This window comes from Thunnus albacares, chromosome 3 (genome assembly GCF_914725855.1).
Source record: "Thunnus albacares chromosome 3, fThuAlb1.1, whole genome shotgun sequence".
NCBI lineage: Eukaryota > Metazoa > Chordata > Actinopteri > Scombriformes > Scombridae > Thunnus > Thunnus albacares.
Genome location: NC_058108.1, coordinates 32,533,291 through 32,677,469, shown reverse-complemented (window position 1 = coordinate 32,677,469; position 144,179 = coordinate 32,533,291). Strand labels below are relative to the sequence as shown.

The 144,179-nt window shown below is 37.9% G+C and overlaps 8 protein-coding genes and 1 long non-coding RNA gene across 9 annotated transcripts in view; 5 read left to right on the top strand and 4 right to left on the bottom strand.

Annotated features, from left to right (window-relative positions):
* LOC122976457 overlaps positions 1 to 90 on the bottom strand; it is a 3,140-nt gene extending 3,050 nt beyond the window's left edge. Inside the window, exon 1 of the mRNA XM_044344956.1 lies at positions 1 to 90. This exon is cut by the window's left edge and continues 161 nt beyond it. Coding sequence (XP_044200891.1) covers positions 1 to 90 — 90 coding nt within the window.
* Positions 91 to 2,208: 2,118 nt separating this feature from the next.
* LOC122977939 lies at positions 2,209 to 3,674 on the top strand. The gene is made up of 3 exons (XR_006402157.1): positions 2,209 to 2,235; positions 2,384 to 2,611; positions 3,535 to 3,674. It is a non-coding gene; the product is annotated as an uncharacterized LOC122977939 (long non-coding RNA).
* A 68,193-nt stretch (positions 3,675 to 71,867) lies between these two features.
* LOC122978723 (acidic leucine-rich nuclear phosphoprotein 32 family member B-like) lies at positions 71,868 to 73,210 on the top strand. The gene is made up of 2 exons (XM_044345651.1): positions 71,868 to 72,159; positions 72,378 to 73,210. The coding sequence occupies exon 2, from the start codon at positions 72,383 to 72,385 to the stop codon at positions 72,812 to 72,814; it is 432 nt and encodes a 143-aa protein (XP_044201586.1). The 5' UTR covers positions 71,868 to 72,159; positions 72,378 to 72,382; the 3' UTR covers positions 72,815 to 73,210.
* Positions 73,211 to 75,839: 2,629 nt separating this feature from the next.
* On the bottom strand, positions 75,840 to 108,288 carry LOC122972806 (complement C3-like). The gene is made up of 44 exons (XM_044340147.1): positions 108,160 to 108,288; positions 108,037 to 108,066; positions 107,915 to 107,950; positions 107,291 to 107,332; positions 106,049 to 106,241; positions 104,261 to 104,426; positions 103,876 to 103,946; positions 103,547 to 103,638; positions 102,455 to 102,537; positions 102,185 to 102,272; positions 101,016 to 101,118; positions 99,641 to 99,755; positions 98,872 to 98,987; positions 98,552 to 98,695; positions 97,635 to 97,850; positions 97,314 to 97,514; positions 96,388 to 96,543; positions 95,711 to 95,840; positions 94,334 to 94,402; positions 93,539 to 93,844; positions 91,835 to 92,084; positions 90,282 to 90,367; positions 89,625 to 89,764; positions 89,306 to 89,512; positions 88,649 to 88,709; positions 87,845 to 87,928; positions 87,562 to 87,765; positions 87,031 to 87,106; positions 85,906 to 86,065; positions 85,107 to 85,214; positions 84,804 to 84,954; positions 83,313 to 83,476; positions 81,910 to 82,065; positions 81,630 to 81,689; positions 81,421 to 81,511; positions 80,813 to 80,864; positions 80,608 to 80,695; positions 80,138 to 80,227; positions 79,681 to 79,786; positions 79,218 to 79,307; positions 79,031 to 79,114; positions 78,192 to 78,272; positions 77,632 to 77,779; positions 75,840 to 76,340 (listed from the first exon to the last, which is right to left on the bottom strand). Exons 1-44 carry the CDS (start codon positions 108,246 to 108,248, stop codon positions 76,196 to 76,198), a joined length of 5,328 nt encoding a protein of 1,775 aa, XP_044196082.1. The 5' UTR covers positions 108,249 to 108,288; the 3' UTR covers positions 75,840 to 76,195.
* A 2,532-nt stretch (positions 108,289 to 110,820) lies between these two features.
* yju2b (YJU2 splicing factor homolog B) lies at positions 110,821 to 115,730 on the bottom strand. The gene is made up of 10 exons (XM_044340130.1): positions 115,655 to 115,730; positions 114,917 to 114,955; positions 114,753 to 114,806; positions 114,574 to 114,656; positions 113,719 to 113,774; positions 113,561 to 113,621; positions 113,277 to 113,419; positions 112,883 to 113,055; positions 112,569 to 112,707; positions 110,821 to 111,641 (listed from the first exon to the last, which is right to left on the bottom strand). Exons 2-10 carry the CDS (start codon positions 114,917 to 114,919, stop codon positions 111,136 to 111,138), a joined length of 1,218 nt encoding a protein of 405 aa, XP_044196065.1. The 5' UTR covers positions 114,920 to 114,955; positions 115,655 to 115,730; the 3' UTR covers positions 110,821 to 111,135.
* Positions 115,731 to 115,765: 35 nt separating this feature from the next.
* gtf3aa (general transcription factor IIIAa) lies at positions 115,766 to 117,447 on the top strand. The gene has a single exon (XM_044340140.1). It carries the CDS (start codon positions 115,865 to 115,867, stop codon positions 116,939 to 116,941), a length of 1,077 nt encoding a protein of 358 aa, XP_044196075.1. The 5' UTR covers positions 115,766 to 115,864; the 3' UTR covers positions 116,942 to 117,447.
* Positions 117,448 to 127,296: 9,849 nt separating this feature from the next.
* LOC122976450 (persephin) lies at positions 127,297 to 128,110 on the top strand. Its single transcript, XM_044344942.1, has 2 exons — positions 127,297 to 127,375; positions 127,647 to 128,110. The coding sequence occupies exons 1-2, from the start codon at positions 127,297 to 127,299 to the stop codon at positions 128,108 to 128,110; spliced, it is 543 nt and encodes a 180-aa protein (XP_044200877.1).
* Positions 128,111 to 129,053: 943 nt separating this feature from the next.
* On the bottom strand, positions 129,054 to 133,489 carry wdr83 (WD repeat domain containing 83). Its single transcript, XM_044340107.1, has 10 exons — positions 133,326 to 133,489; positions 132,899 to 133,011; positions 132,530 to 132,650; positions 131,946 to 132,051; positions 131,788 to 131,836; positions 131,466 to 131,592; positions 131,210 to 131,277; positions 130,767 to 130,875; positions 130,079 to 130,193; positions 129,054 to 129,804 (listed from the first exon to the last, which is right to left on the bottom strand). The coding sequence occupies exons 2-10, from the start codon at positions 132,999 to 133,001 to the stop codon at positions 129,649 to 129,651; spliced, it is 954 nt and encodes a 317-aa protein (XP_044196042.1). The 5' UTR covers positions 133,002 to 133,011; positions 133,326 to 133,489; the 3' UTR covers positions 129,054 to 129,648.
* Positions 133,490 to 133,560: 71 nt separating this feature from the next.
* On the top strand, positions 133,561 to 138,689 carry wdr83os (WD repeat domain 83 opposite strand). The gene is made up of 4 exons (XM_044340118.1): positions 133,561 to 133,741; positions 135,655 to 135,760; positions 136,721 to 136,818; positions 138,277 to 138,689. The coding sequence occupies exons 1-4, from the start codon at positions 133,692 to 133,694 to the stop codon at positions 138,341 to 138,343; spliced, it is 321 nt and encodes a 106-aa protein (XP_044196053.1). The 5' UTR covers positions 133,561 to 133,691; the 3' UTR covers positions 138,344 to 138,689.
* Positions 138,690 to 144,179: the final 5,490 nt, after the last annotated feature.

Here is a 144,179-nt window from a genome sequence, read left to right as displayed (position 1 = left end):
AGACGGTCTTGCCTTGTTGTCGGTGCGGTGGAAGGGAATGTTATTTTGGCTGAGGAAATGCTTTAAGCGAGCGACGGTCCACTCGAACATGTTTGGGGCCGAGGAGCGGTCGGTACGCCGGTGGCTGCTCCTCTTGGGCGGGCTCCGAGATCTCGAGCGAGGCTGGAGTGAGCGTCGGGAATAAGTAGCTTCCTTCGGACGCTGAGTACGGGACCTTCCCCTGGAGCCGCTGGGGATCGAGGGCTCGACGATACCGTCGTCGACGGAGGATGAGGGCCGAGAGGCCGGGATGAGGGAAACCAAGGAGCGCAGGCGAGGCTGCCGGAAAGATCGGACGCCGGGACTTCGAACAAGTCCTCGTCCGAAGCGTTGAGGAGCAGTTCGAGGTCCATGATGTGAGTAAGAAGTTATAAGTTTATGCTGGTGTGTCACGGGGTGCTTGCAAGCTGAGATAAAGGGGAGAGGAGCGGATATGGTGTGTCTAAATACCCTGTGGTGCGGAAATGGGTTGCGTACAAGGCGTGGTCTTTGGTTCCCGAACTTTGTTTATAAGTCTATAAACTTCATGAATTGTTTGTAATAAAGCAGCTCTTATGGGTGAATCCTGAGCTCCATCAGAGCTGTCAGGACATTTTTATTTGTATTAGTTGAAAGTCCGAGATAAGCCTGAAACCCCCATATCCACTTGAAATCAACACATCATTACTTCTTAAGTTTCATCTACTGGCATCTTGCTCATTTTGCATGTTAATAATGTAAAGAGGAAGGAAGTTGAGTTTATTTTTAACAGCTTGACTTCTGTCTTCTGCCTGCAGACCACAGAGAGACGTGATCTTATGAAGACAACGTCCTTCTACATTGAAGTCTTGTCTTTTTTCTTCTTGGGATTATTATTTACCTGCAGACATGTTTTATTATCTCTGAAGTCAGAGAGATGAGAGGAGCAGCTATGAGTTTAACAGCAGCAGCGAGTGGATTTGTTGTCTTCCTTCTCTCTGTGTCAGGTACTGTATGTCTACATTTACATTGTAGGGACACTGTAACTTATTCAGAGCAGCATGAAATGAGTTTCAGAGAGGAAGAAATCATTCATTCTCAGATCACCATGTTTATATTTGACCCATAAAGTGATACATAGTCTATCCTTAAAACTCTGCAGCCATGAGGCATAGGATTGGTTTTATAATGGTTGGGACATTTTTGTTGGTTGACCAATATGCACATTTATGTTCAATTGTTCACATTTGTGTACACACAAGTGTTTTGTTTTGTTTTTGTTTTTAATTAAAAATGCATTTACTTATATAACTTGCCCAAAACAGGACTTGAATCATGTGGATTGTTTTTAGATTTAAAATGACACTTCACTTATTTATAAATAGATTCAAGACTTAAATCAATATTTGACACTTACATATGATAGAGAGTCACTTTACTTCATGCTACTCTGTTTTAACCAAACTGTCTGCTGTGTCTTGTCTCTCTTTTACTGTATAGATTTACCTTCAAAACACTACTGAGAGAGACACAGCAATGATCAAACATTAATCTGTCTTTAAATCATCTCAAAAACATTCACTTGTTTATATTTTCTAACCAGCTCATGAACTTACAGACTTTATGACACCAGAGTTCACCTGAGAATCTGCTGCTTCATCATCTTGTCTCTAGCTTGCAAATCCAAATCTACACCAACTGTATGAGACATTCACTTTTGTTTCTTTAAAACTGATGTTAAGCAAACTAAATGTTTGTATACTTGTTTCCTAGTTTCCTTTCCAGGTTTACAAACTGAAACACAATAATAAGTGAAAATAAGTCTTTCCCCTGATGTTGTTTTGAATCTGACTGTGGTTTCTGATGTGCTCTGTGTTACAGTGGTACAGGGTCAGAAAGGCTGGGGAGTGACTTACACCTCTAGTCAGATATGTGCCTTAAAAGGATCAACAGTGAACATACACTGCACCTACAGATACCCATCCAGAATAAATTACCGTGATAATGAAGTTGAGAGAACAATCTGGTTTACAAAAGAGAGTAATGATGTGTATGTGGATCTGAAAACAGACTCAGAGTATTCAGGTCGTGTTCAGTATCACTGTAATAAGAACGACTGCACTCTGAGAATCACAGACCTGAGAGAGAGCGACTCAGCTGAGTACAAGTTCAGGTTCATAACAAACCAACCAGGAGGGAGATTTACTGGTTCACCTGGAGTCACTTTGACTGTCACAGGTAACATTTTCATATGAAGATTTAATAATTTAATTCCAAACGGTGAACACAAGTGTATGTGTGTGTGTGTGCTTGTATGTGTGAATGTTGATAGTTAAGTTTCAAATCAAGTCTGCTTTTCTTTTTTTTTCTTTATTCACATATGCAGATCTCCAGATGCAGGTGAGCAGATTAACTATCAACCAGAATTATCCCCGGGCAGAGCTGAAGTGTCACAGCAGCTGTCATCTATCTGATGGTTCTTCCTACATCTGGTACAAGAATGGACGGCACATTTGGGGACAAACATCTAATTCTTATTCAGGCAGCTTTTATTCTACAGTCAGCTATTCCTGTGCTGTGAAAGGACATGAGAAGTTCCCCTCTCCTTCACTGTGTGAGTTTACTTCACAGTCTTTTACACCATCTGGTGGAGTGTTTTAGCTAATGTACCATAACTGAATGTGTCTTAAATATGGGTGATATCACTTCCCTCTCTGTACTGGTCCCATTAAGCCCTTGAGATGCTGCTGTAGGTATCCCGACATCAATACAACCTTTAAAGCACCACTGACATGCATATTGTATAATGTCTGACAGCTATAGGCTACATAGATAAAAACACATACAGGAACAGTCATGCACACATAATGCTTAATGTTGGAGACATCAAGCCTCAAGCTTTTTCAGCATTAGCGTGTTCTGTTGCACCTGTCACCACATCAAACAGTGTTGTCACAGTGTACTTACACACCCTGGAGTGCACTTCTGCATCAGAGGTTAAACCACTGGAGGGCAGTAAAACAAGGCTTCAGCTGGTGTTAAGTTGCTCTTTGATGGGGAAAAAAATGCACTGTGAAATGTATGTAGTTTAGTTCTATAGTTTATTCAAGTGCATTCTTAACTGAAAGGAGTAATGCTAAATACTACATTTCCCAGAAAGTTATGAGATCACTTGAAACCCAACAGTATACATGGCTCCACATCTCATGATTGGCTCCACATCTCATGATTATACATTTCCTTTATCAAATTGTATCCAAATTAAATCCACGCCTGAATTTAAATGAGAAACTTCAACATTGCATTATTAATTGCATTTTGTGGTACTCAAGTGTAAAACACTCTTTATGTTTGTCCTTATGTTGGTGCCATAAGCTTCATAAATTAGTCTCATGTCCTTCTCTGAGGAGGAAAGAAGGAGGCCCATGCAGTATCACAGCAGGTTTACATACTAAAGTACCTTCATGACAGATTAAAGTCTGTTCTCTGATGTTGTTATGAGTCTGGTTGTGGATTCTGTTGTGTTCTGTGTTACAGTGGGTCACTGGGGAGTGACGTACTCTTCTACTCAGCTCTGTGCCTTCAAAGGATCAACAGTGTTCATAAGCTGCACCTACAGATACCCATCCAGAATAAATAACCTTGATATTACAGTTGGCAAAACTTTATGGTTCACTAAAATGAATGGTGATAAATATTTGGATCTGAGAACAGACTCAGAGTATTCAGGTCGTGTTCATTATCACTGTGATAAGAACGACTGCACTCTGACAATCAGGGACCTGAGAGAGAGCGACTCAGCTGAGTACAAGTTCAGGTTCATAACAAACGACCCAGGAGGGAAATATACTGGTTCACCTGGAGTCACTTTAACTGTCACAGGTAACATTTTCATTTGAAATGGAACAAAACATTAGTTCAGGCAGAGCACAGAGCTTTACCAGCTGCTTGGCTACCAGCTGACTAATAATGGTCATCATATTGATAGAAGTGGACAGTGTTTCCATTATAACCGGACACTTCTTACTATTACTTTGCTTACATGCTAATGCTGACACCATCTGCTGCCCCAGTCTCCTCATTATGCGCTATGCTTTTTATATTGTTTATGTCGCTCAAATCTAATATCCATCTATGTGAAAGAGCAGGTTCTTTTCCACCAAATCTAACTTTATAACCATTTGCTATAAATGGTTGATTCCTTGACGTTGTGATCAGTTAGTTTCAGATGTTTCAGATCATTTAGGAAATGTTACTGTGAACACGTGAATATTTGCTTGTATGTGCTGTATGTTGACAGTTAATTCTGAAATCACATTTCTGTTTGTTGTTCACAAATCCAGATTTACAAGTGCATGTTAGAAAATCTTCCCCCAACCAGCATCCCACCTGGACAGAGCTGACATGTCACAGCAATTGTCAGCTGCCTGTTGATCCTTCCTACATCTGGTACAAGAATGGCCAGCAAATGGAGGGAAACAAAGTTCATTTTCATCTGCACTCTATTAATCCTGAGGACGAGTATTCTTGTGCTCTATCAGGATATGAGTCTTCCCCCTCTCCTTCAGTGTGTGAGTTTTCTCTACAATGTTCCACTAACACATCAAGTGACAACTTTGACTCAAATACTCTACAACAAGTCAGACCCAGTTTAACTGCTTACACTTTTTCATTTATACTTTGTACTTTTATCAACTTATCTATTTTACTTGGACCAAAATGTGATGTTAATTGTTTTTTTGTTTTTTTGTTTTTTGTTTGGTGTTTTTTAAATAACCCGCTGGCTTGTGCTACGGTGTGTAAATGTAGTCAAGTGCAGAGACACCATACTAAGCAACATAATGTCGTTAGAATGTTTGTAGAGACAGCAGGATTTATAGAACAAAACAAAAAAGATGTGTAACAGTGAGGCAAGTAGAGCTATATGAAACTACAGGGTCAATAAAACAGCAAGCAGAATCTGAACATACACAATCCAAAAGAGGAAAAACAAGTGTAGAAAAGGACAACTGATTAACAATTAGTGATAAGCAATCTCCAATCTGCAGTCTAAAACTGCTTGCATGAAAGACAGTGAGCACCTGAGACAGGTCAGTGGCAATAATCAAACATTAAAAAGGAAGTTGAAAACTTATTCTCTTATAATTTCTTTTATTTATTCCTGCCTCCATTATTGTCTTTAGAGTATAAATTATCAGAAAATGGAACAGACTTTGTTTTATGACAATATTCACATTGTAAAGTTAATATGTGTTCATATCATATCATCTTACAGATCCTCCAAAGCTTCCCTCTGTGTCAGTGAGTCCCTCTGATGATATCATTGAGGGCAATTCAGTGAATCTGACCTGTAGCATTGATGCTAACCCAGCTGCTAATTATACCTGGTACAAGAAGAATGTAAATCCAAACCTTCAAACTCTCAGTAAAGATCCACAGCTTGTCTTCAGCTCCATCCAGTCCTCTGAATCTGGAGAGTATTACTGTACAGCTGAGAACCAGCTCGGGAAGAGGACATCTAAACACATCTTTATTGATGTGAAATGTGAGTGAAACAGCTTATTTAAAAAGTAAAATACTGCTTACACTGGTAAACATCTTTGCACTTTTTTAACCAAAAAGCATTTTGCAGATCATGCATGTTTTCTTCAGGTTCCATCTGCTGTAAAAGTATAATTTAACAGTTCTGTTTCCTTCAGTTCAAACGTTCAGACATTTCACTCATTTTAAGGACAATCCACATTAATCAATGTTTCTGTGTTAGCCAGCTGGCTAATTTTCAACTTCAGTCCCATGGGGAGATTTTCTGAAACCAGTGAAGTGATGGTTGAAAATAACAGACAGAAGGCAAGAAGATACCACAAAGACAATTGCAACAAAATAAGCACTCACAAGACAGTTCACAAACCGTGCAGAGCAACAGGAGACAGCAAAACATTAATACAATATCTACTATTCATCCATTCACCAGACCACCTTCAAGTTTCCAGATGCTGCCACATGCATGATGCTGTTTTTAAAATCATGTGCCACTTCAGTAATCATCACCTAAAAATAATCTGTGTTAATATGTATTTTATAGATGCTCCAAAGGCCTCTTCTGTGTCAGTGAGCCCCTCTGGTGAGATAGTGGAGGGCAGTTCAGTGACTCTGAACTGTAGCAGTGATGCTAACCCAGCAGCTAATTATACCTGGTACAAGGAGAACCAAACACTGCTTCAAAAACCAGGGCGAAGTTATAATTTAACCTCCATCACCTCCAAAGACAGCGGGAGCTACTACTGCAAGTCTGAGAATCAATATGGACAGAACTCTACGTCTTTATTCATTGATGTCCAGTGTAAGTACAAAACAAATCAAATCTCTGACATACAAAGTGGGGTTTAACAGTATGTTATCCACAATTTGAGTTTAGGCTGGTAGAAACATCATACTCTAAAGTAGAAAGACTGAAAGGCAGATTCTAGCATGGCCGATTCTTCTTTGGTCCCCCCTTGCTGGTTTTTATACAAAATGAGCCTGAAAAGAAATGCTAATTTGTTTGGTCTCTATACATATTGCCCCCCAGATGCTCCAAAGCTTCCCTCTGTGTTAGTGAGTTTCTCTGGTGAGATAGTGGAGGGCAGTTCAGTGAATCTGACCTGTAGCAGTGATGCTAACCCAGCAGCTAATTATACCTGGTACAAGGAGAATGAAGACTCACCAAAAGCATCAGGACAGATCTTCACCATCACTGATGTCAGACCTGAACACAGTGGAAATTATTATTGTGAAGCCCAGAACAAAAGAGGACATCATAACTCCACCTTATATCTGACTGTTGTAGCAGGTACATTTTTTCAGTTCATTCACACATGTACACATCATCGGTCATAATCCACCATATGATGAAATGCAGTTGGGGGGATTTTGTGGTGGCAATTTAATGAAGCCCTTTTCAAGTTAAACCATCCACCTTAAATTCTTCAGTTTCAGGTGAGAAGAAGCAGGTGGTGATTCTATGTGTATATTAGAGGGAGTGAATGGTAGTCTGCACCAAAGATTTCTGCAATGACTGGTTTTAGTTTATACCGGCGCAGTGATGCTATGTGCAAAACTGCTTCAGTTACTTATTGGGTAAATAACAAACTGTAAGAGCTCTGCTTGAGCTGGATGTAGCGCCACCACAAATATAGAGCCATTTGTATTCAATAGTGGCTGAGAGAAACATGAACTCATGGAGAATCTTGATATTGAACTACTGCATATTTTCATTTAGAGGAAATGTGCCATACTACCAATTGTAGCACATCTGCCTGGCAGAAGGCCATGAGATAGACCCTGGATGTACTGAAAGGGTTCAATCTCCCAGATGGCTGAAGTTAGCTTGGGGATCCCACAGAACAATGTAATTTGTCTCCTAGGAGGGCCATCATTAATATTATTATTTTTATTAATGATAATGGCCTTTTTTATATCATTATTATTATTTTTGTTATATCAGTGTTGTATTTTATCACCATTACCCAGGAGCATGGAAATCAATTGTCATTGGAACAACCACTGCTGTTCTTCTGGTTATAATACTACTCTTTGTCTTCCTATTAATAAAGTAAGTAGATTTGTTTTACTAAAACATTGCTTATTGAGTACAGTTTGATAACTGAATTATGAAATAATTTGTTTTCTTAATTAATTCCCCTAACCAGTAAAAAGAGGCCTTGTAAGCAATTATCAGAGCCCGGAGAGAGATCTGAGAACAGAGAACAGGTGAGTAAAGAGAATTAAACAATTCAGTGAAAAATCCAGTGAAACCCTGCTTTGGTTCAGCCGTTCAGTTCACACTGCTTAATCACTCAGTATCATAAATACAACATGAAAACTCAGTCAAGTTGTGAAGCAGTTCAATGTCCTCATCGCCATTAGTCACTCTTCAATCCTCTTCATCACTTGGTCATGATTATATTCCTGCTACATCCAGAACTTTGTATTTTGAACAGGGTATTTGTTCAATACCTTATGTTTCTTTACTTGCCCTTTTGTCTCTTGTTGGTGAAACAGGAACATCTGTTTGATCTGTATCATTACTTGAGGTGCTGTTGCTTAGGCCTTTCCGGTTGTGGTTGCTTGTCAATTTGTCTTTGCAGCGTCAACCCACTGAGAGGCAGCCAGAGGAGCAGGATGACATTCACTATGCCAGTGTCACGTTCTCCAACAATCAGGCAGATCCTGTTTACTCCAACATCAGACCAGCTCGACTCCAAAGACGTGAAGAGGAAGAAGAGGGTGTTGAGTATGCTGCTGTCAAATTTAACAGTGCCCCAAGGTGAGCAGCTCTTTACACAGGAACCTTTTTTTTATTTTAACATTTTATTGCTGTTGAATTTGCTTGTTTTGTTTACATTCTTGCTATCACTATTAGTTTATGCCATCTCCAGGATCATTTAATTTTTTTAATTCCTTCTCAGAACCAGAGGTCAGGAAACAGAGGAAGACCCAGCTGCATTGTACAGCACAGTCAACAAAGCCCGATGAACACAACAGGAATCTCTAGTCTACCTTTTTTAAATTTTAAAGCAGGTAATCATTTGATTTTTAGCTATGCTACTGGCATAGCTCTGGAGATGGCAATGTCAGTCGGTTGGTTGGTTTGTTGGTCCTATTGGAACAGCAACTTATGGTCCCCACAGGATGAATCCTACTAACTTTGGTGATCCCCTGACATCAACTCTAGTGCCACCAGCAAGTTGACATATTTGGTTTTTAGTCACATGTCTTGACAACTGTTGGATGGATTGCCATATCATTTGTTATAAATATCAATGGATTCCCAGCATGTGGATGAATACTGATGACTAATGAGAAATTTGTGTATAATACACTTTAAGATAAGTCATGGTTGTTGTAATGGAAACAATGCAAATCATAATGGAAGTTAGTATCAAATTCAGTCCCTACTCCTGTACACTTATAATTGAACAAATTAACTGAGACTTGCATATTGACTTCATCCTGATTCTGTTTCTAAATGGGTCCAACAGCAGCGTCTACAGCTGTAAGATTCTTGTGTCAACTAAAGAACTGATTCTCTAAACTGAAAAAATTGAAATGGAAAGCAAATTTGACTGTGACCTTTTGTCAATATGAGTGAACAGTTGTCATTTCAACTTAATACCGTAATTTTATTGAGCTTTCTATCTCCAGTAGAGTTAACCTATCTCACTTGGTTTCTAATGTCTTTGCATGAATGTAAAGCGAATTATCTGAAAAAAAAGAAGAAGACAGGAAAAATGACTTTTTTCTCTTAAGAAGAAGTCTTTTCTTGTGTTTATGGAGTGTTGTGATGATACAGTACAGGTTTGGAGCCACCAGGCCACAAAACTAGTCTCTCATTCTCTCCTTTATATAGATTACAGAACAAAGTTTATATATATTTTGTAAATCAGCAACAAATTTATTCTCTCTGGTATTTACTGGCATTCAGCTCATCATGCATATCAATAATGTGAAGAGGAAGTCTGGTGTATTTTAAGATTCTGATCTCTGTCTTCTGGTCTCCTGACCACAAATGAAAGTTACAGTTCAAGACAACTTCCTTCTAAGTCTTCTAAGTAGATCTGCTTGATGTAACTGATCTTCTGTACATTATTTACCTGCTGATGTGTTGTTTTTTTTGTTTTTGTCTTGTTTTTGTTGTTGCTTGTTTTTTTTTTCTTTGTTTCTGAAGCCAGAAAGAAAAATGATAGGAACAGAGTTTAACAGATTTGTTGTCTTCCTTCTGTCTGTTCCTATGAGAAACACAAACTGGGATTAAGAATAATACCGAATAATGATAACTCAAGACCTCAGTGCCTGTATTTGTCAAACAGAAATAAAAACAAAAGAATTACACTTAAAAATGCTCTAAAGAGTCAACCAATGTTTTTTTTTTTTGAGTGTGGGCAATAAGACATTTCTCAAGTGACTTACTCCTGCTTACAACAAAGTGTAAAATGTCTTTGCATGAATATAAAGCGAATTATCTGAAAAAAAAGAAGAAGACAGGAAAAATGACTTTTTTCTCTTAAGAAGAAGTCTTTTCTTGTGTTTATGGAGTGTTGTGATGATACAGTACAGGTTTGGAGCCACCAGGCCACAAAACTAGTCTCTCATTCTCTCCTTTATATAGATTACAGTACAAAGTTTATATATAGTTTGTAAATCAGCAACAAAGTTATTCTCTTAGGTATTTACTGGCATTAAGTTCATCATGCATATCAATAATGTGAAGAGGAAGTCTGGTGTATTTTAAGATTCTGATCTCTGTCTTCCGGTCTCCTGACCACAAATGAAAGTTACAGTTCAAGACAACTTCCTTCTAAGTCTTCTAAGTAGATCTGCTTGATGTAACTGATCTTCTGTACATTATTTACCTGCTGATGTGTTTTGTTTTGTTTTTTTGTTTGTTTTGTTTTTTGCTTGTTTTTTTTGCTTTGTTTCTGAAGCCAGAAAGAGAAATGATAGGAACAGAGTTTAACAGATTTGTTGTCTTCCTTCTGTCTGTTCCTATGAGAAACACAAACTGGGATTAAGAATAATACCGAATAATGATAACTCAAGACCTCAGTGCCTGTATTTGTCAAACAGAAATAAAAACAAAAGAATTACACTTAAAAATGCTCTAAAGAGTCAACCAATGTTTTTTTTTTTTTTGAGTGTGGGCAATAAGACATTTCTCAAGTGACTTACTCCTGCTTACAACAAAGTGTAAAAGTCTCTTAAGAGCAACTTTCAAGTAATCCCAGGATTGATTACATGAAAGAATTATTTATTATTATTGGTTATTTGAGATATTTATTATTATTTATTTATATTACAGTAACCTGGAGGTTTCTTTAAAACCTGTATGATTGGTTGAATATATCTGTGTTCCCAGATGTGAATTAACTTGGAGAGTGCAATGTTATTATTACTGAAAGTAACAATGGCCCAAACCACAAAAAACAAAAATAAGATGTTTCTTGAATCTGGAATTCCCCTTATGTAAAATAATTGAAAATCCAATCATTTTTTTGTAATTCTCGCCTCCAAGCAATCATGTGAGCCTGGAGAGAGTCCAGACAACAGTGAAAATGTGGGGAAGAAAAGTTCAACAGTACCAATGCAAAAGAAAACCCCATTCAGTTTCCACCGTTTAGTTCAGACTGCTGAGTCAGTGACTATCTTCTAGATCAACCTAAAAATCTATCTGACAGAAACACACTTCATGCTGCCCTTATGCCAACCTTCTTCACAAAAAATAACGAAGAATAATTGTTTAACTGTAAACCTCAAGAACATAATGAACAGGACCTGTGTATCAAGGTTGACACAAATGGTGTCTTTCTCCAGTTTTTATCACACCCTGATATCAACAATATGTTTCACAGCTCATGTTAGACATGTTATTCATTGTGAAAATTTGAATATTTTGTTCTGCATCATTGCTGCTAGTGGTATTTACTTTTTCCTCATTCTTATATTGTATAATCGGAGTAGAGAATAATCTTATGGAACATGATATTATAACTGCTTTCACTTTTTGTTCTCTTTTCCACCATGAAAACACAAATAACATTTGAATAAAATGTCCTTATTGCACAGATTGGGTTATAATGACCAATAAATCTTTGTGTACACAGTTATTTTCCATCTTTCCAACACAATATCACTTCTCAGACACGTCTACAGCCTGCAGGTGTTGACAGACAGTTCTGTAGCATCTGTAGCATCATCAAGGTTCTTGCATTTAGCTTGCAGGCTGGGATTGCTGGAGCACTCTGCAGACAAAGGCCAGCGCTCCACCCAGGTGTCCTTCCCTAATATGTAGATGAATCTGTCAGACAGGGAGCAAAAAGAGAGAGGAGTTTATTTACATTTAAGTTGCATTTTACAAGATCAGAGTGTATCAAGATAAGTTTATTTAAAGAGTTACACTTGTGTGATTCATTTGTTCGCTTGTCCCCATTAACCTCATGATTGATTATAAGCCAGAGAGTTTGTACTTAGGAGGTCAGTTATGTTTTCACAAACCCCAGTTTTTGATGTAGCCACAATAGAGGAAGGAGTGTAGCACATCACATGTAGGTGCGAGGCTATCAGAAATCAGCATCAATGAAAAGTGCCTGTCTGCACACGGACCTTAAACCCCAAATTTATTTAAATTGACAATGTTGCAATCCCTGTTGGCTGTCCAATGACCTGATGAAGTCTGACTAGGATCAGAACATTAATTTGTGGTTTGGTGGTTTGTCATTGTTGTAGCAGCAAAAAAAACATGGCTGTCCATACAGTCACCAATAAAAGTATATATTTTTTATAAGATGGTAGGCTTTAACAGAGCCGGTACTGCTCCGAGGTGAGCAGCTCTTCACACAGGAACATAGTAGCAAGAGTTTTATTTCAGTTTTTCCTTTATTACATTTGACTGTCATATCTTCATTATGGCTGTTTGTATAATTTAATACAATATCTTCAAAATCACCTGATTCATTTTTTTAAAATTTCCATCTCAGAACCAGAGGAAACTGGGGAAGATCCAGCTGCACTGTACAACACAGTCAACAGAACCTCATGAACACATCAGCAAACTCATGTTGTGTTTTTTGGGAGGTTTTTTTTCAGTTTGAAAACAATGACAAGAACTCCTGCACACTGTCTCGCTTACTGCTGGAATATTTATTAAATCACTTTGTTTCAGCCCAGCCTTCATCAGGCATATATGCCTTTACTTCAGCAGTAAAATAATAAGCTAAACTGTCAATTTAAATTGGTCTAAAATATATAACTGTCTCTATGATGCATTCTCAGAGAGGTTCACACTGAAATCTTATTTTAAATTTCAATGATTACCTGTGTAGCCCCGGTGTAAACCTAAGTTTTTAGTTCCTAAAAATGTGGATGAAAATAGTTTAGTAAGTCAATTAAACTGAAAGTAATATAGTTTAATAAAGAAAGAAGAAAGTGGTTACCACGAGATTAAGATAATTTAGTCATAAAAAATGTAGGATGTAAATAATTGAATAAGTTCACAACAATGTTGAAGTGGGGGTAAGCAAAATAAAAAAAATAAATAAATAAAAAAACACAGATTGTCCCTTTAGTTTCAGCTATTTTGTTTGATCGGTGACTGTAGGTATCAATCGATACTGTCTCTGTGCTGTCCAGTATTATGTCAGGTGTGTCCAACAATCATCAGGACTTACTATTCAAAATAATTACAATACACTCAAGAGTAATAAAACAAGGTACTGAGGTCACATTCATTTGGGTTCTTGTCACATAGGCATTCCGGGTAACAAACGGGTGGACAAACTAGCCAAACAAACAAAGGAAACATAGACATCCATATTAAACTTTAAAACATCAATAAAGACTGGCAACAGCAGTGGGGTCAGGAAATAAGGGGGAGATCAAATTTACATTTGATTCAAAATAGAGTGTGTGGTGTGAGAAATGGAGGAAACAGAAAATAGGAGGTAATAAAAGCTAAATTAAGAATAGGACACAACAATCTATACAGCACACTTAATATAGAGAAGCATCCAATTGGTCTTTGTGAACATTGTTAATTACCAGAAACTGTGGAACAGTGATCATCAGCTGCAATAAATATATATCAGAGAGAAAGGACATGATGGAGGAAACGAAAAGATTCGGGCTAACAGGAGCAGGATTAAAGAACATACTGGAGTGTGGTGTTAGTGGACAAGGTAAAAGATGCTTGATCAGATACCTCAGGAGAACAGGACTGATGAAAAAGTGACAATCTGGAAACTGTAGGAGTGAACTAACCAAAAGATGGCAGTAATGCAACACTATGTGATGCCAGTTGCCGTTAAACCTCAGAGAAGAAGAAGTAGGTATCAGTCAGTGCCACCTGTGGTAACTGGCTGTAGGTAAAGAAGAGAATGGAGGGCAGGGTTAGACGAAAAAACAACAGTCTGCTATAATGAAATAGTGGAAAAGTGATGAGAAATAGGGATTCTGCCAAACAAATCTGAGAGGATTTAAGTTTTGTGTTATTGAATTTTGTGACATATATTGATATAAACCAATTAAGTGTTAAGTATTTTCTCAGGTAATTAATTGATTTGCTAATTTTGGTAAAGGTAATTATGTTAATATTATTTTGAAAGATACTATTTTTTATTTTAAAGGGGTAATCTGCGTTATTTATGTTTTTGTATAATTTCACCTAAAAGGGTAAATATTATTAATACATTCAAAAAGCGGTCCTTCTAAATTGTTGTCAGTTATTTAAAATACAGCATGGTTCTTTGTTTATTAGTAGGGTATTATAAGTTTCACCTAAGGCAGGTAAACCTTTGTGGTGGCTACCTTTTAAATGAACTGAGCTAAAGATGCAAGTAATGAAAGTGATCCTGGAGACTTCAAAAATCTTCAGTGGTAAAACCTGCTAACTTAAGTTTGTAGTATTTGTGCGACTGGAGTCACTGGAGTCATTTAGTGGAGCTGTGGATACTTGCCAGTGTAATATTTATTAACGTTGGGTTTTTGGACATATCTCAGGAGTAGTGTATCAGTTAGTTAACAAGTGGTAAGATTGTAATGTGTAAGCTATTTAAAACACATTGGAGTATTAGAGAGCTTTTACTGATATACTTGTAATTTCCTATTGCTGCCACTAGATGGTAGTAGAGAGTTATATTTCATTGATAACAGACCATTTCCACTGTTCTTTCTGTATTTACAGTATGTCTTCCAGGTTGATTATTACAACGAGTTTTATTGTCAGTCAAGTATCTGTTGTCAATATTCTAACATTCATCTTGTGAATTATTTCTACTGCCTTACAGTAACATTACAATTGTCTGTTTTTCTGCTTTCTTTATACATATTATTACAGCTTGTTTTTGTTCTATATCACACTTTCAATACCATGTAATTACATTTGTCTTTGTTCTTTGTTGTTTTGTCTTGAATAAAAATGTTCTCAGTTCTAATTGGAGAGATGAGTCACTCATTATGACAGTGATTGCAGTAAATCCGAATCTTTACAAATAGATTTCTGTATCACTGAATTTGTTTTTTTTGTTTGTTTTTTTTGTCATACTGCACTTTTTACTTTCTTAATACTTACAATAAACACTGTACTCATCATGTGACTTCTTACATATCATACTGATGCAATACATCTCTTTGAACTCATGGTGGTTTATTCAGTGTATTAACATGCACTACAAGTGTGAGGAGATGCCTCAGACTAAATGTCACACATTCGTCACGTGTCATGTTTTTTCTTTAGACACTGAACTGCGCCCACACATAAAAAGAGTAAAATAATAAAAATATCTCATTATTTCTCTTTTCTCTTTAAATTACTAACAGGCCAGAACACTGGTCTCTTATTCTCTCTAACATAGATTACATCAAGTCTTTGGACAACAGTAAAACATGGTTTTAAAATATATGTTTACTGTCTTATTTCTCCTCATGCATATTTATAATACTAAGAAAGAGGAAGTAAATCAAGTCATTTAACATCCTGATAACTGACTTCTGCTCACAGATCACAGAGGACGAGCATCTTAACAGACAACGTCCTTCTCTGTTGTAAGTAGAATAGTTTACTGATATGATTATTACATGTTTTGTACATTATTTGATGTATTTTATTGTCTGTGAAGCCTCACAGAGAGATGAGAGGAGCAGCTATGCGTTTAACAGCAGCAGCGAGTGGATTTGTTGTCTTCCTTGTCTCTGTGTCAGGTACTGTATATCTACATTGACATTGTAGGACATTTAGCACACTTATTCAGAGCAGCATGAAGTGATTTTAAGAAAGTAAATATAAAATATCCCAGATCAGCACTTTTCTAGGTTTGATGTATGTGTGATGCAGTATGATGAATAACTTTAAAACTCTACAGCACCAAACATTCACTTCTGTTTATTTCTGTGTAAAATATAGCTGTTGAATGAAGGCAAAATAATAATATCAATATCCACTGCTGAACACTTTAAAAATATTATATTAAGATGTTCAGCTGTGTCTGTGTCATGGGTGGTGGGGGTGGGGCCTGGCTAGTAAGGTTTGTCCAACCTCCCTGCATGGAGTGTAATTATATTTTGTACATGCATATGAATATATACGTAGTTCTATGATGGTACAGCAATGCACAGAGTTTTATCTTGTCATGATGTTTAAAATCTGTTTGGTAATTTCTGCACTCTGTACTGTAGAGCTGGACAACTGTTTTAGCTGTTACAGTTATAACAGTTGCTCCTCCCTATGAAAACTTACTGTCATACATTTAATTTTAGCTGCTTTCAAAAGTTTCCCTCACTTCATGTTCTGCATTTCTTTGTGGTTTTCACACCTACCTCAGCAGCAACTTTACCAAAAACTAACAGAGAGGAAATTAACAAGCACAGACTCTCTAATTATTAATTTTCTTCTTCTTATCCTGTTCAGTAAAACTGCATTAATGTTCACAGCTTCAATACATTCTTGTTCCTTCACTGAACCTTCAGACTGTATGATGTTCTGTCTCAGTGCACAGAGAGATTAACTGTAAACAGCATCTAAAACTGTTTCTTTATACTGTAAATTCAAAGTTAAACTTAGAAAACACTTAAGGCCAAATCCACAAAGAATGGATTGCGCCCGTTAATAGAGCTCTGAATTGCGAAGCATTTGCACCCGCAATCTGCCCTGTTTTAAGATCTTATTCGGAGCAAAAATGTTCATAAATTTCTGCAGCTGAGTGCAGTTTTCCCTTGTTTTGCATCTGATTGAGTGTTTTCAGGCTTTTCTCCACATTTCAGCACACAGATTGGTCCATAATAAAAACTGCAGAGAGCACAAAAGACTCAAATTGCGTGTCTTTAAATAGCAGAGATGCACACACACACTACACTATCACAAAATCACAAACCAACTTTCATGTATTTTGCTTCTTTTACTTCTCTAGTGTTTCGCATCTATGACATCATCTACAGAAATTTCCATCAAAATAGGCTGCAGCTATTAATGTGACTCAGGCAGGTCTGAAACGTGTTAGATTAATGTCTAAACCTTGCAATAATGTTGTTCAGGTGTTACTGAATGTATCCGGGATTTCGCAGAAACATCAGTAGGCTACTGATGTTCGGTCTGTTGCCCACAGCTGGCTGTGTGTCACAGCTGGCAGCAGCATCATACAGCAGTGGTCAGGACTTGACAGTAATTAATGTTCTGCGTTCTGCTACACATCTGCACAGATCAGTTGTTACACACAGTTTCCAGGTTTATACGGAGGAATTGTTTGTAATAAAGCAGCCCTTATGGGTGAATCCTGAGCTCCATCAGAGCTGTCAGGACATTTTTATTTGTATTAGTTGAAAGTCCGAGATAAGCCTGAAACCCCCATATCCACTTGAAATCAACACATCATTACTTCTTAAGTTTCATCTACTGGCATATTGCTCATTTTGCATGTTAATAATGTAAAGAGGAAGGAAGTTTATTTTTAACAGCTTGACTTCTGTCTTCTGCCTGCAGACCACAGAGAGACGTGATCTTATGAAGACAACGTCCTTCTACATTGAAGTCTTGTCTTTTTTCTTCTTGGGATTATTATTTACCTGCAGACATGTTATATTATCTCTGAAGTCAGAGAGATGAGAGGAGCAGCTATGAGTGTTACAGCAGCAGCGAGTGGATTTGTTGTCTTCCTTCTCTCTGTGTCAGGTACTGTATGTCTACATTTACATTGTAGGACATTTAGCTCACTTATTCAGAGCAGCATGAAGTCATTTAAAGAGAGTAAATTTTAAAACATCCGAAATCAGCACTTTTCTAGGTTTGATGTATGTGTGATGCAGTATGATGAATAACTTTTAAACTCAACAAAAATGCCAAACATTCACTTCTGTTTATTTCTGTGTAAAATATAGCTGTTGAATGAAGGCAAAATGGTGAAAAAAAATAATTAAAAATTAAACAATAACATCAATATTTACTGCTGAACACTTTAATAATATTATATTAACATGTTCAGCTGTGTCTGTGTCATGGGTGGTGGGGGTGGGGGTGTCTAGCTAATAAGTTTTGTCCATCCTCCCTCCATGGATTGTAAGAATCATATATTTTTATACATGCATATTCATATATACATAGTTCTATGATGGTACAGCAATGCACTGAGAATTTCATCTCATCATGATGTTTAAAATCTGTTTGGTAATTTCTGCACTCTGTACTGTAGAGCTGGACAACTGTTTTAGCTGTTACAGTTATAACAGTTGCTCCTCCCTGTGAAAACTTACTGTCACACATTTTATTTTAGCTGCTTTCAAAAGTTTCCCGCACTTCATGTTCTGCATTTCTTAGTAGTTTTCACACTTAATTGAGCAGCAACTTTACCAAAGAACTAACAGAGAGGAAACTAACCAAGACAAGCACAGACTCTCTAATGCTTCATTTACTTCTTCTTTTCCTGTTCAGTAAAACTGCATTAATGTTCACAGCTTCAATACATTCTTGTTCCTTCACTGCACCTTTAGACTGTACGATGTTCTGTCTCAGTGCACAGAGAGATTAACTGTAAACAGCATCTAAAACTGTTTCTTTATACTGTAAATTCAAAGTTAAACTTAGAAAACACTTAGGGCCAAAACCACAAAGAATGGATTGCGCCCGTTAATAGAGCTCTGAATTGCGAAGCATTTGCACCCGCAATCTGCCTCGTTTTAAGATCTTATTCGGAGCCAAAATGTTCATACATTTCTGCAGCTGAGTGCAGTTTTCCCTTGTTTTGCATCTGATTGAGTGTTTTCAGGCTTTTCTCCACATTCCAGCACACAGATTGGTCCATAATAAAAACTGCAGAGAGCACAAAAGACTCAAATTGCGTGTCTTTAAATAACAGAGATGCGCACACAGACTACACGATCACACAATCACAAACCAACTTTCATGCATTTTGCTTCTTTTACTTCTCTACTGTTTCGCATCTATGACATCATCTACAGAAATTTCCATCAAAATAGGCTGCAGCTATTAATGTGACTCAGGCAGGTCTGAAATGTGTTAGATTAATGTCTAAACCTTGCAATAATGTTGTTCAGGTGTTACTGAATGTATCCGGGATTTCGCAGAAACATCAGAAGGCTACTGATGTTCGGTCTGTTGCCCACAGCTGGCTGTGTGTCACAGCTGGCAGCAGCATCACACAGCAGTTGTCAGGACCTGACAGTAATAAATGTTCTGCGTTCTGCTACACATCTGCACAGATCAGTTGTTACACACAGTTTCCAGGTTTATACGGAGGAATTGTTTGCAATAAAGCAGCCCTTATGGGTGAATCCTGAGCTCCATCAGAGCTGTCAGGACATTTTTATTTGTATTAGTTGAAAGTCCAAGATAAGCCTGAAACCCCCATATCCACTTGAAATCAACACATCATTACTTCTTAAGTTTCATCCACATTTGTGTACACACAAATGTTTTGTTTTGTTTTTGTTTTTAATTAAAAATGCATTTACTTATATAACTTGCCCAAAACAGGACTTGAATCATGTGGATTGTTTTTAGATTTAAAATGACACTTCACTTATTTTTAAATAGATTCAAGACTTAAATCAATATTTGACACTTACATATGATAGAGAGTCACTTTACTTCATGCAACTCTGTTTTAAACAAACTGTCTGCTGTGTCTTGTCTCTCTTTTACTGTATAGATTTACCTTCAAAACACTACTGAGAGAGAAACAGCAATGATCAAACATTAATCTGTCTTTAAACCATCTCAAAAACTTTCACTTGTTTATATTTTCTAACCAGCTCATGAACTTACAGACTTTAGGACACTAGAGTTTACCTGAGAACCTGCTGCTTCATCGTCTTGTGTCTAGCTTGCAAATCCAAATCTACACCAACTGTATGAGACATTCACTTTTGTTTCTTTAAAACTGATGTAAGCAAACTAAATATTTGTATACTTGTTTCCTAGTTTCCTTTCCAGGTTTACAAACTGAAACACAATGATAAGTGAAAATAAGTCTTTCCCCTGATGTTGTTTTGAATCTGATTGTGGTTTCTGATGTGCTCTGTGTTACAGTGGTACAGGGTCAGAATGGCTGGGGAGTGACTTACACTTCTACTGAGATCTGTGCCTTAAAAGGATCAACAGTGACCATACACTGCACCTACAGATACCCATCCAGAATAAAGGGCACTTCTACTGTAGTTAAGGAAACATTCTGGTTTACAAAAGAGAGTAATGGTGTGTATGTGGATCTGACAACAGACTCAGGGTATTCAGGTCGTGTTCAGTATCACTATGATAAGAACTACTGCACGCTGACAATCACAGACCTGAGAGAGAGCGACTCAGCTCAGTACAGGTTCAGGTTCATAACAAACGACCAAGGAGGGAGATTTACTGGTTCACCTGGAGTCACTTTGACTGTCACAGGTAACATTTTCATCTGAAGATTTAATAATTTAATTCCAAACGGTGAACACAAGTGTATGTGTGTGTGTGTGTGTGCTTGTATGTGTGAATGTTGACAGTTAAGTTTCAAATCAAGTCTGCTTTTCTTTTTTTTTTTCTTTATTCACATATGCAGATCTCCAGGTGCAGGTGAGCAGTTTAACTATCAACCAGAATTATCCCCTGGCAGAGCTGAAGTGTCACAGCAGCTGTCATCTACCTGATGGTTCTTCCTACATCTGGATCAAGAATGGACAGGACATTTGGGAACAAACATCTAATTCTTATTCAGGCAGCTTTCATTCTACAGACAGATATTCCTGTGCTGTGAAAGGACATGAGAAGTTCCCCTCTCCTTCACTGTGTGAGTTTACTTCACAGTCTTTTACACCATCTGGTGGAGTGTTTTAGCTAATGTATCATAACTGAATGTGTCTTAAATATGGGTGATATCACTTCCCTCTCTGTACTGGTCCCATTAAGCCCTTGAGATACTGCTGTAGGTATCCCGACATCAATACAACCTTCAAAGCACCACTGACATGCATATTGTATAATGTCTGACAGCTATAGGCTACATGGATAAGAACACATACAGGAACAGTCATGCACACATAATGCTTAATGTTGGAGACATCAAGCCTCAAGCTTTTTCAGCATTTGCGTGTTCTGTTGCACCTGTCACCACATCAAACAGTGTTGTCACAGTGTACTGACACACCCTGGAGTGCACTTCTGCATCAGAGGTTAAACCACTGGAGGGCAGTAAAACAAGGCTTCAGCTGGTGTTAAGTTGCTCTTTGATGGGGAAAAAAATGTACTGTGAAATGTATGTAGTTTAGTTCTATAGTTTATTCAAGTGCATTCTTAACTGAAAGGAGTAATGCTAAATACTACATGTCCCAGAAAGTTATGAGAACACTTGAAACCCAACAGTATACATGGCTCCACATCTCATGATTATACATTTCCTTTATCAAATTGTTTCCAAATTAGGCATCAGTATGTATGGATCCATGCCTGAATTTAAATGAGAAACTTCAACATTGCATTATTAATTGCATTTTGTGGTACTCAAGTGTAAAAAACTCTTTATGTTTGTCCTTGTGTTGGTGCCATAAGCTTCATAAATTAGTCTCATGTCCTTCTCTGAGGAGGAAAGAAGGAGGCCCATGCAGTATCTCAGCAGGATTACATACTGAAGGACCTTCATGACAGAATACAGTCTGTTCTCTGATGTTGTTATGAGTCTGGTTGTGGATTCTGTTGTGTTCTGTGTTACAGTGGGTCCCTGGGGAGTGACGTACTCTTCTACTCAGATCTGTGCCTTCAAAGGATCAACAGTGAAGATAAGCTGCACCTACAGATACCCATCCAGAATAAATAACCTTGATATTACAGTTGACAAAACTTTATGGTTCACTAAAATGAATGGTGATCACTATTTGGATCTGAGAACAGACTCAGAGTATTCAGGTCGTGTTCAGTATCACTGTGATAAGAACGACTGCACTCTGACAATCAGGGACCTGAGAGAGAGCGACTCAGCTGAGTACAAGTTCAGGTTCATAACAAACGACCAAGGAGGGAAATATACTGGTTCACCTGGAGTCACTTTAACTGTCACAGGTAACATTTTCATTTGAAATGGAACAAAACATTAGTTCAGGCAGAGCACAGAGCTTTACCAGCTGCTTGGCTACCAGCTGACTAATAATGATCATCATATTGATAGAAGTGGACAGTACTTCTATTATAATCCGACACTTATTACTATTACCCTGTTTACATGCTAATGCTGACACCATCTGCTGCCCCAGTCTCCTCATTATGCGCTATGCTTTTTATATTGTTTATGTCGCTCAAATCTAATATTCATCTATGTGAGAGAGCAGGTTCTTTTCCACCAAATCTAACTTTATAACCATTTGCTATAAATGGTCGATTTCTTGACGTTGTGATCAGTTAGTTTCAGATGTTTCAGATCATTGAAGAAATGTTACTGTGAACATGTGAATATTTGCTTGTATGTGCTGTATGTTGACAGTTCTGAAATCACATTTCTGTTTGTTGTTCACAGATCCAGACTTCCAAGTGCATGTTAGAAAATCTTCCTCCAACCAGCATCCCACCTGGACAGAGCTGACATGTCACAGCAATTGTCAGCTGCTTGTTGATCCTTCCTACATCTGGTACAAGAATGGCCAGCTAATGGAGGGAAACAAAGTTAATTTGCATCTGCACTCAATTAATCCTGAGGACGAGTATTCTTGTGCTCTATCAGGATATGAGTCTTTCCCCTCTCCTTCAGTGTGTGAGTTTTCTCTACAATGTTCCACTAACACATCAAGTGCAAACTTTGACACAAATAGTCTACAACAAGCCAGACCCAGTTTTGCCTCTTTTAGCTCTTTTCATTTATACTTTGTACTTTCATCAACATAACTATTTTACTCAGACCAAAATGTGATATCAATTGTTGTTTCTTTTTTTTGTTTGTTTTCTTTTTAAAATAACCTGCTGGCTTGTGCTACGGTGTGTAAGTGTATTCAAGTACAGGGACACCATACTAAGCAACGTAATGTCTTCAGAATGTTTGTAGAGACAGCAAGATTATAGAAGAAAACAAAAAAGATGTGTGACAGTGAGGCAGATAGTTATCTGAAACTACAGGGCCAATAACACTTAGTGTTATGAAACCCAGCAAGTAGAATCTGAACACACACACACACACACACACACACACACACACACACACACACAATCCAAGGGAGGAAAAACAAATATAGAAAAAGACAACTGATTAGTGATTAGTAATTAGCAATCTGCCCCCACCAGCAGGAATCCAAATCTGCTTACATGAAAGGCAGTGAGTAACTGAGACAGCACACTGGTCAGTGGTAATAATCAAACATTAAAAAGAAAATTGAAAATGTATTCTCTTATACGTTCTTTCATTTGTTCCTGCCTCCATTATTGTCTTTAGAGTATAAATTATAAGCAAATGAAACAGACTTTGTTTTATGATAATATTCACAACTTAAAGTTAATATGTGTTTATATCATATCATCTTACAGATCCTCCAAAGCTTCCCTTTGTGTCAGTGAGTCTCTCTGGTGAAATCATGGAGGGCAGTTCAGTGACTCTGACCTGTAGCAGTGATGCTAACCCAGCAGTTAAATACACCTGGTACAAGAAGAATGTAAATCCAGACCTTCAACCTCTCAGTAAAGAACCGCAGCTTGTCTTCAGCTCCATCCAGTCCTCTGACTCTGGAGAGTATTACTGTACAGCTGAGAACCAGCTGGGGAAGAGGACATCTGAATACATCTTTATTGATGTGAAATGTGAGTGAAACATCTTATTTAAAAAGTAAAAAACTGCTTATATTGGTAAACATCTTTGCACTTTTTTAAACAAAAAGCATTTTGCAGATCATGCGTGTTTTCTTCTGCTGTAAAAGTAAAATTTAACAGTTCTGTTTCCTTCAGTTCAAACTTTCAGACATTTCATTTATTTATAAGGACAACGCACATTAATCAACATCTCTGTGTTTGTCAGCTGGCTGATTTTCAACTCCAGTCCCATGGCGAGATGCTCTGAAACTTATGAGATGATAATAAAAAATTACAGATAGACAATAACAACAAAATAAGCTCTCAGAAGACAGTTCACAAGCTGTGCAGAGCAACAGGAGACAGCAAAATGTTAATACAATATCCACGATTCATCCATTCACCACACCACCTTCAAGTTTCCAGAGCGCTGCCACATGCATGATGCTGTTTTTAAAATCATGTGCCACTGTAGTAATCATCACCTTAAAATAATCTGTGTTAATATGTATTTTGTAGATGCTCCAAAGGCCTCTTCTGTGTCAGTGAGTCCCTCTGGTGAGATAGTGGAGGGCAGTTCAGTGAATCTGACCTGTAGCAGTGATGCTAACCCAGCAGCTAATTATACCTGGTACAAGGAGAACCAAACACTGCCTCAAGGACCAGAAAGAATTTATCATTTCACCTCCATCAGCTCTGAAGACAGAGGGTCATACCACTGCAAGTCTGAGAATAATTATGGACAGATTAACTCTTCATCTCTATTCATTGATGTCCAGTGTGAGTACAAAACCAATCAAATCTCTGACACACAAAGTGGGGTATAACTGTATGTTATGATTTATCTGCTGTCTGAGTTTAGTCTGGTAGAAACATCATGTTCTAAGGTAGAAAGACTGAAAAGCAGATTCAAGCATGGCCACTTTTTATTTGGTCTCCTCCTGCTGGTTTTTGTACACATCAAAATGAACCTGAAGAAAAATACTGATTTGTTTGGTCTCTATACATATTGCCCCCTAGATGCTCCAAAGCTTCCCTCTGTGTCAGTGAGTTTCTCTGGTGAGATAGTGGAGGGCAGTTCAGTGAATCTGACCTGTAGCAGTGATGCTAACCCAGCAGCTAATTATACCTGGTACAAGGAGAATGAAGACTCACCAAAAGCATCAGGACAGATCTTCACCATCACTGATGTCAGACCTGAACACAGTGGGAATTATTACTGTGTAGCCCAAAACAAAAGAGGACGTCATAACTCCACCTCATATCTGACTGTTGTAGCAGGTACATTTTTTCAGTTCATTCACACATGTACACATCATCGGTCATAATCCACCATATGATGAAATGAAGGTGGGGGGATTTTGTGGTGGAAATTTAATGAAGCCCTTTTCAAGTTAAACCATCCATGTGAAACTCTTCAGGTCAGGTGAGAAGAAGCAGCTGGTGATTCTATGTGTATATTAGAGGGAATGAATGTTAGTCTGCACCAAAGATTTCTGCAATGACTGGTTTTAGTTTATACAGGCGCAGTGATGGTATGTGCAAAAGTGCTTCAGTTACTTATTACTATAAGAGCTCTGCTTGACCTGGTTGTAGCGCCATTACAAATATAGAGCCATTTGTATTCAATAGTGGCTGAGAGAAACATGAACTCACAGAGAATCTTGATATTGAGATACTGCATATTTCATTTAGAGGAAATGTGCCATACTACCAGTTGTAGCACATCTGCCTGGCAGAAGGCCATGAGATAGACCCTGGATGTAGTGAAAGGGTTCAATCTCCCAGCTGGCCTAAGATAGTTTGGGGATCCCGCAAAACAATGTTATTTGTTTCCTAGGAGGGCCATTATTATTCATTATCTCAAAACAAGATTTTCTTTTTTTTGCTATATCAGTGTTGTATTTTATCACCATTACCCAGGAGCATGGAAATCAATTGTCATTGGAACAACCACTGCTGTTCTTCTGGCTATCATACTGCTCTTTTTCCTCCTATTGATAAAGTAAGTAGATTTGTTTTACTAAAACATTGCTTATTAAGTACAGTTTGATAACTGAATTGTGAAATAATTTGTTTTTCTTAATTAATTCCCCTAACCAGTAAAAAGAGGCCCTGTAAGCAATTATCAGAGCCCGGAGAGAGAGCTGAGAACAGAGAACAGGTGAGTAAAGAGAATTAAACAATTCAGTGAAAAATCCAGTGAAACCCTGTTTTGGTTCATCAGTTCAGTTCACACTGCTTAATCACTCAGTATCATAAATACAACATGAAAACTCAGTCAAGTTGTGAAGCAGTTCATGTCCTCATCGCCATTAGTCACTCTTCAATCCTCTTCATCACTTGGTCATGATTATATTCCTGCTACATCCAGAACTTTGTATTTTGAACAGGGTATTTGTTCAATACCTTATATTTCTTTACCTGCCCTTTTGTCTCTTGTTGGTGAAAAAGGAACATCTGTTTGATCTGTATCATTACTTGAGGTGATGCTGCTTAGGCCTTTCCGGTTGTGGTTGCTTGTCAAGTTGCTGATTATCATTCAAACTTAGTTCAATCCATTACAATGTGACACAACCAACCATGATTCTAGCAGAGTCATTGCTTAGTTTCCTGGTGATGAAATAACCCTGGTGAGAAAGGCACCACATGAAAGCGTCTTTCATCAGACGGACGTAACCCTTTACATGCTTGTCCCTGCAATGTTACTGCTTTCATTCGCAACATAACCATACCAGCATTTTCCCTGAAATGTTACTAGGTCTTGAGGTGGGAAACTGTCAGTACAGATTTCCCTGAATATTGATCCCTGCTCCCATTCACATATGACCCCATGCAGGAATGTGTGAAAGGGGCTTTAGCCTGCTGCCATCACAACGGGGACAATAATGATAATAATGATAATAATAATGATAATAACAATAACAACAACAACAACAACAACAACAATAATAATAATAATAATAATAATAATAATAATAATAATAATAATAATAATAATAATAATAATAATAATAATAATGATAATAATAATAATAACAACAGTAATAATAATAATTTTATCTATAGAGCACTTTTCAAGCAATAAGCACAAAGGGCTTTCCAAAGGAGAGGAAATTCCTAACATAACAACATTAGTGAGAATTGCAAGAGGTAAAATAATGAAACACAAACATATACACATATATGCCATATATCTACACAAATAAAAGATAAAAACTCTCAGTGAAGGAAGTCAACGATAAAAATGCTCAATAAAAGAAAAAATCAAACAGCTCATGACCATAGAAATGTAGTCTATCAGCTGTTAGGAAAAGCCATTCTATAAAAATATGTTTTAAGACGAGATTTAAAGCAGTGACAGAATCAGCTGATCTGATGCTTAGTGGGAGGCTGCTCCAGAGCCGAGGAGCCAGTACTGCAAAGGTTTGATCGCCCTTTGTTTTTAACCTGGACTCTGGAATAGTCAGAAGACCCAGACTGGCAGACCTGAGGGAGCTCAGTTATATACTCCAGCGGCAGATCATTCAGAGCCTTGTATGTGATTAAGACCACTAAAATGGATTCTAAAAGAGACTGGAAGCCAGTGCAGTGAAGCCAAGATAGGCGTGATGTGAGAGAATCGCTTTGTTTTGGTCAATAATAGGGGTGTGCCTGAAAACAAAAACGTTATTTGGCAAAGCACAAATAGTGAGGTTTTTTTTTTACAAATATTTGTTTCATGCAAATATTTTAAAAATTATTTGTCTTTGGGAAGAAAAAAAAAAAACATGTCAAATACCAGTGCACAGGTCAGTTACATCGCTATCTCAGTCTCTCTCCTCTGCTCCGCTGTTACGTCTATCAGCAGGTCTCAACAAGGGGAGTCACATCCACCTGCTACATGATGCACATTTCCTAATTTGGAAATCACCCCTGGAGTTGGGGGTGTTCCCCAGAGATAAGACTGAGCTACTGACACACACAAAGTGCTCCCAAGGGACTCTACATAACCTGTTGTTCCCCTTCTCCTTTCCACAAAGTTAGATTGTAAAAAATAGGCAGTAAATGAAAAGTGCAAAGCAATAATCGCCTCTGAAGTTCTTCTCTACATGTTACACGCTGTGCTGTCTCTGTGTTATGGGTGTATAAATAGGTAAAGGTCTGCAATGAGGCGATGAGTAAAGTTTTAGCCCAGTCAGGAGACTTGTCTATGATCTGGGAGACTCTAGTTCAAAACCCGGTGTGGGGACCCCCTTCGTAAGATTGAAGTTTATTCATGAACACTTATTGTAACACTTTAATTTTCTAAAATTTAAAACATAATAAAAACAAGAACAGGATTTTTAAGCTTATTTCCACATTTATTTGAGTACAAATACAAATAATTTTGCTGCTTCAACTTCCGTCTTATCAGAGGTAAATTGTAAGAAGTTTTGGGACAGCCAGCTTTTTATATCATGTAGACAGCTATGTAATGAGGCTAATTTACTAGTGTCAGAAAGTTTAAATGACAAGTACAGCTGTGTGTCATCCACATAGCTATGGAAGGAGATGCTGTGATGATGGATTATCTGTCCCAGGGGTAACATGTATAGGATAAACAGAATCGGTCCCAAGATTGATCCTTGTCGTATTCCATGAATAGTCTGAACTGTTTGTGAGGTACATTCCCCAACAGAAACAAAAAATTTCCTGTTGGCTAAGTACGAGGAAAACCAGTCCAGAGCAGTTCCAGTAAAACTCGCCCACTGTTTTAATCTGTCTATAAGGATGGAATGGTCGACAGTATCAAAAGCTGCACTGAGGTCAAGCAGTAGTAATATAGAACATGCACCTGAGTCTGCAGCCATCTGTAAGTCATTTGTGACTCTGAGAAGGGCAGTTTCTGTGCTGTGTAGTTTGCGGAACCCAGATTGAAACCTCTCAAAAATATTGTTGTTACTTAGTGCCTGTAGTAGTTGGTCCAGCGCTACTTTTTCAAGGAATTTTGAAATGAAGGTTAGTTTGGAAATTGGCCGCAAGTTTTTTAGGTCTGAGGGATCTAAACCTTGTCCCTTCAAGAGCAGTTGAACACAAGTGGTTTTAAAAATATCTGATACAACTCCAGAGGTCAGAGAGCTATGGATGACGGTCAGCAGTGCCTGGCTGTTTGACTCTATAGTTTCTTCAAGCAGTTTTGATGGGATAATATCAAGGGGACTTGATGAGGGTCTCATAAGTGACACAGTTTTCATAAGATCTTGCAGTGATATTTGTCTAAAATATTTGTCTAAACACATCCACGGAAGGGCAAGGGAGGTCGACTAAAGAGGTGGGGGGAGTGATATTTGCCCTAATATGATCAATCTTATCTGTGACAAAGGTAAGAATTTTGTCGTAGTCGGCTAGAGAAGAAGCGTCAGCAGTAGGTGGATGAGGGTTTACAAGCTGATTGATAGTTTAAATGGGATTCTGGGGTTGCGCTGGTTGGATGAGATTAGCTGTTAAAAATACTGGTCCCTGGCTTCCTTTACATTGCAACTGATAAGTGCTTCCTTTACCTTGACAAAATAAGTGGAGATGGAGATAAATAGATTGGTCAATAATGTTCTACCAAAGCTAGACATAACTACGCATGTAAAAGTAAATTTGTCTTTGCAGTGTCGACCCACTGAGAGGCAGCCAGAGGAGCAGGATGACATTCACTATGCCAGTGTCACGTTCTCCAACAATCAGGCAGATCCTGTTTACTCCAACATCAGACCAGCTCGACTCCAAAGACATGAAGAGGAAGAAGAGGGTGTTGAGTATGCTGCTGTCAAATTTAACAGTGCCCCAAGGTGAGCAGCTCTTCACACAGGAACCTTTTTTTTAATTTTAACATTTTATTGCTGTTGAATTTGCTTGTTTTGTTTACATTCTTGCTATCACTATTAGTTTATACCATCTCCAGGATCATATTAATTTTTTTAATTCCTTCTCAGAACCAGAGGTCAGGAAACAGAGGAAGACCCAGCTGCATTATACAGCACAGTCAACAAAGCCCGATGAACACAACAGGAATCTCTAGTCTACCTTTTTTTAAATTTTAAAGCAGGTAATCATTTGATTTTTAGCTATGCCACTGGCATAGCTCTGGAGATGGCAATGTCAGTCGGTTGGTTGGTTTGTTGGTCCTATTGGAACAGCAACTTATGGTCCCCACAGGATGAATCCCACTAACTTTGGTGATCCCCTGACATCAACTCTAGTGCCACCAGCAAGTTGACATATTTGGTTTTTAGTCACATGTCTTGACAACTGTTGGATGGATTGCCATATCATTTGTTATAAATATCAATGGATTCCCAGCGTATGGATGAATCCTAATGACCTATGACAAACTTGTGTGTAATACACTGTAAGATAAGTCATGGTTGTTGCAATGAAAACAATGCAAACCATGATGGAGGTCAGTATCAAATTCAGTCCCTACTCCTGTACACTTATAATTGAACAAATGAACTGAGAGCAGCCTTGCATGTTGACTTAATACTGATCCTGTTTCTAAATGGGTCCAACAGCAGCGTCTACAGCTGTAAGATTCTTGTGTCAACTAAAGAACTGATTCTCCAAACTGAGAAAATTGAAATGGAAAGCAAATTTGACTGTGACCTTTTGTCAATATGAGTGAACAGTTGTCATTTCAACTTAATATCGTAATTGTATTGAGCTTTCTATCTCTACTAGAGTTAACTTATCTCACTTAGTTTCTAATGTCTTTGCATGAATGTAAAGAGAATTATCTGTCACATAATTGTTTAGGCACCACTGAGAGAAGCCTGAGAGAACAATTTCTTACATACTGAATTGTTGCCACATTTAAAAAAAAAAAAAGAAGACAGGAAAAAAGGTTTGGAACCATCAGGCCACAAAACTAGTCTCTCATTCTCTCCTTTATATAGATTACAGTACAAAGTTTATATATAGTTTGTAAATCAGCAACAAAGTTCTTCTCTTAGGTATTTACTGGCATTGAGTTCATCATGCATATCAATAATGTGAAGAGGAAGTCTGGTGTATTTTAAGATTCTGATCTCTGTCTTCTGGTCTCCTGACCACAAATGAAAGTTACAGTTCAAGACAACTTCTCTCTAAGCCTTGTAAGTAGATTTGCTTGATGTAACTATTCGTCTGTACATTATTTACCTGCTGATGTGTTGTTGGTTTTTTTTTTTTTGTTTGTTTTGTTTTTTGCTCGTTTTTTTCTTTGTTTCTGAAGCCAGAAAGAAAAATTATAAGAACAGAGTTTAACTGATGTGTTGTTTCCCTTCTGTCTGTGCCTAAGAGAAACCCGAACTGGGATTAAGAATATAACTAAATAATGATAACTCAAGTCCTTGGGGCCCGTATTTATCAAACAGAATCAAAAACAAAGGAATTACACTTAAAAATGATCTAAAGAGTCAACCGATGTTTTTTTTGTTGAGTGTGGGCAATAAGACACATTTCCCAATTGACTTATGCCTACTTACAACAAAGTGTAAAAGTCTCTTAAGAGCAACTCCCAAGTAATCCCAGGATTGATTAAATGAAGCAACAGCCAATCAGAGATATGGATTGACTATTGGGTTATATTTGGAGACTTGCTGTCCATGTCAAAATTGAAAAACAATCAACTGTCCAGTCAGAGCTTGGATGAAGCTTATTATTGATGAGCTGATGGCAACCATGACAGACAGTCTTTCTAAAAAAAGGAAAAAACCTCCTTTCCACCTCTTCAAAACTAACGGCACCCTTATTCAGTTATAGGTGCAATATACGACATTCAGCCCAATTTAGAACATTAATATAACAGCAGTGAGTCCCTCCCTGTCTTCCCTGCATCAGTTTTCAACAACCTTTCACAAATGTTATCATATTACAGCTAAACAGTACAGTAAAATATGTTTCTGAAAACATTTGCAGTAACAGAATCCATAGTTGATCAGCATTGCCTAGTTTGACAGTTTGAACTGAGTTTCGTGAGCTATCAGTTCAGGGGCCACTTTCTGAACTGATAGCGTGCACATTTGTTTTGGTCTGAGATGTTGGTGCTATAGTGCGACATCTAGTGTGGCTGATTGTCATATATTGCACCTTTAACAAAAGAAAAAAGCTTATGTCAAATAGAATTTTCCTTTTGACATATGTTTTAATTTAATTATGACAATAAATGCATACATTGAGAGGAAATGTATAACATTGTGTGTATTGTATTTCACTTTATTTTTATTTATTTTTTTATTTTAGATATTTATAAGATGGTAGGCTTTAACAGAGCCGGTACTGCTCCAAGGTGAGCAGCTCTTCACACAGGAACATAGTAGCAAGAGTTTTATTTCAGTTTTTCCTTTATTACATTTGACTGTCATATCTTCATTATGGCTGTTTGTATAATTTAATACAATATCTTCAAAATCACCTGATCCATTTTTCTTAATTTCCATCTCAGAACCAGAGGAAACTGGGGAAGATCTAGCTGCACTGTACAACACAGTCAACAGAACCTCATGAACACATCAGCAAACTCATGTTGTGTTTTTTGGGAGTTTTTTTTTTTTTTCAGTTTGAAAACAATGACAAGAACTCCTGCACACTGTCTCGCTTACTGCTGGAATATTTATTAAATCACTTTGTTTCAGCCCAACCTTCATCAGGCATATATACCTTTACTTCAGCAGTAAAATAATAAGCTAAACTGTCCATTTAAATTGGTCTAAAATATATAACTGTCTCTATGATGCATTCTCAGAGAGGTTCACACTGAAATCTTATTTTAAATTTCAATGATTACCTGTGTAGCCCCAGTGTAAACCTAAGTTTTTAGTTCCTAAAAATGTGGATGAAAATAGTTTAGTAAGTCAATTAAACTGAAAGTAATATAGTTTAATAAAGAAAGAAGAAAGTGGTTACCACGAGATTAAGATAATTTAGTCATAAAAAATGTAGGATGTAAATAATTGAATAAGTTCTCAACAATGTTGAAGTGGGGGTAAGCAAAATAAAAAAAATAAATAAATAAAAAAACACAGATTGTCCCTTTAGTTTCAGCTATTTTGTTTGATCGGTGACTGTAGGTATCAATCGATACTGTCTCTGTGCTGTCCAGTATTATGTCAGGTGTGTCCAACAATCATCAGGACTTACTATTCAAAATAATTACAATACACTCAAGAGTAATAAAACAAGGTACTGAGGTCACATTCATTTGGGTTCTTGTCACATAGGCATTCTGGGTAAGAAACGGGTGGACAAACTAGCCAAACAAACAAAGGAAACATAGACATCCATATTAAACTTTAAAACATCAATAAAGACTGGCAACAGCAGTGTGGTCAGGAAATAAGGGGGAGATTGAATTTACATTTGATTCAAAATAGAGTGTGTGGTGTGAGAAATGGAGGAAACAGAAAATAGGAGGTAATAAAAGCTAAATGAAGAATAGGACACAACAATCTATACAGCACACTTAATATAGAGAAGCATCCAATTGGTCTTTGTGAACATTGTTAATTACCAGAAACTGTGGAACAGTGATCATCAGCTGCAATAAATATATATCAGAGAGAAAGGACATGATGGAGGAAATGAAAAGATTCGGGCTAACAGGAGCAGGATTAAGAACATACTGGAGTGTGGTGTTAGTGGACAAGGTAAAAGATGCTTGATCAGATACCTCAGGAGAACAGGACTGATGGAAAAAGTGACAATCTGGAAACTGTAGGAGTGAACTAACTAAAAGATGGCAGTAATGCAACACTATGTGATGCCAGTTGCCGTTAAACCTCAGAGAAGAAGAAGTAGGTATCAGTCAGTGCCACCTGTGGTAACTGGCTGTAGGTAAAGAAGAGAATGGAGGGCAGGGTTAGACGAAAAAACAGTCTGCTATAATGAAATAGGGGAAAAGTGATGAGAAATAGGGATTCTGCCAAACAAATCTGAGAGGATTTAAGTTTTGTGTTATTGAATTTTGTGACATATATTGATATAAACCAATTAAGTGTTAAGTATTTTCTCAGGTAACTAATTGATTTGCTAATTTTGGTAAAGGTAATTATGTTAATATTATTTTGAAAGATACTATTTTTTATTTTAAAGGGGTAATCTGCGTTATTTATGTTTTTGTATAATTTCACCTAAAAGGGTAAATATTATTAATACATTCAAAAAGCAATCGGTCCTTCTAAATTGTTGTCAGTTATTTAAAATACAGCATGGTTCTTTGTTTATTAGTAGGGTATTATAAGTTTCACCTAAGGCAGGTAAACCTTTGTGGTGGCTACCTTTTAAATGAACTGAGCTAAAGATGCAAGTAGTGAAAGTGATCCTGGAGACTTCAAAAATCTTCAGTGTTAAAACCCGCTAACTTAAGTTTGTAGTATTTGTGCGACTGGAGTCACCGGAGTCATTTAGTGGAGCTGTGGATACTTGCCAATGTAATATTTATTAACGTTGGGTTAGAGGAGATATACTAAAGATTATTATAACTTGCAGCTTTGGACATATCTCAGGAGTAGTGTATCAGTTAGTTAACAAGTGGTAAGATTGTAATGTGTAAGATATTTAAAACACACTGGAGTATTAGAGCGCTTTTACTGATCAACTTGTAATTTCCTATTGCTGCCACTAGATGGTAGTAGAGAGTTATATTTCATTGATAACAGACCATTTCCACCGTTCTTTCTGTATTTACAGTATGTCTTCCAGGTTGATTATTACAACCAGTTTTATTGTCAGTCAAGTATTTGTTGTCAATATTCTAACATTCATCTTGTGAATTATTTCTACTGCCTTACAGTAACATTACAATTATCTGTTTTTCTGCTTTCTTTATACATATTATTACAGCTTGTTTTTGTTCTACATCACACTTTCAATACCATGTAATTACATTTGTCTTTGTTCTTTGTTGTTTTGTCTTGAATAAAAATGTTCTCAGTTCTAATTGGAGAGATGAGTCACTTATTATGACAGTGATTGCAGTAAAACAGAATCTTTACAAATAGATTTCTGTATCACTGATTTTGTTTTTTTTTTTGTTTGTTTTTTTGTCATACTGCACTTTTTATTTTCTTAATACTTATAATAAACACTGTACTCATCATGTGACTTCTTACATATCATACTGATGCAGTACATCTCTTTGAACTCATGGTGGTGTATTCAGTGTATTAACGTGCACTACAAGTGTGAGGAGATGCATCAAACCAAATGTCACACATTCGTCACGTGTCATGTTTTTTCTTTAGACACTGAACTGTGCTCACACATAAAAAGAGTAAAATAATAAAAATATCTCATTATTTCTCTTTTCTCTTTAAATTACAGGCCAGAACACTGGTCTCTTATTCTCTCTAACATAGATTACATCAAGTCTTTGGACAACAGTAAAACGTGGTTTTAACATATATGTTTACTGTCTTATTTCTCCTCATGCATATTCATAATACTAAGAAAGAGGAAGGAAATCAAGTCATTAAACATCCTGATATCTGACTTCTGCTCACAGATCACAGAGGACGAGTACCTTAACAGACAACGTCCTTCTCTGTTGTAAGTAGAATAGTTTACTGATATGATTATTACATGTTATGTACATTATTTGATGTGTTTTATTGTCTGTGAAGCCTCACAGAGAGATGAGAGGAGCAGCTATGAGTTTAACAGCAGCAGCGAGTGGATTTGTTGTCTTCCTTCTCTCTGTGTCAGGTACTGTATATCTACATTTACATTGTAGGACATTTAGCACACTTATTCAGAGCAGCATGAAGTCATTTTGAGAAAGTAAATAGAAAATATTCCAGATCAGCACTTTTCTAGGTTTGATGTATGTGTGATGCAGTATGATGAATAACTTTTAAACTCTACAATATCAAACATTCACTTCTGTTTATTCCTGTGTAAAATATAGCTGTTGAATGAAGACAAAAAAAATAATAACAGTATTTACTGCTTAACACTTTAAAAATATTATATTAAGATGTTCAGCTGTGTCTGTGTCATGGGTGGTGGGGGTGGGGGTGTCTAGCTAATAAGTTTTGTCCACCCTCCCTCCATGGATTGTAAGAATCATATATTTTTATACATGCATATGCATATATACATAGTTCTATGATGGTACAGCAATGCACTGAGAATTTCATCTTGTCATGATGTTTTAAATCTCTTTGGTAATTTCTGCACTCCACACCCCTTCCTGTTAAAACTTGTCACCTACCTTATTTTAGCCACTTTCAAAAGTTTCCCTCACGTCATGTTCTGCATTTCTTTGTGGTTTTCACACTTAATTGAGCAGCAACTTTACCAAAGAACTAACAGAGAGGAAACTAACCAAAACAAGCACAGACTCTCTAACGATTCATTTTCTTCTTCTTTTCCTGTTCAGTAAAACTGCATTAATGTTCACAGCTTCAATACATTTTTGTTTTTTCACTGCACCTTCAGAATATACGATGTTCTGTCTCAGTGCACAGAGAGATTAACTGTAAAGAGCTTCTAAAACTGTTTCTTTATACTGTAAATTCAAAGTATGTATAAATATCTTTGGACTTTTCTATGCCTGTGCTCACACAGGCAGAATTCAGAAATAATATCATGAAAGTCATATACTAGAATTATAAAGTGCCTAAAAAGCCACTCAGCAGTGATAAGCAATGATAAAATATGATAAACAACTGATAAAATACTGTATTCCAGTTCAGTTCTAGTTAGATTGATGCACGATGAGGAGCTTTGAATGATAACAAGTACACATAAAGTCATATTGGTGCCATGGTCCACTTTGTTTTATTCAATGATTCTTAACTTGTTATGAATCTGATTGTGGTTTCTGATGTGCTCTGTGTTACAGTGGTACAGGGTCAGAATGACTGGGGAGTGACTTACACTTCTCCTCAGATCTGTGCCTTAAAAGGATCAACAGTGGACATAAACTGCACCTACAAATACCCATCCAGAGTAAATGACCATGATAATGAAGTTGAGAAAACATTCTGGTTTACTAAATTGAGTAATAAAGAACCTGTGGATCTGAGAACAGACTCAGAGTATTCAGGTCGTGTTCAGTATCACTGTGATAAGAACGACTGCACTCTGAGAATCACAGACCTGAGAGAGAGCGACTCAGCTGAGTACAAGTTCAGGTTCATAACAAACCAACCAGGAGGGAGTTTTACTGGTTCACCTGGAGTCACTTTGACTGTCACAGGTAACCTTTTCATTGGAAGACTTAATGTAACTTCAAATGGTTAATATCTTGGAAATAGTACTGTGAATGTTTGTGTTGATATTTTGTGCGTGTATAAAGATAAATGACATTTTTATTCTTTCTTTACATTTTTAGATATCCAGGTGCAGGTGAACAGATCAACAACCTGCAAAGTTCATACCTGTGTCCAGGCAGAGCTGAAGTGTCACAGCAGTTGTCATCTAGATGATCGTCCCTCCTACATCTGGTACAAGAACGGACGGATAATAACAGAACAAACATCTCCTTTTTATTTGGGCTTTTTTTATCCTGCAGACAGCTATTCCTGTGCTTTGAAAGGACATGAGACGTTCTCCTCTCCATCAGTGTGTGAGTTTATTCCACGAGCATGAGCATAATCAGCAGAGTAACAGTGATAAGTGTCAGGTTATGATGTCTGCACTGTACAGCTGCATGAATATGATTGGATCATAAGATTAAAAAATGTCAATATTTTCTCCTTCAGATGCATACAAGATTCCTCTGGTGTCTGTGAGTCCCTCTGGGGACATTATGTTGGACAGTTCAGTGACTCTGACCTGTAGCAGTGATGCTAACCCAGCAGCTAAATACACCTGGTACAAGAAGAATGTAAATCCAGACCTTCAACCTCTCAGTAAAGAACCACAGCTTGTCTTCAGCTCCATCCAGTCCTCTGACTCTGGAGAGTATTACTGTACAGCTGAGAACCAGCTGGGGAAGAGGACATCTGAATACATCTTTATTGATGTGAAATGTGAGTCAAACAGTTCATTTAAAAAGCAACATACAGCTGTTAGTCTTGTCAACCTTGTTAAAAAATATTAGGAAAGATTTGTCTGATCATGTCTGCTTTCTTCAGCTCTGCCTGCTTCACATTCAGTCTGCTGCTGTAGTTCACTGAGCAGCTCCAATACAACATGGTGTACTAATGCAACCCTTCTTCATTTTATAGTTAATTCATTTTGATACATCTCCTCCAGATGCTCCAAAGGTTCCCTCTGTGTCAGTGAGTCCCTCTGGTGAGATAGTGGAGGGCAGCTCAGTGACTCTGACCTGTAGCAGTGATGCTAACCCAGCAGCTAATTATACCTGGTACAAGGAGAATGAAGACTCACCAAAAGCATCAGGACAGATCTGCACCATCACTGATGTCAGACCTGAACACAGTGGGAATTATTACTGTGAAGCCCAGAACAGAAGAGGACGTCATAACTCCACCTCATATCTGACTGTTGTGGCAGGTAAGTTATGCTCATTGAACTTCACACACACACACACACACACACACACACACACACACACACACACACACACACACCTGTATACTGCATTTATCGATGAGCCATATCTCCTTTCTGTTGCTCTCAGTTTTTAGGGAAATCAGTATTTATAATGAATATCATCGTGGTGATTCTGGTGGTCCTGATGTTGATTGCTCTGCTTCTCTTGAGTCTGTGGACGAGGTAAAATAATAAAAATTAAATACTTTCTTTAATTTTCTTATTAAAACATTTTCATAGTTTTTGAGTCATTTAGTTAAATATTTCTTGATTTTGTTGGATTCAATCCAGGAAGAAGAAAACTCTGAACTCCACCACTGAACTGAATGAACCTGTAGAGACTATAGAGGTGAGAGAGAGACCTTATTGACAGAACTTACCCTAAAATACAGTTATGATCACTTGACTCATAAATGCACTCAAACACATTCATATTATCAGCATGAAGCTGTGAAGTGAATTTATATTTAAATTACAACTTGCAGAATGGAAAATCATAATGAACGCAATAGCAAATAATTCAGTTTTAAACACAATTTAATACATCATTAATAAAATCTAATTAATTGCAAGTTTTATGAATGAGTTCCATTAATCCTCATTTTGACATCTCTCCCCATCAGTTGGACTCTTCTCCTGTGTATGAAGTCTCAGACTTGCAGGTCGTTGCTGCAGCACAGACAGAAGACACAGAGGAGCAGGAAGACGTGGAGTAAAGTCCAGTCAGGCTGGAGCATCATGAAAGGAAGAAAAAAAAAAACAGACCGACATCAGATTCATAGTAACAGTTATGAGAAGTACTTCACCTAAATTTCATGTGATTTTGTTGTGATGCAGTTGAAGCAGAGGCTGGACTCACCTGATGGAAGCAGAAAGTAGTACAACAGTGAAATATGACAGTGGAGAGAGAGGCTGTAGAGGATGATGTGGACGTTTTCATGTTCAGTTTTCAGCAGCAGCAGCAGGTAGAAGTGAGCAGCACAGACAGTCAGTAACAGCATGTAGCAGAAGCTTTGAGAAGAATGTGCTGATGGCAGCTTGAACTGAATCATGTCGACGTGTCAAACATGATTGATTGTTTAGATCAGTTGAATGTCAGGTGGTGTGTGTGACTCAAATGACTTATAATTTACTGATTGTTCTGTCTGAACTAATGTGAGCTTAATTTTTTCTCTGTAGAGTTCGTTATATTACAGATATTAAGGATTAGAGATGTTTTGCAAACTATTATTTTAAATGTATAAATACTGTAATCAATCACTTTTGAGGAATCCTGATTATGTTCTTGTGCAGTATACTGTATATTTACACACATCAAAGTGTCTCAGTTCTATCACACTTTGTTGAATGTCACATTATCCAGGTATTGCAGTGGCTGATTCACAATAAACAGACAGCTTCCACAACAACTCTGTAGTTGATACATGATTTCAGTTCCCTCTCACTGCTGCAGAGGGCGACAGTGTGCAGAAAGTTTCAGCTTTAAATAAATTGTTTTTATGTTTATTTTTCATTTTATGAATTTACTTTCCAGCTTTGAAGACAAATAAAATTTAAATCTGTTCTTTTGTTCTGACTTATTTCTCACTTTCCCTCTATTTTAGGATAAAACTTGTCACATTTTAATAGTTTATTATGATTTGGGATGTTGCTAAAATGAAGATGCACAGACACAGTTTGTATTGAAGAAGACCTTAATTGTCATGTGAGATGTTTATCACCTTTTGGTTCTATTTAATGTCTTTGGGGTCACTCAGGGAAGCAGAATGTGTGGCAGTTTACTGAGTATGAAGTCTTTTCAGTATAACAGTCCATATCTGTTAGAGACAAATGAAACTTAGCAAAAGTTCAGCCAGGAAGACTATCTTTTGCATGCTCAGGTCTGTAGTAGTATTTCTCAAACAATCAGTCATTCCCATCCCTCACGCACGCTCACTTATAATTTCCTTGCCACCATTCCCCTGGGCATTCATTAAGACGTCAGCTGTTCACATCAGCTGGTCACATCTAACCAATAGCATGTTGACACACCTTCATTGTCAGCCTATCATACTGCGGCTGTCTTTTTAAATATGTTTTCTCCTTCTCTGCCTTAGTGCTTCTATGGTGCCATTTTGCGCTCCCCACCACTTCCCATCACTGCTCAGTCTTTGCAGATTCATCATTGCATCACTTCATCAACCTCACCAGCCTTATCAGTCTCAACAGAAGTCATCAACCACCACCGCCAGTCTCTAGACTCCATGGGGGGATTTATCTTGCTGCTGCTGAATTTAATTTGAAGAGTAAACAGATTAAGAGCAAAGACTAAAAGTAAATTTAAATGTGGCTAAACAATCAGTGATGGATGGTTAAATGTTGTTTCAGGGTTGTGATTCAGTATCTCTGATGTTTCACTGTCCTCTAGTGGTGAAGCTTCAGTGTTGCAGAGTCAGGCTTCATCACTGAGGTCTTCCTCCTGTCTGCATTGAAGGATAAGGGTGATGATTTTCTATACTTCAGTGAGCCACACTGTTGCACTGGGTGACATGTTTTCTTTCCCCCAATAGCAACGATTACTGTAGTTTGTTTAGAAACGGCTCCAATGACTAATGACAGCAATAACATTTACAGTCTCTGGAGAGACTGCAATGTGTTTGCATTTACAGAGTTTTACTAGCTTGTCGTGCTACATATCACAACATCTTGACTTTGTTATGAAAGAGTAATTAACATAATACCACAAAGTTAATAAGAAATACCACTAGACACTTCTGTTTTTCTGTGTATTTCTCTCTCACACAAACAAAACAGTGAGAAATGACAAATCATGATAGTTGCACCACATGCCTGAAGATGGTTTTGCATGAAGTATTTTCAGTATAATAGTCCATATTTGTTAGTGACAACTGTAGATCACTGACTGAATCATTTTCATACTTAGACACCTCGACTGTGAGCGTTTGTTCAACAACTGTACAACAAGGTCACCAATGTCAACATTCAACACTTCTGAAACTGAGCCTCTAACTGAAATGTTTGATGAATTTAATGTCAAGAGTAAACAAATTAAGATGCAACTCAATCATAAAAAGTGAAAACTACTGAAAGTAAATTTGCAGTACATCTCTTTGAACTCATGGTGGTGTATTCAATATCTTAACATGCACTAGAAGTGTGAGGAGATGCATCAAACCAACTGTCACACATCCGTCACGTGTCATGTTTGTTCTTTAGATAATGAAATGTAAAAAAGATTTTAAAAAAGTCTTATTATTTCTCTTCTCTCTTTAAATTACTAACAGGCCAGAACATTGGTCTCTTATTCTCTCTAACATAGATTATATTAACAGTAAAACTTGTTTTTAACTTATGTGTTTACTGTCATGTGGCTCCTCATGAATATTCATAATACTAAGAAAGAGGAAGGAAATCAAGTCATTTACTGTCCTGATATCTGACTTCTGCTCACAGATCACAGAGGACGAGCATCTTAACAGACAACGTCCCTCTCTGTTGTAAGTAGAATAGTTTACTGATATGATTATTACATGTTATGTACATTATTTGATGTGTTTTATTGTCTCTGAAGCCTCACAGAGAGATGAGAGGAGCAGCTATGAGTTTAACAGCAGCAGCGAGTGGATTTGTTGTCTTCCTTCTCTCCGTGTCAGGTACTGTATATCTACATTTACATTGTAGGACATTTAGCACACTTATTCAGAGCAGCATGAAGTCATTTTAAGAAAGTAAATATAAAATATCCCAGATCAACACTTTTCTAGGTTTGATGTATGTGTGATGCAGTATGATGAATGACTTTTAAACTCTACAACACCAAACATTCACTTCTGTTTATTCCTGTGTAAAATATAGCTGTTGAATGAAGACAAAAAAATAATAACAGTATTTACTGCTTAACACTTTAATAATATTATATTAAGATGTTCAGCTGTGTCTGCGTCATGGGTGGAGGGGGTGGGGCCTGGCTAGTAAGGTTTGTCCACCCTCCCTGCATGGATTGTAAAACTCATATTTTTATACATGCATATGCATATATACATAGTTCTATGATGGTACAGCAATGCACCATCATGAGAATTTCATCTTCTCATGATGTTTAAAATCTGTTTGGTAATTTCTGCACTCTGCACTGTAGAGCTGGACAACTGTTTTAGCTGTTACAGTTATAACAGTTACTCCTTCCTTTTAAAACCGTATTATCACACATTTTATTTTAGCTGCTTTCAAAAGTTTCCCACACTTCATGTTCTGCATTTCTTTGTGGTTTTCACACCTACCTCAGCAGCAACTTGACCAAAGAACTAACAGAGAGGAAATTAATAAAGATAAGCACAGACTCTCTAATGCTTCATTTACTTCTTCTTTTCCTGTTCAGTAAAACTGCATTAATGTTCACAGGTTCAATACATTCTTGTTCCTTCACTGAACCTTCAGACTGTACGATGTTCTGTCTCAGTGCACAGAGAGATTAACTGTAAACAGCATCTAAAACTGTTTCTTTTCACTGTAAATTCAAAGTTAAACTTAGAAAACACTTAGGGCCAAATCCACAAAGAATGGATTGCGCCCGTTAATAAAGCTCTGAATTGCGGAGCATTTGCACCCGCAATCTGCCCTGTTTTAAGATCTTATTCGGAGCAAAAATGTTCATAAATTTCTGCAGCTGAGTGCAGTTTTCCCTTGTTTTGCATCTGATTGAGTGTTTTCAGGCATTTTTCCACATTCCAGCACACAGATTGGTCCATAATAAAAACTGCAGAGAGCACAAATTGCGTGTCTTTAAATAGCAGAGATGCGCACACACACTACACGATCACACAATCACAAACCAACTTTCATGTATTTTGCGTCTTTTACTTCTCTAGTGTGTCGCATCTATGATATCATCTACAGAAATTTCCATCAAAACAGGCTGCAGCTATTAATGTGACTCAGGCAGGTCTGAAACGTGTTAGATTAATGTCTAAACCTTGCAATAATGTTGTTCAGGTGTTACTGAATGTATCCGGGATTTCGCAGAAACATCAGTAGGCTACTGATGTTCGGTCTGTTGCCCACAGCTGGCTGTGTGTCACAGCTGGCAGCAGCATCATACAGCAGTGGTCAGGACTTGACAGTAATTAATGTTCTGCGTTCTGCTACACATCTGCACAGATCAGTTGTTACACACAGTTTCCAGGTTTATACGGAGGAATTGTTTGTAATAAAGCAGCCCTTATGGGTGAATCCTGAGCTCCATCAGAGCTGTCAGGACATTTTTATTTTTATTAGTTGAAAGTCTGAGATAAGCCTGAAACCCCCATATCCACTTGAAATCAACACATCATTACTTCTTAAATTTCATCTACTGGCATCTTGCTCATTTTGCATGTTAATAATGTAAAGAGGAAGGAAGTTTATTTTTTAACAGCTTGACTTCTGTCTTCTGCCTGCAGACCACAGAGAGACGTGATCTTATGAAGACAACGTCCTTCTACATTGAAGTCTTGTCTTTTTTCTTCTTGGGATTATTATTTACCTGCAGACATGTTTTATTATCTCTGAAGTCAGAGAGATGAGAGGAACAGCTATGAGTTTAACAGCAGCAGCGAGTGGATTTGTTGTCTTCCTTCTCTCTGTGTCAGGTACTGTATATCTACATTTACATTGTAGGACATTTAGCACACTTATTCAGAGCAGCTTGAAGTCATTTAAAGAGAGTAAATTTTAAAACATCCCAAATCAGCACTTTTCTAGGTTTGATGTATGTGTGATGCAGTATGATGAATAACTTTTAAGCTCTACAACACCAAACATTCACTTCTGTTTATTTCTGTGTAAAATATAGCTGTTGAATGAAGACAAATTGGTAAAAAAAAAAATAAAAAATAATTAAAAATTAAAAAATAATGTCAATATTTACTGCTTAACACTTTAATAATATTATATTAAGATGTTCAGCTGTGTCTGTGTCATGGGTGGTGGGGGTGGGGCCTGGCTAGTGAGGTTTGTCCACCCTCCCTCCATGGATTGTAAGAATCATATATTTTTATACATGCATATGCATATATACATAGTTCTATGATGGTACAGCAATGCACAGAGAATTTTATCTCATCATGATGTTTAAAATCTGTTTGGTAATTTCTGCACTCTGCACTGTAGAGCTGGACAACTGTTTTAGCTGTTACAGTTATAACAGTTGCTCCTCCCTGTGAAAACTTACTGTCACACATTTAATTTTAGCTTCTTTCAAAAGTTTCCCACATTTCATGTTCTGCATTTCTTTGTGGTTTTCACACTTAATTGAGCAGCAACTTGACCAAAGAACTAACAGAGAGGAAACTAACCAAGACAACCACAGACTCTAATTATTCATTTACTTCTTCTTTTCCTGTTCAGTAAAACTGCATTAATGTTCACAGCTTCAATACATTCTTGTTCCTTCACTGAACCTTCAGACTGTATGATGTTCTGTCTCAGTGCACAGAGAGATTAACTGTAAACAGCATCTAAAACTGTTTCTTTATACTGTAAATTCAAAGTTAAACTTCGAAAACACTTAGGGCCAAATCCACAAAGAATGGATTGCGCCCGTTAATAGAGCTCTGAATTGCGTAGCATTTGCACCCGCAATCTGCCCTGTTTTAAGATCTTATTCGGAGCAAAAATGTTCATAAATTTCTGCAGCTGAGTGCAGTTTTCCCTTGTTTTGCATCTGATTGAGTGTTTTCAGGCATTTTTCCACATTCCAGCACACAGATTGGTCCATAATAAAAACTGCAGAGAGCACAAGAGACTCAAATTGCGTGTCTTTAAATAGCAGAGATGCGCACACACACTACACGATCACACAATCACAAACCAACTTTCATGTATTTTGCTTCTTTTACTTCTCTAGAGTTTCGCATCTATGACATCATCTACAGAAATTTCCATCAAAATAGGCTGCAGCTATTAATGTGACTCAGGCAGGTCTGAAACGTATTAGATTGATGTCTAAACCTTGTAATAATGTTGTTCAGGTGTTACTGAATGTATCCGGGATTTCGCAGAAACATCAGTAGGCTACTGATGTTCGGTCTGTTGCCCACAGCTGGCTGTGTGTCACAGCTGGCAGCAGCATCATACAGCAGTGGTCAGGACTTGACAGTAATTAATGTTCTGCGTTCTGCTACACATCTGCACAGATCAGTTGTTACACACAGTTTCCAGGTTTGTACGGAGGAATTGTTTGTAATAAAGCAGCCCTTATGGGTGAATCCTGAGCTCCATCAGAGCTGTCAGGACATTTTTATTTTTATTAGTTGAAAGTCTGAGATAAGCCTGAAACCCCCATATCCACTTGAAATCAACACATCATTACTTCTTAAGTTTCATCTACTGGCATCTTGCTCATTTTGCATGTTAATAATGTAAAGAGGAAGGAAGTTGAGTTTATTTTTAACAGCTTGACTTCTGTCTTCTGCCTGCAGACCACAGAGAGACGTGATCTTATGAAGACAACGTCCTTCTACATTGAAGTCTTGTCTTTTTTCTTCTTGGGATTATTATTTACCTGCAGACATGTTTTATTATCTCTGAAGTCAGAGAGATGAGAGGAGCAGCTATGAGTTTAACAGCAGCAGCGAGTGGATTTGTTGTCTTCCTTCTCTCTCTGTCAGGTACTGTATGTCTACATTTACATTGTAGGGACACTGTAACTTATTCAGAGCAGCATGAAATGAGTTTCAGAGAGGAAGAAATCATTCATTCTCAGATCACCATGTTTATATTTGACTTGTAAAGTGATACATAGTCTATCCTTAAAACTCTGCAGCCATGAGGCATAGGATTGGTTTTATAATGGTTGGGACATTTTTGTTGGTTGACCAATATGCACATTTATGTTCAATTGCTCACATTTGTGTACACACAAATGTTTTGTTTTGTTTTTGTTTTTAATTAAAAATGCATTTACTTATATAACTTGCCCAAAACAGGACTTGAATCATGTGGATTGTTTTTAGATTTAAAATGACACTTCACTTATTTATAAATAGATTCAAGACTTAAATCAATATTTGACACTTACATATGATAGAGAGTCACTTTACTTCATGCTTTTCTGTTTTAACCAAACTGTCTGCTGTGTCTTGTCTCTCTTTTACTGTATAGATTTACCTTCAAAACACTACTGAGAGAGAAACAGCAATGATCAAACATTAATCTGTCTTTAAACCATCTCAAAAACTTTCACTTGTTTATATTTTCTAACCAGCTCATGAACTTACAGACTTTATGACACCAGAGTTCACCTGAGAACCTGCTGCTTCATCGTCTTGTCTTTAGCTTGCAAATCCAAATCTACACCAACTGTATGAGACATTCACTTTTGTTTCTTTAAAACTGATGTTAAGCAAAGTAAATATTGGTATACTTGTTTCCTAGTTTCCTTTCCAGGTTTACATACTGAAACACAATAATAAGTGAAAATAAGTCTTTCCACTGATGTTGTTTTGAATCTGATTGTGGTTTCTGATGTGCTCTGTGTTACAGTGGTACAGGGTCAGAAAGGCTGGGGAGTGACTTACACCTCTACTCAGATCTGTGCCTCAAAAGGATCAACAGTGAACATACACTGCACCTACAAATACCCATCCAGAATAAATGACCGTGATACTGAAGTTGAGAGAACAATCTGGTTCAATAAAGGGAGTAATACTGAACCTGTGGATCTGAAAGAAGCCTCAGAGTATTCAGGTCGTGTTCAGTATTACTGTGATAAGAACGACTGCACTCTGACAATCACAGACCTGAGAGAGAGCGACTCAGCTGAGTACAAGTTCAGGTTCATAACAAACGACCCAGGAGGGAAATATACTGGTTCACCTGGAGTCACTTTAACTGTCACAGGTAACATTTTCATTTGAAATGGAGCAAAACATTAGTTCAGGCAGAGCACAGAGCTTTACCAGCTGCTTGGCTACCAGCTGACTAATAATGGTCATCACATTGATAGAAGTGGACAGTGTTTCCATTATAACCTGACACTTCTTACTATTACCCTGTTTACATGCTAATGCTGACACCATCTGCTGCCCCAGTCTCCTCATTATGCGCTATGCTTTTTATATTGTTTATGTCGCTCAAATCTAATATCCATCTATGTGAAAGAGCAGGTTCTTTTCCACCAAATCTAACTTTATAACCATTTGCTATAAATGGTCGATTCCTTGACATTGTGATCAGTTAGTTTAAGATGTTTCAGAACATTTAGGAAATGTTACTGTGAACATGTGGATATTTGCTTGTATGTGCTGTATGTTGACAGTTAATTCTGAAATCACATTTCTGTTTGTTGTTCACAAATCCAGATTTACAAGTGCATGTAAGAAAATCTTCCCCCAACCAGCATCCCACCTGGACAGAGCTGACATGTCACAGCAATTGTCAGCTGCCTGTTGATCCTTCCTACATCTGGTACAAGAATGGCCAGCTAATGGAGGGAAACAAAGTTTATTTTCATCCAGATCGAATTAATCCTGAGGACGAGTATTCTTGTGCTCTATCAGGATATGAGTCTTTCTGCTCTCCTTCAGTGTGTGAGTTTTCTCTACAATGTTCCACTAACACATCAAGTGACAACTTTGACTCAAACAGTCTACAACAAGTCAGACCCAGTTTAACTGCTTACACTTTTTCATTTATACTTTGTACTTTTATCAACATAACTATTTTACAAAATGTGATGTCAATTGTTGTTGTTTTTTTGTTTTGTTTTGTTTTTAAATAATCTTCTGGCTTGTGCTAGGGTGTGTAAGTGTAGTCAAGTGCAGAGACAACATACTAAGCAACGTAATGTCGTTAGAATATTTGTAGAGACAGCAAGATTTATAGAACAAGACAAAAAAGATGTGTGACAGTGAGGCAAGTAGAGCTATATGAAACTACAGGGCCAATAAAACAGCAAGAAGAATCTGAACATACACAATTCAAAAGAGGAAAAACAAGTGTAGAAAAGGACAACTGATTAACAATTAGTGATTAGCAATCTGCCCCCACCAGCAGGAGTCTAAAACTGCTTGCATGAAAGACAGTGAGCACCTGAGACAGGTCAGTGGCAATAATCAAACATTAAAAAGAAAGTTGAAAACTTATTCTCTATACTTTCTTTTATTTATTCCTGCCTCCATTATTGTCTTTAGAGTATAAATTATCAGCAAATGAAACAGACTTTGTTTTATGACAATATTTACATCTTAAAGTTAATATGTGTTCATATCATATCATCTTACAGATCCTCCAAAGCTTCCCTCTGTGTCAGTGAGTCCCTCTGATGATATCATGGAGGGCACTTCAGTGACTCTGAACTGTAGCAGTGATGCTAACCCAGCAGCTGAATACACCTGGTACAAGAAGAATGTAAATCCAGACCTTCAACCTCTCAGTGAAGAACCACAGCTTGTCTTCAGCTCCATCCAATCTTCTGACTCTGGAGAGTATTACTGTACAGCTGAGAACCAGATGGGGAAGAGGACATCTAAACACATCTTTATTGATGTGAAATGTGAGTCAAACAGCTTATTTAAAAAGTAAAAAACTGCTTATATTGGTAAATATCTTTGCACTTTTTTAACCAAAAAGCATTTTGCAGATCATGTGTGTTTTCTCCTGCTGTAAAAGTATAATTTAACAGTTCTGTTTCCTTCAGTTCAAACGTTCAGACATTTCACTTATTTTAAGGACAATGCACATTAATCAATGTTTCTGTGTTAGCCAGCTGGCTAATTTTCAACTTCAGTCCCATGACGAGATGTTCTGAAACTAATGAAGTGATGGTTAAAAATTACAGACAGACAATAGCAAGAAAATAAGCACTCACAAGACAGTTCACAAGTCGTGCAGAGCAGGAGACAGCAAAACATTAATACAATATCCACTATTCATCCATTCACCGCACCACCTTCAAGTTTACAGATGCTGCCACATGCATGATGCTGTTTTTAAAATCATGTGCCACTGTAGTAATCATCACTTTAAAATAATCTGTGTAAATAAATCTTTTATAGATGCTCCAAAGGCCTCTTCTGTGTCAGTGAGTCCCTCTGGTGAGATAGTGGAGGGCAGTTCAGTGACTCTGACCTGTAGCAGTGATGCTAACCCAGCTGCTAAATACACCTGGTACAAGGAGAACCAAACACTGCTTCAAGGACCAGAAAGAATTTATCATTTCAACTCCATCAGCTCTGAAGACCGAGGGACATACCACTGCAAGTCTGAGAATAATTATGGACAGATCAACTCTTCATCTCTATTCATTGATGTCCAGTGTAAGTACAAAACAAATCAAATCTCTGACACACAAAGTGGGGTATAACTGTATGTTATGATTTATCTGCCATCTGAGTTTAGGCTGATAGAAACAATATCATGTTCTAAAGTAGGAAGACTGAAAGGCAGATTCAAGCATGGCCACTTTTTATTTGGTCCCCTCCTGCTGGTTTTTGTACACATCAAAATGAACCTGAAGAAAAATACTGATTTGTTTGGTCTCTATACATATTGCCCCCTAGATTCTCCAAAGCTTCCCTCTGTGTCAGTGAGTCCCTCTGGTGAGATAGTGGAGGGCAGTTCAGTGAATCTGACCTGTAGCAGTGATGCTAACCCAGCAGCTAATTATACCTGGTACAAGGAGAATGAAGACTCACCAAAAGCATCAGGACAGATCTTCACCATCACTGATGTCAGACCTGAACACAGTGGGAATTATTACTGTGCAGCCCAAAACAACAGAGGACGTCATAACTCCACCTTATATCTGACTGTTGTAGCAGGTACATTTTTTCAGTTCATTCACACATGTACACATCATCGGTCATAATCCACCATATGATGAAATGAAGGTGGGGAGATTTTGTGGTGGAAATTTAATGAAGCCCTTTCCAAGTTAAACCATCCACATGAAACTCTTCAGGTCAGGTGAGAAGAAGCAGCTGGTGATTATATGTGTATATTAGAGGGAGTGAATGGTAGTCTGCACCAAAGGTTTTTGCAATGACTGGTTTTAGTTTATACCGGCGCAGTGATGCTATGTGCAAAACTGCTTCAGTTACTTATTGGGTAAATAACAAACTATAAGAGCTCTGCTTGAGCTGGATGTAGCGCCACCACAAATATAGAGCCATTTGTATTCAATAGTAGCTGAGAGAAACATGAACTCATGGAGAATCTTGATATTGAGCTACTGCATATTTTCATTTAGAGGAAATGTGCCATACTACCAATAGTAGCACATCTGCCTGGCAGGAGGCCATGGGATAGACCCTGGATGTACTGAAAGGGTTCAATCTCCCAGATGGCCTAAGATAGCTTGGGGATCCCACATAATAATGTTATTTGTTTCCTAGGAGGGCCATCATTATTATTGTACTATCTCAAAAGAAGATTTTTTTTTTTTGTTATATCAGTGTTGTATTTTATCACCATTACCCAGGAGCATGGAAATCAATTGTCATTGGAACAACCACTGCTGTTCTTCTGTCTATCATACTACTCTTTGTCTTCCTATTGATAAAGTAAGTAGATTTGTTTTACTAAAGCATTGCTTATTAAGTACAGTTTGATAACTGAATTGTGAAATAATTTGTTTTTCTTAATTAATTCCCCTAACCAGTAAAAAGAGGCCCTGTAAGCAATTATCAGAGCCCGGAGAGAGAGATGAGAAAAGAGAACAGGTGAGTAAAGAGAATTAAACATTTCAGTGAAAAATCCAGTGAAACCCTGCTTTAGTTCCTCAGTTCAGTCCAGACTGCTTAATTACTCAGTATCATAAAGAATAACATGAAAACTCAGTCAAGTTGTGGAGCAGTTCATGTCCTCATCGCCTTTAGTCTCTCTTCAATCCTCTTCATCACTTGGTCATGATTATATTCCTGCTACATCCAGAACTTTGTATTTTGAACAGGGTATTTGTTCAATACCTTATATTTCTTTACTTGCTCTTTTGTCTCTTGTTAGTGAAACAGGAACATCTGTTTGATCTGTATCATTACTTGAGGTGATGCTGCTTAGGCCTTTCCGGTTGTGGTTGCTTGTCAAGTTGCTGATTATCATTCAAACTTAGTTCAATCCATTACAATGTGACACAACCAACCATGATTCTAGCAGAGTCATTGCTTAGTTTCCTGGTGATGAAATAACCCTGGTGAGAAAGGCACCACATGAAAGCATCTTTCATCAGACGGACGTAACCCTTTACATGCTTGTCCCTGCAATGTTACTGCTTTCATTCGCAACATAACCATACCAGCATTTTCCCTGAAATGTTACTAGGTCTTGAGGTGGGAAACTGTCAGTACAGATTTCCCTGAATATTGATCCCTGCTCCCATTCACATATGACCCCATGCAGGAATGTGTGAAAGGGGCTTTAGCCTGCTGCCATCACAACGGGGACAATAATGATAATAATGATAATAATAATGATAATAACAATAACAACAACAACAACAACAACAACAACAACAATAATAATAATAATAATAATAATAATAATAATAATAATAATAATAATGATGATGATAATAATAATAATAGCAACAATAATAATAATAATTTTATCTATAGAGCACTTTTCAAGCAATAAGCACAAAGGGCTTTCCAAAGGAGAGGAAATTCCTAACATAACAACATTAGTGAGAATTGCAAGAGGTAAAATAATGAAACACAAACATATACACATATATGCCATATATCTACACAAATAAAAGATAAAAACTCTCAGTGAAGGAAGACAACGATAAAAATGCTCAATAAAAGAAAAAATCAAACAGCTCATGACCATAGAAATGTAGTCTATCAGCTGTTAGGAAAAGCCATTCTATAAAAATATGTTTTAAGACAAGATTTAAAGCAGTGACAGAATCAGTTGATCTGATGCTTAGTGGGAGGCTGCTCCAGAGCCGAGGAGCCAGTACTGCAAAGGTTTGATCGCCCTTTGTTTTTAACCTGGACTCTGGAATAGTCAGAAGACCCAGACTGGCAGACCTAAGGGGGGCTCAGTTATATACTCCAGCGCCAGATCATTCAGAGCCTTGTATGTGATTAAGACCACTAAAATGGATTCTAAAAGAGACTGGAAGCCAGTGCAGTGAAGCCAAGATAGGCGTGATGTGAGAGAATCGCTTTGTTTTGGTCAATAATAGGGGTGTGCCTGAAAACAAAAACGTTATTTGGCAAAGCACAAATAGTGAGTTGTTTTTTTTACAAATATTTGTTTCATGCAAATATTTTTAAAATTATTTGTTTTTGGGAAGAAAAAAAAAAAACATGTCAAATACCAGTGCACAGGTCAGTTACATCGCTATCTCAGTCTCTCTCCTCTGCTCCGCTGTTACATCTATCAGCAGGTCTCAACAAGGGGAGTCACATCCACCTGCTACATGATACACATTTCCTAATTTGGACATCACCCCTGGAGTTGGGGGTGTTCCCCAGAGATAAGACTGAGCTACTGACACACACAAAGTGCTCCCAAGGGACTCTACATAACCTGTTGTTCCCCTTGTCCTTTCCACAAAGTTAGATTGTAAAAAATAGGCAGTAAATGAAAAGTGCAAAGCAATAATCACCTCTGAAGTTCTTCTCTACATGTTACACGCTGTGCTGTCTCTGTGTTATGGGTCTATAAATAGGTAAAGGTCTGCAATGAGGCGATGAGTAAAGTTTTAGCCCAGTCAGGAGACTTGTCTATGATCTGGGAGACCCTAGTTCAAAACCCGGTGTGGGGACCCCCTTCGTAAGATTGAAGTTTATTCATGAACACTTATTGTAACAAATTGTAAGAAGTTTTGGGACAGCCAGCTTTTTATATCATGTAGACAGCTATGTAATGAGGCTAATTTACTAGTGTCAGAAAGTTTAAATGACAAGTACAGCTGTGTGTCATCCACATAGCTGTGGAAGGAGATGCTGTGATGATGATTATCTGTCCCAGGGGTAACATGTAGGCTATAGGGTAAACAGAATCGGTCCCAAGATTAATCCTTGTGGTATTCCATGATTAGTCTGAACTGTTTGTGAGGTACATTCCCCAACAGAAACGAAAAATCTCCTGTTGGCTAAGTACGAGGAAAACCAGTCCAGAGCAGTTCCAGTAAAACTCGCCCACTGTTTTAATCTGTCTATAAGGATGGAATGGTCGACAGTATCAAAAGCTGCACTGAGGTCAAGCAGTAGTAATATAGAACATGCACCTGAGTCTGCAGCCATCTGTAAGTCATTTGTGACTCTGAGGAGGGCAGTTTCTGTGCTGTGTAGTTTGCGGAACCCAGATTGAAACTTCTCAAAAATATTGTTGTTACTTAGTGCCTGTAGTAGTTGGTCCAGCACTACTTTTTCAAGGAATTTTGAAATGAAGGTTAGTTTGGAAATTGGCCGGAAGTTTTTTAGGTCTGAGGGATCTAAACCTTGTCCCTTCAAGAGCAGTTGAACACAAGTGGTTTTAAAAATATCTGATACAACTCCAGAGGTCAGAGAGCTATGGATGACAGTCAGCAGTGCCTGGCTGTTTGACTCTATAGTTTCTTCAAGCAGTTTTGATGGGATAATATCAAGGGGACTTGATGAGGGTCTCATAAGTGACACAGTTTTCATAAGATCTTGCAGTGATATTTGTCTAAAATATTTGTCTAAACACATCCACGGAAGGGCAAGGGAGGTCGACTAAAGAGGTGGGGGGAGTGATATTTGCCCTAATATGATCAATCTTATCTGTGACAAAGGTAAGAATTTTGTCGTAGTCGGCTAGAGAAGAAGCGTCAGCAGTAGGTGGATGAGGGTTTACAAGCTGATTGATAGTTTAAATGGGATTCTGGGGTTGCGCTGGTTGGATGAGATTAGCTGTTAAAAATACTGGTCCCTGGCGTCCTTTACATTGCAACTGATAAGTGCTTCCTTTACCTTGACAAAATAAGTGGAGATGGAGATAAATGGATTGGTCAATAATGTTCTACCAAAGCTAGACATAACTAAAAGTAAATTTGTCTTTGCAGTGTCAACCCACTGAGAGGCAGCCAGAGGAGCAGGATGACATTCACTATGCCAGTGTCAAGTTCTCCAACAATCAGGCAGATCCTGTTTACTCCAACATCAGACCAGCTCGTCTCCAAATACGTGAAGAGGAAGAAGAGGGTGTTGAGTATGCTGCTGTCAAATTTAACAGTGCCCCAAGGTGAGCAGCTCTTTACACAGGAACCTTTTTTTTTATTTTAACATTTTATTGCTGTTGAATTTGCTTGTTTTGTTTACATTCTTGCTATCACTATTAGTTTATACCATCTCCAGGATCATATTAATTTTTTTAATTCCTTCTCAGAACCAGAGGTCAGGAAACAGAGGAAGACCCAGCTGCATTATACAGCACAGTCAACAAAGCCCGATGAACACAACAGGAATCTCTAGTCTACCTTTTTTAAATTTTAAAGCAGGTAATCATTTGATTTTTAGCTATGCTACTGGCATAGTTCTGGAGATGGTAATGTCAGTCGGTTGGTTGGTTTGTTGGTCCTATTGGAACAGCAACTTATGGTCCCCACAGGATGAATCCTACTAACTTTGGTGATCCCCTGACATCAACTCTAGTGCCACCAGCAAGTTGACATATTTGGTTTTTAGTCACATGTCTTGACAACTGTTGGATGGATTGCCATATCATTTGTTATAAATATCAATGGATTCCCAGCGTATGGATGAATCCTAATGACCTATGAGAAACTTGTGTGTAATACACTTTAAGATAAGTCATGGTTGTTGCAATGAAAACAATGCAAACGATGATGGAGGTTAATATCAAATTCACACTTATAATTGAACAAATTTACTGAGAGCAGCCTTGCATGTTGACTTCATACTGATTCTGTTTCTAAATGGGTCCAACAGCAGCGTCTACAGCTGTAAGATTCTTGTGTCAACTAAAGAACTGATTCTCTAAACTGAGAAAATTGAAATGGAAAGCAAATTTGACTGTGACCTTTTGTTAATATGAGTGAACAGTTGTCGTTTCAACTTAATACCTTAATTGTATTGAGCTTTCTATCTCTACTAGAGTTAACTTATCTCACTTAGTTTCTAATGTCTTTGCATGAATGTAAAGAGAATTATCTGTCACATAATTGTTTAGGCACCACTGAGAGAAGCCTGAGAGAACAATTTCTTACATACTGAATTGTTGCCACATTTAAAAAAAAAAGAAGACAGGAAAAAAGGTTTGGAACCATCAGGCCACAAAACTAGTCTCTCATTCTCTCCTTTATATAGATTACAGTACAAAGTTTATATATAGTTTGTAAATCAGCAACAAAGTTCTTCTCTTAGGTATTTACTGGCATTGAGTTCATCATGCATATCAATAATGTGAAGAGGAAGTCTGGTGTATTTTAAGATTCTGATCTCTGTCTTCTGGTCTCCTGACCACAAATGAAAGTTTGCTTACTACTCGTCTGTACATTATTTACCTGCTGATGTGTTGTTGTTTTTTTTTGTTTGTTTTGTTTTGTTTTTTTGCTTGTTTTTTTCTTTGTTTCTGAAGCCAGAAAGAAAAATTATAAGAACAGAGTTTAACTGATTTGTTGTCTTCCTTCTGTCTGTGCCTAAGAGAAACCCGAACTGGGATTAAGAATATAACTAAATAATGATAACTCAAGTCCTTGGGGCCCGTATTTATCAAACAGAATCAAAAACAAAGGAATTACACTTAAAAATGATCTAAAGAGTCAACCAATGTTGTGTGAGACACATTTCTCAAGTGACTTACTCCTGCTTACAACAAAGTGTAAAAGTCTCTTAAGAGCAACTCCCAAGTAATCCCAGGATTGATTAAATGAAGCAACAGCCAATCAGAGATATGGATTGACCATTGGGTTATATTTGGAGACTTGCTGTCCATGTCAAAATTGAAAAACAATCAACTGTCCAGTCAGAGCTTGGATGAAGCTTATTATTGATGAGCTGATGGCAACCATGACAGACAGTCTTTCTAAAAAAAAAGGAAAAAACCTCCTTTCCACCTCTTCAAAACTAACGGCACCCTTATTCAGTTATAGGTGCAATATACGACATTCAGCCCAATTTAGAACATTAATATAACAGCAGTGAGTCCCTCCCTGTCTTCCCTGCATCTGTTTTCAACAACCTTTCACAAATGTTATCATATTACAGCTAAACAGTACAGTAAAATATGTTTCTGATTGTCATATATTGCACCTTTAACAAAAGAAAAAAGCTTATGTCAAATAGAATTTTCCTTTTGACATATGTTTTAATTTAATTATGACAATAAATGCATACATTGAGAGGAAATGTATAACATTGTGTGTATTGTATTTCACTTTATTTTTATTTATTTTTTTATTTTAGATATTTATAAGATGGTAGGCTTTAACAGAGCCGGTACTGCTCCAAGGTGAGCAGCTCTTCACACAGGAACATAGTAGCAAGAGTTTTATTTCAGTTTTTCCTTTATTACATTTGACTGTCATATCTTCATTATGGCTGTTTGTATAATTTAATACAATATCTTCAAAATCACCTGATCCATTTTTCTTAATTTCCATCTCAGAACCAGAGGAAACTGGGGAAGATCTAGCTGCACTGTACAACACAGTCAACAGAACCTCATGAACACATCAGCAAACTCATGTTTTGTTTTTTGGGAGGTTTTTTTTTTTCAGTTTGAAAACAATGACAAGAACTCCTGCACACTGTCTCGCTTACTGCTGGAATATTTATTAAATGACTTTGTTTCAGCCCAACCTTCATCAGGCATATATACCTTTACTTCAGCAGTAAAATAATAAGCTAAACTGTCCATTTAAATTGGTCTAAAATATATAACTGTCTCTATGATGCATTCTCAGAGAGGTTCACACTGAAATCTTATTTTAAATTTCAATGATTACCTGTGTAGCCCCAGTGTAAACCTAAGTTTTTAGTTCCTAAAAATGTGGTTGAAAATAATTTAGTAAGTCAATTAAACTGAAAGATATATAGTTTAATAAAGAAAGAAGAAAGTGGTTACCATGAGATTAAGATAATTTAGTCATAAAAAATGTAGGATGTAAAGTAGTAAAAAACAAACACTTCACAACAATGTTGAAGTGGGGGTAAGCAAAATAAAAAAATAAAAAATAAAAAAACACAGATTGTCCCTTTAGTTTCAGCTATTTTGTTTGATCAGTTACTGTAGGTATCGATCGATTCTGTCTCTGCACTGTCCAGTATTATGTCAAGTGTGTCCAACAATCATCAGGACTTAATATTCAAAATAATTACAATACACTCAAGAGTAATAAAACAAGGTACTGAGGTCACATTCATTTGGGTTCTTGTCACATAGGCATTCCGGGTAACAAATGGGTGGACAAACTAGCCAAACAAACAAAGGAAACATAGACATCCATATTAAACTTTAAAACATCAATAAAGACTGGCAACAGCAGTGTGGTCAGGAAATAAGGGGGAGATCAAATTTACATTTGATTCAAAATAGAGTGTGTGGTGTGAGAAATGGAGGAAACAGAAAATAGGAGGTAATAAAAGCTAAATTAAGAATAGGACACAACAATCTATAAAGCACACTTAATATAGAGAAGCATCCAATTGGTCTTTGTGAACATTGTTAATTACCAGAAACTGTGGAACAGTGATCATCAGCTGCAATAAATATATATCAGAGAGAAAGGACATGATGGAGGAAACGAAAAGATTCGGGCTAACAGGAGCAGGATTAAAGAACATACTGGAGTGTGGTGTTAGTGGACAAGGTAAAAAATGCTTGATCAGATACCTCAGGAGAACAGGACTGATGGAAAAAGTGACAATCTGGAAACTGTAGGAGTGAACTAACTAAAAGATGGCAGTAATGCAACACTATGTGATGCCAGTTGCCGTTAAACCTCAGAGAAGAAGAAGTAGGTATCAGTCAGTGCCACCTGTGGTAACTGGCTGTAGGTAAAGAAGAGAATGGAGGGCAGGGTTAGACGAAAAAACAACAGTCTGCTATAATGAAATAGTGGAAAAGTGATGAGAAATAGGGATTCTGCCAAACAAATCTGAGAGGATTTAAGTTTTGTGTTATTGAATTTTGTGACATATATTGATATAACCAATTAAGTGTTAAGTATTTTCTCAGGTAATTAATTGATTTGCTAATTTTGGTAAAGGTAATTATGTTAATATTATTTTGAAAGATACTATTTTTTATTTTAAAGGGGTAATCTGCGTTATTTATGTTTTTGTATAATTTCACCTAAAAGGGTAAATATTATTAATACATTCAAAAAGCAATCGGTCCTTCTAAATTGTTGTCAGTTATTTAAAATACAGCATGGTTAAACTGAACAGACCTACTGCCACGTTTGACAGTTTCTTTGTCTATTAGTAGGGTATTATAAGTTTCACCTAAAGCAGGTAAACCTTTTAAATGAACTGAGCTAAAGATGCAAGTAGTGAAAGTGATCCTGGAGACTTCAAAAATCTTCAGTGTTAAAACCCGCTAACTTAAGTTTGTAGTATTTGTGCTACTGGAGTCACCGGAGTCATTTAGTGGAGCTGTGGATACTTGCCAGTGTAATATTTATTAACGTTGGGTTAGAGGAGATATACTAAAGATTATTATAACTTTCAGCTTTGGACATATCTCAGGAGTAGTGTATCAGTTAGTTAACAAGTGGTAAGATTGTAATGTTTAAGATATTTAAAAAAACACACTGGAGTATTAGAGAGCTTTTACTGATATACTTGCAATTTCCTATTGCTGCCACTAGATGGTAGTAGAGAGTTATATTTCATTGATAACAGACCATTTCCACTGTTCTTTCTGTATTTACAGTATGTCTTCCAGTTTCATTATTACAACCAGTTTTATTGTCAGTCAAGTATTTGTTGTCAGTATTCTAACATTCATCTTGTGAATAATTTCTACTGCCTTACAGTAACATTACAATTGTCTGTTTTTCTGCTTTCTTTATACATATTATTACAGCTTGTTTTTGTTCTATATCACACTTTCAATACCATGTAATTACATTTGTCTTTGTTCTTTGTTGTTTTGTCTTGAAAAGTGTGACTTCTTACATATCATACTGATGCAATACATCTCTTTGAACTCATGGTAGTGTATTCAGTGTATTAACATGCACTACAAGTGTGAAGAGATGCATCAGACTAAATGTCACACATTCGTCACGTGTCATGTTTTTTCTTTAGACACTGAACTGTGCTCACACATAAAAAGAGTAAAATAATAAAAATATCTCATTATTTCTCTTCTCTCTTTAAATTACTAACAGGCCAGAACACTGGTGTATTATTCTCTCTAACATAGATTACATCAAGTCTTTGGACAACAGTAAAATATGGTTTTAACATATATGTTTACTGTCTTATTTCTCCTCATGCATATTCATAATACTAAGAGAGAGGAAGGAAATCAAGTCATTTAACATCCTGATATCTGACTTCTGCTCACAGATCACAGAGGACGAGCACCTTAACAGACAACGTCCTTCTCTGTTGTAAGTAGAATAGTTTACTGATATGATTATTACATGTTTTGTACATTATTTGATGTATTTTATTGTCTGTGAAGCCTCACAGAGAGATGAGAGGAGCAGCTATGCGTTTAACAGCAGCAGCGAGTGGATTTGTTGTCTTCCTTGTCTCTGTGTCAGGTACTGTATATCTACATTGACATTGTAGGACATTTAGCATATTTATTCAGAGCAGCATGAAGTGATTTTAAGAAAGTAAATATAAAATATCCCAGATCAGCACTTTTCTAGGTTTGATGTATGTGTGATGCAGTATGATGAATAACTTTTAAACTCTACAACACCAAACATTCACTTCTGTTTATTTCTGTGTAAAATATAGCTGTTGAATGAAGACAAAGAAATAATGACAGTATTCACTGCTGAACACTTTGATAATATTATATTAAGATGTTCAGCTGTGTCTGTGTCATGGGTGGTGGGGGTGGGGCCCGGCTAGTAAGCTTTGTCCAACCTCCCTCCATGGATTGTAATCATATTTTATACATGCATATGCATATATACATAGTTCTATGATGGTACAGCAATGCACTGAGAATTTCATCTTGTCATGATGTTTAAAATCTGTTTGGTAATTTCTGCACTCTGTACTGTAGTGCTGGACAACTGTTTTAGCTGTCTAGGTATAACAGTTGCTCCTTCCTGTTCAAACTTGTCACACATCTTATTTTAGCTTCTTTCAAAAGTTTCCCACACTTCATGTTCTGCATTTCTCTGTGGTTTTCACACCTACCTCAGCAGCAACTTTACCAAAGAACTAACAGAGAGGAAATTAACCAAGACAACCACAGACTCTCTAATGAGTCATTTACTTCTTCTTTTCCTGTTCATTAAAACTGCATTAATGTTCACAGGTTCAATACATTCTTGTTCCTTCACTGAACCTTCAGACTGTACGATGTAGATTAACTGTAAACAGCATCTAAAACTGTTTCTTTATACTGTAAATTCAAAGTTAAACTTAGAAAACACTTAGGGCCAAATCCACAAAGAACGGATTGCGCCCGTTAATAAAGCTCTGAATTGCGAAGCATTTGCACCCGCAATCTGCCCCGTTTTAAGATCTTATTCGGAGCAAAAATGTTCATAAATTTCTGCAGCTGAGTGCAGTTTTCCCTTGTTTTGCATCTGACTGAAAAATTGCGTCCATAATGAAAACTGTCCAGAGCACAAAAGACTCAAATTGCGTGCCTTTAAATAACAGAGATGCGCACACACACTACACGATCACACAATCACAAACCAACTTTCATGTATTTTGCTTCTTTTACTTCTCTAGTGTTTCGCATCTATGACATCATCTACAGAAATTTCCATCAAAATAGGCTGCAGCTATTAATGTGACTCAGGCAGGTCTGAAACATGTTAGATTAATGTCTAAACCTTGCAATAATGTTGTTCAGGTGTTACTGAATGTATCCGGGATTTCGCAGAAACATCAGTAGGCTACTGATGTTCGGTCTGTTGCCCACAGCTGGCTGTGTGTCACAGCTGGCAGCAGCATCACACAGCAGTGGTCAGGACCTGACAGTAATTAATGTTCTGCGTTCTGCTACACATCTGCACAGATCAGTTGTTACACACAGTTTCCAGGTTTATACGGAGGAATTGTTTGTAATAAAGCAGCCCTTATGGGTGAATCCTGAGCTACCTACCTGCAGACATGTTTTATTATCTCTGAAGTCAGAGAGATGAGAGGAGCAGCTATGAGTTTAACAGCAGCAGCGAGTGGATTTGTTGTCTTCCTTCTCTCTGTGTCAGGTACTGTATGTCTACATTTACATTGTAGGGACACTGTAACTTATTCAGAGCAGCATGAAGTGAGTTTCAGAGAGGAAGAAATCATTCATTCTCAGATCACCATGTTTATATTTGACCCATAAAGTGATACATAGTCTATCCTTAAAACTCTGCAGCCATGAGGCATAGGATTGGTTTTATAATGGTTGGGACATTTCTGTTGGTTGACCAATATGCACATTTATGTTCAATTGCTCACATTTGTGTACACACAAATGTTTTGTTTTTGTTTTTAATGAAAAAAGAATCCATTTACTTATATAACTTGCCTAAAACAGGACTTGACTCATGTGGATTGTTTTTAGATTTAAAATGACACTTCACTTATTTTTAAATAAATGTCATACGAGTGTGAGGTTCTTTTAAAAATACCAGCTTGAATTTCCACTGTTAAAAAATACAACGCACGCACAGTGACAGTTCAGGAATTTTATTCACAAGTTATTAAAACAGGTTATTTTAAAAGAAGCTTGTGGTAACCAAGAGTATTTAAAATGGAATAAAATAAGTCCTTAAAACGTCTGTTCCAATGGTGAGGGGCAATAAATAGGTAGGGGAAGGGGGATACTCAAGTTCTCTGTGACACGAGGGGGAAAGGATATGAAGCCGCTGTAGGAGGAGGAAAATAAATATCCTCAATCAAGTGACATATGACTACCACTAGCACATACACGCCCTCAGAGTAGCCTGTTTCACATTCCTTTACTTATCATAATAGTGCGCGTTGAACCAAGTCTCCGTCATCGGTGCCTGGCTCGTCCCGCTGTGGTCTGTCTGCTTCCTTGTCCCAGCTGCACCTTTCACCCGGTGTATCCATGCTGTTTCAACGAGTAGCCTCCGTCCTCGGGTTCCCACGACCAACTGCAACCTATTTTCTGTGGAGCGAACCCTCTCACGTCCGTCGCTCCCCGTGTCTCCAAGTTTCTCCCCTTCCCTTCTTTGTCCACCTGCCTTTCACCTCTCACACTCAGCCAAAAATCAAGGAACTCAGTCCAGTCCGCCAATCCTGAGTGAAGGGTCCATCACTTGATCAATCAGAGTTCAATTCACTCAGTCCAAGTAAAAACACAATATCAGAAAATATAAATCCATATAAAAAAAAAAGCATGCAGGGCAACTCACTAAAACCAGATGCATATAATAAAAATAAGACATGCAAAATATAAGATCAAGTATGACTACAATTATGTCTCACTTTCACATAAATTCAAGACTTAAATTAATATTTGACACTTACATATGATATAGAGTCACTTCACTTCATGCAACTCTGTTTTAACCAAACTGTCTGCTGTGTCTTGTCTCTCTTTTACTGTATAGATTTACCTTCAAAACACTACTGAGAGAGAAACAGCAATGATCAAACATTAATCTGTCTTTAAAAACATTCACGTGTTTTTATTTTCTAACCAGCTCATGAACTTACAGACTTTATGACACCAGAGTTCACCTGAGAACCTGCTGCTTCATCGTCTTGTCTCTAGCTTGCAAATCCAAATCTACACCAACTGTATGAGACATTCACTTTTGTTTCTTTAAAACTGATGTTAAGCAAACTAAATGTTTGTATACTTGTTTCCTAGTTTCCTTTCCAGGTTTACAAACTGAAACACAATAATAAGTGAAAATAAGTCTTTCCCCTGATGTTGTTTTGAATCTGATTGTGGTTTCTGATGTGCTCTGTGTTACAGTGGTACAGGGTCAGAATGGCTGGGGAGTGACTTACACCTCTACTCAGATATGTGCCTTAAAAGGATCAACAGTGACCATACACTGCACCTACAGATACCCATCCAGAATAAAGGGCACTTCTACTGTAGTTAAGGAAACATTCTGGTTTACAAAAGAGAGTAATGATGTGTATGTGGATCTGGCAACAGACCCGGAGTATTCAGGTCGTGTTCAGTATCACTATGATAAGAACTACTGCACTCTGACAATCACAGACCTGAGAGAGAGCGACTCAGCTCAGTACAAGTTCAGGTTCATAACAAACCAACCAGGAGGGAAATATTTTGGTTCACCTGGAGTCACTTTGACTGTCACAGGTAACATTTTCATATGAAGATTTAATAATTTAATTCCAAACGGTGAACACAAGTGTATGTGTATGTGTGCTTGTATGTGTGAATGTTGACAGTTATGTTTCAAATCAAGTCTGCTTTTCTTTTTTTTTTTCTTTATTCACATATGCAGATCTCCAGGTGCAGGTGAGCAGTTTAACTATCAACCAGGATTATCCCCGGGCAGAGCTGAAGTGTCACAGCAGCTGTCATCTACCTGATGGTTCTTCCTACATCTGGAACAAGAATGGACAGGACATTAGGAGACAAACATCTAATTCTTATTCAAGCAGCTTTGATTCTGCAGACAGCTTTTCCTGTGCTGTGAAAGGACATGAGAAGTTCCCCTCTCCTTCACTGTGTGAGTTTACTTCACAGTCTTTTACACCATCTGGTGGAGTGTTTTAGCTAATGTACCATAACTGAATGTGTCTTAAATATGGGTGATATCACTTCCCTCTCTGTACTGGTCCCATTAAGCCCTTGAGATACTGCTGTAGGTATCCCGACATCAATACAACCTTTAAAGCACCACTGACATGCATATTGTATAATGTCTGACAGCTATAGGCTACATAGATAAAAACACATACAGGAACAGTCATGCACACATAATGCTTAATGTTGGAGACATCAAGCCTCAAGCTTTTTCAGCATTAGCGTGTTCTGTTGCACCTGTCACCACATCAAACAGTGTTGTCACAGTGTACTGACACACCCTGGAGTGCACTTCTGCATCAGAGGTTAAACCACTGGAGGGCAGTAGAGACAAGGCTTCAGCTGGTGTTAAGTTGCTCTTTGATGGGGAAAGAAATGCACTGTGAAATGTAAGTTGTTTAGTTCTATAGTTTATTCAAGTGCATTCTTAATTGAAAGGAGTAATGCTAAATACTACATTTCCCAGAAAGCTATGAGAACACTTGAAACCCTACAGTATACATGGCTCCACATCTCAGGATTATACATTTCCTTTATCAAATTGTATCTAAATTAGCCATCAGTATGTATGGATCCACACCTGAATTTAAATGAGAAACTTCAACATTGCATTATTAATTGCATTTTGTGGTACTCAAGTGTACAACACTCTTTATGTTTGTCCTTGTGTTGGTGCCATAAGCTTCATAAATTAGTCTCATGTCCTTCTCTGAGGAGGACAGAAGGAGGCCCATGCAGTATCACAGCAGGTTTACATACTAAAGTACCTTCATGACAGATTTAAGTCTGTTCTCTGATGTTGTTATGAGTCTGGTTGTGGATTCTGTTGTGTTCTGTGTTACAGCGGGTCACTGGGGAGTGACGTACTCTTCTACTCAGATCTGTGCCTTCAAAGGATCAACAGTGAAGATAAGCTGCACCTACAGATACCCATCCAGAATAAGGGGCACTTCTACTGTAGTTAAGGAAACATTCTGGTTTACAAAAGAGAGTAATAAAGAACCTGTGGATCTGACAACAGACTCAGAGTATTCAGGTCGTGTTCAGTATCACTATGATAAGAACTACTGCACTCTGACAATCAGGGACCTGAGACAGAGCGACTCAGCTGAGTACAAGTTCAGGTTCATAACAAACGACCCAGGAGGGAAATATTTTGGTTCACCTGGAGTCACTTTAACTGTCACAGGTAACATTTTCATTTGAAATGGAGCAAAACATTAGTTCAGGCAGAGCACAGAGCTTTACCAGCTGCTTGGCTACCAGCTGACTAATAATGGTCATCAAATTGATAGAAGTGGACAGTGCTTCCATTATAACCTGACACTTCTTACTATTACTCTGTTTACAAATCTAATGTTCATCCATGTGATTATTAAGGTTAGTTAGTAGAATCTTTATTACTGCTTGGATTCTCTGAGAGCTCCCTCAAAGAGCAGGTTCTTTTCCATCAAATCTAACTTTATAACCATTTGCTATAAATTGTTGATTCCTTGACGTTGTGATCAGTTAGTTTCAGATGTTTCAGATCATTTAGGAAATGTTACTGTGCACATGTGGATATTTGCTTGTATGTACTATATGTTGACAGTTAATTCTGAAATGACATTTCTGTTTGTTGTTCACAGATCCAGACTTCCAAGTGCATGTTAAGAAATCTTCCCCCAACCAGCATCCCACCTGGACAGAGCTGACATGTCACAGCAATTGTCAGCTGCCTGTTGATCCTTCCTACATCTGGTACAAGAATGGCCAGCAAATGGAGGGAAACAAAGTTCATTTTCATCTGCACTCTATTAATCCTGAGGACGAGTATTCTTGTGCTCTATCAGGATATGAGTCTTCCCCCTCTCCTTCAGTGTGTGAGTTTTCTCTACAATGTTCCACTAACACATCAAATGACAACTTTGACCCGAATAGTCTACAAGTCAGACCCAGTTTTACTTCTTACACTTTTTCATTTATACTTTGTACTTTTATCAACTTAACTATTTTACTTGGACCAAAATGTGATGTCAATTGTTTCTTTGTTTTTTTCCTTTTTGTTTGGTGTTTTTTAAATAACCTGCTGGCTTGTGCTACGGTGTGTAAGTGTACTCAAGTGCAGACACACCATACTAAGCAACATAATGTCGTCAGAATATTTGTAGAGACAGCAGGATTTATAGAACAAGACAAAAAAGATGTGTAACAGTGAGGCAATTAGAGCTATATGAAACTACAGGGCCAATAAAACAGCAAGCAGAATCTGAACATACACAATCCAAAAGAGAAAAAACAAGTGTAGAAAAGGACAACTGATTAACAATTAGTGATAAGCAATCTGCAATCTGCAGTCTAAAACTGCTTGCATGAAAGACAGTGAGCACCTGAGACAGGTCAGTGGCAATAATCAAACATTAAAAAGAAAATTGAAAACCTATTCTCTATACTTTCTTTTATTTATTCCTGCCTCCATCATTGTCTTTAGAGTATAAATTATCAGTAAATGAAACAGACTTTGTTTTATGATAATATTCACATTGTAAAGTTAATATGTGTTCATATCATATCATCTTACAGATCCTCCAAAGCTTCCCTCTGTGTCAGTGAGTCCCTCTGGTGATATCATGGAGGACACTTCAGTGACTCTGAACTGTAGCAGTGATGCTAACCCAGCTGCTAAATACACCTGGTACAAGAAGAATGTAAATCCAGACCTTCAACCTCTCAGTAAAGAACCACAGCTTGTCTTCAGCTCCATCCAGTCTTCTGACTCTGGAGAGTATTACTGTACAGCTGAGAACCAGCTGGGGAAGAGGACATCTGAATACATCTTTATTGATGTGAAATGTGAGTGAAACAGCTTATTTAAAAAGTAAAATACTGCTTACACTGGTAAACATCTTTGCACTTTTTTTAACCAAAAAGCATTTTGCAGATCATGTGTGTTTTCTTCAGGTTCCATCTGCTGTAAAAGTATAATTTAACAGTTCTGTTTCCTTCAGTTCAAACGTTCAGACATTTCACTTATTTATAAGGACAACGCACATTAATCAATGTTTCTGTGTTAGCCAGCTGGCTAATTTTCAACTTCAGTGGTTCTGAAACCAATGAAGTGATGGTTGAAAATAAGAGACAGAAGGCAAGAAGATGCCACAAAGACAATTGCAACAAAATAAGCACTCACAAGACAGTTCACAAGCCGTGCAGAGCAACATGAGACAGCAAAACATTAATACAATATCTACTATTCATCCATTCACTGCACCACCTTCAAGTTTCCAGATGCTGCCACATGCATGATGCTGTTTTTAAAATCATGTGCCACTGTAGTAATCATCACCTTAAAATAATCTGTGTTAATATGTATTTTGTAGATGCTCCAAAGGCCTCTTCTGTGTCAGTGAGTCCCTCTGATGAGATAGTGGAGGGCAGTTCAGTGACTCTGACTTGTAGCAGTGATGCTAACCCAGCAGCTAATTATACCTGGTACAAGGAGAACCAAACACTGCTTCAAAAACCAGTGGGAAGTTATAATTTAACCTCCATCACCTCCAAAGACAGCGGGAGCTACTACTGCAAGTCTAAGAATCAATATGGACAGAACTCTATGTCTTTATTCATTGATGTCCAGTGTAAGTACAAAACAAATCAAATCTCTGACACACAAAGTGGGGTATAACTGTATGTTATGATTTATCTGCTGTCTGAGTTTAGTCTGGTAGAAACATCATGTTCTAAGGTAGAAAGACTGAAAGGCAGATTCTAGCATGGCCGCTTCGTCTTTGGTCCCCCCTTGCTGGTTTTTGTACAGATAAAAATGAACCTGAAAAGAAATGCTAATTTGTTTGGTCTCTATACATATTGCCCCCCAGATGCTCCAAAGCTTCCCTCTGTGTTAGTGAGTTTCTCTGGTGAGATAGTGGAGGACAGTTCAGTGAATCTGACCTGTAGCAGTGATGCTAACCCAGCAGCTAATTATACCTGGTACAAGGAGAATGAAGACTCACCAAAAGCATCAGGACAGATCTTCACCATCACTGATGTCAGACCTGAACACAGTGGAAATTATTACTGTGTAGCTCAAAACAAAAGAGGACGTCATAACTCCACCTCATATCTGACTGTTGTAGCAGGTACGTTTTTTTCAGTTCATTCACACATGTACACATCATCGGTCATAATCCACCATATGATGAAATGCAGTTTGGGGGATTTTGTGGTGGCAATTTAATGAAGCCCTTTTCAAGTTAAACCACCTTAAATTCTTCAGTTTCAGGTGAGAAGAAGCAGCTGGTGATTCTATGTGTATATTAGAGGGAGTGAATGGTAGTCTGCACCAAAGATTTCTGCAATGACTGGTTTTAGTTTATACAGGCACAGTGGTGCTATGTGCAAAACTGCTTCAGTTACTTATTGGGTAAATAACAAACTGTAAGAGCTCTGCTTGAGCTGGATGTAGCGCCACCACAAATATAGAGCCGTTTGTATTCAATAGTGGCTGAGAGAAACATGAACTCATGGAGAATCTTGATATTGAACTACTGCATGTTTTCATTTAGAGGAAATGTGCCATACTACCAGTTGTAGCACATCTACCTGGCAGAAGGCCATGAGATAGACCCTGGAGGTCCCACAGAACAATGTAATTTGTCTCCTAGGAGGGCCATCATTAATATTATTATTTTTATTAATGATAATGGCCTTTTTTATATCATTATCATTATTATTATTATTTTTGTTATATCAGTGTTGTATTTTATCACCATTACCCAGGAACATGGAAATCAATTGTCATTGGAACAACCACTGCTGTTTTTCTGGTTATAATACTACTCTTTGTCTTCCTATTAATAAAGTAAGTAGATTTGTTTTACTAAAGTAATGCTTATTAAGTACAGTTTGACAACTGAATGATGAAATAATTTGTTTTCTTAATTAATTCCCCTAACCAGTAAAAAGAGGCCCTGTAAGCAATTATCAGAACCCGGAGAGAGAGATGAGAACAGAGAACAGGTGAGTAAAGAGAATTAAACAATTCAGTGAAAAATCCAGTGAAACCCTGCTTTGGTTCCTCAGTTCAGTTCACACTGCTTAATCACTCAGTATCATAAATACAACATGAAAACTCAGTCAAGTTGTGAAGCAGTTCATGTCCTCATCGCCATTAGTCACTCTTCAATCCTCTTCATTACTTGGTCATGATTATATTCCTGCTACATCCAGAACTTTGTATTTTGAACAGGGTATTTGTTCAATACCTTATATTTCTTTACTTGCACTTTTGTCTCTTGTTGGTGAAACAGGAATATCTGTTTGATCTGTATCATTACTTGAGGTGCTGTTGCTTAGGCCTTTCCGATCATGGTTGCTTGTCAAGTTGCTGTTTATCATTCAAATTTAGTTCAATCCATTGCAATGTGACACAACCAACCATGATTCTAGCAGAGTCATTGCTTAGTTTCCTGGTGATGAAATAACCCTGGTGAGAAAGGCACCACATGAAAGCATCTTTCATCAGACGGATGTAACCCTTTACGTGCCTGTCCCTGCAATGTCACTGTTTTCTGGGCTGACTGAATCTATAGCTTCTGTAATCAGTTTTGTTGGGATAATATCAAGGTGACTTGATGAGGGTCTCATAAGTGACACAGTTTTCATAAGATCTTGCAGGGATATTGGTGTAAAATAATCAAACGTATCCACGGAGGGGCAAAGGAGGTCAATTAAAGAGGTGGGGGGAGTGATATTTGCCCCACTATGATCAATCTTATCTATGAAGAAGGTAAGAATTTTGTCACAGTCAGCTGGAGAGGACGGTATTAAACAGGTATTCTAGGGTTGTCCTGGTTGGTTGAGATTACATGTGAAAAATACTGGTCCCTGGCTTCCTTTACCTTGCAATTGATAAGTGCTTTCTTTACCTTGACAAAAAATTAGTGGAGAAAAATGAATAAGCCAATAAATCAAGGCATATAACTGATGTTCTACCAAAGCTAGACATTACTATGTCTGTAAAAGTAAATTTGTCTTTGCAGTGTGGACCCAGTCAGAGGCAGCCAGAGGAGCAGGATGACATTCACTATGCCAGTGTCAAGTTCTCCAACAATCAGACAGATCCTGTTTACTTCAACATCAGACCAGCTCGACTCCAAAGACGTGAAGAGGAAGAAGAGGGTGTTGAGTATGCTGCTGTCATATTTAACAGTGCCCCAAGGTGAGCAGCTCTTTACACAGGAACCTTTTTTTTATTTTAACATTTTATTGCTGTCGAATTTGCTTGTTTTGTTTACATTCTTGCTATCACTATTAGTTTATACCATCTCCAGGATCATATTAATTTTTTTTAAATTCCTTCTCAGAACCAGAGGTCAGAAAACAGAGGAAGACCCAGCTGCATTGTACAGTACAGTCAACAAAGCCCGATGAACACAACAGGAATCTCTAGTCTACCTTTTTTAAATTTTAAAGCAGGTAATCATTTGATTTTTATCTATGCTACTGGCATAGCTCTGGAGATGGTAATGTCAGTCGCTTGGTTGGTTTGTTGGTCCTATTGGAACAGCAACTTATGGTCCCCACAGGATGAATCCTACTAACTTTGGTGATCCCCTGACATCAACTCTAGTGCCACCAGCAAGTTGACATATTTGGTTTTTAGTCACATGTCTTGACAACTGTTGGATGGATTGCCATATCATTTGTTATAAATATCAATGGATTCCCAGCATATGGATGAATCCCAATGACCTATGAGAAACTTGTGTGTAATACACTTTAAGATAAGTCATGGTTGTTGTAATGAAAACAATGCAAACCATGATGGAGGTTAGTATCAAATTCAGTCCCTACTCCTGTACTCCCTCCTGTACTCCCTGTCCTGTAAATTTACTGAGAGCACCTTGCATGTTGACTTCATCCTGATTCTGTTTCTAAATGGGTCCAACAGCAGCGTCTACAGCTGTAAGATTCTTGTGTCAACTAAAGAACTGATTCTCCAAACTGAGAAAATTGAAATGGAAAGCAAATTTGACTGTGACCTTTTGTCAATATGAGTGAACAGTTGTCATTTCAACTTAATACCGTAATTTTATTGAGCTTTCTATCTCCAGTAGAGTTAACTTATCTCACTTGGTTTCTAATGTCTTTGCATGAATGTAAAGAGAATTATCTGTCACATAATTGTTTAGGCACCACTGAGAGAAGCCTGAGAGAACAATTTCTTACATACTGAATTGTTGCCACATTTAAAAAAAAAAAGAAGACAGGAAAAAAGGTTTGGAACCATCAGGCCACAAAACTAGTCTCTCATTCTCTCCTTTATATAGATTACAGTACAAAGTTTATATATAGTTTGTAAATCAGCAACAAAGTTCTTCTCTCAGGTATTTACTGGCATTGAGTTCATCATGCATATCAATAATGTGAAGAGGAAGTCTGGTGTATTTTAAGATTCTGATCTCTGTCTTCTGGTCTCCTGACCACAAATGAAAGTTACAGTTCAAGACAACTTCTCTCTAAGCCTTGTAAGTAGATTTGCTTACTACTCGTCTGTACATTATTTACCTGCTGATGTGTTGTTGTTTTTTTTGTTTGTTTTGTTTTGTTTTTTGCTTGTTTTTTTCTTTGTTTCTGAAGCCAGAAAGAAAAATTATAAGAACAGAGTTTAACTGATTTGTTGTCTTCCTTCTGTCTGTGCCTAAGAGAAACCCGAACTGGGATTAAGAATATAACTAAATAATGATAACTCAAGTCCTTGGGGCCCGTCAGTGGCGGATCTACCGGGGTGGCATGGGGTGGCAGCTGCCACCCTAAAATAATGCCTTGCCTCCCCTGCTGCCACCCCACTTGGCAGCAACGAATTCAAAGAAAAGTTATGGCCAACTTGACTTTTACGAGCGCGAATCTCTGATGTCCTACTGCACCGAATGCAGCACGAGAGCGTCAGAGCGGCACTACTGGACCTTTTCTTTGTTTATTTTATTTTTAAACTGTGTGGCGCGAAGCAGAGGAGCAAGGAGAGAAGACACGGGAGTAAAGAGGTAAATACCGATTAATTATAGAATGATGAAAGTACAGTCCTAGTATAACGTTAGTTGTAAGTTAGTTAGTTAGTGTAACTTGTACAGTTGCTATGTTGCTTTTAAGATGAAAAAATCTAGTTGAAGAAGGTTATTTTGTACATGTAACCGTTACATTAATATTGGCTATCGTCTAATTTAAGCTAACATTGATTAACGTTAAACGTCTGTGAATCCAGCAGAAATGAAGAGGAAAGGTAACATACACAGTTTTTTCGGACCGAAGAGAAAAGCCAAAGAGATTGAAAATGAACAATTGAGCAAGGTAGACGGAGGACATGAGGTGAAAGGAGAGAGAAAAGATGAGGAAGGAGAGAGAGGAGAGGACGAGGTGGAGAGAGAGGGAAAGGAGATGGAAGGAAAGAAAGAAGACAGAGACGAGTTGAAAGGAGAGAGAGAAGGGCAACAGAAACGCGACAGAGTTCAAGGCCAAGGTGACCAGGGACAGGAGGAGGTGACAGAACACAGCGGAGATTATATGGAGGGAGTGCACCACCAAGATGAGGACGGAGAAAATAAGAGAGAAGATGAAGTACAGGGCTCAGAAAGAGAAAGGGAAAGGAGTGAACCATCACCAGCTATCTCCAGTCGAGCTGGTCCACATGGTATGAAATAAGATAATGCATAAGATAAGTTACAGCAGCAAGTGGACAGTAAATAGAGTAAAAAAAACTCAGTAATAGAAAATACTGTATTAAAATAATAACCATGACACAATTTACATTATTTACAAGAGAAAATGTTGGTATTGATTAGTAATATACCACAAGTTAAACTCCATAACTAAGTATTAGCTATTATATGCTAATTAATGCCTTATAAAATTTTGCTACAAGAGACATTGCTTAGACTTCTTCAAATAAATATAAATATTCTTGTTAGTCTAAATATGAATAATTGGGGAACTTGTAAATGTGAAAGTGTAATTAGATGGGGACAGAATTTTAATATTTTGTTTGAAATGTATTTTAGATTGCCAAAATTAAACACATGAATCAAAAAATACTCTAAATGTTACTCGGTTTTTGGACCCATACCAGGATGTTTTTTATGAGTTGTTCAGATTGTGTAAAATAGCAGTTGTTTTACCTGTGAGCAGTGCATCCTGTGAACGAAGTTTCTCATCTCTTAGGCTCATTAAGACTTATTTGCGGTCTACTATGACAGAAAAGAGACTATCTAGTTTGGCTGTACTCAGCATTGAATCAAAACGCACAAAAGCATTAGATCTAGATAAATTTGTAAAACGTTTTGCTGAGCAGCATGGAAATCGCCGCATTCAACTGTTATAGACATGACATTGGATAGTGACTATTAAATGTCTCTTTCTTTGTTTTACGGTGGTGGGAAAAAAGTGTTCAGACACCCTTAAATATGTCCCCAGTCTCAACTTTTATGGAACCTACTTTATGTTTTTAATGTCTTTAAAATTTATTTAGAGTTTAGCTATGACTGTACTAAAATAAATTGTACTTAAAGACTTAAGAATGATTCTTAATGCAATGTTCAAAATGCATGGGCCCAAAAACTTTTTCACTGTATGTATAAAACTGTCCAGGAACAGTCTACTCACAAAAGTTCTTTGTACATTTTATGACTGGGAGCAAGGTTTATTTTCATGTGACTCCTTTCCAGGTTTGTGGAGATTTTAATTTAACATACTCTTTTGTAATGTTCTGTATTTGATATGATTTTATTGGTAAAAACCTCATTTGTCAAAAGTATGCTCTGAGTAACCATTAAAAGTCATGTCCAGTCCTTGTTTGAATACTGTTTATTTCCATAGTTGACCCAGGGCCATCAGTGACATGAGGTAATCAGATGTAGCAATACTAATTTTAGTACAGCGTACTGCATAGATTGTCATGGGTAAGTTTTACTTTGGATAGTTACTTATACAAATGCATCCTGCAATGCTACCACTCTGACACAGTTTTATTCTTCCTTTCACACATATGTCATTCATCACCAGTGTCCTACCTTAATGCTTTTCATGTGATAATGACCCACATACAGCAGTGTCATCAAAGTTCTTTCTCTCATTCAGTTGACTGTTTCATATGAAACACTGATTGCATGAGATTAAGTTTGTATGAGTTTGTAAATAGTAGCCCATGCCATTATATCCACATATGAGACATGTTTTTGAGTTATGTATAAAGTCCTGCAAGCAGAAGTGTTTGTGTAAATTATGTCTACTATTGTCTTATCAAACTGTGATTTAATTCATTGCCACCCCTCGAAAATTCCTGCCCCCCTTTTGCCACCCCATAAATATTTTTCTAGATCCGCCCCTGGGGCCCGTATTTATCAAACAGAATCAAAAACAAAGGAATTACACTTACATTTCTCAAGTGACTTACTCCTGCTTACAACAAAGTGTAAAAGTCTCTTAAGAGCAACTCCCAAGTAATCCCAGGATTGATTAAATGAAGCAACAGCCAATCAGAGATATGGATTGACCATTGGGTTATATTTGGAGACTTGCTGTCCATGTCAAAATTGAAAAACAATCAACTGTCCAGTCAGAGCTTGGATGAAGCTTATTATTGATGAGCTGATGGCAACCATGACAGACAGTCTTTCTAAAAAAAGGAAAAAACCTCCTTTCCACCTCTTCAAAACTAACGGCACCCTTATTCAGTTATAGGTGCAATATACGACATTCAGCCCAATTTAGAACATTAATATAACAGCAGTGAGTCCCTCCCTGTCTTCCCTGCATCAGTTTTCAACAACCTTTCACAAATGTTATCATATTACAGCTAAACAGTACAGTAAAATATGTTCCTGAAAACATTTGCAGTAACAGAATCCATAGTTGATCAGCACTGCCTAGTTTGACAGTTTGAACTGAGTTTTGTGAGCTATCAGTTCAGGGGCCACTTTCTGAACCGATAGCGTGCACATTTGTTTTGGTCTGAGATGTTGGTACTATAGTGCGACATCTAGTGTGGCTGATTGTCATATATTGCACCTTTAACAAAAGAAAAAAGCTAAAGAATTTTCCTTTTGACATATGTTTTAATTTAATTATGACAATAAATGCATACATTGAGAGGAAATGTATAACATTGTGTGCATTGTATTTCACTTTATTTTTATTTATTTTTTTATTTTAGATCTTTATTTTTGTTTATTTATATTATGGTAACTTTGTTTGTTTAAAACCTGTATGATTGTGTGAATACTTGCCGCTGTGTTCCTATATTTCATTCAACTTGGAGAGTGCAATGTTATTACTACTGAAAACAACAATGACCCAAACCAAACAAAACAAAAACAATAAGATGTTTCTTGAAACTGGAATTCCCCTTATGTAAAATAATTGAAAATCCAATCATTTTTTTGTAATTCTCGCCTCCAAGCAATCATGTGAGCCTGGAGAGAGTCCAGACAACAGTGAAAATGTGAGGAAGAAAAGTTCAACAGTACCAATGCAAAAGAAAACCCCATTCAGTTTCCACAGTTTAGTTCAGACTGCTGAGTCAGTGACTATCTTCTAGATCAACCTAAAAATCTATCTGATGGAAAAGTGCTTCATGCTGCCCTTATGCCAACCTTCTTCACAAAAAATAATGAAGAATAATTGTTTAACTGTAAACCTCAAGAACATAATGAACAGGACCTGTGTATCAAGGTTGACACAAATGGTGTCTTTCTCCAGTTTTTATCACAGCCTGATCAACAATATGTTTCATAGCTCATGTTAGACATGTTATTCATTGTGAAAATTTGGATATTTTGTTATGTTTTGTTGTTGCCAGTCGTATTTACTTTTTCCTCATTCTTATATTATATAATCAGTACAGAATAATCTTATGGAACATGATATTATAACTGCTTTATCACTTTCTGTTCTCTTTTCCACCATGAAAACACAAATAACATTTGAATAAAATGTCCTTATTGCACAGATTGGGTTGTATGACTAGTAAATCCTTGTGTACACAGTTATTTTTCATCTTTCCAACACAATATCGCTTCTCAGACACATCTACAGCCTGCAGGAGTTGACAGACAGTTCCTCTGCAGTATCATCAAGGCTCTGGCATTTAGCTTGCAGGCTTGGATTGCTGGAGCACTCTGCAGATGAAGGCCAGCGCTCCACCCAGGTGTCCTTCCCTAATATGTAGTTGAATCTGTCAGACAGGAAGCAAAAAGAGAGAGGAGTTTATTTACATTTAAGTTGTATTTTACGAGATCAGAATGTATCAAGATAATTTTTTTAAAGAGTTACACCTGTGTGATTCATTTGTTCGCTTGTCCCCATTAACCTCATGATTGATTATAAGCCAGAAACTCAGGGTTTACTTCTCCTGGTGTGGAAAATAAAAATGAAGCAGCCTTTTCAAGCCATAGTTTGTACTTAGGAGGTCAGTTATGTTTTCACAAACCTCAGTTTTTGATGTAGCCACAAACAGAGGAAGGAGTGTAGCACATCACATGTAGGTGCGAGGCTATCAGAAATCAGCATCAATGAAAAGTGCCTATCTGCACACAGACTTCAAAATCCAAATTTATTTAAACGCACAATATGTAATTTCTGCCACTAGGGGTACCTCATTCAAAACAATAACAAAAGATGGAGTTTGTTGATGTTGTGAAGTAGCATGGGATCATGGGAGTTGTTGTCTTCATTGTTAAACAACCAGCTTCTCTGGGTTAGGATTCCTTCACTGTTCATTGTTCAGAAGGTTTTTACCAGGAACCAAATTATCCGCAGAGGTCTCCTCCTCTCCAGAACAAACACACCCGGTGATTAAAACTGGTAGAAACACTGAATAAAGCAGTTTCACATAAAAAATCAGTGCCTCTCTGACGCTGTTCAGCAGACACAAGACGTCCGTAGGGGCTGCAAGCCAAGCTGCTGCTAACTTTTGCTCAGCTTGTTTCTCTGACAACTTAAGATCCAGACATTCAGCAGGTGTTTAGCGGGAGCCAAATAATCCGCAGAGGTCTCCTCCTCCTCAAAACAAATGCACATGGGGATGAAAACCGGTAAAAACACTGTATAAAGCAGTTTCACATGAAAAATCAGTGTTTCTCCGATGCTGTTCAGCGGACGCAGGACGTCCGGTAGGGTCTCTGTGTGAGCCGAACTGCGGCTAACGTTTGCTCAGCTTGTTTCTCTGATAACTTAAGATCCAGATGTCTGATGACTAAAATCCTTCATCCGCTTAAAAGATATACTTAAAAAGAAACAACAACAACAAAACTTAAAAGTTTATCGTAAAAATGTGGCTTAAAACTGGATTTATCAATTTGTCAATTTATGACAGTTTCTGGCGGACAACCACAACCCTAACGTATTTTCTTGTTTGGTAAAGACCATTGTGGTGGACGACCATAACTCTGAGGCATGCACACAAGATGATTATCATAACATTAACTTTTCTCACAAGTTTATTTATTTTTACTTGCTCTCCTCACCCGTTTGTGCTGCTATCAATATTCCACTGGTCCTCTTTGGGGCCAATGATGAGGTACTGAGAGCCCTGCTTCAGGTTGAGCCCATCTCTGCAGCCTCCATGAGACATAAAAAACCTCTTCTGACCCACTACCACTCCGGCCTCCAAACCTGGAATGTAGCAAAAGAAATTTAAAATAATATGTTATTTTTTTGATAACCATAAAATAATGTAATTAGTCTCGATGTCAGTGGAGAGCTTTGGTCTCCCACGATTGTCTTAATGCTGTTGCAAAACATATTTTACAAAATTAACATATAGTGTAAAAGAACAAATTATCAACTAGCTTCAGTACAAAAAATATCATTTCAGCTTCCAAATCTGACTTGGAATAAATAAAAAATTGTGGCCTGCTGTGAAGTTTGACATTGTGCAAGCAAATGGTGAGAATTCTTTCATACAGAGAAAAATGTAAGGGAGAAGAAGAGAGCAACAGATATTTAAAAATAGGAGCAAAGAGTTAAAATATGTTAACAAATGAGTGAAGTGTGTGACAGACAGACAGCGAAGGCAGTGACTCACCCAGCTTGATAACTTTTGTGATCTCCATCTCGTATTTGTCATAATAACCCTTGGTGACACTCAGCACCTTCACCTGGAAAACTGAAGCACATGAACAATAAAACTTGTCATTTTGCCCTGCTAGTGATGAGGCCTGTGGTCATGATGCCATGAAATTTGCTGTGGATGTTCACGGTCCACAGAAGATGAAACTGAATGTCTTTGGCTTGCCAAATTTGATCTTTCTACTACCACTGCAGCGGGATCAAAATTTTCACATGTACACAAGAGGTATCACACCCTAATGAGCAAAATTTGCTTATGCCACAATGACTAAAAATAAATGCTGCAAGAATTAGTCCTGTTATTAATCCTATTTCTAGCAAGTAATTGGAAAGCTTGATATTTTTCTCCTTTTCTTACTGCAACCACACAAATCTTTGACGCATAGATTCTGTATATTCCGGCAAGAATTGCAAATAACTTCTCTCATGCTATCTGCTCATTTGTGCCACCACGCTTAATCAAGACTATGCATGGAGTGTGCAGCCCCCTATTGCATGTTCCAGTCATCCATTGATGCACTGCACTCATTTTACACCATTAAACACATTTAAACCTACATAGCTTTCAGGAAATTACTCAAACATTTAGACTTGCATTCATTTGCTGCTTATAATTGGATGTTCAAGGCAGCATCATTTCCATTTTTCCATTAAAAAATTCTCTCTTATATTTTTATATAATATTGTAAAAGCTTTTAACCAGCAATTACCTAATGAATTTCAATTAACTTGACTATAAACTTTCTCTGACCAAGTTCTGCTGTATGTGTGTGAATGTGAGAAAGTGTATCGTACCATGATGTAACTTCTTGCAGGCAAATGTCTCTCTTTCTTTGCTGGGGAAGTTTTCATTGTCAGTTTTGGAGATGCAGCAGTCACCTGGAGATTGTGAGCAAACAGAAAGTGAAAATGACGGGCACTATAAATACACACACACACACATGTTTGTGAATGGGGTGTTGAAGACACATGCACATTTTACCCTGTGTGCAGCGACAGACGTTGTCGCTGCAGATCTGAGTAAGGTCCTCTATGTCCTCGCTGGGAGTGTATGTACGACTGCAGCGGTGGTCTGACAGTGAAGACAGTGAAGAGATATACACCACATGATACCAAAACATTTAAAGTTGCAATATTGTTTTTTTACTCAAATAAAAATAACTAATAAATAGGAAACATTTTGCATAATCAGTCTGTGTTCAGGACTAAGTCTGCAAATTTTTTGTCCTAGATTGGCTTTTCAGTATCTATTAGGATGTTTAGGGAGCAAACTAGTTCTCATAGTCTCACAGTGACACTGTATGAAGTGTATTCGCTAATATCAGTAAATATCGTTTTTATATCTTAATTATTTTCAAAATGCAGAAAAAATGGCAGAGCAGAGGTCTGAAACAATTCCAGCCTAAGTTCTTCTGTATGGTGACGGTGTGGTTTTGTTCTCCTACCTGGGTTATAATACTCGTAGACAGTGACTGAGGATGGCTGGAGGAGGCCGACTTTGAAGCTCTGCTGAAGCCTGAAGATCAGGATCTCTGGCTCTTTATGAGACACCTGAGAGGAGGAGAGGATCATTTAGTGCAATAAAGCAGAGAAGAGACACAGAGACATTACAGAGTCAGTGAGAATATTGATATAGTTTGTTTAGTCTGAGTTTCCAGTTGAGTAAAACCTGGAAACTGCTCAAATCTCAGACTGTTGAAAAAAGACTTGTTCTAGGTTTTACTCGGGAATGTTAACCTGTAAAACTGCTTCTTGGTAAATACCTATAAATAGCAACATAAATAGATGCAAAAACTAACCATATTTTATGGAAGAATAATCTTGAATTTGTGCACATCGACAACATGAAGCAATTTCTGGTTGCAGACAAATGAACTTGACTGAGCTCCACAGTGTTGTTACCTTGAACAGGTGGATGATCAGAGAGCCTCTGTCGCTTAGATTATCAACAATCTTGAAGTTATTGATGTAATGGTCCACTGAGTTGGACAACTGGACAAACACATACACAGACAGAGAATTAGTCATCAGTACTGGCCTGGACATGTGACAAGTCATTTAGCTATCACAGGTTTTTATCATGATGTGGTAAACTTTTAACTTTTAAAGAAGAAAATTCTTCCTTTTTTCCTGTTAAATGTTGTTTATTATTGTTTTTAATCGTATGTTCCAATCTGCATGTTTGTTCTTCTCTGGTGTGAAAATGTGAGCTGTTTTTTGTGTCATTTACATCCTGATGGCTGCTGATAGAGGTCTACTGCTATAGCATGCTCTTGTGATTTAAGCTCTAGAAAATATTCTTCTCTGAATTACTACATAAAGTCTCTGACATTTTTTGAGAGCTAATGAGAGTGGTGCTGGAGGCTGTTTACCATCTCCAGGTCTGAGTTTTCGGGGGTGAAGCCGGTAGGCAGACTGATATCCAGGACCACCATCCTGACATCGCTGGGTCCTAAAGCCCTGTGGAAGTAAAACAATAGTCATCATCTCATCACCAGGCAGGTTATTGATTTTAGATCAGTTTAAATGAAGGTTATACAAATCACACACATAGTTTAAGGCAATACAGTAACTCACTTCACTTTGATGGTGATCTGGTAGGACTTTTCTACATCTGCTGGAGGCTTTTCTGTTACGGGACAAAAAAAGGATTATTTAATTAACAGTGGTTGAGTATCTTATCCCAAGGACTTAAATATACTGTATGTAATGCTACATATATAGGGTATATATATATATATATACTGTATATATACAAGGGGGTCCAAAAGTCTGAGCCTTCCCAATGGGAAAGTGGTCTATGACATTTGGACCCCACTGTTCACTATATACAGTATATATTGTTGTTAAAGTTAAGTGTATGTTTTATTTTGATGAATATGTAATTTAGGGAAAGTCATTGATAAATGTTTTTTGTAACTGACAGTACAGTATTATATAATGGTACAATACACTATATATTATCTTTCGTTTTAGGTTACTTCATGTTGTTGTTTTTAACAATATTTTATGATACGTTTCAAAATGCACTTGTATTCATCTTTCTGACTTAATTCTATGTTTTCAGGTTTAAAGCTCATCTCTTTGAGGTACTGATAGTGACTTCACTCAACCTAAGAGGACAGAAAGTAACACTAGAGAGCCAGACATCATGCAGTTATGTGTGCACTTATGATTGGAGTTACCGCTTGATTCCTCGATGGTGACACTGAGCTCAAAGTGCTTGCAGGGCATTTTCTCATCCACCTCATGCACTTGGTTGTAATAAGTCACGACCTTGGGTCAAAGTTCATGTGACAGAGAGACACACAAGAATTGAATGACAATTAATTGTTTTTCAATGAGTTGTGAAACTGGCAGTGATACCAATATTCCTCCACAGAGTTAGTCATACCTCCAGTATTCCCTGTCCGTTCCCTCGAGCCTCAACAGCCAGGCCAAGATCAGCAGGCAGCTATGGAAGAAAAGCAGAGGATTTTTAAACAAATAAATCAAAAATACACTGCTTGATTTTGTTATTTCCTCCAAGTTGTTTGTTTGATGTTGAAAGTCAGCTATGAACTGTATAGTTAAAGAACTTTGAGTGAGGATATTTGCACAGAAGACTTCTAAACTTCATGATACTGTCTGTGATCTCTGCCTGAATTCACTAACTGAGATTATATTTCTCTCACCCTGGTAGAGCGAGCAGCATAGGCAGTCATGGGGTTGAAATGGTACAAGATTTCCTTGCGCCCCGTTATTTTGACGTCCACATCCAGACTGAGGTCATCGGGAGGAGGTTTGTTGATCAGATACTCTGACAGCGCCTGGAGTACCACCATGGTGGACTGAGAGAGGACAGACAGACAAGGGAGAAGGGAATTTTTGCATTTTTCTTGCCTGAATTACTGCATTGTCTGTCATTTCATCACTGCTATTTGTCTCACTTCAAAGGGGTCTGTTAGGGTTAGGGTCATATGCACTACTATTTACCTTAATTATTATCTTCCTAGTTTGATCATATTCACAAGGTACAGTAAACAATTTTGTAGAATTTGTCTTTGCAACCTTATTGTTTAATAATCAAGAGCAGAATATGTAGTCAGTTTAACTCACTGTGTTAACTGTTCACATTATAGACTGATCAATATCATCACTGCACATAAAGTTTGAATTGTTGCAGTTATACTAGAAAAAGAACTGTCCATATTCTCTGTCCAAAATTGTCCAAAATTGTGCATATTTGGGTGAGTATCAGTGCAGAAAGTGATGCTGAGATCAAAGCGACACCTTTAGGAACCCCCAAAAGACCTTAAAACTCACTCTGTGAGTCATTACACAAAACACCATTCAGACCTTTTGTGTACCAAAAGGTTGTGTTAGTTATCTCTTATGTGATGCTTCCCTCTGCTGGCTTATAATAAGCTGTACATGCATTATGACAAACCACAATGTGGAGAAAAGTTTGTGTTGGTCTATCTGTGCAGCCAGAAGTATGATCATCTCATCTGGACTGAAATTTCTCTTTAAGCAGGAAGTTTATGTTGTTACCAAAACTGCAATAAAATACACCAAGGACAGAGTTTATATCATTCATTAAAGCACAGCAGACAACTATGCATCAGGATTTTGTCAACTATGAGAAGTTTTGTTATTGAGTTTGTATTGAGGTAACTATCCCTTTAATATCCCTGGTTGCATTCGGTCATTTCAGGCCAAGCTGTGAATCACTGAACACAGGTGCTTTATGATAATTTTGTATTTACATGCTTTTGTACCAATAAAGTGCCTTGATTTTTCAGGTATTTAATCAACTGCATTAGAGAAAACATCACACATGTTGAAAAGGTTAATCTTGCTTCTACTCTAACATATTTTCTTCTATTATAAAAAGAAAACCCCTCACTAATCCTGTGTGAAGTGAAGAAAGCCAACTGTCAAAACATGCTGAAGTCAACAATAAATCTATGAGAGACCGCTGAAAGCTGAAAGCTGAAAGCTGAAAGCTTAGAATATCTTGTTACATACTACAATACTTGATTACTTGTTACATACTCAGCTCCCAAATGTCCCCACCCCATCCCTCCGCTGGTACCTGAGTAGACCCGAAGCCTCCTCCTCTCCTCCGCTGGCTGTTCAGCCATTTGAAGGGCACTGCAGCTTCGGCCATGCGGCCCAGCTTCACTAGAGCCAGCAAGGCGTAGCCGGTCCCCTCGAGGGCGAACAAGGTGTTCTGACTGTCGGGCCAGTAGCTGCCACCTGGAGGAGAGAGAAAGAGCCCTTGCGTAAGCTAATGAGAAGGACAAGGCACTCATTCATTCACCATACCTTTAACACTGAATAATGAAGATGCAAAGCAAGGACCTTTATAATGTGAGGCGACAGTGCTAATCTGAAAATTAATTTTAAAAAGTATCAAAATGAACTCTGCAGCTAAATTTAAGACTAACTGGGTATTGCCTGACATGTTTAATATAAAATAATTTAACTGGCTAGACGCTGTATGATTGTTTAATTCTTGCTATTGCATTCCCTCTGGATGAGAGCATTGGCTGCATGCCTGAACTCCACACTACAGTAACTGTATGTGGTGGAGACTAGGGAGAAAGGTACACAGTATAGAGATTTATAGAAGATATATCAGCTTTAACTTAAAGGGGGACATATTAGGCACATTAGGCACATTTCCAGCTCTATATTTTTAATCTGAGGCTCTATTGGAATATCTTTGCATGTTTTAAAGTTCAAAAAACTCCTTATTTATCTTATACTGGCCCTTTATGCAGCACCTCAGTTCAGCCTCTGTCTGAAGCAGGCCGTTTTAGCTTCTGTCTCTTTAAGGCCCCCCTCATAAAGAACCCAATCTGTTCTGATTGGCCAGCTCTTGGAAGCTTTCCCTCAGGAGACTTCCGCCAGCTCCAGAGGCAATGTAAACAAACTATGACACAAACTATAGGACTGGGATTTCATTTATTTTTCTGGTTATTTACTCAAAATGTCAACTTCTCAAATACATCAGTACATGTTTGAGCTGAAATCTGATCTGAAATATGAGTGGACAGAGCAAACATCAAATGAAAAAGCCTTAGCAACAACCTTGGCAACAAAAGCTGTGGAACAGGTAACCGTTTATGGTTAGATTTAGGCATGAAGAGTGAGATGGTTAGGGTTAGGGTAAGAATATCAGGGTCAGAGCCAATCAGAGGCAGAGTAAGGGCGGGTCTTCACAGAATGCAGGTGAGGGAAAAAAATAACATAGGTATAAAAAAAATCTTCACAGACGACAGGGACATTTCTACATATGTTAACCTCAAGTTTTGGAACTTTGACTGTGTTTAGCACAGATATACAACATCATAATGGTATATAAATAACAGAAAACCATAAAAAGCATAATATGTCCCCTTCAACAACAACTTTTTTTGTTCTAAAACATGATGTCTGAGAAATTGAGCCAAAGAATTGCAAAAACTAAAATGCAAAGTACAGATTGAAGCAGTTTTTAAAATTACAAAAAGTAACTTATTAGTTTTTGCAGGTAATATCCTCTGCTCTAAAAATGAAACAAATGAAACATGCAGGATACCTGGAGCTGCAGCTTTCAGTAAAATTTGTGTCGGGTTGAAGACTTTTCTCTGCAGAGCCAGTGCGTATGAGGCAATGGCCACCGTGTATGGTCTCCTCCCCGGCGTCATCAGTGCACGCTTCAGGTACTGGGCTGTCTTATGCATAATTACCTTAAAGCACACAGATACAGTAGATTATAGTTTCAAGTACAACTCTACCACAAGTCATAATGACAGGGACATAAACAAGTACTTTACAGGCAACCGTGAATTATGGATAAAAGCCATCTGCTAATACAAGATGTTTTTTCTGTGTTCTTTACCTCTATGTTTTGACCACTGCAGCGGATTCCCGCCTGCTGCGCCTCAGCCAGCGCTATGAGGACGAAGGCTGTAAGGGTCGTCTGAGGGTCATCACCACGGAGACCACCCTGGAGACAAATAAACATGGAAATCGAATGTAAAAAATGAAAAGTTTTAAAGTTCGAAAACTTGAAAAGATATAAATCCACCTTTAGATACAGAGCGCCATGTCCACTTTATTTCAATTTCTGCAAATCAGTTCTATGCTTTTTTATTGTTATTATTTCCAAAGTTTCCTGAATGCTTTTCCAAAACTGAAGCAAAACATCTGCCCTGTTTGCATTCTGGTTTACTGCATTAAATTGTGAATTGCAGAGCAAAATGGTGAAAGAAAGAAGCCCTGATTCTTTGATTAGAGACTATTGTTATGATTATCGACAAGTTTGAGTTTGTTTAAATCATTCCTGCTATCAAACTGTAGTTGTGCTTAAAAAATCATGTGCACTGATGTCAATTACCCTCAGAAAAACAAGACAAAATCACACCAAGCAAAAATGTTATTGTTTTATGTGAGATTTAGAATGAACTTGTCCTTTAACAATGGTTTCTAGGATACTATAAATACTGAGGGATATTGCGTGTTAGATTGTTTATTTAAGGGGAATGTTTATATTATTCTGATATACACTAATTAAAGTGAATTAAAAGAGGAGCAAGAACGATGGGGATGGAAAGAGGAAAGAAAACATGCTCTCTTTGTTGAATAGACTAATTCAATTATCAGCAGTGTTTTTAAGTGTGTGTCTGTCAGTTTCTCACAATCATGGTAGTGCTATAAACTGGGTTGTCCTCCACGAAGTGTCCCCCAGAATTGTGTTTGTTGTTCACCAGGTAGAGCAGAGGGTCACACACTTGTTGCTTGTCGATGCCAACGATGGAGTAAGCCATGGAGAAAACCTTCACCACGTACGCTGTGATCCTGACATTCAGTTAGACTGTGATTAGCTTACAGCTGGTCACTTTTAAATACACATCATCTAACAGATTATGTAACAGGGAACTGCATACTGATGTCAAAGTATTCAAATAGAGGTGCAACAATTAGTTGATTAATCAATTAATTGATTGGCAGAAAAAAAATAGAATCTATTTTAATAATTGATTCATTATTGAAGTAAGTTTTCAAGCAAAAGTGCAAAACTTTCCCTGGTAAATATGACAATACCAAAAGTATTATCATTTGTGGGGATTAGCTGCTTTTCTGTCCCTTATATGAGTTAATTGAGATCTTTGGATTTTGATGTGTTGGTTGGATGAAACAAGCAATATGAGCTCAGACTGTGATTCTTTTTAGACTTTTTAAAGACCAAACAATTAAAGTAATTGAATTATGAATAGACTTATAAACTGATTATTTTCATTAATCAATAATGAAAATAATAATTAGTTGCGTCCACACATTCTGATTACCAATACTTACTTTAAAATTACAGGAAGAAACACCTCTAAAATGTCACATTGGCTCCCTTTTTAATCAAGTATCTTAATATGTCATTCATGTAATCCTGAAAGGAAGTCATGTGAAAACTCATGTAATCAAAAATTCCAAAATCTCAAATTAAAAATAATCCCGGATCAACTCCAAAACTGAAATAATTGTAATACATCTGTCTACCAGATTTTTTTGGAAATCAATTAATGGATTTTAGAGATATCCTGCTGACAGACAGACAGTTACAAAACATTCATGAGCTATTACGTAAATCTGCAAGGAAGCGTGGACTGACCATACAGTAATTATATTGTTTTTAATTCTACTTCCAATTCATGGAATAACACTGATAAACACTGAGTGTCTTGTAAACACTTAAGGGAAAAGAGCACAAAATCAAAACAAGAAATGTGGATCAATTAAATATGTTAAAGGTTATTTTTCGACCGTACCATGTGCTTGCACCTTCGCTCCTGTAGGGGGGGTAGGAGCCATCACTCTTTCTGTATTCCAGCTGGTTCTCGTAGCCTGAAAAACACATCACAAAAGAATTTAAAGATGGGATGCGAAATGAGTGAGACACTTGGCTTACATGATTTTTTATGGGATCTGTTTTCTCGTTGAGGAGTTAAAACAAGATTATTCCAAAACCATCCGTCCATCCATTCATCATGTAGTTAGCCAACATGCCGTCCATCTGTTCACCGAAGCTGCAGTTCATACATCAACCATCTGTCTATCTATCCAACTATCCATCTGTTTATCCATCCAACTACTCATTCATTCACCCACAGTGATGGAAAGTACATTTACTCAAGTATTGTAAGTGTAATTTTAAGATACTTGTACTTTACTTGAGTATTTCCATTTTATGCTATTTTGTACTTCCACTATGCTACATTTCAGAGGGAAATGTACTTTTTACTCCACTACATTTATTTCCCTGTTACCCATCCATCCAACCTTCCCTCCTCCTCTCTCACCTCTCTTGATGTAGCGGAGAGCCTCGGCCTTGCGCTGCACCCCCACGCTCTCCCAGTTGTTGGTTCGGTCCAGGTAGAGGGTGGCGATGAGCGGCAGAGTGATGCGGGCCAAGTTCTGCTCCACACAGCCGCCAGGCATCTGGATTAGAGACGCCAGAGAGTCCTCACTGATAGAATTGTCAATGCTGTCTGCCAACACATTCCCTGGAGAGGAAACAAGAAAATTTAGTCTGTTTGCCTACGTTCATTTTTAATCCTTACCACCGCTCTGCTAGTGACTGACCTCTGACATTGATGAATGTCTCTGGCACAGAGTTTGGCACAACTGACTCCAGTTCAATCTTGCCCATACGAACTGTTTGCGTTCCTGTAGTGGACGGAAACAGAACAATAAAATTAAGCTTCGGGAATATCTCATCCAAACCTGAAGAGGATCCATTCCTTGAAAAAAACAACCCCCCCCCCCTTGCACACATTGGGTGTGGTGCAAGGGTGTCCAAGGGCTTCTGTCACAGGCATGTAGATGTCTCCAGACCTCCATCATATATTCTACAGTTTAAAATACCAATAGGTAAATAAATAGTTTGTTTGCGACTCATAATGACAGGAGTTAACTGATAGACAAAGTTGATCTTTGGTACCCTGATATGATGCACTTCTGGCAAATATGAAACATCATAAGTCCTGCTACTATCTCACTGCACTAATCTGGAAGCTTCCTTCATGCCTTCATGCTCATATTCATATTGTAAACTCATGTATGCTTTGCTGCTGTTGTTGCTGTTATTTGCCAGACTCTCCTTAAACTCTCTCCTGCATCTCCAGGAGAAGAAACATATTATCATCTCTACTGATGTCACTGTTCCTGCACACAGCACGCTCATGTTGCTAGATAAATAAATACATTTTGGTTTGTAGTGCTTTAAGTCGAAGGATTCCCAAGAGACGAAAAACAGAACACCAGAATTACAGCCTGAATCAAATCATGCTGAGTAGAGAGGATGGGACGTAACCATGATAAATGTAGCATTTAATATGTTGCTGACAGGAGAAAATAGTAAATTATGCATCACTGCAGTCTCCTTACCTCCTTCAGCAGATGGGTTCAACACCACACTCCAAACTTCAGTTTTCTGCACTCCTTCCAACTGTTAAGGTAAAAAAAAAAAAATAATTATATCAGATTTTTTTTTCTTCAAAATAAGTCTGTGTTCTTGTAAGACACATCTAAATAGTAAACAAAACTTTTGAACATATTTTAATTATTTTCGATCATATACTTCATATATGTCATCAGTTAGTCTACAGTTGTAGACTTGTCAACTTTTGTTTTCCTAACTTGGTCTATCCCGTACATACATCTATTACACGTATGTCCATCTTGGAAGAGGGATCTGTTTTTCTTTCTGAGATCTCTTCCATTTTTTTTCCAGTAAAAGGGTTTCTTGGGAGAGTTTTTCCTTACTGAATCAAGGGTCCTGTTGTATAAAACCCCCTGTGGTAAATTTGTACTTTGTGATATTAGGCTATATAAATAAAAAATTAATTTACTTGACATTTATAAAAAGACATTTCATGGCTGATATATTCCAGCATATCAAATTTGCTATCTAGGCAGTTTCAACTGTTGTTAGAACAATAATGGACCCCCAAAAGGTACCTTAATTACCTTAAGGAGGAGAAAAACTGAACTGTTAACATTTGTATTGTTACAGCTATTCCATCATCTTTAAAAGTAACTCACCACCACATTTAGGCTTTTCTGAATGCGATCTCCTCCTATGTCCCTGCCTACCACCATCACCTCCAGAGGAAGCTTCCCCACTATCTGCGGTATGATGGTGTAAGGCACCACTACAGAAGAGCCTGCCGACACCGTAACTTCCTGTGTGTGTCTGCCCTTGAAGGCGATGCTGCACATGTTTTCTGTCTTCATCAGCACCACCTGCACCTGAGCGGAAACCAATCACAGAACGGTCAGCAGTGACACAAATCCTGTAGAAATGCATTATTTGCCCAGGCTGAGCAAAGAGAAAGTGAAGGGATAAAGGTGATTTTCTTACATCCAGGTCATCATAGCCGTAGTTATGGACCACGGCTTTAATCACAATCTGTTCGTGTCTCGCCACTGAATACGGCAGCTTCAGGTCCACAAAGAAACGTTTCCATGCTCTGATGTTGTAAGGCTCGGCAACGCAGAAACCTGCACACATTCAGAAGTAAATTAATAAATCTGCATGTGGAACGTCAAGAAGATGATTCCACTTCAACTTTTACTTGAACATCTACAAGAATGACTCGTAAGTCATACAATTAATACTTGGATGAAAGTTTCATCCCTTTAGATTCAATGATTGAGTCATTTTTTATTGCAATTTTCAGTTATTGGTGTCAGTGCTGACTCTATGTTTACTCATCAAATAATAATTCCAACATTATGAGAATGACATTGTTTGAATTAGCGTATTGTGTTCAAAAGTTGTTCAGAATAAAGTAGATGGAACAAAAACAGAATGTGGATTCAATATTTGTTATTTTAATGCCTAGTCAGTCATTGAATGTTTGTGTTTGTTGAAAAAAATCAGACTAATTAATCCAATTCAAATAAAGCTGTTCACAAAAAAAAAAAAAAAAAATCATCAGTAAATCATTCCAGTTTCAGTACAAATGGGTCATAGCACAACAAGGCAAGTTAGCTCCCACACCCCTCCTCCCCCTACCTGTTTGAGGTGATGTACTGACTGCCATAACTCCCCACTCTGTGATGCTGTCAGGTAATGGGTTACTCACAGTCTCAGACGCCAATCTGTTGAATCAGAATAAAAGTCAACTTTATTTGCCTATTATGCTATGCTGAGAATGCTTAGTAAATCTCAGCATAAGTGAAAAGGACAAATTTTCAGGACAATACAGATACAGAGATACAACCAAAGATATCAAGCCTAAAACATATAAGAAACTGCTATTATATAGAACAACAGACTATCTATATACAGGGTTGTGGTACTGGTAGTGCAAGAGTGAATGGAAGTGCAAAGAATGCTGGAATAAATACTACATGGGTAATAAATTACTTATACTATGCACAGTATATACAGACTGCTTAGATTTGCATGTATGCAATGAAAGGATATTATATAACTGTTATTGCACAATGTCTCTATTACACTGTAATAGATAGATGATATGTGTGTACATTACAATGATCACCTTCATGCCAGTGTGCCTCAATTCATCACCAGCAGATCAGCAGTCTAAAATAGGGCTGCAACTAATGATTATTTTATTTTTCAATTAATCTGCCATTTATTTCCTTGATTAAAAACATCAGAGAAGAGTGATGAATGCATATGCATGCCAATGAAAATATTCTGAAGCTCAAGGTGATGTTATCAAATGTCTTGTTTTGTCTGACCAACAGTCCAAACCCCAAAATATTTAATTTTCTATAAGGTAAGACAAGGAAAAGCAGCAAATTCTCCCATTTGAGAAGCTGGAACTGTCAGATGTTGTGTATTTTTGCTTGAAAAAAAGACTTCATTGATTATCAAAATAGTTGCAGATTAATATTCTGTCAGTCAACTGACCTATTGACTAATCGTTGCAACTCTAGTCTAGACTACAGCTTCTTCATAATAGATGTTACATAGAAGTCTATATAGTATGACTGCATGAATGGTGATTCACTGTATAACTAAAGAAAGACAAAGAAAGCAGTGTAAAGATTTAAGAAAGAGTAATCCAACATTTTTTGCATTTCACAATGCAAACAAGCACATGACACACAGACAGGCATCTGCATTGATACAGGACATGTATAAGCATTAGACACACAAACAAGCACAGTACACACATGCAACACCACAAACACAGATAAATGTATGTGGTGCTACGTGTTTTGTCTCCGAGGTGAAATGGGGTGAGAGACTTTGGACCGACCCTAACCTGTCCATTCATCCTTCAAACACAGTTAGTCTAGTACCACTGGCTGGATTTTGGACAAAACTTTTCAGTATCCAGTTGCTGTTGGGGGGTCATATTAGTCATTTCCAGTGTTTGAGAGTTGCATTCAGGCACGTGTTTAATGGTCCAGACACTGAACAACTTATTGGATGTTGGTAAAAATTTGGGGAATAAAGCATCTCATGCTTTATGTGAGCCCTAAAATCTAACAGTCTCAATTAAAGGAATGATGCTGTTCCACCGACTGAGGTTTAAGTACACCAATGAGGCTTTTTAATCTCTGTAACTTCTACTCTAACCTTTCACTCACCCGTCTCTGTCGGCCTCGCTGGGCAGGTCAACATCCTTCCACAGCCAAGACTCGAAGAACTTGGAGCGCAGATACACCTCACTCTCATCCAGGTAATCCCAATCTTCCTCCTCCTCCTCCTCTTCCTCTTCCTCCATCACAGGACTCGACATCATTACCCTTCTCTCTTCTCCCATTTTGTTGTTATCCGTAAAGGAAAAATGCCCTTCACGTGCAGATAGCCTAGGTGATTCACGTCTAGCTGCCCAATCTATGTGAACACATTCATATATGATTAGCAGGTCTTGACCTCTTATTACACAGCTCTAATATATTAATCTTTCAATATGTCAAAATCAGTACAGACACATTTCTGAACATGCAATGAGCTGAGTGGATGAAACTGATTGAGATTTTCTCTCACGCTAGCTTTGGTTCTAGGGATGGTAACGTCAGACAGTTGGTTGGTCCACCACTTTGGAGGATGTATCTTAATGACTTTGATGGTCCCCCGACTTTTCCTCTACTCTAAATCAACACTAAATTAAGATGGAAAGCATGGTAAACATTATACCTGCTAAGCAGGTACTGAGCATGTGCTGACATTAGCAGTTAGCTCCACTGACTAAGTCTGAAAGAAGTCTGAGAAAGAAAAGACAAAATGGTTACAAAACAGGAATTATAATAATGTGTCTTTGAGTATCTTGAAAAGCACTCTATTTTTTTTATTATTATTATTATTACTACTGTTATTTTTTGGTGGATAAAATGTGAATGTAAACTGCACCATATTAATGTGCAGTTCAAATAATGGTGAAGATACACCCACAGAATTAGCCCCTAATGAAATTTGCCTACTGATTATGCCAATAATAACTATTGATCCACAGTATATGTGTATCTATAAATAAAATCAACAAAATCAATTTCCTGCTATTGTATGACAGTTCTAGAGAGATTCTTTGGGCCGACGTTAAAGAGACATGCTGGTTTTATCAGTGGTTAAACAAAGGAAGCACTGAACCGCAATGAGAGTAATACTGCTACTACCCTGCTCTCTGTGGGCTAAATCGTGTTTCACTTCCCTTTCACTGGTTAGGCTGTGGTCAGAAGTTCCTGAAAGTTTCAAACCATAGAGAACAGCACAGCAGTAGTTTTCTTTTTGTGATTCAGTGTTTAATTTTATTATAACTGAGGTGAATTTGTTGCCTCAGAGTTTGTGGTAGAAATAATTCATTTGTTATATTTGTAATATTTAATAATGCTCTTCACTGTTTAGCAAGTACATACAGTGTGCCTGAAAAACAAGTTTAACAATCACTGTAAGGTGAATGGAAAACTTCATTGAAATATGCATCAAAGTTGACTGAACCCTCTTTTTTCCCAGCAATAGGATTAATAGTGCCTCTCACTTCAATTGGATTGTGTATCACATAGTATTTAGCAGTGTGTTTACTAGCTAGTAGGATCAAAAGTGTCTCCCTGTAACATTTTGGAAATAAAATGTTTGTAAAAAAAAAAAACTTCAAACTTCAAAAATGTTAAATCACAGTGTTCCTTTAAAAATCCCTGGACATCCAGCAAAAACTAATCACTTGACCTATGATAAACAACCTCTTTTTCCACCAAATTTCAAAGCAATGTGTTTTAAAAGTTTTCAAAATGTGTTCCTAACTAGCAAACAAACAGGACTGAAAAGACAAAGCCTCTGGTGGAGGTAATTACCAAAGTTGTGCCGGGAGAGGGGTATCCTCTCTCTGCCGAGACCCATAAAACTACGATCAAATGATGGATAAGTGGGCCTGGGTGGAAGGGTGGTGGTGGGTTGTGGGGTGGTGGGTTGTGGGGTGGTGGGAATCTCGGTATCAAACACCTGGTCCCTGTAGGTGGCGCAGCAGTAGCGGAAAGCCCGGATGCACTCCCAGCCCTCAGTGATGTAGAGGGAGCGTCGCGTGCACGAGTACGGCATGGGGATCTCCCTCAGGCCGTCCTTACAGCAACGGTGCTGCAGCTTTTCCTTGTAGTGACTCTCTGGAGGCAGAGAGGAGAGGAGGGGGGCGGAGGAGAGGAAGACAGCAGGGAGTAATCAGTGTTAGTAATATAGTAATCAATATTTTTTACAACAATTAATGAAAAGGCTGTGTAATGTAAAATTGGTTGGTAGCTAGTAGTGATGAACCCACTCTGAGAATTATCACCAAACTTGCCAGCTTTATGCACCTTTTTAGCTTCTTTTAGGAAATTGTTTTGGTTTTTAGAGCAATTTTACTGTATGGTTCAATCTCAGCACTCTCATTGGCCACATTTCCAGTAGCAGCGGGAAGCTGTATTCAGTCAAACAAGCTCCGATTGTTCTGTTACAGTTGCTAAAACAGTGGGTGAAAAAAGCCAGGTAAGAGAAGGCGGAGATTAAAACAGAGTTGTTAAAAACAGCAGCTTAAATCACCAGTCAGGACTAAGAAGTGCTTCTTTCCACCTGTTCTGAGCCAAACAAACACTCTGTGATGAGAGAGCACTCACCCAGCTGGGCTTTACGTTGTAACAGTTCGGCAGAGCGTCTCCTTCTGGCACTGCCTGGACACTGCAGGGCTGAGGAGAGGAGAGATTAAGTTTAAACAATTACCTATTTATCAAGTGATTGATCAATATCCTTACCCTGAACTGATTCCTATTTAAGACTTTTCAAACAAATTCTAAACAAGTCTTCATGTCTACTACTTCTTATTATTTTCAGTTTCAACTCTATCCTGGCAAGAATACAACTCTGAGGCACAGAATATCTGCTGTCAGTAACAAGCTGTCAATTCAAGAAATATTGTCATTGTATCAACCTTCAGTATGAGTTACTGTTTTCCACAGTGACTTTTGCTTGCTTGTAATGTGAATAATTTGTGAATTATATTAAGTCACTTTGGATGAAAGTGTCAACAAACTACCTGAAACGACTCTTTAGCAATGCATACTACCTGTAAGTGTTGAAAATGTTAATTCAACATACATAAGGGGGGCAAAATATCAGTAACACTTTTCAATATAATACAGTCCAGTACTGCCACTGACCCCAATAATGAACATAAAGTAGAATAATCACCTTTCTGCTGTTGTATTGGATTGCATCAGATTGCAAAAGTGTTCCTAATAAAGTGCTCGGTGAGTGTACATAAAAGCATGACGATATATGATGTTTCATATACAGACTTATTTAGAGATCAGACTAGAAACCCACCCATAGTAGGTCCAGTTTTGCTTCACTTTCGGTAAACACACACTGTAAACATGGACTTCAGATGCCACGCAGGCAAAGAGGGACTACAAAACTACTTTGTGACTTTAACAATTCATGATAGTTTTTTTATTGCTATAACTATAATAACCATGTACATGTATGTACCAGTGTATTGACAAAAAAAAACTTGCACAAACAATGCTTTTCTTTAAATCCATTTTTCTTATCTAAAGAAAAATAACAAAAAAAAGAAAGAACACAAACAGTTAAGTCTCACTCACTTGTATCTCCAGTTCATAACCAATCAATATTTTCCAGACAGATTTTGCACCCATCCACCTCATCATCCATTAAACCTGCAGATGTTCTTACATCGGATCAATAATCAATACTAGTCAACAAACTATTGCAATGCACCGCATACTGGATGAAGAGAACATTTACAGCATGTTGAGTAATCCTGTGAATCAGTCTGTTTGAGAAGTGACAGAGCCTGTATGCGTCATCAGAACTGCTTGTTGAATGGGAACTAAACTGATAAGCTAAATATTGGTGAGAAAAGCAATATGTCAACTCAACCCTTGTTTTTTTAAAGCCTTGCTTTTGAAGGTATCAGAGTAGCTTAAATTGTCCCAACACAAGGGCAGGCAGCTACACCCAGCTTCACGTACCTTGTCTGGCTTGGGTTTTGAACCCAGCGCTGGAGGTGTAGAGCACTCCTGCATCTGTGAACACCTTCATGGCATCTCGGCCTCCCCCTCGCGTGCAGCCTATGTCGCCATGCTCCACCACGTTCCAAATCTAAGCAAAAGAAGAAAAGGAGACTTGATGTTTTTGCCTCTTTGCATTCAATTTTCAGTAGGGCACTAATGATGGTTAACTTGTGACACCATCACGTTTTCCATTATGTCACCTAAAACTAATGTTTACTGTTCACACATATGTGCAAAGAAAGCATGACTTCTGCGAAAAATTTGAAAGCAAATTGAGAGACTAAGATGACCATTTATATTGTCATCTGTCATCTTTGTTTTGCTCATGTACTACAAGGTGGAAAACAAAGAACTTGCTTTTATGCTCCTCAAAACTTTTAGATATGCGTCATAAAACAGTTGCAGATTTTACATTTTGCCATGAATATCCCTGTTTGAATCTTTTAGATGTGTATATATTTTTCCTCGTAAATTGGTTAAAAAAAAATCTTAATTTTGCAATTTTTCAGTTTTTAGACATATTCTATTGTTATTATTTTATTATATTGTTGCTTACAGTCTTAATTGTAATTTACTGTAATGGATATTCTAAAACACTCCTCACTTCACATCCTCAAATACAAATAAATACACACCTTCCTCTGTGTGAGTCTGTCCTTGTTGAGCAGAAACACAGCGTTGTCCACAGCCACCAGACTGACTTTTGCCCCTGGGTCACCTCTGACCTTGAAATCAAAGGTCTTCCCTGGCTGGTAGTCACGAGGTATGCCGTCCACCGGCCCAACTTTAAGCTGTAAGAGAAAATGCATAAAAATGCATTGACACAGTGATAAATACAAGATCATAATGGAAAAAAAATCATAATGAAGAAAGAACAGAAACAGACCAATATTGGCCATACTCAAAAAGTTATGCAACCATGTGCTACATATCACAAGCTTTTGACTTTGTACCTAAGTTCTTTGAGACATTTATAATGTAGCACAAAGTCAAGAGGTTGTGATACGTAGCACAACAAGCTAGTGAAGCTCTGCAAACGGAATCGCGTTCTCATGCAGTGGCATCTGCCTTACACAGAACTACTCTCCAACAACTGAAAATGTGATCACTGCTTTTGGTCTTTACTCTTTAGTCATTTCTAAACAACCTAACTTGACCAAACTCTTTGTGATGAAGGAACATGTCATCCAGTGCAGCACTGTGACTACTGGACATGTTTTTAATAGTTTTTTGGAGAACAAAAGTCTACAGCACAGAGGAATAAGATATATCAGGCTTTGGATACACACACAATACTTTTTTTTTATTAGAGTAGATATTATTAAAGTAGATCAATTCATTGTTGGTTTGGCTCTGCATATGAGCTTTGTTGACAACAAGAAAAAAAATAGTAAATTGACAGCTATAGCCCTGAGCCTTGCAGTCTAGCATACGAACACTTTTTGCATGTTGACAGACACACACTGTGAGGTTTTTGTAATTGAACTTGTAACTTTTTCAGCTATAGAACAATCTCTAATAAGCTCCTCCAGTGACCTCTGAGACTGAGCTGATCACTCACCCCTCCAACACAGGAATCTACCACATCCACCCACACAGAGTCAGCCACCACCTCTTCACGCCTGGACCAGGGAATGGTGTAGAACGCCACGAAACGGAACGACGGCATCATCTCCGAGGTGACCGTCAGCCCGACATGGGTTGACACGTGACCAGTCACATCCACACGCTTAGCAAGGATGATTTTGCCTTTACTGAGCACCTGAGAGAGACAAAAGTTTTGAAAGAAAGTCATGATTGCATTTTTTTTCTTTCCATTTTTTTTTATTTCATTGATGTATTGAAAATGTTCTGTGCTGAAAAACGGATGTGCCTGTCTCACCATGTAGGTGATTTGCTTAATGAGGTCTCTGTGGTCCTGGTCTGCAGCACTGATGGTCAGTGACATGGACAGGCTGTCCCCTACAGACACAATATTGGTCCCAGTGGAGATGTATAGGTAATTCCGTTGGCTCATGCTATAGGGGACATATGGCTGAACATTGACCTGTTGTTTGGCCTGCTGCTCTGGTCTCAGGCCGGCCTGTGTGGTCTCAGCCTAAGAAACAGACAGAACAAGAAATACATTAAAGTTTATGACAAATTTGTCTCCATTACTCCATAGATATATTTCCTGTTCAAAAACTAACAAAACCATAAAAATAACATTAAACCATTAAAACCAATAAATAACATGGAATGAACATCACAAACCCGCCATTATATATCTGAAGGGTGTTTGATAGAGATGTCCACAATTACCTTCTGCCTTTTACCACCACCACCACCACCACCTTAGTACTTTTTTTTTTTTAAATTTCACTTCAAAAAATACTTTTCAACAACATACGCCAGACCATAAATGCATGTTGTACACTCAAGAACTGTTTAAAACCTCAAAAAAATCCTTTCCAATTCTAGTCTACAACCCAAAGTTTCCAGAGATACCAACTGTTAAGGCATAATGTCTCTAAAATGATGTACAACACATCTAGAATATTTCCATTTGATGTAATAATGCAGCTATGTATGTAATTTAATGGCATCATGGGTTCAAATATTTATCTCAACATAAGCACCATAAAGTTTCAATGTACTGTTACAACAAACACATGCAAAGTATATTTTAGCATAGCCATGCAAATTAAAAGTTAAATTCTCACAACATTAGACTGTCTGCTTTTAAATCCATGCCCACCCAGCTGCAGGTGGGTTGAGGCTCTGTATAACTGAGTAAAAGTAACATGCAGTCATACTAACAATGATGGTTTTTGGGCTTTGATCGTTGGGCATGTTGATGGTAGCTCTTGCTGTGCCGGAGCTGACGACCAGGGGCTCGTCCAGCAGATTCAGCTTTACTGGGACGTTACGGGCTGGGGAACCATCATGGTGGCTAACCTGGATCTGAACAGGTTGGGAAGAATTTCTGTGTGATTTTACTTAATTTACTAAGAGTGACTGAGGTAGAGAACACATAAACACAACACACAGAGCATCCAGCTTGGGATGTTTGTTTTTACTGGAGCCATAAAAAATATAAAATATGTAAGATAAACTACAGTAGATAGAGGAGTCCTTACTGTGAAGTCGAAAGGTAGACCTGGCTTGAAGTACTTTGATATGTCTTTAAAGGATACAACATAAGGAGACTCCACAATTTTAATGCCGGTCTTCTGGGCTTCAACCAGGTCACTGCCTGTACAGCACAAGAAACAGGGTCAAACAGCAGCAAATAACTCTTAATAGCCACAACCCTGAATAATCTGTTTAACTTTGTTTCAAAGATTTTGAGTTTTTCATACCATGTCACTCTATAAACATTTCTTACTGATTTTTTTTACAGTTCCTGAGAGGAAATTATATATTTATTGGGTAAAAAATGTTCTTGTATTTTTTTAATGCAGTGTCTGACAGAGAAAGTTTCATATCCATCCAAGGCTTGGAAGTACTCAGTCTGTCAGTTATCTAATATTGAAAAATGAAAAACTAATTTTGAGTTGTTGTTTTTTTTCCACACAACACCACTAACATGCCCCACATTTCCCCCAGAATTGTGACACAGAGGAAAGCTTTTGATGACTTTAGTTTGTCCAACGGGCCAAAGGGCATGTTGATACACATCATCAAACATGGAATTGCACAGATGTCGCAATCACTGTGTCCTGTAGGGCAGATAAAATAAACACTGGTCTAACTTTGGCAATTGGAAGAGTTTGTTCTCCCTAGGAAAAACATCAACAAACTGAGCAACAACTGATATAATGACTGATTTTATTGATGGAAAATCATTGGTCAAGGGGTTGACTTTCTGGTCTTTTTTCCTGTGTACCAAAACCATAAAGTGCTTACCTGACTTGGTGAGGACAGAGGCCTTGACATACACAGAGTCGCCCACCAAAGATCTGATGTTAGGAAAAGTTGTCTTGATCTCCTCCATGCTCAGCCTGATGACTCCTCCATCCAGCTACAAGAGACACAGAGAGTAATTTTACAAAACAGTCAATAGAAATACTTGTTATTTTGTCACTGTTACTGATAATTTACAGAACTATAACCAGTATTTTCAATTTTCACAAAGAAAATTGACTCAAGGTCCAGTTTTCAGGCTTTGTCTACAGCTTCCAACCGCACCTCACTGTCTTCATACAGTATGCAATACTTACTACTAACTTCACCCTTTATTTACAACTATAAGATGGGGTTGAAAGCTCCAGAAAAAGCTACTGAGTGGACCGTAAGTTCAAGAATAAACTTTCACATACAACTTTTGATATCAATATTGAACCAAATAACTCTGTTTGATGTGAAAGTTTCACTCAGAGTGCCGAAGTCACAGAAACTTAAAATGTAATTCTGTAGATGTCTGTAGCTTTTAGCGTCCTTTAGCTCATTGTTTTGGTTCTCCAGTTGCACACATACTGCATGGTTAAGTCTCATGGCTCCTGATATAAAACTATAGGCAGCCACTTCCAGCAAACAAGCTCAAAGCAAAGTATATGCTACCGGCACTATAACAGCAGACAAAGTTAGTGTGACTAGCTAATGAAGAAAGTCAAAACATCTGGCAACTCAAGATGTTTTTCTCCCTAGTTGGTCAAGACCATAACAGATCTAAAAAAGCGGCTTGAATGTTGGATGTACATTCAGGTGGACAGAAAACAGGACTCCAATTAGCCTTATCAACATATTAAGCTGAACGTATATAAAGGCCGTATTTTCGTGAGTTTGTTTTGGAGCCTTTATGACCCCTTATTGGTCAAAAATCAATGAATGTATTGGCTTATCAAAACCTCAACCCAAAGCTTACTGTACACAAACAGGGGCAACAACATTTTGTGAGGAACACACAGAATAACTGGTTAATTAGCATTAGCAACAATGGCATGGCTGAACAGACTAACAAAAGAGTGCCACTTATAGAAAATCTAATTTTCAAAGAAAAAAAAACATCACTGTATGCTGTACATTATTACACTGACAGGGGAAAAACACCACAGCAGTTTTTGCTTAGCACTAATCCCAGAAAGCATCTTAATGCCAAAGAATGATAAAGGTACCAAAAATATGTTTGGTAATATTTTTAGCACCAACAACTTATTACATAGCTCATAAATGTGGCAGGGAGATGGCGTACATTCTTCCTTTACAAGGTTAAATCTTAATGGCGGCACCCATAAATCAGTGACAACAGTTGGTGAAATTTTTGGATGGAGCAGTGACTTACATCTGACACCTGCTTCACTGAAGGTAACCTTCTCATCTCGTTGTTCGTCTTCACTCCAAACACTACATAGGCCGTCCCCTGGACCGGCTCCCCATATAGGTACCTGAACACAGTCACAACAACGGTTAGTAAACAATCAGTGGTTTTTATTCATGCTTTTATTTAAATATTATTTTTAGTATTTTCACCTTTACTGGAGAGACTGACAGGGAAGATACAGACAGGAAACACACAGAAAGAGAAGCAATAAGGGTACGACATGCAAAAACATTGCTGTTATATGGTGCGTGTCTTAACCACCAGGCCAGTTTAAAATTTCAATATTATATTTTCTGTATTTCTTCTTTATGAGGGTAAATCCCCATGTCATCAAATAAAGTGTGTGAGTGCCTTTATTTATCTACTTATTTATATTTGGATCCCTATTAGTGGTTACCCGCTCAACAGCTACTCTTCCTTTGAAAAAGAAGAAGTTGTGGTTTGTGGTTTCCGAAAGACAAACCAATGTCATTGTAAGAACGATTTTGCAAGTCCTGGCTATTTCAGAGGCTGGTTAAGGATGAGCACATGGTTTTAGACTTAAGGTTAAAGTTAAGTTTGGGTTTAAGTTAAATTTAGCACAGGATTAGTAGGGCTTTAGGCTATAGAGTGAATTGGGGGCTTATCATCAAATTTCCAGGTTTATATTAATATTCTGGGGCTCTAATAGAATAAAAGCTCATGATTTAACTTATGCTGGCTCTTTATGCAGCCCCTCAGTTCTGTCTCTGTCAGCCTTCCTTCACCCGATGTCCTGAAATATGCGAGTAGACAACCCAAAAAACCCACGGAACAACCTTAGCAACAAAGACTACAAAACGGACGGCTGTTTCGTGGGAATGCATGAACAATGGGAGTTCAATGGGAAATAGAGTTAACATTGCAAACAAAGCATTCAGAACAGGTTGAAGCCCTGGTTTTGGAACTTTGACCATGTTTAACATAGATATCCAACATCATAACAGTATAAAAATAACAGAAAATTACAAAAAGCATAATATATCCCCTTCAAACTTTGATCAGTAGCAGTGTGGGTCATGGCTCACTTAAATGAATAAATATGGCCAAGAGATGTACCGTATTATAAATTGCAGTGCAACAGTAAATAAGGGTTTGTGTATTGGACTGACCTGGCCGAGATCTCTACTACCAGCTCACGGTCATCCAGGTCGAGGAAGGACTTCCTGGGTGTCAATGTAACATTGAAGGCTGGGAGCACTGAAACACCATACACCATAAAAATAAAGAGTAACTGTATCACACAGTTGGAGAGCCTATAAATCACTTTGTTCCAAAATGTGACATTCAGAGTTGAAGAAAATGTGATTCATACTTGACAAAAATTATTTCTAGCTACTGATATAATTAGCAAAAGCAAGCACGATTTATACTTGACCTACCGTATTTCTTCACTTCAAACTGGGAGGTGAATGTGTTCTGCTGCCGGTGGTCAAACTTGGCAACCACCGTCCATGTTCCTTCACTGTCACAGACAATCAATTAGATATTAGAGATATTAGAGATAGCACATAAAACAGAGGGATATTCTTTGGCCTTTTATGTGTTACATGTAATTTAGAAAAACCAATCTATCATTGGAAAATAATTATGATCCCTTTATTGATGGCTGTAAAAAAGTGAAAGCATGGTCACTACAGGGAGCAGCCTCAATATCGCACTAGTGATATTACTGTAAAGGCAGAGTTTCTAGAAATCAAAATTACTTTACCCATAAATCCTGTCGCCCTTCACTCCTTTCACATTTGCCAAAAGCTCTGAAAATTGTAGCTTAATTTCCACAGCAAGAAAAGTGCCCCACTACTACTACCAAACTACTACTGCTTTTTTTAATTTAAATGCAATGTAAATGCTGTCTACATACTGCCAATTGTCTTAAATAAATCTAAAAATTGCTTATTTTATAACGTTAAAATGCTCCATGTAATCAGGTCAATCACATGTTTTTGGGGGATTTTTTGGCAGGTACAGTTGCGTCTTTTTTGGGAAAGAAAAAAAAAGGAACTTTCACTTGTTTGACTTGTTTTGATGTGGCCCTGGATTTACCCTAATGCCCTTTAGGTTATCTGTCCATCACAGACTCTTCTGTTCACGATAAATGCTACAAAATGTGGCTTGAACTTTTAATCACATAGAATTATTCTGAAAAAAAAAACTTATTTTCTTCAGTTGAGGTATTTCAGTAAAGTGAATTTAGTCACCCTAGTGTACATCCACAGCATATTACAAAGCCTTAACTGGGGCAGGTGGAGGCCTAAAATAAACATGTTTGTGACCAGCGAGGTGTTGAATCAAAATCCTGGGCCTTCTGGGTTATTCTGAACACTCTGAGTTTTCTCAATAAATTCTGCTGAGACAAGAATCTATGAGAGTGTGAATTCTTGACTAACCGTCCCTCAATGAATAATGTCAACACCTCTAATCCTCTAGGTGTTGGAAGGTCTTTAAAAAGGAGTCCAACAAGTTGATCTTACTTGACAATTTCAGAGAGAATGAAAGTTTCCCTATGGATGCCATCAACAGCTCTGACTCTGAAGATCTGCTTAACCACCACACCCTCTGGATTCTGTAACACACAGAGATAATTTGAGCTAATATGAATTTAATAATCCATTAGGTTATTACAAGCTTTGACACAACCTATAACTCATGATAACTCATGTACCTCCAGCAGATCTAAAAAAAATCTTCCAATGTTTCCCATTCTCTTTTAGAAAAAGACTCTCTTTTAAGCATTTTGTTTATTACAAAATTATTTACACACATTTTACATTTCAGCGATAATGTATCGTTATTTGTTTACCTGGATATCTATCGTGATAGAGCTGTCAAAGGCCTTAAAGGCTGGAGAGGACACAAAGGCTCTGAACCGTACTGAGAAGGAAGAAACAGCGAAAGGGAAAAAGTATAAGAAACAGACTGAAAAATACTCAAAATAAATAATAAAGTAAAATAATTTTTCAATTTTTAATACATCAGTCAAACATTATTCAGGCTTGTATCCATAAGTTGCATCATCATTATTACACTGCTACCACTAATGGTGCTTTTATCATGGCTAAACTTTGACTGGAGAAATAAAATAGTTGCTCTTTTTACATATCCACCAAACCATTTTAACAGTTTTAACCAAAAACAGTATTTGTGGTCACTTGTGTCATTCAAGTACCATTATTTTTAGTCCTTACCAGTATCTCCAGGCTTGTAAATGGGTTTGTCTGTCTGGATGAAGATGTATCCAGAGTGAAAAGACACCATCATTACCCTCTCCTCAGAGTGATAGTCCTCGAACCTCACGGTCAGATACACAAAGTGGTTCTTTTTGTCTTCACGATCGAAATGGTCCGAGGACAGCTGGGAAAAATGAGATGAGAAACAGGAAGATATTTAAAATTAGAAATAGAATCATAGTGGGGATCAGTCACAATAAAGACAGTTGACCTTTAACCTGCAGCTGGTAAATATATTTTTTTGTCTTGTCAGTTTTTCTGTCTATCAGCTTTCTGTTTTCTTAATCATGTAAACAAGACACTTGGTTTAGAGATAGATGATTTTCCCAACTAGAGTCCTGTAGAAAGATGGATTATTGTCATTATATGCATAACCTAACTTTTTAACTGTCTCTGACTACAGAGCCTGTTCTGTCACTGTGCTGTCAGTCCAAATACTTCAACAGTCAGGAGGCACTTTTGTTCACTAATATACTCAAGATAAGTAAGCCATTGTTCCAGAATTGCAGCTGTCAGCTTATTACATTCATGCATCTCCAGCAGAATTTTTTCCATTGCTCTGGGTAACTCTACTTCCTCAATGGCTCAGTTTTGGTGTCCCTCAAGGTTCATGTCTTAGTCCCCTTCTGTTCCCTATATACATGCTGTTTCTTGGCCATGTTATTCAGAAGCATGATGTACTTTGCCATTTTTATGCTGACAACATTCAACTCGCAGATCCTAGCAGCGTAGCAAATCTTAGAACTTGCCTCTCTGATATTAACTCCTGGATGTCCCAAAACTTCATTAAATTTATTGATAATAAGTCTGAGGTCAATCTGTTCAGTCAGCCAAATTTCATCAGCTCTTTTGGTGCTAATCTTTGTGATCTGTTGAATAATATTAAGCAGGCTGGTAGGAATCTAGGGGTATATTTGATGCTAGTCTCTGTTTTAACGATCAAGTCAGAAATGTTGTCAAGTCATGTTTCCCCCAGCTCAAGATACTCTCTAAAAACAGAAAGTTTTACAAGCCTTCATTTATTCTCAGCTCAATTATTGCAATTCACTTTACTCATGTATCAACCAGAGCTCCCTCCACTGTCTCCAATTGGTACAAAACACTGCAACTCGACTTATTCCTGGAACAAAGAGGCATGATCACATTACCCCCATGCTTGCCTGCCTAAACTGTCGTCCTGTTAAATTTTGCAATGATGTTAAAATCTTATTGCTCAATTTTAAGGCTTTAAACGACCTTGTGCCTACATACATCTCTGACTCATTGACCTGGTATATTCCCTCTCAGCCATTAAGATCCGTAGATGGAGCCCTGCTGGTTACTCCCAGGTCATGGTTGGTGACTAAAGGTAATCAGGCATTTGCTATTAGAGGTCCCACAATATAGAACTCTCTGCCTACTGAAGAAAGATGCACTAATTTGCTAGCTTCTTTTAAATCTCTTCTTAAAACTTTTCTCTTTGTCAAAGCTTTTGGAAATGTTTGATATATACTTTTATTTATTTGATTACATTCATTTTATTGTCTCTACTTTCTTTTTATCTGCCTTGTCTGATTTTCTTTTCTTTTTGTTAGGCACTTTGTAACGTTGTTAAGAACAATCCTATGTAAATAAAGTTTAATATTATTATTATTATACTATGTTATAAAAACTTAAGACAAACTGGAGGTTAAGACATTTTGACCAAAACATACTCATGTCATTTATCCAGACCATGGCACCTAAAGTCATGATCTGGTGAGTCACCTGTATAGTCTTGAGAGCGTTATAGCCATTTCCTGGTTCGAGTCTGACGGAGTCCTGGAGGAGCGTGGTTGCCTTACTGAAGTCCTGGATGGAGATTAAGACAGTGACAGGGCTGGACAGACTGCCTTCGTACTGCAGGTAGATGTTCTCCGGACTGTCTGTCCTCAGCAGGTCTGGAGCAAGCAGAGTAAACCTGCAGGATGACATCACAATACGAGACCAGGGCAGGAGTCATTAACTTGTTAGATACTGTAAACATTTCAATGACTACTAACACTCCTTCCACTATCACCATTAGTACTACTTCACTAACTACTGCTACATCTACTAGCCCTACCACAACTTTCACAACACTCTCTCTTCTTTCCCTAAGCTTCCTTTTCCTTTTCAAGAAATTTACTATGAAATTACTAAAAATATGTGACCTGTAAAATGAAAAAAGCAATGCCTAATACACTACTGTCACCATAGTTACCATTAAGGACACTGAGGTCATGTCCTCAATATTTTTATGGGAGCTTTTTTTGTGTGTTTTAGCAACCTAAAAGGTATTTATTTTCTACAATTAAAAAGTAACTGGGTGAATATTTTATAGGCTGATTGGCTACTTTTGAGCCGACAAAAAAGGCTTCAGTGTTTCCTGACCAGAAACCCTACTATTAGGCCACTACTACTGCTCCAAATATTATGACTGAAAATAAACACCAGTACTTAAATGTGTTAAAGGTGCGGTGTGTAGGATTTAGTGCCATCTATTGGTGAGGTTGCATATTGCAACCAACTGAATTAAAAAAATAAATAACCCCTCCTCCCCCTCCAAGAATGTAGGAGAACCTATGGTGGCCATAGGTCACCCTACATAGATATAAGGTGGTTCTAAGGTAACGAAAACACAACGATTCTTATTTTCAGGTGATTATACACTAATTAAAACACACTATATATTATATTCCATTTCTGCCAAGTCCATTCCACTAGACACCACAAATTCTACACACTGCACCTTTAAATTTTGCTTTAAAAGATGAACAATACAAAGCTTGTGGATGGAAAATAGAGAAATAAAAGAGAACTGATGAGTGATAAGATGTCAGAAAATAATTTTAAAAACTGCCAGTACTAAAATAGAAGTAAGAGTGAGTATAAAGTGATAGGTCAAACTTAATCTGTCCTTGAAGAAGGAGAATTATTTGTTCTGACTGTTAACGGTTGTAAGAGTCAACACCATATCAGCAACTGTACCTTGCAGAAGAACTGATTTTGTGCTTCGGGTCAGATGGTAAACTGTAAAATAAACACGAAAATGTTTATTTTTAGTCATGATACAAGTGTTGCCAACAAGAGTACAGATCAAACAAACAAACTGTGGTATTGGAAAGTCACATAGCATTAAACAACAGTAAGGTAACATACAAAATTGAAACAAGGAGAGGGAAAAATGTAGTGACTGAGTTTACATTCCCATTTAAAAAAGTGATTTATTTTTTAATGTTTTTGTAAAACACAATGTACCCCGGAGTTTCCCCTACAACTGAATAATAATGACAATAATAAAAAAAAAAATAATAATAATAATAATAATAATAATAATAATAATAATACATCTAATTAGTACGACACTTTTCATTCATAGTAAATGAAAAGTGTGTTTTTTTCACTGGATAAACTTTAAATTTAAAAGCTGTCCCACAATGACAAATATTGATTTCTTGGGAAAAAAACTTGATATTGTGAAATTTGGGCTATTGATATAGTCACGTCAAAAGATGTCAGATGATGTCACAAAATAACTGTTCAGTGTAAATACATATTGTATAGTATTTGTGTTTATTTTTTTGTTAAGACAAGTCCACTTTGGTTACTTACGAATGGAGGTCCCAGTATCTGTTTATTGGCTGAAATCTGGGGAGTAGATTCAGAAATAATAACTTAAGCTGTCAGAGACTAAAAGTTGCAACTTTGCATATGATCTCTGTGTGCACACCTACCTGTCAAACCAGGGGGGTCGACCTCGGGGTCTGTTAAGAACACAACTTCATTAGTAGGTAACACTTCAATAATATAAACTGTCCTAACAGTCAGCAGAAAATGTTAAAGCAAAAACAACTTACCTTTCTAAAGTTATTCTATCCTGAAGCCACCCGTTGGAGTTGCAGAGAAGCATAAGAAATAAAATGTTGTGCAGTGTCCACCAACCCATGTTGACTGACAGGGAGCCTCAGTGAACTGTGGCCACCGGAGAGACAATCAACTGTTAAAACAGAGCCGTAACCCCCTCCTTCCTCATCAGACTATGTACAGTCAACAGGAAGAAGAGGGACTAATGTTTCTGATCAATAATAGTGCTCGGACACAAAAACAAACTACAAATTCTTGTATGGAATGAGTTAACTATTTGAACCAACATAACCCTCCAAAGTACCTTTATTTCAATAAAATCCTTCATCCTTATTTAACAGAAACTACCCCAATACTCATCATCATTTCCAACGTAGAGTAGTCTGTACGGTTAAACCAGTTTGCCAATGGATTGATCTCCCCTGTACTGAATGATATGGGATCAAAATATTTATTTGATGTGTCTATCTACATTATGAACCATCCAGACCTCTCAGGTTGTCTGGTTCAGGTCTGCTTTCTGTCCCCAGAGTCAAAACTAAACATGGAGAAGCAGCGTTCAGGTTTATTCACCACATATCTGGAACAAACTCCCAGAAAACTGGAGGTCTGCTGCAACTCTCAGTTCTTTTAAATCAAGGATAAAGACTTTTCTGTTTGCCGCTGCCTTTTAATACATTTTATTAAATTTATTTATATCTCTACACCATAGCTGCACTGTAGCTTTTATTCTCCTGTTTTATGTCTTATTCTACTTTTAGCTTATTATAACGTCTATTATTTAACTCTTTTAAATCCTACTTGATGTCTTGTCTTTCTTTTACATCTTGCCTTTTATGTTTTATGTACAGCACTTTGAAATGCTTCCCTGTTGAAGGTACATATTTTACATGTAAACTTGCCTTTCCATACTTACTAATTAAAAATCACAACCATTCATGACCACATTTTAGTGGAGAAAGCATCTTTTTTTCAAAGTTATATTATCTAAGCCATGTTTGGATTTAGGCACAGAACAGCGCCCACTAGAGGGCGATGCTGCTGCAACATTAGCTGTCAGCTAATGATTGTTCTAACGATCATCATTACAAAATCTCCACAGTGCAACACAGGTCATTTCAGGAGAAACAATATATAAAATGCCCAGCAATATCGATTTGAGATTCTGACAGAGATCTGAGGTGCTGTCACTCATCATTCAAATATATATGCCAAAACCTTTTCAGGGGACTTATCCTGCTTTGATTTTCTGTCCTTTTTATACTGTTATTATGTCAGATCTCTATGTTAAACGTCATCAAAGGTCCAAAACTTGAGGGTGTACGTATGTAAAAATGCTGCCTGCCTTCCCTGAACGTTCCGTTTGCAATCTTGGTGTTACTTCCCCATCAAACTGATGCCAGATTGTTCACACATGGCCGCCAATGGCTGTTGGTTCTGCAGCCTTGTCGCTTATGTTGTTGTCCACTCACGTATTTCAGACAAGATCGAACTGAGGGCATGCATAAAGGGCCAGTATAAGACAAATCAGGAGTTTTTAACTGTAAATCATGCAAAGATATTGCAGTAAAGCCCCAGAATAAAAACACAGACCTAGAAATGTGTATATGTCCCCTTTAAAGACTTTATAGTGGTGTAATTGAAGCACCTAAACCCCCATGGTACAGCCAACCTGATTAGGTTGCTTCTCAGGACTGCTTCACTTTCCTCTTACACTGTCATCATTCTTACCAGTACATAGAAATTTATGACATCATGTAATTCAAGCATAGCTACACCCATCTCCAACCTGACTTGAGTTCCTATCAGCCACAACAACTGAAAACATCTGTGTGGGGGTTAAAGGGCTGTTAACACTGAAAATTGCGATGATGCTTTCAGAACAAAGACACAGGAAGAAGCTGTATAAACTGCACTGTGCAAAAAAGTTAAAAATTTAAATGTAATAGAAACCTTTTATGAAACTAATGCATCATGGTGTCCAATGGATTCCAGGAGTTATTGTGTGGTAAATTGCTAGAATTTACCTCTCTGGTGTAACTTACTCCTTACAAAATGTTGCCAAATTTACTTGAATACTCATGAAACTGTGGAAGCAATGATAACAGCAGATAACGTCAATAGCTCTGCATTGATATGTCAATTAATAAATTGAAAGAAAATTAATCAGCACCTGCTTGTGACGGTTTTCTGTTTTGTTTTGGGGTTTTTTTTTTGTCATATATGAGTAAATGGAACATCTTAAAGTATCGGACTGTCACTCAGACAAAGCAAACAAATTGAAGACACTGTGGGCTCTGAGAAACTGTGAAAGCAATTTTTTTTTTTTATCATTTCATAGACTAAACATTTAACCAAGTAAATAATCTGCAGATTAATCAATAATGAAAATAATTCAGCCCTAAATGTCAATAATATAACATGCTACTCTTCTTAAAAAGGTCAGATTTTGCTTTGTCTTAGTCTGTGGGTGAGTTCGCACAGTGGAGCAATTTATGCATTGACTCTAATCATTATTAATAATAATTTATGAATGAATTATTTCTGGAGATGTTAATGATACTAAGTCCAAAACCAGATATTCACCATTGGATGATGTAGATAGTTGCAACAATTTCTGCTAACAAATGAAATTTAAACTCATCAAACAACAGTTTAACTGCAGTTGAAACTATATTTAACATTTAATTTACAAGGTTCCTGACAGTTTTGTTGTCAGATCACACATCTGTGGGCATATGAAACAGAAAATCAATTTAATCAAACATTTTCAGCTGGGTCTGCAGTGTTTACACAGTCTGTCTTCATAAAACACATGTATGATACTGAATTCTGCAGGCTACCAAGCTCAAAATTAAAATCTTATTTTACACATTGTGTTTAAAAAACAAAACAAACAAACCGAATATTTCTATTATGATCAGTCCGTGGCTGTTTCACTCTCACAAAATAACACTTTTCATTCAACCTCATTGTCCAGGGTCTGAATCGGAGTCGCTGTAGTCTGCCACCAGGGATGTGACTGCTCCAAAACTTCTGTCCTGCTCCTTCTTCTTCCCAAAGTCCTCTGCGTCTGTCAGTTCTTTATCCGCTTCCTCTGTGATTTTAACCTCCCTGCATCCACTGTCATTTGTCTCTGTTACTTCTTGTCCCACTTGTGTTGGTACCGTACTCGGTCCCTCCTCTCTCTGAGTGACCTTTGAAATATCTTTGTCATACGTGTTGACTTCAAAGTCTGATTCCCTGTGGGTGATGGTGGCGCAGGGTTTAGTTTTGATTCCGGATCCTCCCGTGCGTTTGCGGATCAGGGGGCTGTGGGAGGCGCCAAGGGCTTTAGCCACTGCTGCTTCTTTCCCCTGCAGGCCCAGCTTGTGCAGCAGACTGCCAGCAGCGCCCCCTGGTGAAGGTGAGGTGGAGTTGAACCATGAACGAGAGGAGATCTGTTTCCGCTTGCTGTGCTTCTTGTCCTCATAGGCTGAGCAGAGAGGGGAGGGGAATAATAAAGAAGATATTTTTAGAATTCAAATGTTTGTAAAAGCTGTGGTCCCATTAATATGACTTTAGTTAGAAAAATGTCAAAAATGTATGTGAAGGTTTTTTTTTTTTTAAACAAAAAAGGATTTCTTCACAAGGTATCTTCTACTATTTTGCTATTTTCTCATTAACCTCTTCAACTGAGTGCAAATTCATGCTGTGCATAAAAATCTTTGTTCAAATTCACTGATTATTGTTTTAAATTCTAGTGGAAAAAACAGAAATGTTGGGCTGAATTCTGGAGAGAGATGTTTAAAATAATGCACAAGAAATCAAGAATATTTTTATTAGATTCCATTGAGTTTGAGTTTTGAGTTTGAATATTTCACTCTGAGTTAACATCAGAGCTATAGTGAAGGGTTTTAACAAGCTGATATAGGTTATATATGATGTAGTCAAGATTATTTTTCCAACCTCACTTACTGCAGGGGATATTAAAAGGGATTTAAAGATGTAGTGCAGTATTGCTTAAATCTAGCAAACATATCCCATGATTGTCTATCAAACTTATTTGTTGTATTTTGACACTGATCCATATTCAACCACAGATTACAAATTTGCATGTAGTGTGTAGTTAAGATAAATTATGCGACCCTGTCACATCTGTGTGATTTCTGACAGATTTCCGGCTGATACAGACATTCTTTTAAAATGTATTCATTTCTTAAAAATTGTTAAAAGTTACTGCATTTTTTTCAAATGCTGCTTGAGGACTGTGTCCAAAGAAGAATGGTTTTCCCAATTTTAATAAGAGGAGCTGTTGTTGCAAGCAAGGAGGGGTCAAAGGTCAAATGCAGTCAGTGAATATTATTAAATTCTACTTAAATCAGTCGTGTATGTGAGAAAAGAACCCATATCTGCTGCTTACAGTCAGGAGCCTGGTAGGTGAGCAGTGCTGCCAGTTTCTTGTCCTCATCTTTCTCCGGCAGCAGCGGGATGGACAGGTTGGTCCTCATTCTCACCGCGTTGTCCTTCTCTTCCTGCTCAGCCAAAACTTTCTTCTCTGTCTGCATCACAAAGTAAAACAGAGTCCTCAGTTTGGTGATGCAATGCAAAAAAAAAATCTCAAAATATGTCAGTCTACTGTATGCAAATTAGTATTTCAGAGGATATTCAGCACAGGAACATTATCTTGGGTAGCATTAATACAGCAGATACCTGTAGAAGAGATCAATATCTTACTCTGAACTTCCTGCGGAGGGAGCTGTTGAGCTGGAAGTCGTCCTTCCAGCCAGACTGGTAGTCCTGAATCTCGGACAGCGAGGGCAGAGCCTTCGTAAGCTTCTCCTTATCTTTCCCACCGTGGTCCAGCTTATACATGGCATCCGTCTCCAGCTTCTCCTTCTCTGTCCGCTCTGTCCAGAGAGACGCAGGAGAGAGTTGTTTAAGAAAAGAGAACAAGCATGCAAAGAAGAGCGGGTGGCATAAAAAAAATAATATCAACCCTTGAGAGAAAGACATTAGCAAAAGACACCTTTATGTCCTTATATCCTCAAGGATGTGCATCGTCACTGTGCTCAAAGAAAGTGAACTAAACAAGTCATTTATCTTTTGATTTATAAACATGAATTTGTACCTGTAGTGAGTATCTGCTCATTTTCAGCCATGTCCCAGCGCTCCTCCTTCCTGCTTGCCCCGCTCACGATCACATAGTCGCAGGTCGCCGGGTCCGTCTGCATCTCGATGTAGTTAACACACAGATGGCACTTCATCCTAAACCTGGTGGGTAGGTCAACAAACATTAATATTTTAAATTCTTGATTTGTGATTTAATTTTTTTAGACACTTTTATTGTCAGAGGCATCGTTTAAACTGCGTCACACGGCTCAGTTCACGTCAACTCAGTCCGTCTGTGTTTACCTGTAGATTGGCGTGGTGTAGTAGTTCCCCACTTTCTTCTTCTCCGCATTGTAACGGACCCCTGTACAAGAAGAAAATCTCTGTTATAGAAATGTGTCAGACAACATCATGTGAGACTGACCCCGACTAAAAGGGCCAAGTTAATTCTCCCAGCTTACCCATGCCGATGTGATTTTTACAGCCATCACACCAGATGTTGTAGGGCATCTCAAACCTTTATGGACAAAAACAATCAGTTAAAACATACATTCAATTCAACTTCTTTCTTATTGTTTAATCACAGCAAAGAAACTGCTTCATTTGGAATAAAAAAAGGTTATTTCCACAGTTTTTAATTGGATGAATGAACTTACTGACATACTATACACTGACAGAATAAGGCATGTTGTAAAAGATAAGCTTGCTATAAGCTATCAAATTTAGGGGCCTTTCCTTGTTTTTTGGGAGGTAGCTAAGTTTATCTAAATGTATCTGTTTACTTTTTTTATATTGTATGTGTATATATACAGTGTTTAGATGTGTGTATATCTGCACTACTTTTACTCTTTACTTATTTTATTTTATTTTACACAAAGATTTTAACTATCACCTACTCGTCATCCCTCATGGACTTTCACCCTAATCTATGAATTGTTTAATTACAAGAGTTGCATCTCCCCCGTTTGTGTCTTCGTTTTGAGAAAGGGGTTTGGATGTGTGTGCTTAATTGCACCATATTGGTAATTTTGTGTTTGCTGTATATTGTATGAAAATTATCATAATAAAGCATATTTGAAGCTCTGAAATAAAAGAACTCCAAGTTACTTCTTTTCTTTGTCTTTCAGCATTATTTTATCAGCATATTATGTCATTTGCTTCTATAAATATGTATTTTGGAGATGATAACCGGTCAAACCAAATGAATTTAACTTATCTAATAACATGTCAGAAGCTGGATTTCAAATGATATCATTTATCATTTTCAATCTCCAGTTGACATCAGTTTATCATTTCTACAGTATGTGTGTACTGACCTGATGATGAGGATGCCCTGGGACAGTTTCCTGGCCCTCTCCCGCAGAGCGTGAGTTTTATGGTAGCCATTGAGGGATCCATGCTAAAGGCAAAGAATGATGGAGATGTCAGTCAGGATCTATACACACAAAGTTGAGCTAAAAAGATTGAAAACTCTTGTCTGTGTGGTCATACAAACCTTGGCAGGATCAAAATCCGGAGGGTAGTATTTGTTTGTTCCTTTTCTTTCACCCTGTCAAGAAAACGGTACAGTATATTTTGTTATTATTCTGAGTATTTAAATATCTTTGTGGTTATTTGTAACTTGACAGACACAGGTGAATAATACTGAACATGGCTTACCATAGTGACGTCTGGATCTCCACACCACTAATGGATCCACTCTTTTTTCACACGATAAAAAAAGAAGTTATGTCATTGACACCATACTGATATAGCTTCAGATAACAGGATAGGTTGGATTCATAAGTTCCTCATGCAAACTCAGAACTGGGGGGGGATCTGGTTTCCGGTACTATAGTTAGTGAAGCTTTATTTATTCAGGGAATCTCACTGAGATCAAGATATCTTTTGCACAAGAGACATGAGAAAAGATTACATTTACACAGGATCACGATAAGACCGTTCGTTCCCATCACTAAACAATCATCATACACACTCACAGACACAATCACAAGAGATCACAAGAGAATATCAGCTAATAAAACTTTAAAGTCTCTCAGAGGAATGAATGTCTCTGATGTCAAGCTGTGTTGGAGTAACTTAGTAAGGTGTATAATGTGAATACAAGTGTATGTCGACCGTAAAGGCTTGTGTTGTGAACAGAAGGTGGTCTGTATGAAAACATTAAACTGACTTTTTTTTTTGCAAAGAGCGTGCTGTGACGTTTTCTCATTACATATGACCTAAACGCAAACTAGCATTAGCCAACATGCTAACGTTAGCTAACGTTAGCGTCGTCTGCGTCCAAATATGAACAACGTGTAACTGAACGGAAACTGCAAACACAATCATTTGTGCTGTCATTTTGAAATGTGGAGCTGTCATGTGTACTTTTTACGTAAAAATCTCACAGTACTTACAAAAGCTCTTGTGAGCTAACTGCAGAAACAGTCAACAATCAAACACCAGAGGACCGATGGGTAATTAAGACGTAACATCCGGAGCGGAAGTGGCGTCACGCTGCAGAGCATTGTGGGAAGTACCGGGTGAGGTTGAACGCGTGTAGCGTGCCTTCAGAGGTAAACTATATCAAACTTGTATCCTCTGTTATTACTAAATGCCGCAGAAATGGAAGTTAAAACGCAGCCGCACAAACGTTACATCTGCTCGTTTCCCGGCTGCTCGGCGGCGTATAACAAACAATGGAAACTGGACGCTCACTTGTGTAAACACACGGGAGTGAAGCCGCACACATGTGAGCACGACGGCTGCGGGAAGTCCTTCTGCAGCCTCTATCACCTGGCACGACATGAGCTCACTCACAGCGGGCAGAAGCCGTTTCACTGCACCGTGGACGGCTGCACTCAGGCCTTCACCACCAACGCAAACCGGGCCAGACATGTCAGCCGCGTCCACACCCAGGAGCAAAGGAAGTACGTGTGTAAAGTTGACGGCTGTGGGCTTGAGTTCAAGAAGAACAAGCAGCTCAAGTCCCACATGTGTGAGCAGCACACCCAGCTTCCCCCTTACCAGTGCACTTATGAAGGCTGCCAGATGCGGTTCGCCTTCCCCAGCAAACTGAAGCGACATGAGAAGGTGCACAGAGGTTATCCCTGCAAGGAGGAGAGCTGCACCTTCACTGGAAAGACCTGGACTGAGTATGTGAAGCACAGGAAGGAGCAGCACAGACGCAACCTGAGGTGCGAGCAGTGTAGCAAGGTGTTCAGGGACTCCTGGTTCCTGCAGCAGCATCAGCACGTCCACTGTGACGAGCGAGTAGTCTTCAAGTGCCCCAGGGATGGCTGCGAGAGGTCATTCACCACGACCTTCAACCTGCAGAGCCACATCAACTCCTTCCACGAGGAGCTTCGGCCCTTCGCCTGCACCCACCAAGGCTGCGGGAAGACCTTCGCTATGAAGCAGAGCCTCCAGCGCCACAGTGTCGTCCATGACCCCGAGCGGAAGAAGCTGAAGAGGCCCCGACCCAAAAGATCTCTCGCTTCCAGGTTAAGCGGCTACAGCGACCCGAAAAGGTCAGTCTGCAAAAAGGCCCGGGAGTCCCTCAGAGGGTCTGGACAGAAGAAGACAGCTCCACCTGGTCCTGTTGAGTTGGTTTCCCTCCTGCAGGACACGTCCTTGCTGTGCAGTCCTGCTGTGGACACACATGGACTTACGAATGCACTGACTACACCACTAACAGTATAGAGTCTAATGAAGGAATTTACAGCATGATGAAGGCAGCAGACATTTGTTGAAAGCATTTATCCCACATTATCGTACCTGACTTTGGTTGTTGGAGGTCCTGTTATTGTATAAAGTTTGTCCAACATTGTGAGTCAACCGCAATAAACCTGAAATTGTATTCATTTTGGTTTGATAGGCTGGAACCTAACAGACTAAACTGGTTTACATAATTCACATGAATTAAGAATGAACAAGTCAGCATAGCGACAGGAATAACTTTTGGCCTGGAACCAAATCCTCCATGTGACGTCAACTGCAGTGCTGTCTTTGTATTGAAATGATCTATTTGTGTTTAAATGGTCCTCTTTTTTTAGGGCTTCTCTTTCTGTTTTGTTTCAAGTGCGTCGTTTTCTGGAGCATTTAATCCACTATATCTGTTTCATTTATATAAGAAAATATATTTTTTCTCCATATTGTAAATTGAATAAGTGGAGTTAAGAAGCATAAAAAGTTAAAGAGAAGATTGATCTTTATTTTCGGATCTGTTTTTTTGTTTCAATGAAACATTTGAACGCCTTGAAAAATGTTTTTGATTTCTTAATGGTATTTATTGCACTTTAAGGGTGGTTTAAATCTGTGAGGTCTCCTGGCAGCCTTTATTGAAGGAGATGAGATCATTCTGCACATTACAGTTGGACTATCATGTGAGCAGGCGAGCCTAAATTGATATTGATCTGAACTAAGCTTGTCAGTGATTAATTAATTTTATTTCCAAAGAAGAAAACATGTTTAATTTGAAATAAAAAAAATGGAAGGTCACATATAGTTTGTCATTTTCTCACTGTTCATATTATGAACTTTTTCCAGCTTTCACTCCATTCCTTTGCATTAGTTTAGTCTGTAAAATGGCAGCTGGAACTGGCTATAAAATGTGTGTTAACCATGGATGTATTAAGATTAATTAATTATTCCTATGATACATCCATGGTTTTAACCATGACCAATGTCTTTACTGAACCCCTAACTGTACTGAATCAAACAGATATTAGATTTTACTGTGTATAGCACAGTTACACCATGTGGCCTTAAGTATGTGGACACCCCAGTTCATTTATATTTGCAAACTTTTGGTCCCGAATTCAGCTAAACCCCTTAGCTCCAAATAAGGGAAATCTTAATGCTACAGCATACTATGATGTGCCAGACTATAGTCTATAAAAAATGGTTTTCTCAGTTTACTGAGAAAGAACTGGACTGGCCTGCACAGAGTCCTGAACTCAACCCCATTCAACACTTCTGTGAACTGGTGTTGCGTAGAACACAGAATGTGAGCCAAACTTTATCACCCGACCTCAGTTGCCAGCTTCACTAATGCTCATTTGTCTGAATGGGATCAAATTCCTGCAGCTAGGTTCCAAAATCTTATGGAAAGCCTTCCCACAAGTCTGTCACAGCAGCAGATTAATGCCACCGGATTTGTACTGAGATGTTCGACAGTCGTATATGAGTGTAATGTTCGGGTTTCCGTTCTACTTTATTTGGGTGTCCACATACTTTTGGTCACGTAGAGTATATCTCTCAACCTTATTTCATCATGGTCGAGAAGTCTGCAGCTGATGTCACTGACTTGCACGTTCCCAACCAAAGGAGGGGTGTGTGCTGAGAGTGAAATCAGCTGCTGCAGAGAGAGGCTGGGAAGATTCTTGCGCCACGATGACACATGGTCAAGTATTTCAGCACCGACCAACAGATTTACGGCGTAAACAGGAGCAGCTCTGCGCGAGTTTGAGATTCCGAGGCTAAATCTTCTCCGAATATTTCCAGTTACAGGAAGGCTGCTCCCTGCATTCCTGCCCCGCTCAGCTCAGACGATCCCTATATGGACTGGCTGTCTGACCAGCTCACCCAGGAATGCACCAAAGGCCTCATCCAATTAGTATTCATACAGTTTGAATGTAACATGTAATATAATATCCTGGAATCATTTCCTCTTTTACAACCTTCTCGCATGGATGCTGGAGCGATTAAACCTTAATTTATCACGTGGAACAAATGCTCTGATTTGTCTTGATGACTGCTGCAGAGAAACTGATAACTTACAATAACACTGCAGTTAGATGCTGTGTAGTCACATCAGTCAACATTTCAGTAGGAAAACCATCCCTTTGGATTATGACTGTACTACAAATCAGACATCAATATTTCTGTGGTTTTTCAGTTTCTACATACACACTTTCGTGAACATTACCCTCTGGAGTCAAGTTTCATTTTGGTTAATTTTTACCAACTTTGAATGCATTAATGTTTGTCTTTTTTTTAGCACGTTTTAAACCATCCTTACCCCACATTCATTGTATACATTTTTCAGCGCAAACTCAGCTATACTTATCATTTTGTCACTTTAAGAAAGTGTAAAACTACCAGAAAACCTTAACAAATGTACAAATCTTTAATGATAATCACTCAAAATATCATTATAGAACAGTTCCAGTTTGTACAAAAACTATTCATACACACAAATACAGCAGAAAAATGTAAGAAATAAAACCACAATACAGTCTATTTACATGTAAAGTGATTTTATCCCAACTAATTTTTGTGACTTGTATTCTACTGTAAATCACTGAAAATATGATTAATTAAGTTTTTAAAATTTCTCTCAAAAAAGGTGTTTTATGCTCTACAGACATATACTCACCAGCCACTTTATTAGGAACACCTGTGCAATCTAATGTAATCCAATACAACAGTTCTGCCATAAATTCTACTTTTACAAAGCTTATGCACTTTCAGCTTTTGTTGACGTTGTCAGAAAGGTGACAATACTAACTCAAATTGGTAAAATTTCCTCAAGTGTTAAGGAAATAGTTTTGGTTAATTAATTGTTTTAATTGTTAAAATCAGGTTAGTATACACCACTGATCAAAGCAGAGGATATGTTCATATTTCCTATTGAGTTAATGTACATACAGGAAACAGTACATCTTAGAAAGAAACATATCTTTGATCTATATGTCAGCAGGAATACAGAGGAGACAGAGTGCAGGGAGCAGTGATGCACCATCAAAGACTTATGATGCCCCAAAAAAGATTTACACCGGAAAACAGACAATACGCCTTTTTTCACAGCAGACATTTTGACTTGTCATAGTAGTAAAAGCACAGGTGTTACCAATAACATTAACAACTCTATTCAATTGTCCCAGTAAACCATGACAGTGTTACAGTGAGCCAGCAGGACAGTGAAACAGCTAAATGGAATTCATTTTCAGTCATTCATTTTATTATTTACACCCATACTTTTTTACTGTGATGTGTCAAAATGTCTTCTGTGAAAAAAAGTCTACCCATATATCATGTAGCGAGCCGAATGCCGCCCAGAGCTTAGAAGCTGCAATGCAGTCCTGGGCCATCTGAGATTCTCTATTATCTGACATTTTACTGGCTAAATGATTAATTGAGAAGATTATTGGCAGATTCATCAATAATGAAAATAATAGTTGGTTACAGCCCTAAAAACAACCAGGAATTTACTGCTTACATGCCCTGAAGCAACACTCAAATCCCCCAGCTGCTCCTGTTGAGCTGCAGTGGCAACCAGTAGTTCTTAATACATGGCTGCTTCCATTATGTAAATGTGTGTATTTTGCATATGAAGATTTATATTTTAACAGGTAATATACAGTATTGGTATTTATTTTTAACTTGTAATTAAAACTCATATTTTTTTGTAGTTAAAAGCATAACAGTAATACCATAAAAAATGTATTTTAAGTATCAAAAGCAAGCAAGTCCTGCTTATGTAGATGATGATCCCAGTCACATTAGAGCATTACATATATTGTAGTGTTGTATCATTGTAACTGATGTATTTATGTGTAAGCAGCATTTAGCTGACAAAGGTGGAGGTAATATCAACTTTTTCACAGCTGCAACTGAACAATTTGATCTGTAAGAATGCATCATATTTTATAAAGTAAGTAAGTAAACTTTATTTATAAAGCACATTTCAAAACCAGAGTTACAAGGTGCTGTACTGTCTTGCAAGGTAGAGAGTTTGCTAAGGTCATACAAATTGAAAGAAAAGTATAGCGGTGTATCGTCCGCATAGCAGTGATAAGAAATACACTTAAATCGACTAATTATGAAACCAAGGGGGAGCATGTACAGGGAGCAAAGAAAAGGACCAAGGCTTGAACCTTGGGATAGACCACGTAAGCCGAGCAGATAAGAGACATAATGATCATTGGCCACAGAAAAACTCCTGTCTGACAAATAGGAGGCAAACCAGTCTAGGGCAGTCCCGGTGATACTCGCCCACTGCTGGAGCCTACTAAGTGTCAAAAGTTACACTTAGGTCAAGCAGCAACAGAACTGAACATTCCCCAGCATCAGCATGTATTAAAATATCATTTTAAACCCTAATCAGAGAAGTTACTGTGCCCCACACGAAAACCAGACTGGAATTTATCAAAGATTTCATTCCTTCAAGTTGTTTACATACTACTTTTTCCAAGACGTTGGAAAGAAAAGGAGGTTTTGATATAGGTCTGTAGTTATTGGGAAGCAATGGGTCAAGGCTTGGCTTCTTCTAGAGTGGCTGAATAATCGCATGCTTAAAATAATCAGGCAGAGCTAAGGGAACTATTTATAATAGAGAGTAAGTATGGTCCAAAGGAACTAAAAACATCTTTAAAAAGAGTGGTTGGAAGAATGTCAGGAGAGCTAGAGGAGGGGCGCATTTGGAAGACAATGGCTGTGAGTTCTTCCAATGATATTGGGCTAAAGTGGCTAAATAAAGAAACACAGACCAGACAGTCTACTCCAGGGGTACAGGAAAGCAATATTTTAGACCTTTTATCAGTGACCTTGTTAACAAAAAATGATAAAAACATTTCACAGTCATTATTTGAAAAGACCAGTACAGGGGGAGGTGCAGGGTTAACCAATCTATCGATAGTGCTAAACAAAGCTCTGGGATTTTATTATTGCAATTAATCAAATTAGAAATATAAGTAGTTCTCATCTCTGTCACTTTCTTATTAAAAGATGAAAGTAATTCCTTAATGTGAATAAAATGAACCTCCAATTTAGTGTGTTTCCACTCATACTCAACCTTTCTGCACTCTCTTTTAAGACAGCGTATGTCGTCAGTCATCTAAGGGGATGAGTTAACCGTACAAAGAGATTTTTTTTTAAGTGGAGTAACAATATCTAGGATTGACAAACAGAGGTTATTAAAGGATCAGACTAAATCATCGGTCTAGGCAGGGAAAGCCATATCCTTAGTAAGGTCTGCAGAGACAGAGGCAAATTTGTCTGCAGAGCGGCTGTTGAGAGCGCAAGAACGGGTCGTACGTTTCATGGATTGGGTTTCAGCATTGAAGACAGTATGAAAAATAATACATTTGAGGTTAGACACATAAAAGTCATCAATGCATAAAGTATTAAGATTCAGACCCAAAGTATAAACCAAATCAAAAGTGTGACCATGATTGTGAGTTGGCCCTGATGCATGTTGCATTAAATTTAAGGATGGAGTAGTGCTTAAAAACCCAGCGGCAATTTTATCTGATGCATCATCAACATGAATATTGAAATCACTGACAATCAAAACTTTGGCAAGTTTAACAACCACAGAAGATAAAAACTCAGCAAATTCAATTAGGAAGCCATTATTTGGGCCACGTGGGTGGTAAATCAACACATATCAGCCAATCCAATCCTGAGCATGTACACCTCAAAAGTGTTGAACTCGCCAATAAAGTTGTTATATGTTTTGTATGTCAAATCTTAATCTTCCTCACTGTAAAATAATACAACAAATAGTGTAGCACAAATAAAATAAAAAATAAAATATATTTCTCTGAAATGTATCAGTGTAGAGGTTGATATATATATATTGGTAGCACTTTCTATGATGTCCATGTTTATAATACATTATAAACATACTTATAACGCATTATAATCTGTATAAATACAGTTATAAGCACTCATAAATATTCATAATGATTTATAACAACAATCATAACAGCATTTTTAATTACTTATAAGGTCAAGTATCATAATACTTCATAATTGTTGGTCATTTTTTTTGCAAGGACCATAATGTATTATAATTCTCATAGTTGTAATACATTATAATCATTTTATAATGCATTATAACATATTTAGTTGTATATAATGGGAATACTCAAATTATACCGAAATTGTGAAACAAATTGAACAGTACTTGAGTAAATAAGCTCTTAGATAACAATATACACACACACACACACATATATATATATATACATATATACTAATATCCATATAAAGGGGCCCTACTCTGTTTTAAGTTTGTGATATCTATCCTGGCATTAGAGTAGGTTACGCTTTTTAAAAATATTGGGTATCTAGTTTTGGAACCGTATCAGGCAGTGTGTTCAGATCTGACCAGCCTGACCACAGTATACAAATGTTGTCACCATTTTGTGTCTTTTTTCTTTCTTTTTTGACAAAAGTGATGGCACGTTCTTCCCATTCCTGTCCTCTGACATCCTTGAATTCCAGACTGGTTTTTCAGTCTGTAATCCAAAGGGATTGCTCTATCTCCACTGTATTTCTCCCACCACCTCCTACGCTTTCCCACTATCTTTTCATTTCTCTCCTTGGCCTTCGTCCCTGCGTCTCTTTGAAAAGTAGAAGGAATGTGTCAGGCTCTTTGCCCTTTCGTGCACTTGTTTTCCATGGAAATTACCGGAAAAATGGGTGCTCTCAGTGAGAAGCATTTTGCTTGGCTGAGGGCAGTTGAGTCAAGCGGAGCTGTTATTGTTGTTAACCTGTACAGGTTGACAAAGAACTTTCATTTATTGTATACTGCATGCACAAAGATGAAGGTTACATGCATGTGTGTACTGACACTTAAAAGCTGCCCAGTATAACCATAGTCCTAAAAGACCAGACCATAAAGCACCAGAGCGGGGTTTTGCTCAGTGGCGCTTCAATGGTTGAATTTCTGGACCCCTTTAAAACTAAACACCAGATGTCAACTTGTTCAAGCGGCTCAGACAAGGTTCAGAAGATTTCACAATTTCTTTGCACAATAACTCATTAAATTGTAAACTTTTAGCCTGAAAGCCTTGAAAAAGATTTTTGTGCTGTTGATATACATTTTTGTATATAGAAGGTATTCTGGGTTAAATTTGCAACTATTTTTTTTGTTTGTTTGTTTTTTTAATTACCATTAAAAATGTTGTTGCATTCTTCACATTCAATAAATAGAACTTAAATCATTATGGCTGTTTTAGGTAACATAAGGCCATAGTACAGTGTGATTTTGAAACAAATACTGAAAAGTGTAAAAACCTATAGAATACACTCTCTCTGCTCTCTGAAAGCTTCAGTAAGGATTAATCATACATTTATTAATGACTGATGACGTATTCATGAATGACAAATAGGTTCAGAAGTTTGATATAGAGACTAATTATGAGGGGAGACTGTGAAGGGTCAGAATATGAATCGTATGAAATGGTTAAAAATTTTGGAGACAGTTATGTCCAACTGAAATTGTTTTTACTTTAGCAAGTGTAGCATTTGCATGAGGTGAATGCGTGATGGTGATGATTTGGACTAGCAGCAGATAGTCCAAGAAATATATAGTCAGTGTTGTTAAACACCTGTATTTGAGGTGGAGCTTGCTTAAAAATACATTTTTCATTTTAATGTCTCATTTTGTGCAGTCTCCAAAGCCTTATCCTGGAAAGAATTATTGAAATTCCTGGCAGTAAATTTCATGGATCATTGTGAGTTCAAGATTTAGGGATGATTCCTTTTTAATTCATATCAGCAGTGCTATAATAAATGAGAAATGGGGCTGTTTAACTGAAATAAATAAACTCAAAATCTCATTGGACATACTCCTCTTGTCTAAATATAACTAAGTGAAACCAGGAGGCAAATACTAAAACAGCTCTGTAAAAGTAATATCCTTTTTTTTGATTATTGTATTATTCACATGCATTGGATATTTCCTGCTATGTGAACTGCTTACTCTTTTCTTTAATGTTCATTCCTTTGTTTACCTGCATTTATGTTCCACCTTTTGTTGTTTAGACTTTACAGATTGTCTATTGTTATTTTAATAGATAATTCAACATCTGACTGAAAGAGTTTTCACATGCACATTTACTTTCATAATGTTGATCAATGTGCATTTCGCCCTTACAAAGATTACTGTATATGTTTAAATATTCTTAGCACACTAGAATCCAGAGCAGTTAAGAGTCTGTGTAACTATGCCGTTGCCGTTTGTCTACGCAACATACAGTAACTGAAGCAGTGTGTTTGGAGGAAATTGCCTCAGTTAACATTTAAACAGACAATTTGTCTCGATGAAGTAAATCCATCCTCCACATTCAAGCAAGTCATTCATTTACATTAAAACGATGGTGTCGTGAAGACTTTCAAATTTAGATGATTTTAAATAGTTCGCATTTGGCTCTATGATATTACCCAGCTGTCAAAAGGTTTCAGAAATAACTGGAAATAAGTAATTGATTTATTGTCATCTCGGTTAAATGAACAGACATCTTTCCCACCACTGCTGTATTCTTAAGAAACTACATATGTCAGGTTTTGATCATGTTATTCAGTTTGCTAATATTAATCTAAACTTATCCATAAATACCTAAAAAAAACAGGCTCTTGAGGTACTTCTACTACCTGGGGAACCATAAGGTGTCCTTTTGTAAATCAAATTAAAACTGTTTTTAAAAAGGAACCAGACGTATAGTCTTGTATGATCTGTTGGTTCTCTTTGAGTTGTGTTGTTTTACATATTTTGTTGTTGTGTTTTGTGTATCGTATCTGTATGAAGGTCCGTACAGACATTGTTAACTAGCTTATGCTATAAATGCCAAGGTGCATGGCATTAGTCCAACGCCATATACTTGTCTCCATTAAAATAAACAATAAATACATAAAACTGTACTTAAAAAGTCAAAAATGTAAAGCAAACCATAATGCCTTATTACATCTGTATTCTTGGCTGTAAAATCGATGATTTTAATGAACTGGAAATACTTACTAGAAATAAACCTACACTTACTTTAGTCTTACAAGCAGTCTTAATTGTGAGGTACATATAAAGATAAATGTGATCAATTTAGATGGAGTTCACAGATATAAATCTAGAGAGAATGATACGTGTTATTGTAGGGCTGTTTGTGATTAAAGCGACTGGTTTCAGTATTCTCAGATATAGAGGAGGACCAGACGGTTTGGCAGCTCATTACCTAATTCAGCGGTTATCCATATTTTCAGCCTGAGTCACATCATTTGCTATAAAAAGGTGCACAGAGGTGTTTGACCTGCACCTGTATGGCAGAAACAGGGTCCAAATATGCACTTTCTTGCAAACTCCAAATTCCACTCACTGCCTGTTCGGGCCCTATGACCTTTACATAATGCATATTCTACATATTCTACATGTCAGCCACACATTGCTGATCCAATCCCTCAATTTATGGACCGGCTCTGTCTTCTTTTCAAGACGAGTCACCTATTGTGGAATGTCTGCTGAAACAGGCCCTGTTGTGTTCTAATTATAACCTGACTTCCTTTTTTTCTCTTCAGCGTTTAACCTTTTAGAGTTTCTTCTTACGTTCCTTTATCAATCCTCAGAAATCACCTTTAAAATTAGAAAAGTGACTAAAGCAGATTACAACGGGGGCCTATTTAAAGACATTCCACAATGACTCATCTTGCTCTTTTAAACTTTTTAAAAGCTCCATCATTTACATTTCCTACATGACTCTTTTTTTTTTTTTTTTTTTTTGCTTTTTGTTTGTGTATTGATAATTTTCTGATTGATAATTTTCTGTCTATGAATGTATCTCTTGGCTGCCTTTCCACTTCCGTGTCTGTCTTGCTATCTTTCTAATGATTCATTTATCACACATTCTTCTCAGCATCATCAAAGTGGCATCATTGTCCACTCCTTCAAGTCACTCCTTTTAAGAAACCCCAACCCTCCATTTGCCAGGGGCCAGAGTCCTCTGGAAAAACATCTGCGGGAAACTCAACAATAAACCAGTGATTTACACCAATTAGATAATCCCAACAGGACAAATTCTGGGTCAAACGCCCGCCTGCCCTCCTACGCTAGCTGTCAGGCTCAGGTGAATGGAATAGTCTGTTGGCAAGTAACGGGTTAGTGTCTGTCTCCCCCCTACACCTCCTCGTCTCGTCCCTTCACCCCCCTTCATCTCCGAGGGCTATATATTGGAGGTCGCGACTCGTCTACATCTTAAGCATCACTCGCACCCGCAAACACTTGCAGACACGTCTGGTTCTCTTTGAGCGACGGCGTAGACGAAGAGCAGACTCTAGCGATGAGGTCCCTGCTGAAGCTGGTTGTGATTCTGTTCTGCATCCAGAGGGGAGAGGGCCACTGGCTGAGGTCACTGATCGGTGAGTGTTGGCTGAAATGAGGGTCATGACCTATGACCTTTTGGCTAAAATCTACATTTTACTGAATTTCCCAATGTTGTATTAAATATGGTGTATATACTGAGAAATTTGATCTTTTAGCTAGAGTGTAAATATTTGTTGTTTCAATGTGGATTGGGGTGAAGTTTGAAAGTAGTTGCACTTAGCTGTCAGTTAGGACCCTTTTTATAAATTTCTTACCAGTAATTTGGTACATATGATACGTTTAGATAACTCTTTCTGCCTTTTCTAGATCAGAAACGAGAAACAGCATCACACATGTCTCCAAGTGAGGACAACAAAAGCAGAGATCCTGCTGAAGAAGATGGCCAAACAGAGACTTCTGGAGTTGGGCCATCACCCGATCCCATCGTCCCGATCCCGGTCCGGTCACGCCGTTCCACTCATGACTCCCAGTGTGGCCTGCACTCCATCCTGCTGCAGGTTCGAGACCTCGGGCTTGGCTACGACTCAGACGAATCCGTCCTCTTCAAGTACTGCAGCGGGACGTGTCCCCGCGTTCGCTCCAACCACGACCTCACCCTCACCAACCTGCAGCTCAGTGGGGTGCTCCCACAACCGGCGCCCGGGGAGCTGTGGCACAACGCGCCCTGCTGCCGGCCCTCCCACCATGAGGACATGGCCTTCCTCGATAACTCACACCGCTGGCACAAGGTGGAGAAGCTGTCGGCTGCGGGCTGCAGCTGTGTGGGCTAGAGGGCTGAACGTAGACGGGTGAAGCGGGGAGTGAAAGGGTGGGGCGGTATGAAGCGATCGAGATGATCTGGGAGGACAAAACTGGTTTTCTTGTAATTTCTGAAAACGACAACTTTCATTCCAAAATGTCATGTTTTATGTCACAAAATCAAGCTATTTTCCCCAAATTGACACGAGTCGCTTTTGGGTGAAAACCTCATAACTCCAAGTTTTGTTGATTTAAATGGTTTGACTTCAACTGAAGATCTCATGAACCTCAACAGGATTAGAATTTAACAACTTTTGGCTTACGAGAGCTTTAAAAAAACTACTCCGATATCAGTCAAGCTAAAAACCAGGATGCTTTCTGAGTTCATGAACAGTTTGCATTCTGGAAAAAGGGGAGTTTTTCATTTGACGTCTGCAATAAATACATAAAGGGATTTGGAAGGGAAGTCTTCAAATGTAAATACTTTTTCATACTTATGTCAACTGATTTTGCTCTATTCTGAATGTTTTGATTTCCTGACAACGCCGTTTAGAAGAGCAGAACTCAATCAGAGACACGATTCTACAAGAAACTACTTGACTTTTTTTTTTTTGTAAATATGCTGACATATATATTTATTTAAAATCTTTAATGCAATTTTGGGGTTTATAATAGAATGGATCATGTGTACAAAGCTGCATAGCTACATCTTGTGGTTCGACAAATGCAGCCGAGTGAAGCTCTTTACAATTCAGACAAAGACACCGACGGTCCTGCCACATTTTAAAACATTTATTTATGTATAATAAGTTATTTATTTATTTGTTGCCATTCATTTGTCATGCTGATTAACTTATTTTATAACGTGCTCATCTCTATGTTCATTGTGTACAGTACTAATAAAGATAAGCTTGTAAAGAACCGAACCGTGTTGGTTGGAGTATCATTTATATGAAGAAGAGACAACACATAATGTGGTGTTAATTATAAAAGACAATGTTTATTCGGTTTTGTACAAAAATATTTTGATGTCATACAAAAATTAATAAATCCAATAGCGTGCGGGCGAGATGACTCACTAATGAGCTGAATTCATATCCAGATTGTGTATTCTGTGAAGCATCTGGTAACAAAATCTCAACAGCATTTGCTTTCCGCTTACATTTTTGTGAAGTTAACAGCCATGAGGACAGACTGGGAATCTGGCTGAAGAGTTAACTTTATTTCGACGGCCACTGTCTGAAAGTAGCTCACCTCAAGACTAAAATAAAACCACTTTTCCAGCATGGTTATTTATAAATTTACACACACTCCAGTTATGATCTCATTGATTTGGGTAGTCCACGTGAGCCTTTGCGATTCCTGATATTCCTTCTTTCAGCACTTCTTTTCCAGCACCAGCAACCTCGTCTTTACAGACAGAAAAACTAAACGTGGTAGTAAGATGCCACATTAGGTTTTATATAACTACATCAGGCATCCTAATTTGGTTTTCTTTAGGATGACAGTATAGCCTCGTTACTAGAATAACAGGAATCTTCTCAGTACGCTTCTACTACTTTCACCCTCTCTATGTGGCCATCGCATCCTCCTCTGTCTCCTCTGGCTCTGCCCCCCACACCTGGACACGCCCCTCCATGGCTGTGAGGAGGCAGGTCTCTGTGGGGTGGAAGGACAGCGACTGGACGACAGCCTTCCCCACCGGCAGCTTCAAGGACAGAGACCCCTGGAAGTGAGAGACGCAACGAAAATTTGGTGACAAATAGCATAGTGAAGATAATTTAATTTTGATGATGGACTGGTTCTTGAAGACAGATTGTCGATCGAGTCCACTATTACACTCCTCTGCTATTCTGTCATAAAATCAAACAAGGGGACTCAGGCTGCTGCTCTATATGCTATTGTTAAATATTTGTTAGTATTTCTGTCCACTGTAGTTCTGTAAAACATTTGTGATGAAATGTTCAGTGCTCTACGCAGGTTGTTAAGGGGACACTTACCTCCACAAGGTCCCAGCAGTAGACGTGTCCGTCCTCTGAGCAGCTCAGGATGTGGGTGTCTTTATTGGACAGGCAGCAGTCCAGCTTATAGCCCTTCATCTTGTGTCCTGTATACCTGAGCAAAACAAACAAACAAAACAAATGCTGGTAATGTGTTGAAACGTAGATGACAGTTTACAACTTAAACAGTGGAATAAAAGCTAATAAGTGTTCAAGCCTAAATATTGTTTTAGTGTAATGTTGTTCTTTAAAATGACTAAGAATCACTGCTTTTGTTTTTATAGATTTTAGTGGAAAAATATCTTGATTTTTGAGAAGGATTCAAGATATTGCTGGTAATGTTGCAGCAAGCACAACTCTTGCTCAACTCTCAACTGTCCCCCTTACATATGTTAGATAAAATATAGAGAGAAGATTCAAATGCTCTGCTGATTATGAGTCCTTCAAGTACTAAAAAACCTGTAAATGTTGACACTATTTTTCACAACTTCAAATGCTAATTTAAGACTTTTATACTCAAATTTTTTACCTGGATTTCATCGATTTTTTTAATTGACTCGTATACTCAAAACAATGAGCCCTTCCCATACTGTGTCACACTGTTTTATCTTTTAAACAAAGTGGAAGGAGCCCCAGTGATGTGAAGGCATCATGCTCTAAATGAGAGAAACAGTTGAACACCACTCACTCTCCCAGCATTTCTCCGGTGCTCTTGTCCAGCAGTCTGACCGTTGAATCCAGACTGGAACTCAGTGTGCACTGACCGTCCTGACTGAAACACACACAGGTGATGGGACCTGGAACACACAAACATACAAGTTACAAGTGCATTTAAAAAGTTCTGCACACACGTCCTTTACTGAGCAGGTGAAAATGTGAATGATCACATGAGTAACACATTAAGAACTGATGTCGTAGTGTAAAAACAAAAACTGCTTTATGATATATCAACACTTAACTTTACTTTTCTGTTGGCTTTCTACTCTTATGAGCTATATTTTCATCTTCTGTAATTCTATATGATCATTTTCTTTATAAATCTTACACTGCTGGGATGCATCTTCAACAGAATAATAGTCGTCACCATGTTTTCTGAATGTGGAAAATACCGTAATGGATAAGATTACTCACTGCTGATGAAGTCAACATGCAACTGTCCCATTCTCAGGTCGTAACGTCTCACTCTGCCGTCCACCGACCTAAACAGAAGATGTTTGTTGTGAGAAGAGTGTGTCAGTGCAATCTTAAAATCTGTTTTAATCGTCTCTTTATACGACTCTAGCTAACGTTATAACTGCTGCAGTCTGAATGAACAGGAGACATTAGTCATTTGTGAATTAATCTTAAAATCAAATCTAAATAATGGCAAAATAAGTAGTGTTCTGACCCTGTAAGCAGCTCATGTTGCATCACTTTCACACTGCTGATGCTGTCTCGAGCCTCATCTAGAACCTGGATGGGCTCAAATCTTCGGGACCTGGTGTCCCAGCACCGCACGGTCCCGTCTATGGAACCTGAATGGTGAAAAATAGATATAATACTTTTATTTATACACAAACACAGCGTGAATAAATGAACATAAAACTCTAATAAGAAAAAAGTGATACAATTTGAAACAGTAAATGATCAATATTAGTTTTGATAGACTGGACCACACACTAATATACTGAATAATGTATTGTAGGTATGTTACATGAATGGAGACTTACCAGACAAGATGACAGTTGCCTCCTCATTGAACTGGACACAGTTGACTTTCTGCAGACAGAAAATTTTAGTGAGATCAAGAAAAAAAGCAAAACCAAACAGACAGAGAAACGAAGTGACATTGTGCAGGTGTGACAAACAAACAGACAGCAGAACTGACCCCGGCGTGACCTCTGAGCTTTCGTGTGACCTGGCCGGTGGCGACGTCCCACAAGATCACTGTCTTGTCCGAGCTGCAGGAGCAGATCTGGCTGTTGTCATAGGAACTGTGGAAGTAGCCAATGAGAAACAAGAACGGTTCATTCGTGCAGGGGTTAAGAGTTATAAAGCGCTATTCTGTGCTTCAGTGAAGTATAGTCAGTTATTGTGTCATGCGCATACCAGTGCCCAACTCACATGGACTTACAAGAACACCAAAATACAGTTGCAGAGGTGAAACATATGTCAAACATAGACAAGAACAAAACTTCCTACATTACATTGCAAACAAACAAAGTCTTTGTTTAATCAAGAAAATAATCAGCATGATGAACTGATTATGAAAATAATTGTTGTTAGTTGCAGCCCTACATGTAGTCATCCTGCCCATTCATTTATCTATCTATCTCTTAAGGACATCTTTTCAACATTTCTCCTTCTTCATGTGTTTACACTACTTTATCATGCAATTTGATGAAACTGTATCGCTGAATTGACCTTCCTAACACAGTGTAGATGAGGTGACTGTGACAACTCTTCGCTCACCTATCTGCATCCAGAACCTCGTATCCGTGGCCACTGTATGTCTTCAACAGGGTCCCTCGGCTCACACTCCACAGCTTTAGAGATTTGTCACTGCCACAGGACAGCAAGTAGTTCCCATCAGCTGACCAAGCAGGGAGACACGAGACAGAGACAGGTGTAAGCTGAAGCAACTGACATCACAAAGAGTGTACAGACTTAAATAATACAAACATGACACAATAGAAGTAAAGAACAAAGAGTATCTACTTTACTCTGTTAATTTAACTGGACTACAGTCAGACTATAGTGTGCATGTTTTCATATATTGGATATTGATTTATCTCAACAGTCTCAACATTAGCATGATGAACATTTGTGTTTCATTATTACAATTGAAGCGAACAGCCCTGACAGCTCCTTGCTGACAGTCTACGGTCCTAAGCAGATGCTGGGGAAGCTGAGGAGCCTGAGGTCTGGGGAGAGGAAACGCCATGACACAACCTGTGTGGACAAACAAAGACATGTCAGTGACAATTCCCACTTCATTAGCAGCTGGTTGTTATGTGGTTTTATCCCTTTTAATTTAAAACTTGCACTTAATTTAGAACCGTAAGTCGTCTAGTATTAACGTTACTTCTTGGCCCCTCAAAAACTCTATTTACTTCACTGGCTTCCTCCAAGAAAACTAAAATGACTTCTGGAAATCCGGTTTCTAGCTTGAAAAGTAGATTTTTGTATATAAACCTGACTAAAACAACACTTTACACTCCATCTGGCATTTTCTTCTCACAGCGGTGTCAGTTATTGTTTTACTTACCAAAAGAAGTTCAAGTTTAGGGGTGGTTCATGTTGATTTTCCTGATACAATTAGTTAAATCAATTAGTAACCAATTTTAACTTCATGTTTTTACAATCTAGCTAAAGTCTCTTCCATTCATTTTACCCCTTATGTTTGCTAATACGCGCAATGCATACTGGGATCAAGTACTCCTTTCAAAATAAGATTCCGACAAGCTTCTTCCCGTTTAAGTTTAGCCTACGGAGTACGCTCAACTTTAGTTTTGAAATACACCGGAAATACACCTCAGGCCGTTCACGAAAGGGCCGATCAGCTGTCATTCTGTCCCTGGAGTTTAAATTTACTCCTAAAAAAAATCATAACACGAGGGAATTGTAGCATATTATGTCCTCCAACAACATGTCAGACCCGAGGCGACAGAATAAGATTTTGAGGTGAGTATTTTATACAGAAAATCGAGCTTTTTTTAAAGTGAAATTAGCTACTTTAGCTAATGGCAGCTAACCAGCTAACCTCAAATCATGAGTCTAGCTTGAAGGGATTAGCGATTAGCTCGTTTAGCCGTAGGATTTATACACCCCTGAACTGTCTGCATATGTAGATAATTACTTAAATATTCCATCGTCTGTCGGTGGTTTAGTTCTGTTCATTAATTTGTTAACAGTATTTATAAATGAGTAGTGTTTCCATATGTCGTTAATTGCTATTTTCTCTCATCTCATTCATGGCAGGCAGTTAGCAAGTCACTTTCTCATTGGGCTACTCTTCAGTGTATTTTGTTCTTTTCAAACTAACGATTGATGTCATTATTCAATCATCTGTCGATTACTTTCTCGATTAATAGATTAGTTGTCCGGTCCATACAAAGTCAGAAAATGATGAAAAACGTCGATCACTGTTTCCCAAAGTCCCAGGAGACGTCATCAATTGTCTTGTTTTGTCCTCAACCCAAAGATATTCAGTTCACTGTCATAGAGGACTAAAGAAACCAGAAAATATTCACATTGAGAAGCTGGAATCAGAGAATTTCGACTTTTTTTTTTCTTAAAAAATGACTCGATTAGTTGATTATCAAAATAGTTGGCAATTAATATAATAATTGGCAAGTAATCAAATAATTCACTAGTTGTTCCAGCTCTATTTCAAAGTTAGAAACATCGTTCTTTAGGAGCTGAATAATTAACACAATCTTGTGGCACAAGGTGACTTTTACACTATATGGCCAAAGGTCAGTGGAACCCCCTGTATATACATCTGGGGCTGTTTTTCTTGGTTTTAACTTGATCCCTTAGCTTCAGTTTAGAGAAACAGTAATGCTATAGTATAAATCGATATTTTAGACAACGGTGTTCTTCCAACTTTGTGCCAACAGCTTGGGAAAGGCCCTTGTCTGTTTCAATATGCAAAGCCAGGTCCATAATGAAATGCTTTTCCCAATTTGCTGTGGAAGAACTTCAATGGCCTTCACAGACTCTGACCTCAGCCACATCCAACACCTTTTAGATGAACTGAAAGCTGCCAACATCAATGCATAACCTCACTAATACTCTTGTGGCTGAATGAGAGTAAATCTCCGCAGCCAGGTTCCAAAATCTAGTAGAAAGTCGAGCAGAGTGGAGGCTGTTACAGCAGCGGATCGATGTCCATGGTTTAGAATTTAGATGTTCAACAATCACATTTGGGCAAAATGTTCAGGACCAGGGGTGCAACAGTTGCAGGGCCCGCATAACATGAAAAGTGATGAGTGTGCAAGGCATGTAGTACACAGTAGCCTTCACTTATCACTTTTAAAATGTTAAATATTTAAAGATCCCCTTCAGACATGCTTGAGGACATTTGAATAATAATTTGTATCTGTTTTTTTTCCACAAAAAAGTTCAATTACTTAGTTAGAAATTCTTCAAATTATATCTACTCCTTCTCCCTCATTAAAAATCCAGAATATATGAATATGTAAATATGTTTCATTTCAAAAGTTGAGCTGCTGGACGCTAGATGTCTCCTACTTCACTGTAAAGTCCATTCTCAGTGTTTGTGCATTACATGTTTCAGGTTTCCACATCACACTTGTGTAAGTTGAATATTCAACCAGGATTAGCTTCCAAAATAGTCACAAGTCATGCTTGTTGGCCTGCTGCTTTAACATTTTCATGAACACATATAGAAACTTCCCCGTTCAGCAGAAAAATGTGAAAACAGCCTTCAAATGTTAAACTCTGCACGTAAGCTCCAAACATCCAACTGCAGTAGCAAGAAGAAAAACACATGTTTGAGTGGCGGGAGGCTTTAAAACACACAATAAAACAACCTACATTAAGCGTTTGATCATGCTTTTATGGTGTTACAGGTACAAGCCTCCCAGCACAGAGACCAACCCCACACTGGAGGACCCCACCCCTGACTACATGAACCTGCTCGGCATGATCTTCAGCATGTGTGGACTGATGCTCAAGGTGACCTACAGAAACTGACACACACACACACACACACACACACACACACAACCTCTGTCTCCTATGCCTCCTCTGTCATCTGCCTGTGTGTCCACACTAAAGGGCTGTTGTCTCTGAAGGGTAGAGCTTGGTCCAGCCCAATCGTTCCATTTAGAAGATTAAAGGTAAACTCACCTTTTAGGTTGAAGGATGAAGGGCAGCTTTCGCCTTTCAGGACACAATAGACTTAATCAAAAGGGCAAAGGCGGTACACTCATGTGGCCTCCCAGTCGAATAGTAGATCATTTGTTTAATTGATTGTCTTTCCATCAACAAATACGTTTCTTTACTTGTTTGTGTTCAATGTTAAAACAATTGAACATATTATTTTCCCCCTAAAATCTCAAAATTCAGTAACACTGCCAGGTCGAGGTGCAAGAAACACTCACACTACAAATGTACCTATAGAACCACTAGAGGTGTACAAAATAATGGCAACACTTAACAATATACTATATGACTATCTGTATATGGTAGGTAAGTACAGTTAAACAATACTGTACATGTGAAGGAAGCACAGTAACCTTTGCCTGTAGAATAGCTTTTTCGTTGGAGTGCTGTTATCCTGTTTGGGAAGTATGGGTTGGGATACATCACGTCATGCATCTTTGTTTTCAGAACAAAGATTAGAGCAGTTTCTAAGTGACAACACCAAATTGAGAGTCATCATGTATTCATTGATTTGGTGCCTTTTTAATCAGCTGTGCCGTCGTCTAGCCTGGTTCAGTTATCTCCATAATAAACTTCAACTGTTTGTTTTTGTTAATGCAGTTTGTCTGTCTCTCTCTCTCTCTCTCTCTCTAAAGAAAACGTCTGATCCAAAGCAGAACATTATATGTACCATTATATGAAATTTTAATCTTTCAAATCTTCCCTAAGCTGGTACATCTAACCTGCGTTACCTGTGTGTTTGTGTTTCAGCTGAAGTGGTGCGCCTGGATCGCGGTCTACTGCTCGTTCATCAGCTTCGCAAACTCCAGAAGCTCCGAAGACACCAAACAGATGATGAGCAGCTTCATGTGAGTATGAAACATAGATTACTGATTATAGTTTTGCCAGTCTGGGAGGGTTGTACCACAGAGATCAGGGAGAAAAGACCAGCCTTCTGTCTAACTTCGAGCTTGGAGATAAATCAATAATATAGTTAATTGACTTTCAGTGGAATTGCATCTTGAAGAAATGCTCATATCACATTATCATTTTTACAATATTATAAATGATTCTAAGCCAACTGTAATACAAAAACTTAACAGAATGAGTTATTGAAGTTTTTCTTTTACACTTTTGAGTTATACTATTCTGTCCGACCCAAGCTTCCCCCTGATTTGGCAGAGAAGCGTGCGCACTCAAAAACTTTTAATTCTGGCAAACTGTGGGCGTCTTTACTGCTTGTTATAGGGGATGTGACTCTCTGTTGCAGCTCTTAGTTATGATAAAGGCTAATGAAGGTACTACTGTATGTGTTTACATTAAAGTCTTAAATTAAGCAGCTTTAAAACCGTAGCTTAGACTCAATTCTGCCTGCCATCGAGACTCCAGATGAGCCAACTCTAATGTCCAAAAGCTTTTAACTGTGTGACCTCCAGGGTTGATACATTTCCATTTGCTTATAAAAAGTGTACTACACCGGGGCACCAGTCCAGTAAAGCTGGGCCGGGCCCCCGCAGACAGACAGATTTGCACAGAGGAAAAGCCCTCTGGTCCATTGTCTAGATGAGGTTGTATTAAAGACAAGCTTGATGAAGACGTAGTTTAGTAACGCAAAATGTTTGGCTCAGCAAGTAATGTCGGACGATGAACTTAATGCACCAGCGTCTTGCGCGTAGATGCCGGTTCAAGGGCGGTTTAAGGACATTTGTCAATTGCCAAGATGTGATGTAAGCATCCCTGTGTTATTAAACAAAGGTGAGTTTCTACACTGGATGAAAAGAGAAGTGGAGGGCAGGTACATGTTTGTGTAAATGAACCACTCAATGGCTTCATATGTCTCAGATGAATTCATTATACTGACTTCAACACTAGTCAGACCTGTGCTCAACTCCAATAATATGCCAAAAAGAGTGTGTTTTTTGCTTCATAGGCGAAAGCGGGGTGTAATTTAAAAAGTCACACTCCATGAACACAGGTGCTCTTTGAAATCAGGGATCACAACAAATGCAAACATGTTAACAATACTGTCTAGACCTGATGAAGGCTTTGGTCAAAATACAAACGTGCTAGCCTCACAATAGTGAAGATTTTTTTTTTAATTCTGCAGACTCAGAGCACTTTGGAATTAAGTTTCTTATAGTCTTAATAAAACTATGTTATAAATAATGCACTTTCTGTTACATTTATGGTGTACACTTGTATGTTTATCCCGCTCCAATATAATTCTGAGCAGGAAATTCATTAAACTAAGGTGGCAAGCTGTTCAAGAAGCGGTGTTTCATAGTGACTTTATAACTAACATTTCTTTTTTTTTTTTTTGTCCGCAGGCTGTCCATCTCAGCAGTTGTAATGTCCTACCTCCAGAACCCACAGCCGATGTCGCCGCCATGGTAACCAAAGGCCCACGACGGAGGAGTATGGGAGTGAATTGTGGATGCCGGAGTGGGTGACGAGACAGCTGATTGGCCCCCCTGGCCGCCGGCGAGCAAAAACAGAGACGGAAAGGAAGATAATGCGATAGAGAGAGAAAACAGATGACCAGGAGAGGTGGACAGTAAAGAGGACGCTACATCATAGATGAAGGGATCAAATGGCCTTTGACTGTGTTCTCATGATGTTCTCTTTTCAACCTTTTCTAAGTCTTTTGTTGTTTTATGGAAACTTTGACATTTTACTTTTACTGTTTGGCTGATCTGTTGAGGAGTTTATGGTAAATAAAGATGTACGGTTTTAAAAGGAACTGCTGGCTTTTGTTTGTCTTTGGAAGAGAACATTAAAGTTGCATTCACATCATATGGAAGTTGTGGTATTATTATGCTACCAGTCTATAACTTATAAATACTGTCTATATCAACATCCTAGTGGCAACTATAACTATAATATTTCTCTGAAAGCTGCAATATATCACCCTCGGCACTAAATGACAGCGAGGCACTGATGCCTGTCATCAACTGAAGTCCCTTTTTCAATTTTAATTCAATTCGATTTACTTTATTTTACCTGGATAATCCGCTCAGTATCAATACTGCTTTCCAGAGAGTCATGGGAACATTTTAAAACAAAGAGAATTAAAACACATCAGTCTATTGAACAAGACTTCAAGGAAACTATACCCTGATTTAGTAGTTTGTTTTACTAGTTTGTTACTTTAACCTTTTTTAACCCCCACATAATCAACTCTGATTAATATACAACACAGATAAATCTCTGCTTAACTCTTAAAAACTTCATTTAAACAGATTTTTATATATAATAGAGTGGATTATAGTGCTTTTATACAACAAAAAAAGAGGATAAGAATTACACAAAATGTAAATATCAATCATATGGCACACTTCTAAATGTGAGGTTATGTAAAGGTACTTTGTGAATTTTGAGATATGAACGAATAGTTGTACACAAGTAAATTTCTTGTACAGGATTAAACCGTACTGCTGTTGTGAGTGTGCACTTTCAGGTTCAGGTAACTTATAATGCACTACACACTGCAGCAGACATTTATCTGTTGAGAGGTCCCCCACCCCCCCCCCCACCCCCCCCACCCCCCCTTCCCCTCTTCTCGGTTCAGGAGCTGTTACATCTGCTAATCAGTCACACACACACACATTTACAGTAGGTCTATCCCTCTCCAGTCACTCCTCTAGTAAGCAATAAAGCCCTGCTCTCTCCCCTCTACAACACACACACACACACACACACACAGCATTAATTGCTTGTGTGTGTGTGTGTGCTGATGACCTGACAAGAAGCTTGAGTGTCAGCTGGATGTGAGACTGATTTAATGGCTGTGTAACTCATGTCTCCTCAGGCCGGGCTCTGCTGAGGCCACGCTGAGTGGGAAATTGCTGCCACAATTTCAGCAAACTCCACTGGATTTTCTCTTGATTTAGTCCTGACTCAAACTGCTAACTGACTGACTTTTTGGAGCACAACAACTCCCTTTACACTTTTTGTTGTGGCTTTTAAATTCTGCCCGTCCCAGTCACAATGCCGCATTTGTTGTTGATTGCTATCAGAGGAGAGGATATTGAATTTGTCCCGAGTCAGCAGTTATCATCAGCATTGATCGGGTGGGCTGCGTAATTTGGATATTAAAAACTGTCACAGTTTGCTGAATGTGGATCTTAAGTTCAGCGGGTGACAGGTTTGAGGCAATTTTAATTAAATCTAATCTCCATATTCTGCACTGTTGGATCTGCCAAATCAAAGCAGAGTGTAAGGAGGACTCTTGTGGATCAGACCTCCATCTCACTCTGTAACACTAGAGGGCACAACGGTATCACAAATGAGTCTTGAATGAACATCAGTGGCCTCAACTAGTATGGAGGAAAAGCACTAAAATGCCACTAAAATGATGTTTTCTCACAGAAATGTTTTAATCTGGAGTGGAAAGACATTTTTACACAAAACGGCACAAAATTCCTCCTACAAATACTTCTTAGTGATGTTGAACAGCTGGCAAGTGAAGTTTTTAAGGCTGTCCTGAAACTACTCCTCACACGTTCACCATGGGAGCCCACTGACCCAGGTTGCCCCTCTACTCTGAACTATTCCTGCTGCCAGTCAAAATAATATGAGATACCAGAGTTTGTTTTAGTCTCTTGAGAAGAAGCCAATACCTGGCAAATAATTTAAAAAGCAACTTCTACAGACTTGAAACCTGATCCAGATGAGACTTAAAGCAAACATAAAGGTTTGTTTTGGTTAAGTCAAAGCTTCGGTGTACCTGCCTGCGGTGAGGCTTATTTCGGGGTTTAATCAAGACCAGCGGTGAGTCTGCGTCCGTTGGGAAAAGGGAGGTTCTGTCTGCTTATGGCTTCAGAGACCAAGGTGCCGATTTGCAGATTGTGTAGACGTTGCGAAAGTTTTTGCTTATTAAGTCTCAAATTACCACCACACCACTTTAATTCACTTTAATTTATCTTATTTTTATATAAGTGTTTCCATCTTATGTTACGTTAATTCGTTTTTTTTTTTTTTACATGCTTTTATGTCCTTTTCATGTGAAGCACTTGGTGCATGTAATTTATTTTATTGTAAAGCACTTTGAGCTGCACTACTTGTATGAAAGGTGATAAACAAATTAAGTTATTATTATTATTATTAGCCTGTTTGAGTAATTTCAGATAGCTAGATAGAGTTTTTATTATTCCTAGGGAGATTTGTTATCACAGCCTGTACATACAGATATCCACACAACATATGGAATGTCCACAAAAACCCATAGAGATCATCCTTACTGGAGACTTACTGGAGACATACTGGTGTGGTTTGGCAACCTGATTGAACAAGACCACAAACAACTGAGGAGGACAGTAAAAAAAACAGCTTCAAACATCATCACTGCCACAGATTCGGGACATTAACTCCTCTCGCTGCAGAAGGAAGACCTTAAGTATTATGGAGGACACCAGCCATCCAACACATGGCCTGTTCTCATTCCTTCCCTCAGGAAAACGCCCACAGAGCATCAGAGCTCAGACCAGCCGCCTCAAAGACAGTTTTTACCCCGAGGCAGTTAGAGTAGTACTGGGCAGTAAGCACTTACGTAACTCATAGCAATTTATTATTTGTGGAATTTCTTACTTATTGTTTTTTTTATGATTATGTCTAATTTATATGTAGTTTTAAGGACTGAGAGAGCCTGGGCACATGCATTTCATTGCATTTGAATGTACAATTGTAACTTTTAAATGTATATGATAATGAACTTGAGCAACAACACAAATGTATATACACATGCATAAACACAAGCGAGTCTGGATGCAAAATCTGGAATCTGGAGGCAAAATATCAATTCAAAGCGAGCTCTTCTCTCACACTACCGAGTGAGAGCATTATGTTCCTTTGCTTCATTAGACTTAGGTGGTCCCTTGACTCTCACAGGAAGACATAGATGATATAATATTTCATGTCACCTTAGAAACATCATTGTCACATCCATGTCTTCTAAATCAGGATGTGTTTGTTAGCTAGAAAGCAGGTCAGTTTCAGTTTCAGCTTTTTACACCAACATGAAATTTTCTGCCAAAGTTTGAACAACTTGAGTAAAGGTGATGTAAGGTATTTCTCCTTCTGAGCACCAATCAGCATTCAGCAATATTTGAAGGAAAAGGTGATGACAAGTGTGGGGTTGTTTTGCTTCTGTTGCCGGCACCACCACTCAAATCTGATTAAACCACACCCGCGTAGTCCTGATGAAGTGGATAAGCTGACTTTTTGATACTTAAATAAATAACACTTGAGGTGTTTTTTCAAACCCTAACTTTGATTGTTGCATATTTAATATTGTAGAGAAATACTGCCTGATCCTGCACTAAAGGCATGTTTAATGGATGGGTCCACAATGTATTTAAAAAAATTAGTGAGTAAAATAAAATAAAGTTGACGTCTTGCGCAGTTACAGTGTTTTTAGTACAACATTCCTTCTTTGTGTCTTGACAGACGATGTTTTCCTGTTTGACACTATAAAGACTGTAACTTTGAGAGATATTGAGTCAGCTTGACTAATTTTGAACAGCTGAATCTTCATATTATCTTCAAGCAAGCAAGCAAAGTTTATTTATGTATGTGTAAAATAAAATAAGATGCAGTTAGAATAAATAAAAAAACAAATACACCAGATAAAATATACAAGGAGAGCAGATAAAATAGACAAAATAAGATATAAAACAGCACATACTACCCAAATGCCTGTCTGAACAAATGGGTTTTTAGCTGCTTTTTAAAAGCGTCTACATTATCCAAGGACCTTAAGCTTGTGGGAAGAATATTCCAAAGCTTAGGGGCTGCCGACTGGAAAGCCTGGTCTCCCCGGGTCTTAAAATGTGTACGAGGTTCACTTAGAAAGCCCTCGGTGGAGGATCTAAGAGCTCGACTAGTGGTGTAGGGGTGCAGAAGGTCCGTAATGTGCTGTGGTGCCTGGCCTTGTAGGGCTCTATAAGTGAGCACCAAATAAACTTTTAAATACATTTTTGCACAGAAGGAGGATTGTGGATTTTGTCCCCCATCACTTACACTGAAAGTGCATTATGAGTGGATCTCTTAATAGTTGGCATTAACAGGAGGTATGAATACAGCAGTGTTTAATTGCACCTGGCTAAAAATTTGAACCACTAACCTTTCAAACCTAACGTACTTTAACCTTGAGGCTGTGTCCTTTCCTGTCTATCATGATTTTAACACTTTTAAGATGTGCATGTGTTTCCTGAATTCCATCTATATTGAGGCACTGCGGCCTACGTCATTTCTGAGTGTGTACATACTTGTGTTTGTGTGTGCTGGTGCTGTATGTGTGGACGTGTGTTTGTGCATGTATACCAAGGTCCACTGAGTCTCTGCAGCATAACAGCCAGGCTACTTTGTGTGTCCTCAAATGAGGTTACACAGTACAGAACCTCTGCAATATGTGTGTGTGTGTGTAGAGAAAGTGTATGTACGGCTACAGACTTTAATTCTCAGGAGGAAGGTGTTATTGTTGGATGTGAACACTAGCACTGTTGGTGACAAGATGCTGAGTTGGGCTTCCTCTTTCATTGTGCTGTCACACACACACACATAAACAGATAGAGAGAGAGAGAGAGAGAGGTACATAACATGACACACAAAGATGGAAGAGCTGCAAAAACTGCAAACACTTGCATGCATTTAAATGTTAGCGTGCACAACATTGTCACTAGTATGAACTGAGTTTTCCAGCTGCATCACAGCTTGGTACTGGATTTAAAAAAAAAAAAAAAGAAACAGTCAGATTCCTGTGACATTGGTCCTGTAGCTATAGCCTAGTTAGCCTGAAATGATCTCAATATTTCTCTATCGCCGTCCTATTCCTTCTCTTCCTTAAAGACATACACCTGTGAATGCACCAGCAGTATCACAGAGAGAGAAAATACAGAAAGGAAAGGAAAGGAAAACCAACAGAATTAATGTCTCTTTGAGTCATGTGTTAAATAAAGTTTATTTGTTATCTGTTGTTTGTTTAATATCTGTGTATGTCTGTTATTAAAAGACAGCAAGGAGATTGTCCTCTTTACTGTAATTCATATTTTTAACCATGGGAAAATACACATTTGCTTCTAAGCTTATTTTATTTTAACTTTTTTTTTGCAAACTGATACCTAACTGTATTTTGTTTATACCTTTTGTAGTGTGTGGCACTTGTCTCAGCCTGTTTATGCTGTTTGTATTCTAAATATTGCTGTGACAAATTTTTATCTGCTCTCTTAGCCAG

Excerpts from the sequence above, each read along its gene's own strand:
- LOC122976450 (XM_044344942.1), top strand. The coding sequence starts at position 127,297 with ATGAGGTCCCTGCTGAAGCTGGTTGTGATTCTGTTCTGCATCCAGAGG. Across the intron at positions 127,376-127,646 it reads CTGGCTGAGGTCACTGATCG|ATCAGAAACGAGAAACAGCA; the intron begins GTGAGTGTTGGC and ends TGCCTTTTCTAG.
- LOC122972806 (XM_044340147.1), bottom strand. The coding sequence starts at position 108,248 with ATGGGTTGGTGGACACTGCACAACATTTTATTTCTTATGCTTCTCTGC. Across the intron at positions 92,085-93,538 it reads CCTCTCCCGGCACAACTTTG|ATTGGGCAGCTAGACGTGAA; the intron begins GTAATTACCTCC and ends GTGTTCACATAG. Across the intron at positions 80,228-80,607 it reads AAAACTCAGACCTGGAGATG|TTGTCCAACTCAGTGGACCA; the intron begins GTAAACAGCCTC and ends GTGTTTGTCCAG.
- wdr83os (XM_044340118.1), top strand. The coding sequence starts at position 133,692 with ATGTCCTCCAACAACATGTCAGACCCGAGGCGACAGAATAAGATTTTG. Across the intron at positions 135,761-136,720 it reads TGTGTGGACTGATGCTCAAG|CTGAAGTGGTGCGCCTGGAT; the intron begins GTGACCTACAGA and ends TTTGTGTTTCAG. Across the intron at positions 136,819-138,276 it reads CAGATGATGAGCAGCTTCAT|GCTGTCCATCTCAGCAGTTG; the intron begins GTGAGTATGAAA and ends TTTTGTCCGCAG.
- wdr83 (XM_044340107.1), bottom strand. The coding sequence starts at position 133,001 with ATGGCGTTTCCTCTCCCCAGACCTCAGGCTCCTCAGCTTCCCCAGCAT. Across the intron at positions 131,593-131,787 it reads GGCAACTGTCATCTTGTCTG|GTTCCATAGACGGGACCGTG; the intron begins GTAAGTCTCCAT and ends TTCACCATTCAG. Across the intron at positions 131,278-131,465 it reads CAACATGAGCTGCTTACAGG|GTCGGTGGACGGCAGAGTGA; the intron begins GTCAGAACACTA and ends TCTTCTGTTTAG.
- LOC122978723 (XM_044345651.1), top strand. The coding sequence starts at position 72,383 with ATGAAGAGGAAAGGTAACATACACAGTTTTTTCGGACCGAAGAGAAAA.
- yju2b (XM_044340130.1), bottom strand. Across the intron at positions 113,775-114,573 it reads CAGGGCATCCTCATCATCAG|GTTTGAGATGCCCTACAACA; the intron begins GTCAGTACACAC and ends TTGTCCATAAAG. Across the intron at positions 113,056-113,276 it reads TGAGCAGATACTCACTACAG|AGCGGACAGAGAAGGAGAAG; the intron begins GTACAAATTCAT and ends CTCTCTGGACAG.
- gtf3aa (XM_044340140.1), top strand. The coding sequence starts at position 115,865 with ATGGAAGTTAAAACGCAGCCGCACAAACGTTACATCTGCTCGTTTCCC.